This window comes from Betta splendens, chromosome 4 (assembly GCF_900634795.4).
Source record: "Betta splendens chromosome 4, fBetSpl5.4, whole genome shotgun sequence".
In the NCBI taxonomy this organism is placed as follows: domain Eukaryota; kingdom Metazoa; phylum Chordata; class Actinopteri; order Anabantiformes; family Osphronemidae; genus Betta; species Betta splendens.
Genome location: NC_040884.2, coordinates 19013201 through 19155260, shown reverse-complemented (window position 1 = coordinate 19155260; position 142060 = coordinate 19013201). Strand labels below are relative to the sequence as shown.

The window sequence follows — 142060 nt, the reverse complement described above, 5'->3', positions numbered from 1 at the left end:
CAGGGACTTATCACTGCGGTAAATGGACCCAATTATCAGCACACGGGCCAATCCTGGAACCTACGCTGATAAAAATCTTGTAGATGAAATTACAGCGCATTTATACCAGGTGTGCCACTGTATAGTGAGACCAACGCTAACCTCCGCCTCCAGGGTTGCTTTTCAAGCGGTGGTGGATGGAAAGGTTCAGTCTGGGCCACTCGTGTCTTCCCAGTTCTGTAGCCATTAGCCTGGTAGCTTGGGCCAGGGCCTAATGCAGTCAAACTCAGGACCGGAGGAGCTAATTAAGCACAAGCTTTTAGTATCCCAACCTCCTGTAGCTGCACAGTGCCAGCCCACCCCATGCCAGCATTAAATGGGGTTTTAAATATCTATAGTGGGCCACAGTGTGGAGACAACACTGGACAGGGGCTGGTAATAGGGTTGACTGAGACTGAATGCATAATATAAGGCAGTGTTGGGGCTTGGCTAATGAACTGGGCCAATCAGTTGTCGGTTTTAGGTGGAGGGAAAGAGCCAGAGAGGATCTTGAGGATCTTGTCGTGCCTTCGGGTGAAAACTGATGAACCCAGACTGGATGTGGCGGCTGCCGCGACTCAAAAACCACCACATCAGTCAGCGAGAAGACGGAGCCCTGACAGTGTGTTCTCTCTCTGTTTGTGTGTCCTCCAGAGGGGCAGCCTGACCCAGATCCCCGTGGTGAAGGAGACCCGGGTGGAGTCGGGCCAGTTCCTGCTGCTCTCCGTCCTCTGCATGCTCTTCATCCTGCTGGCGCTGGCCGTGTCCGCCACCTTCTTCTGCGTGCGCCAGCGCTCCCACCTCCGCATGAAGGAGAAGCTGGCCAGCCTGGGGACGGATACCAGCACTGATGCTACCGCCACCTATCAGGTTAGACCCGGCCCTTCGCTGTGAGCCAATCAGAGGCCAGCGTGCTCAGCCTGTGCTCTCTGATTGGAGGAACGTGCTCTGTTTGGATACAGTGAATTACCTGATTGGTTTATGGGTCTGTTAATGTGAATGTACGTTTGACTGATTCTCTTCTACCTGCTCTCATGATGTGTGATTTGCTTTCGCGGACTAAATTGATTGTTTTATTGTGCAATTCAATAATTGAACACCAGAAATAACCTTAGTGTGTATTTACATTGATTTTAGCTCTTTGCTTTTGCATGTTTGACGCAAGCCTCCGCTAGGTATTCACCGCGACCATTTGTTTAATGCTCACCCTCCGCCGAGGCGTGTGTGCGTGTGTGTGTGTGTGTGTGTGTGTGTGTGTGTGTGTGTGTGTGTGTGTGTGTGTGTGTGTGTGTGTGTGTGTGTGTGTGTGTGTGTGTGTGTGTGTGTGTGTGTGTGTGTGTGTGTGTGTGAGGGAGAGAGAGAGAGGGAGTGAGACAGAAACAGTGGAGCGAGCCGCCGTTGTGACCTATTCCCTCTGTTCCTCCAGGGCCACAGGCAGCCGGGGCCGTATTGATTTTCAGCACTGGGGCTCAGCTGTGCCCAGCGTGGCACTCAGAACACATTTATCTGCATGTCGCGTTAACATTTTCAATATTTAATCAAGTTTTCACAAGCTAGGGCTGTCGGTGCTATAACATCATAAAATATAGATGTAAACACCTTTTATTTTCTAACATTAACTCATACAATCTAATTAGTTTTTCCCAATTAATTATCTTTTTCACTGGTCACATTTGACCATTTCTCACTATCTTTTTGGTGGTGATATCTGTCAGGCCTTCATGGTTTGGAGAGAGCTGTTTGTAGAGAGGAGACATATTGTTAACGCAGCACGTGTAGCCTTTGCTCCCCCTTGGCCTGTTCTCCCTCATATTGGTATATCGATAGAGGGGGTAAAGTGTGCGGGTCTTGTAATCCCCCAACCCGTGCTCCGCCCGGGCTCTACGTGTCTGCTAAGTGCACCCTCCTGCTTGCGTCTGGGATGATTTCACGGCTCCGGCGCAGCGCGGCGCCTTTGCAGGAATCGTGACAAGGAGTAGGATGAATTATGAGCTGGACCTGGATGTTGCCCCAAGGCCAAGGCCCAGGGCACTGCTTCATGGCGCTAATCATTAAAGTCTGACGGCAGGAAAGCTGATCCAAGACCAGCGCTTAGAGGCTGCTGTGCTCCAGAGGGAAATATCACTATGATGGATCAAGAGATAGCGTGTTCTTTCACAAGGCATTTTCTCCGTCCTCTCGGTCCTCGCTGTCATTAATTGAGTATGGATTGTCAGATTTCTGGAGGTGGCTGGCTTCACTGATTTTAAATTAAAAATAAAAAAATACTGGCGTGGCCGTGGAGACGCTGTTTGCTTGAATAAAACTGCCCTGATCAGCCGAAGTTGATGCTTTTTCTTTGGAGTTTTTCTTCCTGCTTGTGGTTTTCAGACTCCAGTCCTGCAGATAATGCCTAGTCTTTCAGTTTTTAATGCACTGTCTCTGCACCGAGGCATGATGGGAGAAAAGCTGAGTCATTGGGAGGAGTGTAATCTTCATAGCATTAGGTCTTTTAGCAAGTCACAGACTGGAGATATCGATCAAAGTGGGAGATTATACTTTACAATTCTGCCAGTGCATTTCTGCTTTGGTTCAGTGTGGTTATATACATTTATATTGGAAATCCCATTTGATGGATGAATAGCATTTTCTGTTATGTTGCCGTATTTTGGGGGAAATGGATCCAAGCTCTTCTTTTAGAGGCGGTATTCTTCACTCTCTGCCCGTCCAGCGTGAGCGCGTGGCGACTGAATGCACCATTTCACTGTAGGAGCTAATGTTTGGTTCCATTCTTATCCATGAAAAGCGGCGGCGTGCAGCAGCCAGGTGTGACATGCTGAATTTATTCTGTAAATCGTGTCGAGTTCCTCAACCATGTATTTTTGACATAATTAGTATAAGCTCCATAATCCACAAGGATAAGCCATTAATCTACAGGCGGGTGAGGACAGATCAAGTCAGGAGGTGCATTTTCAGAACTCAGCCCCTAACAGCGTGGATAAGCACATAACATACATACAACTATTGTCATGTGTACAAAGGGGGATAAACACGTGAAAGCTTCAAAGACGACTGGGGAAAAAACAGCGTTTTTTCCGATGATCCAGCGCTTCAGCGGCGTCTTCTCTAATCCCCAGGAGCTGTGTCGCCAGCGAATGGCAATCAGGGCGTCGGAGCGCGTCGAGCGTCCGGAGACCCTGCGCCACTCGCGGCTCAACAGCGTGTCGTCCCAGTTCAGCGATGGGCCCGCGGCCAGTCCCTCCACCCGCAGCAGCACGTCGTCCTGGTGCGAGGAGCCGGTGCCCTCCAATATGGACATCTCCACCGGTCACATGATACTGGTAAGGATGCTGCTCTGACTGGCAGACACGTGTCATGTGCCTCATATAAGGGGGGACGTGCTTTGCCTGGTCTTATCTGATAGTCACAACTTAACAACCACAGATCTTATCATATTTCATTTGCCTATAAACCAAAGCTTAAAACCTGCCACAGTGTGTTTAGAGCCCGTTAGGTCAGACGTGAATTAATGTCAGTGGTAAATACATTGTGGAGGTGATTTTAAAAACAAGACATTCACATAAATATGGAGCATGTGGAAACTACAGACTAAAAGCAGAACAGCTAACTCAAAGGAGCGGAACAAAAGAATGAAGGCTGAAAAGATCCCGTGTGGAACTTCCACTAAGTGTACAGTACTTGTCATTAAATAGCACTTTGGGAATAACAGATTATAGCTGGAATAAAGAAGCTATTTAATGCTTAAAAATGTTAACTAAAAATAATAGCGTAGAAGAACTTGTTTCCTAAACGCGCAGTAATGGATGGAAGCAGCTTAAACAGGCATAAAATAAAAGCCTCCTAATTAATAGTCGAAATAAAAACCTACAAGTAATCACTAAATGCTTTGAATGTACTATGGAACCTAATGTTCTGTACAAGTGTCCCATCTATTTTTAATAAAACCAGTCTAATGTTACTGTGGTGGTGAGTAAGAGGCCATCAGAGGCTGTGTGCCACTGATCCACCGGCCTCATAGTGCAGCCTCCAGATGCGTGTGCCTGAATGTTCTCTGTGCTGAAAACCAACAGCTTGATTTCTGTGTTTATCTATTTTTTGTCTCTTTTTCATCCCCCCCATCACGTCGTTCCCTTTAGAACCCTGTTATCTTTGTTTTTCACGCTTCCTGCTGTTTTCTTCCCTCGTCTTCTGTTGTCTTCGTTTTTTTTCCTGCAACTTTTCCTTCGCCCCTACTCACATTTCTCCCCTCTCCCCTTCTCATTTCATCCTGCTTCTCTCTTTGCTGTTTTTTTTCCTTCCTCTAACCCCTGCTGTCTTTCTTTTCGCTGTAGAAAATAAAAAAAAATTGTTTTGCATGATGCAAAAGTAAAAATGTCATTACCTACATGATTATCATTTCCAAAAATGTTCAAGTTTTTTTTCTTTTTTCTTTTAAGGGGCAAAAGCTTTTGGGCTCCAACATTTTCACAAACACACAATGGATTGTTTTAATTTTGCTCAACTTTTGCTTCATTCATTTCAGACAAGCTTGATAAAAGAGATGGATAGATGCCTTGCAGTGTTTCCATTAATGGAGAGCGCATTCATCACACTGCATGTCTAGCTTTTATATTGGGAGGCTATAATGAATGAGAGTGAATCTGAGTAATGCCTTGTATTGGTGGTAATAGATGGGTTTTGTTGCACTCGTCAAGGCTTGTTTGTGAAGCCCCTTTTGAAAACATTGACAATAGAAAAGCATTTAGCCCCGCAATAACAAAAGAGCCACTGTGAATCATTTCTAGGAGCTATTATTATTAGCCCCGGTTTTTCACGGGAGCAATGCAGGCATCACAATGCAGAAAGGTGAAACACGCGGGACTTTCACTTTTCTTTCTCACTGTGAATGACATGGAGATGTCCTATAGGGGCTTCTTTAAAATTCCACCACCATCTCACATGAAACCATGTGTGAGATTGCCTCGTTATCACTGATCTCAGACCTATATTTTCCCATCTTTGCTCTCCTCTCATCTCCCCTCTCTTGCTTTTTTTGGAGCTCACATCGTGTGGAGAAGAATGATGAATACCCCGCTTTCCAAAGCACAGATGCCGTTTTTTTTTCTTCTTTTTCTTCCTCCTCCAGGCTCGACCACCTCGAACACATACACGTAAACATGCATGCTCGCACTAGACGTAGGTGCCACCCAGACAAATGAAGTATGATGTTCCACTCCACTGCTCTGTCCATCTTAAGCCCTGAAAAGTCTTGCGTAACAGCTTCCAACTTCAAAACTGAAATTGGATGCCTCTGTGTGCTGAGTCATTTACTGCATTTTTTTCCCCAAAGCTTCATCCTGTTCCTTGTGCAGTACGACCATAGAACCACCGCTGCTACATGCTTGTGCTTGTTGCTGCAGTGCCGGCTTTGTTTCAGCACCATGGACAGCACTTTGTAATTGTTTTTCATCACAGACAAGAAAAACATCTCTGTCTATGGCCTATGGTCAAAATGCTCATAGTAAAATGTTGCTGCTGTTGTGGAATTCCCTTGTCTTAATCACCTCACGAAGGAAAACAAATCAATAATAATGTGGCTTGAGGCTCTTTTCATTATGTTCAGTAGTTATTGTTTTTTTTTTGTTTGTTTTTTTTTTAAATGATGAAATGTTTGCCCAAAAAGAGAAGGCTTTGACTCAGGAGCCATGTTCTGCCTTCGGTGACATTCATTTGAAATTTTATATTTGGTTTGTGGGCAAAACAGACGTTCTCTGCTCCTTTTAACACAGCGTGTTCCTTTCATCTGCATATATTTAGTCTTACAGAAACATAGCTAATAATGCTTTGTATCCGCCTTTCTCTCCTGTTTATCATATCACAAAGCACAAACTGTTACCGCAGAGCTTGTCGGTAATGTGTTACCTGTTGTGTCTGGCTCCGCTGGGCGTCCCTTCATCCTGATTTCACCCAGCACCCTTTGCTGCTGAGGAGACTGCTTAGGAAGGATTAGATATTGTTTCCCTGACACCCAGGCCTCCCATCCCAGCCCTCTGATTGGCAGACATAATCCCCCCATTCACTAAACCTTCGTTACCCTGTCTCTGGAATACGCCACGGTCCACTGCCTTCCCCTAGAAACGGGAGGGCCTGATAAGGGCCTGCTGTCTGCATTGCATTAAGCTGCGAAAATATGAATTTGGAATGGAATCGATTCAGGGCATCGTTTGAATAGAATGGGATGCAATTCAGAGTGGATGTATCAAGCACATGGAGATGTAATATTGGTAGGGGAGGTGGAACGCTGTCAGGCTGGCAAGCAGAAAGTACTTGTGCGGGGTGACAAGAGCATGGTGGTGACAGGCTCTGTCAAGTGGCCATAATGACATGCTGTCATTTCCTTGGGAAGACAGCAGTGTATGTTTGCGTAGGCGATGCACAGCAATACACATGAACAGCACATGAACTGTTGCCCACTATTAGAGTTGACGTTAGCATTGGGGGGGATTCCGAAAATTAAAAGTGCCCCGAGAACTAGTTTGAGGTACAGTATTTCAGAAAAAATCATTAATGGCTGCAGATAAAACACATTATGCTGCCGTGGACTCTCATTATACAGCTGCCTTAATCACAAGGACGCGTTTTCTTTCTCACTGTGGCTTTTAAGACCTGACTGGCACCTTTGTTATCATATCTAACAATGATCTCTGATTGCTATTGTCTGTAGCATTTGTAATATTCTTAAAAGTCACTTAACTTCCTTCGCGTGCATGCGGTCGACATGTGAATTCACGAGCCGTCAAAGGGTAATTGCCTATTATCTGATAGACAAGCGTTTTTCTGATTAGGATCAGGATAGGGATTGTATACATTGTCCAAAATATGAGCTCTCCTTTTAACGGGAAGGGGGGAATAAATCAGATGCAACAATGGAGCGTCACTCTCTGCCCAACCTGCCTTCACTGCCTTTAATGTGGGATAAAAACGCAGCACATCTGGGTGTCACTTTCATTGTATTAGCCAGCTGATCCCTGACATCAGTTTATGAGTTTGTAATCTTCTGCCTCAAACAATAGCGGACTAAACCATTTAACCCCGTTGGGAGGGGAGCCATGATACAGGAGAGAAAGTGAAACATGGCGCTACGCTAAGAAAGACTCTTCTTGCCAACTACAGCCTCTAAGCTCCATAAGACTTGGGAGAATACACACACGCACACACACACACACACACACACACACACACACGCACACACACACACACACACACACGCACACACACACACACACACACACACACACACACACACACCTCCCCCTTCTCCTCTTTTTCCATCTTTGTCTCTCTAGCGAATTCAATTTTGCCTTCTCCAAGCGGTGGCTTAAATGCAGACAATCTTATCAGTGGCTGTGCAAGCAGTGAGGGATGTGATTGAAACACCCCTGAAGTATTTCCAATGCAGACAAACCTTTCAGGGGTCTTAATTGTGTGTGATTTCTCCCCCCTCTCAGTCAAACACCTAGAGATGCAAACATTAGCAAACGTTCCCCACCCAGATCTCCAGCAGCATCCTCTTCTAGTTGTTATGCTATGCAGCAGCTCAGGCCAATAACGCTTCGTGACACCTGATCATAGCTTTAAATGAGAGGTGCTGTTGCTCTAGTTTATAATATTTATAGCATAGCTCATATTGACAACAGGGTTGTAAATATACAACTCTACAAATAATTTACAGCCATATTTCAGGTTTCTTATTTCACTGATTGCTGTTTTGTATTTTGAGGTACATTTTGTTTTCCTTGTGATCGTGTTTGAGATGGTTTCTGTTCTCCTCCAGTCGTACATGGAGGACCACTTGAAGAACAAGAACCGTCTGGAGCGCGAGTGGGAGGCCCTCTGCTCCTACCAGGCAGAGCCAGGCACCTGCAGCGTGGGGCAGGGCGAGCAGAACTCAAAGAGGAACCGCTCAGACGCCGTAGTTGTATGTGAGTACATTTAAATGGCTCATTTTTTCTTTGGTTTACATGGTAAAAAGTAAAGGTCTCTGCCGTGGTGGTGGTGATGAATAAATGGAATTGTACTTGCTTTAAGACTTTTTAGGAGGGTAATGTTTTTAGCTGTCTGCATTCTTATGAGGACTTAAAGGTTACTTTAGAAAAAATACCCCTGACTCCGTATATCAGACCTTAGAGGCTTTGTTTTGTTCTTTATTTGGGTTAAAATTCAAAAAAAATGTATTTTCAAATCATATGTTGATGCTTATTTTTTCAAGCCACTAAAGGTTTTGTGTGTGTATGTGAAATCTAGAGTAAATCTGCTTTTTGACAGCGCACATGTGAAAACAGGTTAAGGAGCCTAGCAACAGTAACTAAGAGGGGGCTGGGCCTAATTAGAGTGCACTGGTGTCACATGGCTCAATGCACCAATCAGGATTTACCAGTGAATTTGACTCTGGTGACAATTGATGGGTTGCTAGGTTACCGTCGGCCATATTGACTGCAAGAACAGTTGCAATGAGAAGATGTTTTTAATAGTTAAGCTATTCTTAAAATAAGATACATAAAGATGCTTTTTGCTAATTATAAAATAAGGATTTAAAACTAAATACAGAAAAATGTACAGTATTCGCGTCTGTTACTGAAGAGGCTCTGAAGTTGATTTAAACAGATGTATGAACATTGCAACTGCTTTACTTGCTCAAGTAAAAGAGAATTTTAAGGCTCTCTACTTAGAGTAGTTTTAAAGTAAAATATTTTATTATGATTTCACTTGGAACATTTCCTTTTGAGCAGCTGAGGGCATATGATGAAAGTCTGATGAAACCGCAGTTCCTACATCATTTTCAGTTTCACATTCTTCTGTTGCTGCTCAAAACGCTCCCGTGACTGTGGGGAGGAACAACCGTGGATCGGTATGTTGATGAATTATGCATCTCTATTACAGACGATCATTCCAGGATCACCTTGAAAGCTGAAAACAACCACAGCAACTCAGATTACATCAATGCCAGCCCAATCGTGAGTTGTGTTTATTCATTACAGTTCTATGTTGTGGCTAATAGTCTATTGTCTCTGAAGGCTGTTTTTGCAACAGGACACCTGTTGTGGCTGGATTTTTCTCTGTGATAAAAGATTTTTCAAAGGACTTGTCATCAATCCAAGTGCATTGATCTTTTTTTAAAACTTTGTTCTCGGTGCCTGGATCCTCAGTGGATTCCGCGTGTCTTGTTGAATCACATTATTACCTTCTGTGCTTTCAAAATGGCCGCTCCCGGGAGATGCACCTTTTTCATCTGCACTAAAAGAATTATACATAACTTGTCAGTAAACAAATGTATTCTTCCGCAAATCTGGACAGACCTCACTGTTGGCGAGGGCTAAGGTGATTTTTTTTTAGTATTTTCCACCCAAAACATTGCCAGTCATGATTTCCCCTGAGGCAGCTGAAAAGGGATTCCATCAAAGGGAACAGGAAACTATGCATTTCAAATACAGTGCCAAAATTTCTGAGGAGATAGATGAGGGTAGCACACACAGCTGCACTGAAAGCCTATTACTCTTCAGAATCAAACAATAGGCAATTTTAGATGCTCTATTTACTCCTCCATTTTCTCTAATGGCATATTCATAAAGGTTTTTAGCTTATTTAAGCAGTGCTGTAGTGTGCTATTCCCCATCTTATAGAACATAATAAACATAATAATTCAAGGAAAGAAGGGAGCAATAGATAATAATTGGAGCATTAGAAAAATGATATAAAATACATCCAAGGCTGTTTCGGTGCAGTAAAAAAAAAAGCAGAGCACAAACAGATATTGAAGATGGGCGAAATAATGGCAGATGCAGTGGTGTGTGGCTGAATGGACAGTAATTACACCACAAAAGGGACCCCTGGCTGAGCCCAGCAAAACTGTGATAATTATGTCTGTCAGTGCAGCTTCTTCTTGCTCATTAGCTCCGGGGCAGTGGCCTACGAGTAAATACTCTGTGGCGTCTTTCTGGGAATCCGGGGTCGGGGAGGCAGAGGGAGAGGGACGGCCGAGCTCCCCGCAAAGGCGCAAGGTGACGCGCACACGCCGGGAGAAGCTGGGATAATGGTCGGCGGCCGACCGGCGCTCCCGCGTGTGCGCCATCATTAGTGTGACACGGTTCAAAGGGATGCACAGTGGCACAGAGTGCGGTCAGAGCTGCTCTGCTTTGTCTAGCCAGGCGCCTTTTTTTTTTTTTTTTTATACACAGTCAAACGTTATGTGGCTTGTTTTTTCCCCCACCTGCTCCCCATGCGTTCGCCTTTAAACCGACTGGGACGAGCCCAAGCCGCGTTTGGGCTCCTGAGCTGTCTCATACAGACAGAGGACATGCTGCACTGTACAGGAGCGAGGTGCTGGAAGTTGAGACGTTCCAGCGAACTGTTTTATTACTCCATGTTTTGCTTCAAACTAACGAGCACTTTTCACCGTTTTTGTTCCAGTCAATCTTTTTGCCACAATAACGAGGGCGGGACGGCTGAAACGCGGGGCTGGTCTTTCATGTGTGCGCTTTAGTATTCATGCAGGGGTGTCAGCACACAGCTACAGCATGTCTGTGTCCTTGAGATTGCCTGAACGGAGTGGCAGGAGTAGCATTCAGCGTCGCCCTTTCATTTCTGTGGAGGAGATCACGTGAGGAAGGATGAAAACAACCCAGTCAATTAAAGCAAGGCTACTATTTACATGTTAAGATAAAACATTATTCTGTCACTAATGCATCACTTCTTCCCCCTTAAAGATCAGTTAGTGACAATTATGATCCCCAGAATAAACAGTTCCTCCTCACATGAAAGACAGTTACATAAAAAATAATGCGTGTAACATCGTTTATTCCATAATAAAATAAAACCAGTATAAAAAATGTTGGAAAAATAAATTATAGGAACACAATGCGGTACTTTGATCCACACTTAAGAAAAGAAAAACAAGCAGACGTGAGCTAGTAAGTAATAAAAGAAATGATATTTCTATTGAAAATGTTGGTCTGAAGTTGTAGGTTTTGTTTTTCATCAGCAGCTCCACGCATTAAGAATTAATCCTGTTGTTGAGGCTATTAAACATTTGGAGATAGAAGCATTATGGTAATATTTAGCTATGAAGCAAATGCTCTATTATTAGCATCCTTTCAAGCTGGAGTGTCAGGGTCCTTAAGCAGAAACACACGAAGAGATGAAATGAAAAGCTGGATCCTATAGGCTCGTACAGGCTGCGTGTCCTTGACAGGTTGTTGGAAGGAAACACAGGTGCAGAAAGAATGAAAGAGCCATGAATTATGACCCTCTCACCTTCTGTAGTAGTGTTTGATATTGCTACATGCCTGAATATGCCTCATCTTTTCTATTAGTCGTGCACAAATGCATTTTATATTCTAAAAATGAGTTTCTGGATTTTCCTCAGAGAAGAAAACTTAAGGTTAGATACTGTAGTTAATATAAATAATCGTAGTGAAATAAACTGTAGCCCAATAATACATAGTTGAATACGCACCTATTTTCACAAATGCAACTTACTGTACATTTGACATGTGCATAAGAAAATAAAAAAATTTAAATATGATCATAGATTTTGGAGGCAGCCCAGACAACACCTACACCACATTACAGCATGTCCCATCTTCACATCCAGGTCCCTGGTGTCAGCTGCCTGCAGGCTGTGCCATGTTTCTACAGAAATACATGACAAATATTATATCTGAACGTCATCTCTGGAGGCCTTTCCATCGACACTGCAGAGTTATGAGTGTTTATTTCAAAGTTAGATACAGTATGTCAGTCTGCTCCAATAAGAGCTCATGGTTTCTGGTGAAAAAACTACAGTCCTTCTTGATAGAAGACGGCGTCTTTCTATTTGCATTAAGCATATCTGCTTTGGCAAACCTGCCCTTCTATACAGCACCATGTGTGTTCGTGGCAGCTGTAGTACAAAAGAGATGGTCCAAGCATTGTGTTTCCATCCACACACAGCCTGACACTCCGCTCCCTCTCTCCCAGATGGACCATGACCCCCGCAACCCTACTTACATCGCCTCGCAGGGCCCACTTCCTTCCACCGTGGCCGACTTCTGGCAGGTAAAACTCATCTGAAGCTCATTCACTGTGCGGCTTTCATCTCCTGCTGTTTGCTTTCAACAGCGCTGAGGGTTTGGGAGCGGCTCAACAGAACGGCGCTGTCTGACCCCGGCGGTTGTGTCTTTATCGTCGTCCAGACAGGAAACAATTAGACGGATCGATAAAGTAAAGCAGTTACGGTGCTTCTCGTATTTTATCGTTACATTTAAATCGCTAGCTAAGTTAGTGTGTAAGATAACAACACATACAGCTGTTCTTATAGCTGGTGTACAAAAATAGGTTTAATCCTCTTCCTATTCACTACTATGGGAAATATGACCTTGCACTGTTTAAATATATCCAGTCCCAATGCCTGATTGCTGCAATCTGTACAAACTGCTCACAGTCACTGACTCCTAATAACTCACAGAAATGATTTCCAACCTACTGTGTACTTTCAGGTTATGCAGAAATCTGTAAATTATTTTCTTTAAAACTCACAAATGTACGTTTGCATCTACATAGGCTCTTCAGCAACATACTTCCTGTTTGTACCCTCTGAAGCACTATGGGCACTTCACTGCTTGGAGGATGAACATACCTCAAATTGTTTAAGCAAAACTGTTTGCGTAGCACTGCGTCTTGTTATGTAATGGTAATACATGAGAGGCACCGGGGCTGGAGGTAATGATGCTGCTACGACATCAATAAAACAGTGTCACCGGCGGGATCGCGACTGGAAATCTGCAGGTTTTAGTTGTAGAAGTCCCACGTCTCATACGATTTAAAATAATGCTGCCGTTGGCTCGTATTAGCATTTCTCTCCCCCCGCTCTGGTTTGCTGGTGTGGAGGTGTGTCCTGAATGATGTTCTCGTGGCCAGTGGACCCCTCACCTCCATATGGTGCGGTAGTCCGGCTGGCCGTGACCAGGATGTGTAAGCGTGACGCATAAATCCTGGCAGACCAGCTGCCCCCGCTACTGAATACCTTCCCCGTTTGTATAATTACAATAGTGCTGACGTTGAGACAATGGGGTGTTTGTCACCAGGCATCGGCCAGTACAAGAAACACAGTAGAGCTGCTGCTGTAAATCGCTCTACAGTAAACACAGAAATGTGGTCTGGACATCAAAAAGAGGACGCTTCATAGCTGTTACGCAGACATAAACCTTAACTGACTACTAGACATAAAACAAACGACTACAGCACGAATATGAACAAAATCTGCCCCCAACTCTGTTTCCGTGTTTACTTTGTGCCTCAAATAAAACAGCTGATAATTATCTCGTAGTCAGTTTGTTTGTTTGCCAGGTGAATAAACGCGTCATCTAAAGAAATGAGCTGTTTAGTCGTGAACTCGGCTCCAACTCTTTCCCAATTAGGCAGGAAATAATGGGAAATTAGACGCTGATTGACTGACACACCTAACAGCAGTTCTGTGTCTGGGAGGAAGCGGTGGCCGCTCATTATTCAATACGGTTGTCCTCGGATCGGAGCAGGAAGCGAAAGGCGTTAATTCCATCTATTAAAAGTAAACAAACAGGGAAACACTGGCGCGCTCATGCAAATGGACCGTGCAGGAGGCAAATCTGGTTGCTCCGTCCTATCTAATCCACAGCAGCCCCAGGCAGCACTCTAATCCTCCACTCCTCGCTCCTCCACCGCCTCATCCCTCGCTCCTCCGTCCGTCTCCCGTCCCTGCATCGCCGTCCGCCGCCTCGGCGCTCCTCCCGCTTGCTCCCGCGCCGTTTACCTTCTTCTTTTGCAGCTTGTTAATCACAAATGCGAAAAAACACAGCCGACAGAGCCTTTAATAGAGAATTTTCCTCGCTACCTCCAAATATTTGCCAAACCTTCTAAGACTAATTGGATAATATTGCCTCATATTATCACCTTGCCCAATCTCATCAAATCCTGGCGCAGTTGGCACACTTGGCACAGTTGGCGTGTAATGTGTCCACTGGGCTGGATCACAGAAGCTTGTGATTAGTGTATAGTCAGACCCATTGTGTTTTTATAGCAATCATAAAACCCGCGTTTCCTCCTCATTTTCCTAATGGCTGCCATGGGCTTGTATTTTTCCCAAGGACACATTAGATAGTGATAATATGAAATGGAGCAGCAGCAGCGCTCCATGTTGTGATCCCAACCAGGCGGCGGCTGAGCGACGGAGGGCTCGAGATGCGCCCTCCTGCTGCTCGGCTCGATGTTTATCATTTGTCGTACGTGGAGAGGTGACATTTATTCCTACTTCCTGGACCAAGATTAAGAAATCAATTTCACTCCAATGCGAGACAACGTTAACGCGCGATGCGCTGGTCCGAGCGGCCCGGTCGTAAAGTCGTCCGCGTGACTGACGGCGGTCTTGCTGTGTGTAGATGGTGTGGGAGAGCGGCTGCGTGGTCATCGTCATGCTAACCCCGCTTTCAGAAAACGGAGTCAAGCAGTGCCACCACTACTGGCCCGACGAGGGCTCGGACGTCTACCACGTCTACGAGGTCGGTCCATCCAACGCTGCAAAGCCTCAATCATGAAATGATTCTACTCACTGGAGATGAAAGGGAGGTTCTGGTGGGAGCTGGGTTTCTTACGCTGGTGCCCCTTTCTGTGGCCTCAGGTCAACTTGGTGTCCGAGCACATCTGGTGCGAGGACTTCCTGGTGCGGAGCTTCTACCTGAAGAACCTGCAGACCAACGAGACCCGCACCGTCACCCAGTTCCACTTCCTGTCCTGGATGGACCGCGGGATCCCCACCTCGGCCCGGACTCTCTTGGACTTCCGCAGGTAGAGTGCAGAGCCTGCCGGCTTCCCCCCAGTCGCTGCGGCTCAGCAGATTTCAGACAGATATCACCTTTATTACCGGCCTGTTATCCTGAGCTTGTCCTTAATCACCTTCCTTGTATTCTGTATTCTGTCAGCACATCTCTGGTCCGTCTCCCTTTTGCCTCGCTGCCTTTCGGTGTCCTAGAGAACGGTGGTTCTAATAAGGACTGTGTTTCTGTACTATCCCTTTCATCCTGGACCCTATTTCCCTCACCTCCCTCCAGCACATGTGATGCAGTAAATTAACAGCCCTGCACTGCCTGGCTTGGCTTGAGAAGAAAAGAAAACACCTAATTCAGACACCCAATTAAATGAAAGCTGTCTCGCTAAAAACATGGGAGAGAAGGGACGCTTTAGTGAATGAATAACCTTGTATGTTCTGCATATAATGTATTCTAGCAGAGGGAGAACCCAGGAGGGACAGGAAAAGCCCTCCAAATGAGAATAGATGCATCTGATTTGTGGATGAGCTCTGTCCCTCTGGTTTGTTATGCAAATGGTTAAAAGGAGGATGTTCAATGTTATCATGTCATCCTTTGCTCACAGAGACTCTTTAAAATGACCCGGGTGACGTTTGCAGTCAGTTATGCTAATGTGATATCTGTTTGCAGGGCTCAGCTGTGTTTCCCTTAGCGACTAGACCGCCTTTGACGCAAATCCCTCGATCTTGCTGTAGGTTAGTGGGAATCGGAGGCTCTGACTGTGTGATTCAGGGATCTCAGATCCACACAGTGTACTGTACACTCTTGGTTTTGGCCAACTTGGTATTTTGCGGTTGCCAGTGTCATTTTTGTGATGTTGCAGCTAGTAATATGAGCCCAGTTGCATAGTCACAAAAGTGATCATTGGAAACTGTCTCTCCTCAGCCAGGCCTGTGCACAAACTGTCTTTCTCTCCTTCCTGACTCTCTGTCTCCCTCCAATCACCGCTCCTTCCTCTGGCTTGCATGGAAACTTGCTCTTTAACTAAGGGTGCGTTCTGATTTCAAAAATATGTTTGGAATTAATGTGTTTTTTATGAGTTTAATCAGCTTAATATGATCTAGAAAGAAAAATAAAGACAGCTACAAAAACAACAAACAATAGGTCTACAAAATGGAAAGACAATTCTTAAATATCTGAAATGTCGTAATAATAATTCATAATAATAATAATAAATATGACCCTTTATTTTGAGCTCATGACCTACAGACAGGACATGAAATTTTTGTGCATTTATTCTTCAATTTGGTGTTGAAAGGTAAAAAAAATAAAAAATAAAAAAAAACGAGGGGCACAGAGAGATGCGGAAGCTCTCAGTGTAGTCAGTTTCCATGGCAACAGCGGGGTGTGAAAAGGCTTGTTGGCCTTCACCGCTCCTGTGGTGTAGAACATTCATAATTGGCCGGGGTTAATGCGTCGGCGGTCGGCAATCACAACATCACACCGCCGCATCCATCACCCACATGTCACAATAACGCTGTCTGAAATGCTGATGCTCAATTTATTTACGTGGCGCGACACACATTTCTCTCTCTATCCTCGAATTAAAGTGATTGATTGACAGGCGGGAGCATCTCTCAGGATTCTCTTTGTTCCCTTGATTATTGCAGCCATTAATTTCATCCAGACCGCAGAGCACAAATCCCTCATGAGTCACATTTGACTTAATTGTCGCTGTTATTATTATTTGAAAAAAAAACATAAAAGAAAGACTTTAACCTGTTTAGGCATCTTGGCATCAAGCTAACAATAACATGCATTTTTCTTTCTTATTTCAGAAAGGTTAACAAGTGCTACCGGGGTCGGTCTTGCCCGATAATTGTTCACTGCAGGCAAGTATACTGTTGGAGGCTTATGACAGTGTTGCTGAAGTGGGATGGAGAGTGTTTGTCATGGTCTGTGTGTTGGAGGGAAGAGGCTGTTTATTTAAACCCGTTCAGTACATCCATCCTATCAGAGTCCACTGGAGCTGCGCTGTTTATTCCACAGGCTGTGGTCTGTGTGGAAATAGCGTGGCAGCACTGGCACACTCGGCCAAGGACACTTCCATTTCCCATTTGGTTGAATTAGTTGATTGGTTTGTATTAAACACCAGGTATCTGTCTGACCACTTTTAATAGTCACATCCTGTTAAGTCATGCATGGGGCCGGCCAGCCCGCTCTCCCTCCGAGGGAGCTGTACACGCTGAGTGTCTAGCAGTGGATTAATGAAGCAGTAGTGCTCAGGCCGCTCTCCTGTTTTATTGGCCTTGCCTTTATTAGAGAGATGTGCACGCCTTGTTTGCAATTAACATGCAGAGCCGCTGAATGGCCGGCGGGCACAAAGGGAGGCTTTTCATAAGACTATCTCTGGAGTAATGGAAAAGCAAGGCTCTCCAAAAGCTGTTCTTGAACCGCCCCTGGCCTCTCACCCTCTCCTCTGCTCCTGAGGTGCATGCATTTAAAAGCCTTTGTCCCCAGTGTGCCTCACACACCGTTCCCCTCTCCAGCAGCCAGGCGAGTCTCAAGACCACACATGCACTTGTGTGCAAAGGTTTAACATAATCACATTTATTGGAACATCAAATATTCAGATCTCCTCAGGTATTTTGATTAGAACATTGAGGATTAGTATTGATTTGTGCTAATTAAGTATTCTGTTTTATCTGTGGTGAGGTTTTGGGCAGATGGAGCTGTGTGGATCTGTATGTCTGGACTCATTTGGGTTTAAATATACTGCACAGTATCTCAGCAGACGCAGATGTAAATGAGCAGTTTGTTTCCTATAAGGAAAACACTGGGAGATTAAAGCGTCTGCAGCGCTGCCACCTTAATGATCTCCGTCTCTCTCTTGGCTCTCTGCAGCGATGGAGCCGGCAGGAGTGGGACTTACATTCTGATTGACATGGTCCTCAATAGGATGGCGAAAGGTAACGATCAATGACTTTCACTCTGCCTGCTCGCGTTGAAGTGTTGCCCTGGCAACGCTAAAGCCTCTCATTTTCCACAGAGGGTCTTGGGGATGCATTAGAGGGTGACTACATTTTTTTTTTTCGGAGGCCTCCAAAGGCAGCGAACACAGAGGCAGACGTGGAGGGAGCTGCTTGGAGTGGGGAGAGCAGAACAAAGAGAGAGCCGAGAGAAGGAAAATGAAAGGAAGCCCACAGTACACCCACATTAGTAGTTTTCTATTTAAGCCGCTGTCACACCGTTTTGACCTGTAGCAAGAATTTAGATAGCGCATACAGTGCAGCGGCCCTGCATTCACTGCCAGTGCTGTGTAATAAGTGGAAACTCAGCTGTCTGAGCTCACAACACATCCAGGTGCTGTTACATTTCATTATCTGCAATTTTCATACCGACTTAGCACATTTTTCCAAAGCAAAGCAACAAAAAAGACTCTCTGCCTTTTATCTTTTAGATCTCTAAAAACACACAAAACATATAATTTATATATATATATATATATATATATATATATATATATGCATATGCTTAATTTCAGTCAAACTCTTGCACCTCCACATCTCCATTGTTCTCCACGAGTTGGGTTCTTGCATCATCTTAAAGCTGTGCATAGCTTAGCTGACCCCTGTGCCTTTTGTCCTTTGACCTCTGACCTTCAAACCCTCCATGTGAGATCCACCCCCCATCAGGACAGGTTAGCAGAGCAGACCTTCCCTTCGCTGCCTGTGTGCTGTCAGTCAGGCCGATTGTGAATAGAGTTCGTGTACTTCTGTGCGCTGTAGTTCGTGGTGATGAAACGTGCCACTTAGTCTCTTTTTAACTCTTTGTTTTCTGAATTTCTACAATGAACATAATATCACTGTCCAAAGCTTTTTATTTGCTTGGAAAGCCTCTTTTGAGCTTAACTTTGGAATCCAGCCCTTCTGAAACATGAAAGTCTTGTCGGAGCACTGGAGTACTTGGAGTATTAAGTCCAGCTGCATTAAATCCCTCTTTCTCTCCGTCTCACTCACTCTCACACATACATTTTCCTTTTTAGCGCCATCTCTCTGGTTTCCTTTCTCTGCTTCACTTTCAAAAACATCTTCAAAGTTCAGTGCTCCTCTCTGCCTCAAATGAGCTCTGGCGTGCTCCTTGAAATCCATAAATCTGAGAGTAGAATAAGATTTCCAGATTAAGATCAGCCAGAGCAGACACAACTCAACAGCACCTAATCACTGCTGAAGGCGAGCAACTGTTGCGTAGGTTAATCACTGGTGTGGCTGCTGCAAAGGCAATAAATCATTTTAATTAGACTGGGTTATACATGCACGCATGAACACACTCTGATAATTTTGTATCAAAAAGCTCTTAGTAGACGTTATCGCTGGACATAACTAGACCAATTTCCAAAACAAGATTCTCAAAGAAGGCGGCGCTTAGCATTTTTTTGAATGCATTATTGCAAATTTTCCAAGACGCCAAAAGTATGCGCTTGCATATTTTATCACGAAACAGTCTGTGGCTCTCGTCCAAGTCTTTCGAGGGATGAATGTAATAATTTTCAATCGCTGTGCTGTTCCAAAGGGAGCCCAGTATAAAGAGAGATTGACAGATGTGAGCTGGATTACTCCGCTGCTTTGAACTCACTCCAATTTTTGGTCTGTTGCAGGTGCTAAAGAGATTGATATTGCCGCTACCCTGGAGCACTTGAGAGACCAGAGAGCTGGCATGGTCCAGACAAAGGTAAGGTCCCCGGCTTTGAGTCAGAGAGGCGGGGGGAGAGGGGGACCGGGAGGCAGGGGTGGGGGTGTAGCCATTCAGACGGACGATTGTCTACTGAGGGAGAACGAGGTGGTCATTTCTAACTGCTGGGGGATTACAGCACATTTCCTGTGAAGATAACTGTCCCACGTTCACCAGCAGCATCTAAGTCAAATAGTGAACCTAAAATGTTACATGCACTGATTTTATATTATATGTAAATTGCGCAATTAATTGAAGAAACATTGAGTAGCGGTGGAACAAGAGCTGCGAACAAGCTTCTTTTGATTACTGATTAGTGTTTAGTCTATGAAAGGTCAAAAAGTGTGAATAAATTAACATCACACAAATATGACATCTGTGTCTTTCAAACAGCTCAAACCGAACAACTTGCCCTGAAAGTAAAACATTAAAAAGCAGCGAACCCTCACAATGAGAACCAAATTGTGTTTTAATGTCAAATATTCTTTCAATTTTTTTCCCATGTTTTATCTTATCTTAAAGATCAGCTGTCTGCTGGTGACCCCCCCCCCCCCCCCCCCCCCCCCCTCACCACCACCACCACCACCTCTCGCTGCTTCAAAAAAATCATTTTCTCCCGCACACTGACGCAAATAGGTAGCTTTGTTTTTGTCTTGCGTTTGAAAGGAATAAAAAGAAAGCTAATAATGATCAAGTCAGAGCTCATGCAGCGGTGGTGAGCTGCTTCCTACCAGCGTTTCCCGATGGCTCATTAATGCCGCCTTTACAGCCCTGCTCTGTTCAGCAGAGACACGCTTTTCAGGCCCTCTCTCTTTTTCTTCCCTGACAAGTCTAAATGAAATCATATTGTAGTATTGTTGATTCCACTTTGCTTCATGCTGTGGGTATACACAAAAATGAGATTGTAATGAGCTATGAAATTTAAAGTTAGTTCTCCAGGATTGGACAGCCAATTATCTTTATTTTCCTGCTTAATGTTGCTGCTTCATTTTTTTTTTGGAATCGAGCTCACAAGGAACATTTTATTTACCGTTTTTTCTCCTGGCTAAGTAGTTTAATACACATCTACATGCAGGACTAATTACGGCACGTGTGCGCGGCCTTTTCCCCTTTTTTTTTCCCAGCCTGACATGACGTGCGGAGCAGAGATTGAGCTCCCCCTAGCGGCGGAACGGGGAACAGCGCAGCAGGAGCAAAAACTGAATATCTCTGTTATTTTATTACAGAAGTTTAAATGCAGCTGGGGACAACAACAACAGCATAAACAGTAGATGCGTGTACATACATATTTTAAAGCTGCATCACAACATCAGAAGACACATAAAAATAGAAAGCATCTCCACTGCAGAGAGAGAGCGAGAGAGAGGCACGGCCACTAGTGACTCCTCTGTATTGATTCAGCCTATCCTCAGGCCAGACTGTGGCAGCCTGTGTGTTGACACATCTAAAGACGGTTCCCTCCAAACTCCTACGTACCTTTTCTCTGTGAGAGGACCCCGTGGCCCGCAGCCTGGGGAGAGGAGAGCATTTTAAAAACACCAGGTCCGTGGGGCAAACATCAATCAACCCCTTTTGTGCTCCTCGGGGAGAAGCGTGAGTCAGACTCACAAACAAACACACGCTGGCGCGAAGCCGGGGCGCGCGGAGAGACAGCTTGAGACAAAAGCTCCATTTTAAGACACACCTGGCTGGATCGATGGCAGCGCCGGGGACGCGTGCACTCCGAGCGCGCCGGTCACGCATGTGCTGGCCGGGGTCGGGGGGGGGGGGGGCGAGGCAGCAGCTGCCAATCACCCGGCGACGACGGTCCTGAGCCATTACATTTGTTTACACACTAAACCCCCCCCTCCCTGTTTTCTCCCCCCCACCTCCTCCTCAGGAGCAGTTCGAGTTTGCGCTGACAGCCGTGGCAGAGGAGGTGAACGCCATCCTGAAGGCGCTTCCTCAGTGAAGGCACCCCCCCCCCCCCCCCCCCCCCCCCCCCCTCCTTCTCCTCGCTCGCTGAGCACCGGCTTCCTCTGCCCACTCAAGACTGACACCGCTCTCACCCCTTCCTCTCCCCCGCTCCGTCTCTCCCTCTCCTGTCTCTCCCTCCTCCTCACCTCTATATATACTGTATACTTATGAATGTTGTGCCAGATACCTCACCGGGATCCATATTCACAAATTCCAACCTCAGAGTGCGGCTGTTGATCTGGGATCTGTGTCGCCGGGGCGATGCAGGAGCATTTGTGGCGCCCGGAGCCGTCGTGAGATCAGCGCTGCTACTGTGAGCTTCTTTGTCGATATGAAGCCTGGTGCTCTATAACTGTGATGTTGTTCCTGAACATACTGTTCTAGTGCCACTCACCAGATGTTTACGTGATGTCAAGTGTGGATTTTTGTTCCAAAATCTACGGAAAAAAACTGGTGCAGATGCTGAAAACGTGACTATTGGCACGTGTACTGTAAAACAAACTACAGTAGGGCTGCAGTTATTTCATGTAAGGATCAGTCAGTATAATTGTTTAAGCTAAGCTAAGCTTGAAATACTACAGAAACGATTAATGAGCAGATTGATTCATCACTGCAGCCCTCAACATGATGACTTTTAGGTTATTATTATGTAAAATACGTCCAGTTGCCTGTAAAAATCCTATTATTGTGCGGACTGTATTCCTAAATGAAGTGATGTAGCGTTCTGGAAATGAATTTCCCCTGAATCAACTGTCTACTCAGCATCACACGTGCAGACGTTGACGTGTGTGTCACCCAAGAGCCTCAAACCTCATGATTATTGCAACATATCAGGTGTTTTTAATCCCTCATCACAATGATTTGACATTTTGCATCATGATCCTCTCATGAGCATCTATCTCTGTTACTATTAAATGTGCAATATACCTACTGAGATACACGTGCTTCTATTTAGAAATATTATCAATCTAGATTGGTAAAGATATTATATATTTAAGTAGAACATATATCAGGATTGTTGCTAAATTATTTTGTCCCTCCATCACTGGTATATTGTGATATTTTGTGCAACAGATTATTCTACTCTTTATGTATAGATAATGAATGACTTCCTATTTAGTGCTATCTGGAATATCCACTGAGAGCCTCAAGGAGATCCATATATTTTGTGTGAAAAGTAACGTTCAGATTGGTAATAAATCAGAACAGTTGTTGCTGCTTTGCTGCCTGTTGTTTGATTTCCTTTCTAATTCATTCAGTCACAAACAGGAGGCCGCCTGCTCCTCCGGTTAAGTGCCTTTGATTGAACGCCGGCCGTAGTAAAGCTGCATCTCGCTCCCTGAGGGTTTGTATGTGGGAGAGATTCTCAGGTTTGTCCAGATGAAATGCTTGGTTCAGCAGCAGCAGCAGCAGCAGCAGCAGCAGCAGCAGCGGCAGAGAGTGGCTGGGAACCCGAAGAGAAAGGTGTCGGCCACGGTCTGATCGTAATACGACAGAGAGGAGCGTTCTGGGAACCGTCCTCCACTTCACTGAGAAATGTCTGAGTTATGTGGTTCGGATCAGACGATAATAACAAGGATGCTGATAATTACAGATGTGCATTTTTTGTCAGATGTGATATGAATATGTTGTTTGGTCCAGGTTTATTGTAGTTCTAAACAAACAGGAGAATCCCCCTAAATTAATTAAACCACATCTTTCTACTAACATGCCTTTAATAATGTGGGTGAATGTTTTTATGGGTTTGTGCTATTGCTTGTTAAATCAGTTATAAACACTAATACAGGAATAAAAATCAGCTTAATGTGGCTCTTATTCAGTGCTTATAATGAATCCATGAAGCAAATATAAAATACTTATTAACAGTTAATAAGGTCATTACTCACAAGCAAATCGTTTATGAAGGTGTCTTATTAGACAGCGATAAGAAAATCAATACTTCATCAAGCTCCAAGTGTCCTTGAGGCCGAGCCTCGTATCCAGTCCAGCAATGAATATTACTGCTAAACATGTTGTCATCTTTAGCAGGAGGTAAACGCTTCGTAGGCGCACAGGGATAAATAGGATATGTATGTCATTTCCCACATCTCAGGGCTGTGCGGCGCATATTCATGTGTGCGCCGCTCGCTGACATGTCACTCCCTCCCCTGACAGTTCTAATAGCCGGGAACGAGGCTTCACGCACTTCCTGAGACCTCATTTGCATGTGAGTCACTGATGAGCTGCCAGCGCTAACCAGCAACACCAAACCAAAGCCCTATTAATATTCCCCCATTCAGGTTGTAAAGCACACAAACCTAATCAGCTTAGAAATGACTGTATGGAAGCCATAATTACGCATGTTTAATTGCTTATCATCTGATGGGTACAAGTTTATTAGAAAACGTATTCATGGTAATTGCTTCCTGAGGTATCTGGTGTGCTACAATACCATATGATATCCTGTCAGCTCCCATTTGGGAGGATTAATGCGTCCTGAAAAAGTCACAAAATTAGATACTGTGTGCAGCCTCTTTGGATGCTCGGCTTAACTCAAAGTGATTTTTAATTTAGGGATTTCTAAATTACTGCTTAAGCTCGGATAAGTCTTTGGAGTGAGATCCATCAAAATCAGCATATCTGGCTGTTGTCGGGGAGCGGCGGCGTATCACGCCGCTATAAACGACTGCGGAGGAGAAAAATGGCTGTGTAATTACGACGCCGGCAGAAAATGCTCGCAGACCCGCCAGGCTGGATTCCTACAGTCAGACAGGGAGGCTGCTCAATCACCCAATCCGACGCCGCCGATCCTGGAGAGGCGTCTGGGAAGCTGAGCTCGCGGATCCTGGAGCCCAAAGACGAGCAGATCAAATGGTCCACGCCACCAGTGAGTGGAGTGGGCCCTTTCAGCCGCGGCCCTCAGGGAGCCGCCAGCTCCTGCCCACTCTTTGATAGCGGCTCTATGGTTTATTGTAGTGGCTGCTGGCTCCAGCTCCAGTGGACTAACTTTAAATTCATGGTGTCCCGTAAAGGAAGGAGAGGTCCCTTTGTCCTCAGATCAGTGACTCCCGGCCAAGCTATTAGCACCAGGCTCCTTTTAGAGAGGATGTGGACAACACTTCAACATATGCTCATCAATCTAATTTAAAGAACATGGAATTCAGGCCAACTGCAAACCTCACAGGAGTGGTTCACGTCTCGACATTTTAAATAAGTGAACAAAAACGAAATTTCCCCTCATCTAATCGCATCTCGTTGAATCTTGGCAGCGAGTTCGGCGGTTGCTTTTATCAGATCCGCCGCCGCCGCGCCTTCAAAGATTCATTGTTGATTTCGCGCGGAGAAAGGCACCTGCTCCACTCCTCCGCTCACGTTCGGGGTTTGAGGCGCTCACCTTCGTGCGCTCGGGAGACGAAGCCTGCAGGTCGCACAACCTTTGAGCGGCAACGCACAACATGCTGACAAACATGCTGTTTCCCCGCGGAGACGCTGGGGAGATCCCCGAGTGTTTGCTTGTTGGAAGCACTGTCTGGGATGCTTTCCAGGATTTCCCAAAGAGAAAAGCCTTGTTTTTCTTTGCTGGTGTTGTTGGGACTGAATGGAGAGCATATTGCAGAGGCTGCTCCTCTCATGTCTGTCCAAGGCCTTGATACCTTTGATCTTCTTAAGAAACAAACAAGCTTTTAAACTTGGCTTCGCCGGTTACTGTCTCTCTTCCTCGCTCCCCGTTCGTCGAAATGCTGATCCTGACAAAATTGATCTGGCTTGAATAGTTGAGGATATTCATGTTTATGCAGCGATGTTGAGTTTTATGTGTGAACTCCCAACATGTTGTCATAAGAACTTTGCACATTTTTGAATAGCAGCTTTGAAGCCAGATCAAATTTTTTGTGTGACTGCATCTTAATGCAGCACAACATGTAGGGAGGATTCATAGATGGGATTGGTGACTGTCTGTCCATTTTTTCCAAGGCTGTGGACAGTCATAAGTGGATCACATGGGTTCAGTGGGTCACGCGCTGGAACCTTTCTTAGATGAGAGTGGAAAAGGCTGCATTAAGCGGCCTCTGACTCACTGATCCAGGTGTTCAGCAACAGGAAGGAAGCGCCAGCTGCCCCAGATCTGCTCCCAGATCCCTGTTAGGAAGCAGGCATCTACTGTAGCTAACACAGCCAACTCTGCTGTAGGTGTATAACAGATGATGCTAAATCTGACGTCTGACCGTCCGTGTGATCATCCTTCCTCCGATCCCAAAGGTTTGGGGACGTTGGCGACAGAGCGTGTGAAGTTGCAGCGAGGCCCGACATCTGGCTGAGGAGAAAAGGCGGCGCCTTCAATCAGGAAGCCAATCTCCTCTCATTATCGGCCCTGCTTGGTCCTCTCTGGTTATTAATGGGCGCGCGGCAGCCACAATGACATTTTACACCGCCTCATCCGTGTCCCATCATGCATCTGGGGATGCCCTGGCATTTGGCGGCTGCGTCCTCATCAGCGTCTGCGCCGGCGTTGACCAGAGTGACTTCAATCCTGCTCACTGTCACTCATCATAAGTGAGTTTATCAACACACATCTAATCGCCGCACTCCGCGGGGACTTTAACCATTTGCATACTAAGATTGCTTTCTTTTGCTTGGCTGAGGACGCGCCTCTTTGCATAATTATTAATGATAAGGAGACGGTGAACAAACGTGTCAGAAGGTATTAGCGCCGCGCGCGCAACTAGATTCTCCGGGATCCGTTTAGTGACGTGTCGGAGGGGATGATGAGGGCAGAGGGCAGAACAACAGTCAGACGCCGCAGGACTGTCAAGGGACGCATGCTAGCAGGAAGGAAAGGGTTCATTAAAGGGCCACAGTGTGATTGCTTTTAATTATTGTCGGGCCGATCAACAAAATTGTCGTGAATGTGAAGAAATGAATACGAAACTCACACCAAACGCTTTGAGGCGACTAGTAGCATGAACAGTGGGACGAGGGATGAGGAACAAAGCCTGAACTATAACATATAATTACAGTGCATCAAAGAAAATATTTCTCCAGTAGCGACACAAGATGTTTACATGCAGCAGAGTCACAGTGGCTGCCGGTTCCTGTGTTTCTGCTGTGTACCATTAAAGCAGCGGGCCCATATTGTCTGTCATCTGTTGTCGGTAATTACCACTTTTTACGCCGCCTCGCCCTCCGCGGATGGCGTTCGCCGTCGACACCGGGAGTAGGAACAGTTTAAGCGCGCGCCGCTTTTATACGAAACAGCTGCACTGCTTTTACTGGACGGGAATAAATAAGTCATGCACGCGACGGTTCGGCCGGGGAGGAAGGGGGGGGGGGGGGGGGGGGGGGGGGGGGGGGGGTGTAGGGGGGGGGGGGTTGAGGAGCTAAACACAGGCCTGCACACCTTCTGCACGCTGTAATAGCATGATATTAAAAATGCCCACAGCAATTGTTAAGTCACGGCGGCGCATTTGCACCACAATGGATGACCTTTCGGGAATCCTAATGAGGCCTTTTCATGAGTTTTGGAAGCAAACGTACAGTAGCGTGTAGGATGACAACAGCTGTGTGAGGAGTCTCCACAGTTTAACGCCTCTGTGAGCAGCACCAAAACATTTTATGTGTCGTCTGGAGCGGCACAGGCAGCTCCTGACCTATTCCCTCTCTTGTCTTTCAGCGGCTTTTGAAGTTCTAAAATGTATCTTAAGTGTGTTGACGTCCGTGCGGTTTGAATGTCAGCCGTGTGTCTCCGAGGGTCCGGAGCCGTCCACACTTCACAAGCCACATCATTAGGGATAATCTCGGGGGTCAGGTAGGGGCCGCCCGCTCCTTTCTGGCTCCTCTTCAACAAATAGCTGATTGTGACCTTTGACCCCTCTGTTTTTGCATGAGAATTGACATCCTCACCCCACTCTATAGCAGCCCCGGGACCATTTGAAATGCCAGCTCTCAAATTCTAAACTCAATTTTTTTTTTTTTTTTTAATGAACCCATCCAGAAGTGGGGGGGTGGGTCGGGGGACGCGCTGGTGAGGAGGAAGGTGGAGACGGGGGAGGCGAGCTTTGGGCTCATCTGCATCGCAGATTAGGGTGCTTAGAGAAAAATCAACCATCCATGATTCATTACATGTTTCCTGCTGAGCCTCTGAGATAGCAACCGTCCTAGCAACAAGATCCTAGCAACAGCAACAACTCTCCGCCGCCGCGGCAGCCTATCAGCAACTTTGATGCCTGAACAAAATTTAGCCAATGAAGAGGGGAGAACAAGCGGAAAGCACGATGACACTCGGAGGTCTGAGCTCTGATTGCATCTGTGTGCTCGTACAGTCTGTGTGCGCTAGCGTTGTGTTCTGAACATGAATGAATCATAAAATTCTATGGGGTACACTATTTGAAGTGAACAGAACATCTGGTTTTATGAGAATTTTACCTGGATTATGTTTTCTATTAATGACATTAGGATTCGTATATTATATCATATTTATTACTAGACAATAAGCATCTAATTTACTGCTCAGGCGAACTGCGTACTTTTGTCTGTGAGATGTTCAGGGACCGTAGGTCATCTCAGAATATGTGTAAGCTACATATTTACTCTGGTGGTTTTTAAATGTATATATGTATAATCCCACTTTTACCATCATAACTCTCATCAGACAAAGAAAATAATGGGCCAACGCTGCCATTAATTGCCTGTGTAATGTGTGGGTTCAGCTTTGTGTGCGCTTGCTTGCAGCTGCGTGGTTTTCATTACCATATCACTAACCGAACGTGGGCACTGTGACTGCAGCTTGTTTCTAATAAGCCTCCATAAACAGTAGAGCAGGAGCTCTGCAATAAGTTTCCCATTGGACTCACTACAATTAAAACTTTTGGTTTGCGTACACGCTAATGGTGGTGGTGCGTTTGATGGCATTGGATGATGAAGTAAGTGTTTATGCCCATACAATAATTATGACAACAAAGTCGGCTGCATGTCTGTTCAAAGGCTGAGTTTGTAATTTATTACCTTGCATTCTTTATTTAAATACCTACACAAACACCTGAATGCTTGGTTGCTGCGTCACATCATGATGGAGGCTTACATCATGTTATGTGTCCTCACACAGGACTCTGCGATTAGTTATTTTCAATACTAGACATCTGAAGGTTCACGTTGTATATTTAATTGTGCTGTTTAGCTGAAAGCCACCGAACAATAGCTTGTGTCTGGACAGTTCTCATTTTTTTCTTGTTCTTAATTTGCACCTTTGTGAGTGATTGGTGTGTTGTTTTCCTGCAGGCATGTGCTGATTGTGCTCAGCAGGCGAGGCCAGCTCCTGTCTTTAAACTGGCCTGTAGATGATTCCTCCGTGTTTGCGTCTGGACGCTTCCCTGGGATCCCTTGGTCCGGAAATAAATGCAACATTAATAAAAAAGAAAAAAATCTTTTCTGTGCTGCCTTGAAAGTGAAAGTCATAGATAAGAATTCTTTTCCTCATACCTTGTGCTGAGGGATTTCATTTTAAGCTGCCACACTTCTCCTCTGCCGATAGCCTTGAGTAAAATGTTTCTGGAAATCCATCAAGTAAGAGCTGAGAGACATGGAGTTAAGGAAGAAGTTGGGGGTAGAGATGACTGGGAGGGGGGCTCAAATACGAGGAAACAACCCAACAATGTCATCACCAGACAGATGCTATCGCGAAACCCCTGAAGGAACCGGGAGGCAGAGACACGAGACACGCGAAGGCCGCGGTGTGAATCGGAAAGGTGTCGGTGAATCGTAATTTCATTTACTGATTGGATTATAATGGGAGCGATCTGGATACAGCTGCTGCAGACGGGCAGTCGGATGTCTGTCACGCTGGCGTGAGAGGGGGTGGGTGATTGAGTGGTGCTGAAGCCCATGATGGGGGGCTGGGGGGAGGCTGACAGGACCTGCATTCAGACACAACCTGAGGCCATGTTGGGACAGCGAGATAAAATGAAATCCTTCTTTGTGAGAGTGACAGAGACCAACAGTACAGTGCACATATGTTCATAGAAAAAGAGGCTGTCGCTGTGCAATAGCTGCTGCTTTCCACTTAGGTCCTTGCAGCCGTGTACAGTAATACCTCACAGATCTATGAAATATATTTAGTGGCTGTGGCTGCTGCTCGTAGACTGAGCCCCAGTAAGTTCCACACATCCTGTTTCACACCGAGCTCCATCCCAGGATTAAGTGGCGCCGACACTGTCCGGGCAGATTTCTATTCCCTGTCAGAAACCAGCCGCCTGAGTCCGACTCTGTCACAGTCGCCTTCTGCAGGTTCCTGCCACAGTTCTGGTTCTAGTTCTTCTAACCAGCAGCGCGTAGCTGCTGCACGCAGGCGCCAACTTCAGGCTTTGGTTCAGAGTCACGTAAAGTCTGCCTCCGTTCCCTAGACAAAGCTGCATTAATGCCACTAATGCAACAATAAGCAGCGCTAGCAAACGCACAAACAAGCTCCAAGAATCATCGAGTGAAGAACGGGAAGATTTATTGTGTTTCATTTGGACGAGAGTCAAGAACGAGCCAAAATGTAGTCAGAGAAGAGAAAAAAAAAAAATTCATGCAAAATGATGTTTCACACTTCTTCGCTTGACATTTACTGGAACAATTTGATGCTGTATCAGTCTGTGGAATCCAATATTGTACTGTAGGTGCAGGTGTGAGGGTTTCGTCTCCCAGTTTACAGAAAGGACTCTCGCTCCAGTGTTTCCTCCTCCCTAATCTTCTGAGTGCACCGGTGGAAAAAAAACCTCTCACTCCAATTTAGTTCCATCTAAATCCCTGTCTGACAGCTGTTCCAATGTAACGCACGCCCTGGTGACTTTTTATTTCACTCTTTATGTCTTGTTTCTACCTCCAGTAGCCAAATCATTCTGTAAGACTGTTTTTAAAATTCAAGCTTATTTGACCTTGACTTTTTTGTAAGTCTCAGGTCCTTGAACACAACTGACGGTTTATGAAAAGTGATTTATGAGCAGTTGTTGCACCAAGCGAGTCGACGCGTGATGTTGATTTAATCCAGTTGCGTGTAGTTACAGTGTAATTGCAATGCATTTCATTAATTTCCCCACAGTTATACGTTTGATGTGGCCGTGACCTGTTTGACAGGCTGCAGCATCGTTTTTTATTGTAACAATAAGGAGGGCAGCCGGGCCGACGTGCTGAACAATACACGCTTCTGAATTTTTTTGCATGATATGAATAAAACATGTGTGATGCAATTTGTGATGGCCAATGTGAAAAAAGTTTCTGCTAAAATCAAACGCGCTTAAATTGGACCAGGGTGGACATGTTTGACGTGAAGAGAGAAGAAACATGATGGTTATGTGATGATGTTTTAACATTAACTGAAGAAAATGAATATGCAACCAACACCAAGAGCAAAGTTGGCTTTTTTATTAACAGAGAAAACTAAAAAATAATTTTGTTGTTTTAATAATAAAATATGCAACATACAAAGAAGAGCCAGTGTCTGGTTTTATTTTTGTCCTCACACCCGGAACCCAACAACGTCTCCATCTTTTCTTTCTCTCAGGTGGAAGCGGGTGATCCTGTCTTTAAAGCGGAGGCAGACGGCGGCTGACAGCGGCTGACAGCGAGCGGCTCGTCGCTCCCCGGGAGGTAGAAGTCCTCCGAGTGGAAGTGGACGGAGGACTTCGCCGTGTCTGAGGAGTCAGAGGCAGCTGGGAGATGACTTTGGCTGCGTGAAAGTACGGCGGTGGAGGGAGAGATGGGCCACTGCCTCGACACCGGCTAATTAAACCCTTAGAGACTGCTGGCTGCATGGAAACAAGGGCCAAATGAGTTGCTGGGTCATGTGCATGCGTTCTGCTACATGAATAATACAAAACACTGCAGGCTGATTGAAAATAATCTGTGAATACTGCGCCTTCCAGGGCTCAGCCATGTGACAGGAAAATCCCCGGTGTTTGGGTCCTGCTTCAATTACTCAGGGAAGAGTTGGTAAGAAAGCACACAGCAGGTACGTACGAGGATGCTGCAGCTCAGATGAGACCCGGCCTTAGAGCAAATAAAGGATATCGATTAAGACTTGGCCATTTTTGAGGCTTACACCTCGTACTGTACAGAGTTGAGGTTTTGTTGATGCAATTGCTTGGGATCAATTTAATTAAAGCTGCTGTAATTAGCATTTTATCATCAACCGACTGTCACAGAGAACTATTGCAAAACTCTGCAGCTCCCTTCAACTGGACAGAGCGTTTTAGCATCGTTCCAGTTGACCGAGCTGTTGATTTTACAGAGGAGCGGCTCCACTATGGTGAAAGTTGACCTTTCAGGCAGACACTGGTGGTAACCTCTTAGTGGGGACCAAACAGCGGAGCTAAGAAATTAGGTGTAAACTTTTCATTGTTGCCTGTGCATTGCACTCTAAACAAACAATCAGGTTTACTCTTCCTCAAGCGAAACGTTTCTCAAGGTTGGAGCTTTTAGATCGCAACCTCTTGTTTGATGTTCTTACACGATATGTTAGAGAGGCACAAGTTAACAAATGCTCACTCTGGGTTTATTAAGGAACCTTTTGAAAGATATAACTAAATACGCCTTTAGTTTAAAGGTTATGGATGGCCTCCACACAGCAAATTATAATAAAGATGAGATGAGCAATATAATATGATACAAAGTACTTTGTATAGCTTCGACTGGGACATGTTTTTCTTTAAGCATTTATTTGTAAAAAAAAAGAAGAATCTGTCAAGAGCAAATAAAACAAAGGAAGCTACAAAGATGTCACATTCCTGAAGCCACTCAGTACAAAGAGAAGTGACAAAATAATGACTTGAGGGTGTTTAATAACTATTTTTCACTCTTTAGCGGTTGGGGTAGGGGAGATGGTGCTTTTAAAGGGTTCTCACGTTGTTATCCACCCCCCCCCCCTCGTCTTGACTCAAAAAAGATTAGCGCAGTAATTTTCATGCTTATGACAAAGCGGAACTCTCTCTCAAAGCATGCTGTAGGAGGTGGAAAGGTCCGGCCATGTGTGGTTCAGTAGGGTTTTGAACGCTCCCTCTGCATCCAGAGCGCCGACCTGTCACAAATACAGCCAAAGCGTCACTACTAAAGATGCTCGTCAGACACAGAGGTCCACTGTAGGTGAGGTCTCCTCAAGCCGCCGAGGAAGAGAGTTCCTGCAGATGATGGACAGGATGAGATGTGGTGCAGCGGTGTGGACCATTGGGCCTCTAATACACTGTAAATAGCGAAGATGATCTAATGCCACTTATGACCACATACGGCGTAGTTGTGTGTGTGACCAGTGATTAAAAAAATGCACCGAATCCGCCGAAACGCGGGAAGAGACGAGGAGCTCGTTTCTTTTTGGACTCTGCCTCTTTCAACCACAGTTTCTTCCTCTTGGTGTCTGTGTGTCCTACAGAAAAGAAGCAAAGATTACAAAGCATTATTAATAAAAACGTATGTAATATAATTAACTGCATTAACTGTAATGACACTTTTCATCACATACTGTACTAAGACATGTTTTTCTTCACATAGTATACTATAGTATACTACCTGTATATACTTTTTCTAGCAACCCTATACTATGACACTTTATTGACAACAGGCTGTACTATAACTCTTTACAACATACTCTACTGACACTTTTACCGCCACATACTATACTATAAAACTTTTTTGATGACATAATATAGTATTGCACATTTTTACTGCAACCTAATTTTTTTTTCACTGGATAAAAAAATGATGTTTTGCAATCATAACTCAGGCCTAGGGTTCAAATCCGAGAGAGGGATGACAATTAATCAATTAAGACTTTGTAAGAGTCAAATGGTAATGGAAAAAGTAGCATATTATAGTATGTAGTATGTATGTAAAAACTAAAAAAAATGCCTTACTATATGATGATGTAAGAGTATTTTATCAAAACTTTGCCTTACTATACTATGTGGTTGAAAAATGTGTCATAGTAGTGTATGTAATGAAAAACAGTAATAGTGGTACATAACATACTATGATTTACTAATTGCAATTGTGTTACCATAAAAGATGAACAGTTACTGTAGTAAGAAAAACTGAGTTGTTTCACATTTAAACTCTCTGCAGTAGCTCCAGAGCCTAAAACCGTTGTCTCCAAGGACCTGTACTTTGATAGTTTGTGTCATTATCTCAGACAGAGACTTAGGACCTTTGTTTGCATCCCAGCAGGAACTATGCAAAGATAAATTAAAGGTTCCCTTATTCGCTAACGAAGCTGCTATTATAAAACATTCAGGGCCTGTGTGTTGCAGATAATTGCTCAGCTTTTGTGTGTGTCTTCCTGACCCTGTGAAGGAAAACAGAGGGTGACCTCTGACCCCTGGTTGTTACTGCAGCGTAGAACAGAGCTGCCTAATGAACACCTCTGTCCTCCGTGTTTACATCTGCCAATCACACACACACCACTCTTTGTCATTGTCCTTTGTGCAGCCATCAGACACACACGCAGACAATTAGCTGCGCTTATTAAGACTGTGCTCTTTAAAGGAGAGCTCTATGTGCTGGTAATTAATCAGCCCCGCAGTGTCGGGTGGGCGGACCTCTCATTAGTCCATGGCTCTGTGGGACATGCTCCTCCTCTTCCTCCAGAGGGTTTTGGGCGGAGTTTCTTAGGTAGCGCTGATGCAAACCGAAGCCAGGAAGTGCATTGGGTCTCCGACGACAGCATTCTTTGTCCAAGGGCTCTTCAGCTGTGACGTCTGTGGGTGTGAGCACAACAGAACAGAGCGGGAATGACTCACTGTGAACCCTGTCCTCTCACTGATGCATCGCCTCTGTAACATTTGTCAATTTCTACCATGATCTGTGATGGGCAAATAAAGACGTAAATAGTCAAATATGATAATAAATGAACACATACATCAATAAATAAAAGGATTAATAAAATAATAAATAACAACATATATACAGAAATTAATAACTGCATAAGCGGAAGTGCTTCATTCAGGCTCCTGTAACCAGTCAGTGTTCCGACTGGCCTCATAGCTCCAACCTAATTACCACACAGACACAGACTAACACTTCAATTAGTTTGAGGATCTTTATCTTTTTGCTTTTAGGACTGACCTTCAAAGGTAACAAGCCCAATAAGGCCCATTGAGGACGGAACACATGTCCACAGGACGAGTTACTTGTCCTCTGACCTCTGAGTCATTTTATGGAGGAGGAAAAAGAAATAAATCACAAATAAATAAAAGCTAAAATAAAATGTATAAATAAATAAATGATACCTAATTTTTTTCTCTGTTGTTTACATTCCTTTCCTCGTTTATGAATATGCATGTTTTTGTCTGTATTTCTGTGTCTGTATGCAGGTAGGTGGGAAAATGCCCAGTCTGAGCCGTGATTGGTCACAGGAGCCTTTTGAACAGGCTCTCCTGCTCCTGCCTGACTGAATGAATTACAGGACCTTGTGGGGCATATATTTATTTATTTATTTATTTGCACTTTTATTTGTTTGGCACTACATTTATATATTTATTTATTCCTTCATTTATCTATAATCAAGTCATTTTTCGTCCTCTGTAAAAAAAAGCTAAAGGGGAACATATTACCTTGTGACGCCCTTGGCGGTGTGAATGCAATCGACGGGAAGAAAGAGGAGATACACACACATCTATTACAGCGAGTTGAGCAAGTGCAAAACGGTATATTAATGTAACCAACATGAAACAACAAAGATGATATAAAACAAGAATTTCAAAGAGTCCCTAAGGCCTCTCTTTCCTTTTGAACGCCAACCATATATTTCTTTCATATTTCATCTGCCTGACTTTATTGTGATTAGTCATGTAAATAAAATGAGATTTGGTTATTCTTTTCTCTAGGTAATTTACATTTATATTGAATTAGTGGCAGGCATGGTGCGGGTGGGGGGGGGTTTAGTATGCTGCAAGATTACAGGCAGATCTCATCGCCATTGTGTTGTGTAATTAAGGCAGTGGAGAGGAGAAGAAAGGAGGCCAGATGCTTGCCGTGCTGAACCTGGTACCATTTAGAGGACGATCCACACCAGCATTTCAAAATCCACTGCACGGGCTGTAATAGGCCCTAAACGCCTCACAAGTCACTGGACATGTGACAGTTCTGTGCAGGATCCACCCAAACAGAAGCATGAATTCATTTTAAAAGGTAACAGGGAACATGGTGAAACTGCAAGCCAAGATTCTCTTGGGCTTGTGCGACATAAATGTAGATCTTAGAGGGCGACGGCTCTCTTTCACTTCTTTCAGGAGCGGTTCATAGAGTTCGAGGCAATCAAGAGCGTCAGCGTGAGCTGAGGCCCTAACAGACAAAGACATCCCTGGATTCCAATTCTCTTTGAATAGGCATCTTATTACCGCAGGTCATCCATTTTGACCCGAGCCCAATTTCTTTGTCACAAATGCTTTTCGATTGTGTTTAGATGGAAAATTAAGTATTTTTCACAGAGTGTAGTTTATTTTCCTGCTGAAACCATCTGAACGTTTAAGATGATTTATGTTCTTGCTTGAATGTTAAATGGAACGGGCTTTTAAAACAGAGCGAGGGGTGACCCTGCAGAGAAGGACCAGCTCCCACTGGACCAGCGCAGGTAGGCACTGGTGGCTCCACACTCAAGGCTGGAGCTGCTCCAGCTTTTAGATGAGAAAAAAACACAACTAATCCCAACCTGTATTAGTCTGGTGATCGTATCAGGAGCGGTTAGGTGGCTCATTTAAGCCAACACGTATGTGGCTGCAAGGTTACGAGCTCTGTTTCGGGCCCCTTTAGCCTCCAGAGGATCAATAATTGTGTCTATTATGTGGCTGGTTACCTGAGTGATAAGGATCCCTCCGCTATCAAGTCGCATCATCCATCATCGGTTAATTCATTTCAGCAAAAACAATATCAAAATGCAGCGATGATAACAAGACCTTCCAATGCTCATAAAGTCAGCCTTTCATTTTCTGGATCAAGGACCTAATTTGAAAAGCAGACTGAATAGTTGACTTCCTGGATGCTTTTATTTGCAGCTATTGTCTTGAGGGTGTCTATCATTTGTCTCCAGGCTAAACGATGCAGCAGCAGAGTCTTAAAGCCCGTTTGATACACACTGTCTGGACTGAGACACCTGTGCACACCCTGCCCCGCTTGCAGCATGGCTTTGGTGAGCAGCCGACAAAGCCCATAAGAAGCGTCTGCTCGGACGGAGGCTGAGGCTAAATTGGACTGGCAGCCAGGTGACTTTGAGCCCTGCAACTCTCACCAGCTCCAGCACGTGTGGCGTCGTGCTGCTGTGAACCTGCTGCTGAGCACAGACGCACGGCCCCCACGCTGTCCGGGTTCAGACGTGGTCAAAGAGGAGCCGACAGCTTATCTCTGCCGTCGTTCATAGAGCGGCCCGTGGCTTCACGGTGCAGGGGCACGAGTTGGAAGGGGGATTAAACCCGGATGCGGCATCGGCCAACAGGAAGCCGTGTTTCACAGCCGGGACAGGAGATCAGAGCGGCGCCTGTCATTTTACTAATGAATGAAGGAGTTCTGAGAGAACCAACACAAATCATATCTAACAGGTGTGTTTGTGTGGACTGTATACTTACTACCATACATTTTGCTTTATTTATACTAGTTAAGTCTTGCTTCCTGTGACTCCCGGTGTGGAAACTGTCATTCAACCAATTGTTGTAACGTTGTCTTTTGTGTACAAGCAGTGACATCTAGTGGCCACTTGAAGCATTCACCTCAAATCTTCAATCATGTTTATTGAGGCTTTTCCATCACAATTGCAAAAAATAACGAAAGGGAGAATATGCTGTAAAAAAACACTAACACTAAATCAGACGCTGTGCAAAATCTGCCTGAGCCAAACTGAGATTAAATAGTCACAAACGCCATTGTTCCAGCAGAGGGCGCCATAATAACTTCTGATCATTTCTACTACACCTAAACCGTGATTGCTCACACAGAGTACACGTTAACCCTAATTTCACCATTGCAGCCACTTAAAGGTTGATAAATAATGCACATGATTCTGTGTAGGTCAAAGGTCATATGTTAACTTTAAAATAAGATACAGCATTGTAGCTTGTTTGTACTAAAGCTTATCCCTAAAATAGTCAGCACGTGTCCAGACACTCAGACGGATGGAAGGGGGAAACAGGCAGATGATAGTCTGGGTGAGAAATAGATATTGGCGCAGGGCTGCAGCGTCACCTAGCAACAGCACTGCACAGGCGCAAACACTGCTTAAAAAAAAAAAAAAAAAAACTGAGCAGACAAACCACAACGAGACTAATGGTTGAAGCATCGGTCTGAAGGCCCCTCATGCAGCAGTTACACAATGTAATAGATGTCAAAGCTACAAAGCCTCAACACTTCAGCTTGACTCAGCTGTAAACCTCTGTCCTCCTGTATCGGGCTACGGTTTCACACTCCTGACTCGGCTCTTGTGTAAATAAACTCGCCCCGAGCACATTCCTCAAGAAACACACATACTCCTCTATCTGCTCAGTGACCTCTGAGCTGCTGCAATGGCTCGCTCGCATCAGTTTACCAATCACATCTAATGGCTGAAACTAACCCCAAACAAGCCTTCACTCCTTTGAGTTCCTCAGCTATTACTGTACGGTTCCTGATTCATCCGAGTAAGTGACTAAAAGAGCGGCACTGTAAAGTGAACAATCCCACCGAACTGGAAAGACAAGTCAGGGCAGAAGCACATCTTCAGATAAAGCAGAGCAAGTCGTCCACATGACCAGTTGTTGGTGAAGAAAAGAGTTAATTTTGTGAGGGTGCTCACACACATACATACACACACAGCACACAACCAGTGCCTTGTTTTGTCAGTGAACAAGACTTAATGTGAGGCAAACTGACTTGTTAGTAGATTAAAATAATGCACATGAAGAGCTGCACGACGCGTGACTGGACCCAAGATGCTGCTGTGGGAACGTCCTTTATTGTGAAGCAGCTTTAAAATGTGATCAGAGACAAACACAAACACTCTTAATACTTCTGGGACACGGAAGATTATTAAAAAGCTTTATTGATGGAACCTTAACGCTTAGTGTTTTTTTTTTTTAAATTCTGAAAATGAAAAGGTCCCCGTTTGTCCGGCAACAGTGTTGTGTTAAGGTGTTGGACTTAAGTGAAACAACGCAGCCTCCTGGAATCAGCAGTCATGCAAAAAGTAAACTCAAAACAAAAAAGTGTGGCTTTCTCAAATATGCAAACAAACGTAAAAGTAAGAAAATTGCACATTATTATAATTAATTTATTAATAATCAAAGTCATTCATATTACACACGCATGAACATGGCAACAGCTGACGGGTTAGCAAAGTGGAGTTCAAGTTAAAGACGTTAGGGTGAGGTGATGATGCTTTTATCGGATGCATTTACTGGTTAGACTTAAAGGACAAGAGCAAAATTAAAAGTATGATGTACAGCATTTAGTTTTCCAGCTTTAAAAACAAAGACAACATCCACTGCAAAAGGAAACTCATTTATATAATGTATAGATAATACCACTCTCCAGCTTTGCGCATATGGAAGAAGTAAAAGTACAATTCAATTGCAATAAACAAAAACCACAAAGTTCTGGTCCCCCCATAGTAACAGAATAAATACAAACATAAAAACTCTAAACATCTTGGTCACCCCCATGGCGGCTAAACTCAAATAAAGAAAATTGTTCTTCAGGAAGGAGATGCAGGAGAACAGAGAGGAGAGACCAAACGCCAGCAACAAACACGTCACTGGGTGAGTGACTCCAGGTGTGAAAACTGTGTGTCGGTCAAGTTCTGTGGCCACACTATTACTTGTTATCCAGTCTTAGGAGCTGCTCCTTACCATTTACTGTTAGAGACTTTAACTGGCCGTCCTCCTCCACTTCCACGCGCTCCTGGCCGTTCTCCACAATGCTGGACGAGATGGACAGGAAGATTAGGAACAAGCACAGTGGTTCAAAAGGTTCAGGTGACCACACATGAAATTGAATACAAAATGCTCCGAATGCGGATGAGTTTGAGATGCCGGTACCGTTTCGTAGTAATCTTTCTGCCGTTGATGAACTTAGTGGAGGTGGAGACAGATCTGAAGTTTCCCATCCCCCCTCCGCCACCAAAGGATGAAGAACTGAAAGAGGTGATACCTCCTCCTCCCATGTCTCCAAATGAAGTGAAACCTGAAAATAATGAAAATGTTTAATAATTCTAAGGCATCGCACATCTTCTGGTTTCCAGTATCTATTAAAAGTAGATATTTCTATAGAGATACCACGAAGCACCTGAATCGAAACCGGCAAAGCTAGAACTGAAGCCTGGGAAGCCCCCAAAGCCAAAGACTGAGCCGCCCATGCGGTTACGGCCTGCGTCCCGATGGCGACTGCGCCCGCCTCCGAAGAAATCGTCAAAGGGGTCATCAGCTGTGGAGCAAAACAAAACAGGTCAAATACAATAAGCATGTGGGAAAACAACTAACTAGAAAGTAATCAAAACAAACTTCACATTAACAGAGTTTGAGTGTAGATGTCTCGCAGAACATGCAGCCAGACGTCTCCAGGGCTAAACAACTATACATTATAGTACATTATAGCATAGCACAAACAATACTTTAATCTGAATGAGAGGAACTACAGTAAATGCAAGATTTTAAAGGGTATAAAATCTACAGCAGGCTCCTCCACTGGCTCCAGAACCCATCCAGAGATGACAGCTGTTGTTGTGGGTAGCAGAATGCTTCACCTTTAGCGCTGCTGCTCAGCGCTAAGCAGGTATAATTCAGGGATTTAACAGAGCTCCCGTCAGAACAGAAAACAAGGTTTACGAGAGGAATGAACCAAAAGAAGCCTTAAGGGAACACGGTGAAAGGAGAGCAGGGTGAGAATTCTCCGGGTTTATCACTACAAGAACACAATCATGTCCGTTACCCACGGTTCATACTGAATGTACGTTACAGCTGATTAGAGGTGGAAACACCTGCTAAGAGAAAAACGCCTGCTGCAGCACAAAAAACAAAACAAAAGCCTAAATGGTCAAAGATCCCATCACTAATTCTCCTCCTAAACCCCTGTGGCCATGTTACTAATTGCACACTGCCAATCTGGGTCAGCTCAGCATGAAAAGGCTGGATCGCTGGCACCATTCACTGAAAGAAGACTCCGCATTCAACCTTGAACGTACCAAGGCAGCAAGACAAGAAAGCATAGCTTGTTCTCTCTGACTAAAGCCTAAAATAAAAGTATACCCCTGACGACTGACTGATAACTGCATTAGCGCCCGTTTACCCAGAAGACATGACAGACAGTTGAGCTCCGTGAGGAAGACAGCAGACTTCAGTGTTTTCATTCCTGCCCTCCTTCCTCTGTAGAGTGCTATTTAAACAACTGTATATCTGATCTAAGCACACAAGAGGGCATTTACCATGAAAGGGGAGCTTTCTATGAAAACCGCGCCACGCCTTGTAAACCAGCGTATGTGTCAGTAGGTTTTCAGCCTCTACACATAGGAAAAAGTGGAAACCACAACAACCTAATAGACGTGAGAAGGACGGAGATGCCCCGAGCCATTACATCCTGCAGCGTCTAAAAGGAGCGTGCAAAAGGCAATCTGTTTACATCTCCACATGTCCGTTGGAGCACAAGCGTGTGCTGTTCTTGGCAGACACCTAAGCCCTCGTCAGCGTTTAGTTCTGTATTTGTCTCAGGGACAGATCCACGGGACCAGCTGCTGCTCACTGATACAACGGGCTCCACAGTGAGGGCCGGAGGCTAGAGGGGATGTTACAGCATGGCGGCGCTTCTAAAAGGAAGTGGGACACAACTACCTCAGTAACACCAACGTTTTGACATATCCTCTAGATTAACAATACAAGACAATTAAGGAGCCAGTCACAGGACTGGTCCGAAACTAGTGCTTAATCAAACTGGCCCCCTTTGCTCTCAAACTAGCTCTTCGCATATCAACAACCAACAGAATGGCTCTCAGCCACAAACACTGGTCCCAGCCTCGCAGCCGCTCTTTAAATCGCCAGCGAGGACAAGGGGCTGGACTTTTATGACCAGCAAGATCATACTGTAAGTGTAGCTGTAAACATAAAGTCAGTGTTTCATTTGTTAGATTACTTTAACTGCAGTGATAAAAACATAGCTGATACAAAGGCGAACGTCACCGTTCAGTTTTGAGTTGTGTGTCGTGTTTGCAATGAGGAAGCAGAGAAGAATGCAGATTTATCAGAGATGTGCTGTAAGGACATGGCTCTAAAGTACAAACACATACTAGACTCTAAGGCAGCTCTCACATCAGAACTAAGAGCGTGTAGAGTTGGTTGAGAAGGCTACAGGTGACTTCTATTACACACCCAGGCTTGAGTTTGGATTCTACACTGTTACAAGTGTTCGGACACAGTACTACATCTGCTTTTGTTTTAATGCGGAAGCTATTTCTGAAAGCATTCCAGTTGAGTGATGCAGAAGCGCAAATCCATCCTCCGCCTGCATCTGAATCCATATTTAGAGCTCCACATGGTGAACTTCACATGCCTTCCTATCAGCCCTGTGCTGAACCCAGACGATGCAGGACAGACACCAAACACTTCCTTCTATTGGTTTTTCAACAACTTTTGGACCTAAAGTACTGAGAAATTACCATTACAACAAATTAGCAAAGCAGAAATACAAGTTAAAGTATACATGAAGAGATCTTCTACCACACCTGAGTAAAAACACATTTTATCTACATAAATAAATAAAATCAAAGACAGAGTCTAAACCCTAAACCCTAATTAATGAATGAAGGGAAGCTGAGGTCAACATCCAGCTGAGATTGTCTTCCAGCATGTGACATTTAATGGCGGATGACCTCCTGAGGTGAGAGCTTAGCGTATCGAGTGTCCTTATAGACGGAGCTACGAGAGATTAGCACCTGGCTTTACACACGGTTTCATATGCTTCATCGCCCACATTTCAACACAGCAGAATAAGTAATTATCAAGTTTCAGTAAAAGCCTTCCGAGTATTTCTTGGCTACTTCCACATATATTTTTGACTAAATGAAACCATACAGTTATAAGTTTGAGTTTTCAATGTGCAAACATGCAGGTTTTTGATTAGCTTACCAAACAAATCTGCAAAAGGATCTCTGCCTCCAAAGAATTCCCGGAAAACGTCCTCAGGATTTCGGAATACAAAGTTGCCGAAGTCACCGTAATGGCCTCCTGTAAACCAAGAAAACAACAATAACCATTGCGTATTAGAACTTCATTTGACTTGTCACAAGAATAGTTGTTCAAAACCGAGCCCAGAGCCCAAACTACTGAAAACTATTTGAAAGTGTAAATATTTTGAAAGTCTTCTTACCTCCTCCACCTCCTCCACCTCCACCTCCTGAAAGGCCTTCTTTGCCATATCGGTCATAAATATTCCTCTTCTGCTCTGTAGTGGGAGGAGTCTGACATTAAATACGAGACTCCAAACAGACCAGGCAAAAGGAAGACAAACTGATAGTATCAATGTCTACACTGGGTCATATCAACCCAAAGATCTACTGGATTTCTATACTATGTTTCGACAGCTGATGGTCCTCCAAAAAAATGTGTATTAATAAAAAATAGTTTTCAGAAAGAATACAAAAAAACTATTACTGAAAAACACATCAGTGCATCTACTCTAGTAAAACAATGCTATACTTGTTATATTAGCATTTAGAAATACAAAAGTATGAACAAACTAACCTATTATTAGAAATCCTTTTTTTAACAAAATGCATTTTCTTTTGGCTCAAAGACGTTTTTGAAACAATGTACTAACAATTAGATAATAAAAGTTCAATCTCATCTTTTGTTAGCAGCAGGGTTGACAACAGACAAAAGGTCACCTTCCATTTATGAAATGCAAATGGAAACACAGAAAAAAAGCCAAATCTCCCTCTGCAGACAAATCTCACCATCTGAGAGAACCTCATATGCCTCTGACAACTCTTTGAACTTCCTCTCTGCCTCCTCCTTGTTGTCTGGGTTTTTGTCTGGATGCCATTTCAATGCCAATTTTCTGTAACTGGAATATAAATACCATAAGAGAAGAAGCACATAAATACTGTATAAAAAGAAAACAAAACCAATGCATGCTGTATAGAAATATACATTATAAGGTGTCATTAACTTTTCTGATAGTAGTGTTATGTTGCCATGACTTTTGGCTTTGATGCTGCACATTAAAGTACAACCATAACTGCACGCGCGCACACACACACACACACACACACACACACACACACACACACACACACACACACACACACACACACACACACACACACACACACACACACACACACACACACACACACACACACACACACACACACACACACACACACACACACACACACACACACACACACACACACACACACACACACACACAGAGTATAGGTCTCACAATCCAGCTCATGCTTCATCAGCTGTTTGTTTCTAAGCCCAGCTGCAGCACCAGCAGCAGACACACAGATGCTGTAGGTCAGCCAGCAAGAAAGGCCGGAACAATGGTGGATTGTCTCTGTAGTCCACGTCTTTGTTGTAAGGCCTTTTTCCACCGGGCAGCCAGTCAGACTAACCTAACAATGCAACAGGTTGATAACTGTAATGCTTAGTACCGGTCTTTGCAGTCTGAAGCCTGTTTGTAAGAATGAAAGCGACATCAGTCATCACCTTTCAGCGTAAGGTCTCTGGTCACGGGTTGTGTGAAAGGGTGAACATGTGCTAAATGTAATTATGAAAGTGTCACAATAACCAAACTTACTGCAAGTAAACTAAGTACTTAATAAAAGTCCATGTGCAGAATCCAACTGACTGCCTAATGTCTGTCATTTGACTTTCACTTAATACAGAGAGACCTTGTGGTGGATTCTTGTCAAACTGGATCACCCTGGCAGATTTCATCAGGAATAAGCAGGATTTCCTCCCTTTCATTGCTTTTTTGCATCGTTTATAAGAACAGTTATTTTCCTCTACAGCTGGAATGTGCCTGTCACCAAGACTATTATTCACTTTTCAAATTCAAAATTGTCATGAGAAAATGTGTTCGTGAGAAACCTACGAGGAAGTGTCATGAACTGGAACGGTCCAGCGCGGTGGCTTCGAGTGTAACGTGGCGTATGTGACAGCAGCAAGGTCAGAGGAAGAAGAGTGGAAACTTTCTGCACTGCACACTCTCTGCTTGTCACAGTGTGTGCGGCCGGAGGGGGATATAATTATAACGTGTTCCACCCCCGACTGGCCGACATTTACCTACAACGCTGTGGGAACAGAACAGAAAACACTCCAGGCGCTTACGCTTTTTTGATGTCCTCCTGCGTTGCATTTTTCTGGACTCCTAGTATCTGGTAGTACTCCACCATGGCTCCTTCTGTGTGTTTGTGGCTGCTGTGTTTGGTGGGGGTTCCCTACGTTGTTTCTGCAGAGAACAAGAGTTTAGTTTAGTTTTTTTTTTTAAAACATGTTAGTCTGACAAAAATACAGTTAGCATCCAGGGGACGTTAAATGATGTGACATAATCCAACACTGTAATCAAGGGCTCTAAAATAGAGGTGCAGGAGGAAGGACAGCTGAGCCAACACAGGCCCAGAAAAATTACATAAGATGGTGATCATCCCTCCTCCTGAGGCTGAAAGAGAGAAAATATGAATTTGCTTTTGGATATCACCATGTTTTCTTAAACATGATCTAATTCTGAAGTTATGAAACTCAGACTGTCAAAAACAAGCCAGAACAGGCCTAATGAAGATCAGAAGATAAGAAGTCTGACAGTCTGATCTGAAAGATCCAGATTTCCAACATATTATCAGTGAAATCTGCTACATGGCCCCTACAACTACAAATAGCAAACCAAAAAACACATGGAGAAGACAAAAGCAAACCAACAACGCCACGGAGTGACCTGGTCTGAAAAAAAACACCTGCAGCTTGCGTATTCCCGTTCACCACCTGACCTTAAGTAATCCGACAGCCAAGTATTTATCTTTCTCCAACAAAAGTCATGCATCAGACTCCAGCAGGCCAACAAAAACTAAGATGTCAAATAAAGCCAGGTGCAAGCATTAATTAAGAGGAAATATCACAACTATCATAAGCAAAGCTAAGCAGTGAGAAGTACTCACACTGGGAATCCACTGTGTGCCATTTGTTTGCTATTTATACCCAGTGGCCTTTGCAGTTGGATTGTTTGTGTATCTGCATGTGTGTGTGTTGGGATGGAGGTATGTGGCACATGGCAGCATCACTGGCTGGCTGGTACATTACACAGGCAGTGAACTCCTGACATCTTTACTTCCTTTCCCAATTCAGTTCAATTTGTATGTGTGTAGGTGTTTTTCACTGCACTAATTGACAACCTTCTGTGTTTCCGTCCTTCTCTCTACTTAAAGACAAAAGGGGTTACATCCAGAAAGTCATTGTTTTACCCTGACTGTTTGCTACTGCCCATCCATCCTGATTCAGCATCCTAAATGCATCTTCATTTATCCTGACTTTGACCATTAATGACACACTCACCATCAGCAGGTCCCTGCAGCATCTGGGACTTAACGGACGCTGCTCTCTGCTAGAGATGTGCCTGCTTCTAGTTTTACAGTAGTGTGTTTATCGATGCATGCGCGTCCAGATTTATGACTTGTGGTGGTACTGCACAACTGACCCACATCTGATAGATTCCTGCGCTGCTGAATCTGTACTGTGCCACAGATTGAGCAACAAATGTGGGTCAGTCAATCCCATGATGAATGAGTAAACTAGTTTTATTAGATCACAAGGAGAAAAATGATTATTGTTTTGTATTACACAATTTGTCGTAACTTGTCTCAGTCTTTTAGTTTGAACTGGATCTAAAGATGTCCCCTTAAATGGGAATCTCATTTCAAAAAATTACTGGGTAATAAAAAAAAAAAAAACCAACGTAATCAGCGTGTGAAAACTCCTCCAAAGGGCAGATGATATGACTATAAACTGAGCGATGAGCTGAACATCTTAGCTATGAGTTGTCTCTCCTGTGTTTACAGGAACCAGCTGAGGTGGTTTGGGTAACATGAGAATCTCAACTTGACCACCTCCGACTAAATAAGTACCACTGGCTGCTGTGATACACGAGGGCAGGATACTCTTAATGGTATTCATCCACCAACTGGTTTGGAAAATGTAACACACCCAAAAGCAAAAGTGCAAATCGAGGCTACAAGAGTGAAGACACAAAGAGAAAACTAAATCAACGGATTAAAGGAATAAATAAAAGGATTATCCACCGAGTTTGAAAGAAGGAAGCCTGAGGCAGAGCTTATGAGTGATCCTTAAAGGAGATCCTGTGAGTTCAGAGGTCTGCATCCCGTTAACAGCAAAAAGGTCGGAGGTCGGTTCTCATCGTTTTCATGAAGAGTCGACACAGGATTTGGAGCAAACACTTCACAGACAAGTTGAGCAGCGAGAGATTACAACATGTGTTCAAGTTAGGGTTTTTTCAGCTAAGCTGTACTGCAGTGCCGACTGACGTTTCCTAAAAGGGAAAATATTGTGTAACAGTATAGAAATAGGACTAAAAGCCAGATTCTTGTAGTCGTGGATCACAAGAAGCAAGAAGAGTACAACAAATTTGTATTTAATGCAACATCTACCAACTGTGCTAGTACTGAGTATTTGGCTGCCACAGTATTTAATGTAGTGATAGTATTTGAAACTCAATGGGTAAATTTCATCACATGCATTATCACTCATTCTGCCTCCAGGCTTAAATATCTGGTTGGAACCAGTTTTCAAACACACTATCATAATTGAGGGATTATGATATCTATACCATCTATATCTACAGCATAGATAAAAATAACAAGGCAGCATGTTTAACAACTAATCATTCCTTTTTAGAATAAAAGATCAGTACTTTTTCAATTTAATTTGTGGCTTGTTTAGCTCGTTATAGTTTAAGGCTATGTCACAAATAGTCTAGAAAATCTGTATGACAGAACATGAAGGAGGAATGTGTATGCAATGTGACAGGAAGTTCCCTAAAAATGAAGAGTGTTGAAGCTGCATGCCTGTATCAGTACCAGCACTCAGACAATGGCTCATACAAATCAATGGTCTTGTGAAAGAGTTTGTGTCTGCACAGCACCAAGTTAATTACCTGCCGTGCTGCTCGAGGTTTGATCTGATTATTACGAGACCTAATTATATTTCTGCACTACGGTTTCTGTCTTTAAGAAAAGCCTTCGCCCAAAACCAGTGGTGACCGTTCAATTACTTACAAACACTGTGCTAAACCCTTAAAAATTAGTAAGAGCAGGTCTGTCCTTGCCCAAAAACCCCAACAGCTAGCAGGCCCCGAGCATCCAAGCCAACACCTACAGCAACTCACCTCACAGCGGCCACACCACACACGTGTGACAGCAACACAAATGAGACGAGAGCCCAACCTTAAATGATTCATACCAGCAAGTTAAGTGTCAGTCAACTCTAGGCCTTTCCTGTCAACCTCTGCAGCTAAGCTGTAAAATGAAAGTAGACAAATAGAAACTCTTCTAGGTATAGTTAGGTATAGTATTGAGTGAATGTACTAATGTGTAACATCTAGGCTAAGAATACACAACAGGATCCTAATATGAAATATGCTGCCCATCATCGGAGTCCTTGAAGCGTCTTCTTCTGTGCCAGCATCTGTAGCCAATGGCAACAGCCAGTGAAAACAAACCATCTCAGACTGGTCAAGCATCAGGAATAAAAGAACCAGAACCAGAACCCCGTGGGTTATGTGACAGCCCAGTAACCACAGCGCAGCAGCCACAGGGGCACAAACTTGTCCTGCAGCCGAATCGACACTTTTGCGATGCATTAAGACGGAGTCGGGATATGAATAAAATAGGAATACTGTTACATAACGCGTGAAAACACCTCTAAAAATACGTATGTCGTAACTTTTACCGCTGCCCCTGGTAAGTCTCGTGTTACCGGGGACCTTCAGTAGCTAACGCTGCGTCTGACATGATGACAAACAGCTATAGTTTAGCTAACTATACATCTACCTTAGTGGTTGTAATTTAAGCCACCGCGGATTTAACCGACGTTGTCATTGTTACTAAAAATGGGATCTTATTAATTAGGATATATTTAAAACATTTTGTTAAACGTGACTGCAAGTTGGCTTTTTATGACAATAGCGTGGAGCTCCTCTCATCATTTATGCTAGCTAGCTAAACTAACCGCGTTACTAAGGTAACGAACGTTACTTCGATATGAACTACTCCTGACCCCAACGTGTTAACCACACACTAATTAAAAGGGCATTGGCATTAAATGGATTATATTTTAGGCGATATCGCCGACAAACCGATAACGACACCCAGCATCCCCAATGTAAGTATGCGGCAGGACGCGACGAGCCAAACAGTCTTTGACCAAATTGACGCTGTTCGGGGACGCCGACGATGAATAAATACTAAGTCACAGCGAGCTCACCTGCTTCAATGTGTCCAACTCAGCCGAGTATTGTTACCGATGTCCGCCTGTCTGAGCCTCAGTGCGGAAACTGTGTACGGACGCTGCTGCCGAAGCTGCCACAGATGTCGGCCAGCCCACGGTGCTGCTTTCACGGATTGTCGGACATCAGAGAGTCACCAAATGCACAAACCCGACCGAGGGTGGTTTGAGCCGGAGTTACTCACTAGATGAACGCTGCCTGTTTTAGTTAGAAGTAACTTTGTAGAGAATTATGCAATCAAGTATATGCAATCAAAAAATCATGATGTATTCGTTTGGATCAAAAAGTTACCATAAATGAGGTAAAGCTCCACCTTTGACAGCCGCTTTTTGTTTGTAGTATAAACAGGTTTCTGCAGGAACCTATTTATGCAACACACATAACAAACATAGATTAGAATTGTGTTGACTTTGTGTATCTGTACTTGTTTCACCTCGCTAAGTTATTAATATTGGATTGTACACGTGGAGGCATTGTTGTGCAAACAGTAAAATGACACCATTGTATTGACTGCAGCTGTCGCGTGATCATATTCCAACGTTGTTGATCAATTTGTCAAACTTTTTAACAGAAAATCATTCACACTACGGTTGATTTGAAGTGGGCAACTAATCAGTAGCATCTGTGGGATAATGCTCGTCTAGTAGCATTTAGGGCTTCCCTGAACAGGGTACTTACGAAAGACATGTGAACGCATCACGTCTTTGAGCGTGGACAGCGGCGTGGGTTCACCGAGCCGCTCACACTTCCACGATGACAATCAGCAGAACCAACAGCTCACAGCTGTTCGCACACATCACCGTGCACCTAGGGTAAAGTGAGGCCGACACATCCGTTCCGCACCTCGAGAAATGAAACCAACAAACGGAGCTTCTGTCTGCGAAAGCGGCTTGCTGCGCCATCTGTTGTGTAGTGCCGGAGCCTGAACTACAAAATAGTTCTCACGCAAATCAGGTGTAGATAAGAAAGTAAACGAATAGGATTTACAATATAGCGAGATCTAATTCCATACTATTATTCTAACGCAAACTAATTATAAACATTGCTACACAAAAATCTGGTTGAGTAGGTAGTGGAGAAGCTCTTTTACATGAGGTCACTAATATCTGTCCAACATGCATTATACAAAAGTACGTAAGTAAGAGTAATACAACAATACACACTAAACATATCACAGTCTGCGCTGTGTAATATGAAGAAGATTCAAATGAGGTAAAATCTTTATTAGTTTAAAATGTCCTGTAAACCAAACTGAAAACTAGAAGTCATACAAAACTGTAATTACTAGATTTGCCTGTTTTTCATTGCATTTCCAGGCTTCCATACTTTTAGGCTGTGGCGCAGGAAAATTAGGTAAGAGGCCAAAGATATGGGCTGAACTCATCCTAACCCAAGGAAAGGGAATGAACAGGTGAGGGTTATTGCAGTTTTGAATCGAACTGAGCCTGAAATTGCAGTCTTGCATTGATTTCAAATGGAAAATGAAGGTCGTTTTTGCAGTTACCGCTGGCAGGAGCTTCTGGCAGCTATGGAAGACCCAATGAAAATGACAGATAGCTATTAATTATAATAGACATTATGTGCGGTCAGTATCTAATTAATCTCATTGAGCAGGAGGAATCACAGCAATAGACATCACACACAGGACATTATAGATCACACAGTCAATAGCTGTCACTAAATATGTTCACACAGGCTTTTTGCCTTTCGTTTATTCTTACAGTTGAAAGTAAGCTACAAAGGAAAGGCAACAAAATGAGTCTCTCTTGTCAGTAACCTGATACGCTTTTTTTAGGTTGGCCTATCCCTGAATTCATGTTAAGACAGGCTCGCCGTACTCTTATAAGGCTACATTATCATGCTTAACTCTCCCATAATGTGATGCTGATGAACTTTCAATATGCTATTTGTTTAAGCTTTTAAGCCCATTTTCATGGACGCCAGGACGTATCGCCTATTTACAGCTGCAGCTAGGAAGGTAAAATGTCCAAACTATAACCTTCTGAAATATTTCCTTAGGCACAGCAGCAAGAGGAGTTTTTTTAACATAATTTTAAAGTTAGTTGTCACAAAAAACAAAAAACAAATCGTACACTAGCTGTCCAATGATTTTTCTGAAAAAGGTTAAAAAGTTTTCTGTGCATTACCACATATTGGCCAGCAGGTGGCACTTGGTGACAAGTAAAAATAAACCAAGCCAAAGGCAATTTGTTTTTTATTGTGGTTCCAACACTAGCAGGTATAACAGTTATTATCTGTTACCCTTTCTGCTCTACTTATTACATCTGCAATAACACTGGGCTCACAAGGTTTGAACAGCTTATGTGCTTATTGAGACTGTAGCTAGTGGAGTGAGCTTTAATCCTGTTTCATGTTTCCTTGCTGTGCAGAAAGATAAACAAGGGTAAAAGCATCAATTAGCCATCAAAAGGCCTCTGAGCAAAGTAAAGTATATTACACAGCAAGGATGATTCATAACACTCTGCATTAACTTTGTCAGTTATAATCAATCACAAGGTAATAGTCTTAAATAAATCTCATAGTAATTGAGATGAATCCCTCATTTCAATGACAAGACCGGTTTTTAAGACCCAATTACCACTTTGAGTTCCCTGGCCCAGTGGATGTGCTGTGTTGGGGCTCTGGGATGTGAAGAAGGGGCAGCAAGTTGGCCGTTGCAGAAAGGAGGAGAAGATAGAGAGATGGACTCAGTCCAAAGAAGGATGGATCTCCTCCTGGGCTGTTCTGCATCAGAGGGCAGGTAGATTTATGACAAACGCACACACATCTTAATTTGTGCTCAGGCCGATAATGCATCTCAAGGCCAGAATAGTTCTGCTCAGTGTTTCTTAACTGGATGTTTCTTTAATTATATGTCAGAGGCCATAAAACTCAGGAAGAGATTTTCCCACAAAGCACTGTTTTATGTCTTGGCCATTACTGTAAATTACAAGCAACAAGAAGGGAGACTTATGGAAGGAACGTGCAAAAGAAAAGTGTTTTTCATTCATTTCCATTTTGTTTTTTGTCATCATTCATGAGGGTTTGTGAGCCTTATCGCAGTAGTTGCTCCTTAAAAGCAAACATTTGGGCACTGTTCTGGGAAGAGATGGTTCAAACTCAGTGAAATGTGACATTCACCACACAAAAGCGAAACAATACTGTACAAATACTGAATACATGAATAATACAAGATTGGTTGTAAACATGTACATACATATTCACAAAACCATAATTGTAATGCTCTCCCCCAGTTTAGTCCAGCAGAGCACGAGCCACGAGCACACGTCAGATGGTATGTGAACCATCACCGTCTGCTCACTGGGCAGACAGGAATTACTGTAAATAAAACTATCACAAAAACTGTGTGATCTCTATAGGAAAATACATAATCACTATACACAAAGGCTTCCCCACCACTACAGCCCTTATCACACACCACAGTCTGTCCCTTTGCTGTTATATTGCATTTAATATGATGCCACATCCAGTAAATCTTTGGTGAAAACCCACTGTCCATTCATGTTCGATTACACGAGAGCAGATGCTTCTGCCTATTTTGTGTTTTTATTAAAGGGTGTGATGGTTTCTGTATCACCAATCTTCTGAAGTGTTCTGACACACGAATAAACATTTAAATTACTTAAAAGCAACAAGTTAAAAGGCTTCTCACCCTGCTAGATTCTTGCACCATTTAATTTCTCTTCCTTTTACGACCTCCACCTCGCTCATTGGCTTGGCGCATGCACACATTCACAACCACACAGAAAATGAAGTAGTTCAGTGCATCATCCTCATGTGTTTGGTTCTCTGTCTCAAATGTTTCCTCCTAAGACATTTCTATGATGTCGGAGTCAGTGGTTGCAGGGACAGAGAAGCCTTTGTCCTTCTCAGCTTAGCTCAAACCCGGCAGAGGACTCGATGGCGTACAGCAGCTTGTTCCTCATTAAGTGCTGGTCGCAGAACTCCGGGAGCTTGAGCAGGTTCATGCACGTACTGGCGGTGGGCAGACGTTCCAGGTCTGCGCCGCCGTTGTGGATGCAGAAGGCCGGGTACAGCTCCTGTGTGCAAATGGACATGGTGAATAAGCACGTAATAAATTGCTGCAGCTGCAGATTACATTTGGTCATCATGAGGTGCTTAAAGACAGGAGGAAAAATGAGATGTGAATCAACTTGTGTCAGTGATGATCACAACGTCCAAAGCAATCCCGATTAGGCAATAAATGTCACATTCTACAATGTTAAAAGACAGACATTAAGCGATAAGGTAATACAGCGCAGTATAAATTTGGGAAATCAGCTTAGTGCTTGAAAGGTACTGAGCGAGAAACTGGCCCACAGTTTGACCCTTGGATGAGACACGGAAGAAATGGTCATTTCATGTTGTCTATCTGGCATTTTTTTAAATCAAGCTTCCCTGTGATGAGGCCACCTCATCTGTGGACTGTGACACTGGCCGTTTCCATCACAAGCTCGGCTGAAGAACAAGCTCCTCCGACCCGATTTCATCCTGCTATTTAAAGTTAGCACATAATGGTGCCGCGGCCATACTCGCCCGCTTAAATGGCTCTTCGGGGGCTTAGCTTTAATGACCCCATTTTTCTGACAATTACCGTATTAAACTATCGTTGCTTATTGAGAAATTGTCATTAGGGTGGCTATCATTTTAGAAAAAAAGAGAGCTTCCATCATCTTTTTTAAATGGCTCCTCCTGACAGAGCTATTTCTTCTCTAATGAATCCTGGGCCATTTCTGGACAGCTAATTAAAGCTTAGCTGGCTCAGGCTGAGGGCTGGGTCAGGGGCTGCTCCCCCTACGAATTACCACCTAGAGAGGCAGGAGGAGAAAGGGGGAACCTCCACACACTGGCCAAAGTCAAATAGATTAAATGAAGAGGGAAGAAAAGTCTCGTTTAAAAGTCTAAAAAGAAAGTATCACTGATTTTAGGAATAAGCCCATTTGATTTTCCTAACTACTGACAGTGTACTAAAACCTATCATATGACGATTACAGCTTCTGGTTAGACAAAGTTAGATACGTAAAAACTCCTTAATGGACCAGAACAACATTTCCCTGCGTGTTCGACTACTTAAAAATCCCACATATCAAGTCAGCTACAAAGTGAAATGGCTTCCAATGAGGAGTCACTACTTAAACAATGTGGGTATTTTCCTGTCAGTGGCGTTTTAAGGGAAATGCACTTTTCTTCTAGTAACAAAGAAAGCAAAAGTTCAAGAGTTCAACCTGCTACCGATTTCTGAATAGTAATATTTGTCCAGACAGAGTCTCCAACGAAGCCCCCCCAACTCACAATTCTTGGGTAAAGTCACGAACCATGCAACAACAGTGGATGTGGACATAAGACTTCACCAGACGAATGCAGCCTTATCACCTAATTGTAAAATGATCATATTGAGGGTCCTTATCAGTCTAAATATTTTCAATACAAGAGCGTGAAGAGGAAGCACTCCGTTCAGCTGGGTCTTGAAAACCGTTGGATAATGGATTTAGGTACTAAAGCAGTCTGCATTGTACTGAGAGAAGACAAAGATGGAGCAAAGAGGAAGTTCCCGTTTGGTGAACCCTCACCTTAAAGCCCAGCAGTGGAGGTCTGGAGCAGCTGGTGACGAACTTCAACAATTTGCGCTTTTCCTCATCAGTGAAACTTTCGACCACCTCCCAAAAGATCTGAATGACAGGGTGCGTGGCCGAGTAGCCGCCTGAACAGGAAGATGGCAGGAAAACTCACATAAGTTAATCACATATGTAACATATTTGTCAGCAAATTTGAATTGAATCTGTTCCTACCCGAGTAATTGGTGAACTTCTTTAGGTCATCAAGACAAATTGGCACGTGTGCCCCAGATATTAGCACCTACTCAAAGAAAAAAAAATCATGTTAAGGTGAGTGACTGCAATATTCCATATTTAAGTGCGGTTTTCTGTTGTGTGGGCTCTACAGTACCTGGATCTCCTGCTGGTCAAACATGCGCAGCCACTCCAGGTTGACTACATTAGCCAGACCCTGTCTAAAGGCCAAACAGTGAGGCCTGATCTGCTTGTTGAGTCTGTAGTCCGCCACCAAATGGATGTAGGCTATTCGGTTTGCCGTGGTCACAGGAATGTCTTTGCCCCCTGGCTTGAGCTCAACCACCTGAGTCAAAAAGGCACAGGGCAAATCTGTTTAAATGTATTCCCGCATCTGCTGGTGGGTTATATTACCGTCAGGCAGCGATGTTGCATATTTTATCATGCATATTACTGAGTCTGCCTCAGTGCCAGCTGACCAGCAAACAATGGGAGTGCTTTAAATCTGCCAGGTACATTTAATTCAATCACACAATGACAAAATGTTTCCCCACCATCTGATTAAAGGTGAAGCTGTGTGTATGTTTATGAGTGTATAAGTGTGACAAAGAGAAATAGAGAGAGAGAGAGAGAGTGAGTCTAAATATAGCACATCTAATGAACATGTGGTCCAATACAATTTGGCCCCAGGTTCTCTTTTCATTAGCTTTAGAGCAGTTAGCACTTTATAAGATGTGCTCATCTCTGTTCATAAAGATTGGTGTATGATGACATCATACCAGCAGAAAAAAACGGAATGTTCATCGTTTTCCAATGTAGTTTTACTCTATTCGGCATTTGTGATTTTCGACACAGGGAAGTGTTTTTTTAAAGGAGGAGGTATCTGGCAAAGAGTTCAAAAGTAAAGATGAACATAAGTTTCCTTGAACAGGAAGTCTGTAACAGCAATGACTAACAATGATAACATGTTACTTAACACAATATTTGCTTAACAACAAAGAAAGCAAACTGACAAAATTGGCAAAAGACATGAATCAGTTCCTCTCTGACGCAGTTTCATCTGAAACCGGTCGATAAGCTTTACAAAGGCATTCAGTGCTGTCACACACAATTAGATTGTTTTATTCATCCAAAGGAAGTGATTCCTAATATTACATCCAACCCCACAAAGCTGCATACTGCGTGAATCTGCACTGAGACGTAATAACTTTTTCCAGCCTTATGGTGGATTGTGATTATGAACTAAGTACGAGAATTACTGTCGTTATCTTGCTTACTTTGGCTATCTCACAGGGGCAACTGCAGGGCAGTCTGCTCCCGGGTGTGTGCCTAATCTTTCGCAAATTGTTTTCCCTATCGTGTTTGCGATGCCCTATTTGTGACCAGGAGGGCTACATTGTAACTCAACCGTTTCAGGTGTTGTTTGAGAAGAGCTAATAAGACGCGTTAAGGCCCTAAGCAAACAGGGGCTCTGGCTAGAGTGCAGGTCTGGGTCCAGGTGATGCGGTGCAACTGTGGCGGGTCGTCTACAAAGCCATGAGCTTTGGAGGGGACGTGCTTAAGAGCAGCTAGCTGATTCTTTCAGGCGTGTTCTGAGATGATTTCTGGAGGAAAGGCGGGTGGAACGGTCAACAGAGCTTCTGTGTTTGTTGCATTGCAGCAGAGCTTAAGGTAGCTGTGGCGACGTGCTTTATCTCGCTCAGTGCTGAAAAGCGGTACATGATGGGGGAAATGAATTATTAACGGCACAAAGAGGAACCAAACAGGAGGAAGGAATTGTGGCTGAATGAGAACTACTGGGGGAAAAAAAGCACATGTGAATCATTTATCCAGCTCCAACCATGTCCCCCCCAACCATGATCACCTGAGCTTCTCCCAGATCGTTGTTGACAACTGTGAAGTTTAGGCCCAGCTCCTCCACGTCACCCTCGTAACTCTTGAGAAAGAGAAGGTTGCGGTACATCTCTGGGTCCAGTGAGGCCAGGTGGTGGATGTCCACATCTGCACTGGTTCCCAGAAGTTTTGACAGGAAGAAACTGGCAAATGGCAACTCCACCAGCATGTTTTCATACAGCGCCTGTGAGAAAAACTGAATGTCAGCTGGAGGACAACTGCAGGACAATGAATACGGACTGTTTCACTCAGTATAACCATGAATGAATGAGAAAATTAAGTTATTGTTTATTGCTTAGTTGCCACTGAATAAAACATGTTGATTCGATAACACATAACTAAATGGATTGTGGCCTGCATCACTATACCTAAGAACATATTCAAAAATCTGATTAGGACACACATTTGCCTACTAGTCCTACTAGTCCTCCTTCAAAATCAAGTTAAAAGATACAGCAGTAAATCTGGTCCCATCATCATGACTGAGAGCTCAACATGGCACACAATCCATCTAAAACACACAGGCTTCTCCTCCACCCGCCTCAAACTTTATAAATGCCAATTCTCACCTTGACCTTAAATGCCATTAAGAACTACAACTGAGCAGGTGACTCATAAAACCAAAAGCTAATGTACTGGAATAGTCCGAAAAAGAGCCCATTGGAGGCATTAAAATATACAGGTCTTAATAAATGATAGCGCTAAAAACCCTGACCGCATCAGCTAAATGGATTATAAATCCAGAGAATTTCCATAATGCATGCATCTTAAACACACATGCACGCATAAATCACGGCTATTTTCTAAACACAGGTAAATTGCACAACTTCAAACATTGTCTATTTTTTATGCAAAATAATCCACTTAGTATTTCTCTGGTGGCCTGTGCTCATTGCAGACCATATGCGCCACACGGCCCCTTGAAACCTATCAATAACACTTGTGCCGGGAAAAGGCAGCAATAAGTATATGGAAAAAACCTGTAGTCTTATTTTTTCAATGCCACTTACTTTATTTATGAGTGTTTATTGCCAGAAATTATGCCAAAATGACTTGGGCTGGATAGGATTAATTATTATGGCCTGAGCCTTTTAATATAAGTGAGTGCAGTGGCAACGCAATTAAAGCAGATCGCAGCACCATCAGGTGGAATAAATGCCAACAACATTGCAGGTGCATTCTGTTAGCTGCCAAATAAATTTCTTAATTTACAACATTAAGAATCAATAAAATTATAATGCCTTTCAAACGCATCTCTATCAATCAGGGGTGCCAAGCTCACACACCGCTAAAGGGAGCTATTAGTCACTGGAGATCAGGGAGACAAAGTCTTTAGAACAGTTAGCACTTTCCTCCTTTCTTACGGTTTACTGACTGGGGAGGAAAGTGCTGATGAGGTTGGAGGTTTTTAACTAATGAGAAACGAATGAGGAACAAAGAGCATCTTGCACACGTCATATAACATAATGAAAAATGCGATTTTGACCGAACATTCCCAGAAGACTGAATGAACTTTTTTGTCCTTAAATTGTTGAGACGTAACCCTGTTTTCATGTCTCACCATTTGCGGCTTAAATCTTTCAGCTTGTCAGCTGGGTGGACAAGTGAGGAAGAAGGATGATGACTGGCCTCTATTCTGATGCTCAATCCCATTTCAGTGAGTACCCTAGACAAGCCACTCCTGCCTGTAATACATCACCTCCACAACAATGGCACGCTTCGGACATTAATTAACAATATTAATTTCCCGTGTCCTTTGAGCCGCAGTGTGCACTGTGCACGTTGCAGCAGTGGTGATGCAATCCCAATCCATATAAACAGTTGCCTTTTACCCGGGCAATAACAGCACTAAACAAATATCAATACGCCTCTCAAATGGCCACTCAAACGTCCATTTTTATGGAGAAAGAGGAATATAAGGTAGGGTTAATTGAAAGTCAAATTCAAATTAATTTCCACCGGCTTAATTGCCTGAACCATTAGCTGTGGAGAGCACAATATCGAAGAAGTGGGGGTGAAGAGACTGTAGCTGCTGATTGATCATTCCTCACTTGCACAGAATACAGAAAGGAAGAGAAAGAAAAAGAGGAGGAGGAGTTGTGATGCTCTGGTAAGTGGACCCGACCATGTAGGGCTGAGCTGGAGAGAATAGACCTGGACGCTCCTGACTGTAAAAGAGATCAAAATGCTATTACCAAATGCTTTGAAGGCTTATTTATGCCCTGTCTGCGTGGGACTGTTGATTTAGTGCTAGCCAAATGCAATCACTACACAAACAAGAGGTAGGAATCATCGACTAATGGAAGCCTTAATTGAGAGGCGGCCGCTTGTCATGAGGTAATTCTTCTCCAGGTTGAGATGATAGCAACCCCCACATCGCAAGGAAGGCATCCTGATAAACAGTCACTATGACATGCATTAGGGATGATTTAGAAACATTAGGCTCTAATAAATACCAGCATCAGAGAAAGAAGGAAGGAAGGAAGAGACAGAAAAACAATGGCATCAAAAGATTATGTATAGAGTGATCTTTGTAAGAAGCCACTGATAGTAATTCATGGAACGTCATAGGTTTCTGAAGCAAACAACAAAAATGCTCTACATTTGCATAAAATCCAAGGGCAGCCTTGACTGACTGTGATGGATCTGAATTGATATATTGGTCATGAGATCAAGGCTGTGTGGGACAAGCTCTTACAAATCTCCTGTTTTCTCTTTCTTGCTGTGTCAGGTATTATGGGTTTTTTACACAAACATGGATATGTAACAATAATCTTCATTTCCTTAAAAGACCTCACCTTTCCCAGGATCCTGCCCAGGAAGTAGTAGTGTCTGGTGAATGAATCCCCGACCAGCATTTCTGCAGCGGGGCTGGGATAGAGCAGGCCCTCGTTGGTTGTTTTAAAGAAACCCTGGTTGGGATTGAAGCCCGACTTGAGGAGCTCATTAAGAAACTCCCGAAAGATGCCGCCTCCATCTATGCCCGCCTCATCCAGACCGTGAGCGTTCAGCAGATGGACTCGAATTCTTTTCTTCAGGTCTGGTTCTAAATGCAAGGACACAGAAAATGGAGGAGAATTTAGGCAGGCCAGTCAAAAAATACTATGTTTTTAAATTACTTTAGATATATATGATTTTAATAGAAACTGATTTAGACTTTCTAATTTCCTAGTTTTATTATTATTTGTTGATTTTTATAATGACCAATAAAACTTGTTTTACCCACAACAGTATTTTGCAATACTTGACCTGCAGAATATTCAAATCAAATTTTATAAAGGAGGTCATCTTTCAGAATAATTAATGTAGAGTAATAAATCAAGTCAGCTATAAGTTATAGACATATAAATGATATAGATGTCTTCAGACCAGGTCTACTACTACTCTTTTTAATCAGGCTGGTCCCACTAAAGTGCCCTTTCAAATTCAAACACTAAGAGGTGACTTAAAATAATTGATTCTACTTTTATGTGATCCATTAGAATAATCTGAACCACAATTTTACTTTACCAAAATTCAATAGTCTTCACATGGAGAGAGTGCTTCATCTGCAATACTAGCACACCTTGGTTTTCAATACTAAGATCTCAGAGAGCAGTGGCAACAATTACTACATCTTGCTTTTCCCCTGTGAACTTGAAAATCAAAGCAGGAACTAGGAGGTTTTTGTGACAACATGAGAAAAAGAGGGCTGACCTCTGATGTACCACAGATAACAAACAAACATTCTTCTCACTGTAGCGGTGCAAACCCTACCGTTTTCCGGGGAGAGTTTGTCATAAGCATCTTCATAGATATAGTTGCGTCGGATAGTGACATTGATGCCATCTGGGAATGGCCCATCACCCTGAACGTCCCGTTTGTCAGCATAAATTAACCTCTGGAAGATCTACAAAACGGTAAAGCAGGGTCAGTGATAAATTCTTTTTCTTGCAAATTTTGTAACTGTGACTTTAGATTTGAGTGTGTTTCATTCATTCTCTGTCTTTGATCATCTTCTTGGCTGCTTAAGTTGAAAAAAATTTAACGATATTGAATCAATGTTACATAAGTCTAGCTATTGTTATATGTAATTTTTTATCATTTAGTATTAGCCCTTCTACTAAAATAAATATTATTTCTACGCAATATAAAAAAGGTAGGTATTTGCTAATAAAATATTATAGCCCTAATTTCAAAGCAATATATGATGTTCAGTGTGACAGAGGTACTTGACAATCACAGGATTACCGCACCAGTCTGCTTTACAATGTCACACACATCAAGCATGAGCACAGAACGCTGCCTACCTTGACTCGCTCCTCGAATGGAACCACAAACGGGAGCTCTGTGAGGATGGCCAGATGTCGCTCCTCAGACACTGACAGCTGTGGAGGCTCTGTGCCCACTGCAAAAGGACACATAACATACGGGTTAGAACGTGCTCCAGTCAGTTCACACGGCTCACTACAGTCAAACAACCTAACTCTCCTCAGCAGACTGTCCCATAGATTCTTTTAACAATTTAACATTTAACATTTCCTTTCTATCCTATACTGATTTAAAAACATCCCAAATATTTTGTAGCTACAGTAATGCTTAAATAATTTTAGGTTATTCTTATTCAATTAGAATAGAATTTTTAAAATGACTAATTGTGTATTTAGGTGCCTATTGCTCATATCCATTAGCCAATATGTGGTCAATACCACTACATCAAGTCAATGCAGTATTGAGCTCAATGGTGTTTTTGACAATGAACTTGAAGTGACTTACAAATCACAGTCAAGAAAAAGTGAATCAATCTCCAGTGGATCAAGAAGACATAAATGAAAAAGGAAAACTGCTTTTCATAAAAATTATGTGCCATTTGTAGTCATTTTAACCACTTAGTGACAAGGGTTTCAGCTGGAGAAATACTCCAGCAGCTGTTACACTCCTTTAGCAGCATCATTACCATTTTTCTCAGTACTAGTGCTTTAGTTAAGATCCAGTCCTCTGCTCGTGAGCCAGTCAATAACGGCATTTCCGTCCTACAGCTTTTTAATTATGCTATTTTAATTAACCCAAATGTGACCTGTCCATCCACCTACCAGGAGTTATCCATTACGCTGATGTTTGTTTTGTATTAAACTCTGGGTTTAGACGGTTTACCCCACAAAAAACTGCCACAACAGCTAAACTGCTATTTATCCTCCTCACTTTGTGTCCACTGCAGCTCAATTATTCTGCTCAATTAGTCAATCTGATCTGTATTTTCCCATCAGGTTTCCATCTTTGCGGAGAAATATGGCCTTGGAGTGGTCAATACGTTGCTCATTCATCAGCCACAGGCCTGTCCATTTAAGGAAATGAGAAAAGGCTAGACAACACATAGACCAGATGTGGTTGAGTTCATCAGGTACTTTCACACTAATTGAATTTATCCCATACAGCCTCTGAGTGGCATTAGGTAGATCATACACACATTGTTATCAGCTTGTTTTCACACCATACTTCACAGAAACTGGGAAAGGTTTAAAGTGAGCCAGATGAAGCCCTGCTTGCGTCAGTGTGGTTGTTTTTCTTAGTGCCTAATTGAGTGAATGAAGAGAAGATGTGCACTGTATCTTTGTTGAAATGAACAGGGTTAATGATTTTTCCAGGGTTTTCCACTATTCCAATGCATGTTTTGATGGAAAACTTTACAGATTGATGAAGATTTTTACAAGCTATAAAGCAAACAATCACTACAGGGGATATCCTTATCAGCAACATTTTCTAGTTGTTTCCTCGTGGGCAGGTCAAAACTCACTGGACCCTAACTTATGCCTCTAAGCTCATCTTATGGAACATAATATCAACGCACAGCTCTATAGAATATGGAAGGTAAACAGAGAGAAGGTGACTTTGGACACCAATTAGGATGATTTCCTGGGCAATGTATCAAGCTGACACGAGCATTATACGATTCTAAATTTTCAGCCTTTGCCAATGGAGCAGCTCTCTAGTGTACATAAATTATAGTATTGTGATTGCATGTTTAGGTTCTCCTATCTAATGTTGTGAGTTATAATATCATAGCACCCTACCATCAAGTGTTGACTGAAGCGGTCCTATGCGCCCCATCCTTCTTGTTCTCCACACATGTCTTGCGGAGGGGACGTACAGCTGAGTGACCTATTGTGGGCAAAAGGTCGACCCGTTTTAGGTGTTCAATTCAGACGCATTTTTCTCATAACAGGAGAATAAAAGAAAATATTCCAGCCAAAACTAGACTCAACAGACATACCTTATCTGCTCTGATGTTGACCTCCTCAGAAAGCCAGTGACCTGTTGGACAGAAGGGACGTCTAATGTCTCGTGCTTTCACCATCTTCACCAAGTTAGTGATGACCTGGGTAGTAGACCACACACACACAGACACAAATCATATTATATTACCCATCAACTGTTTGCAGACACACTTCACTGCAATGCAAAAGCAAAACTAAAATAATATACTTAATTCAAGACTAGAAAAAAAATTGACTCGATTGACTTGATGGGGTGCCTTCACTTTGAGGAAAAAAAGCAATTTGAGAATTCAGCCATTAGTGTGCCATTTATGGGGAGTATAAAAGAAAAACGACCTGCGCTATCGTTCAATGTCTGGCCCTGTTAATTACTGGCGAGGTCTGCTGACATCAGCCATCGGACAGAGAATGCAAAAGTCACGCAGTGGTTTACGTAGCTGCAAGGCTCCCGGTCGCCTGTGAGAAGGCTTGTGATTAAACTTGATATTTCTCTTTGATGTTACATGTAGAAAGACATTTCAGGATATTAGTAAAGAATACATTTGAGTAGCAATATTTTAGATTTTAGATTCCTGTCATTTCTTAAGGCTGCTGTTGCTTTGGCTTGTCGGTCATCAGACACCATATAACCTCATATGTGTCAATGCGTAATAATTTATTAAAGGAGCAGGGACGTCTGGCATGACTGTTACAGCCAGTCCATTTCCATATAAAACCCAAGTTAGATCATTTCAATCGAAATGTTCTTTTCTAAAGCACATAATTTTCATAGAGTGACAATCAATCACAGGGAAGCAACCAGAGTCTGCAATAATGGCAAGTGCAAAATGCTGTAAAAGGCGTGTGGCGATGGGTTTGGAGCAGGCCTCACCCTGACTCTGGGAATGAATAAGCATTCCTTAATTAGCCCATCGGGTTAAGTGCAAGCCTTAATGGGCCTTTCCCAAACTCCAACGTGACATCGTTCTCCAAACATGGCCAAGAAGAAACTTCCATTAGCAATATTAATACAAGCTTAGTTGATCATTTTCATTCAATTAACTTCTTTCAGTTAAATAGATAGCTCGACAATGGAGGTGATAAAAGATAGGGAGGGACGACTGATGACACGAACCAAACATTAGCGTGTTAGGGGTCAGCAACGTTAAACCGACTGTAAATCCCACCATTCAATTTGGAAAATGCATTTTCCTTGCTTCCCACTTCTTTAATGGATCGTTTCAGCTCACAAGAATCCTTTGAGCAGATCTTTTATGAACATGCCTGATGTGTTTCGTGTTTTGCTACCTTTTACGAAATAGGAGGAGCCACTTTTAAATGCTTCTGGTAAAGACTAACAGCCAAGAAGAAGCACAAATAATTTGTGTTTCCTTGTAGAGAATGAATGGGTAGGAGAAGACGAAACGAAAGAGATGTGAAATGAGAGAAAAGGTCGATGAGAATTAGGTTAATGCTGTTTTCTGCCTCATTTCCTCTGTGTAAATATTCCAATAAATGACATTCATGGCAGTGTGCCACCTTGCCTGTGCCTGGTCATGCATACAATCTTAATTTCCACTGACACAAGTGAGAATCGTCCCAACCTTCGTTAATATATAGAGTGGCTTTACAGCAATTAGGCCTGTTGTGATTTATACCTATATACCTATAAATATTAGGTATGAACACACATACCATGGAGCTGTGCATGATGTGGTGTGTACAATGAAAATAGCCAAGTCTTTAATTACAGATAATAGATGTTACATATTTCAGACTAATTTGATAACTTTTGGCTGTGATCACAGAAAACAACACAAGCATCATCTTACCTTAAAGAGCTGTACCCAACGCTTCTGCTCAGCCTGGATTCGCTGCTGAACCTCAGTGTTTGTCTTGACACCTACACTTCGAAAGGCCGCCATGTACTCCTCTCTGTGCTCCGTCTTGGTCTCAGGGTAGGCCAGCTTAATGATTCCCAGACATGCATCTCTCAGACAGCGAGACAAAGTCACCAGCTCTGACAGCGTAAAAGGCATCATTGAGGACTGTGTCTGACCTGATGGGAAGGAGAATGTGTTTATTATCTTTAACAGACATTGATTTTCATATTTAAATGGCCACAAAACAATGTAAGAGAGCTGAAAAGACATAACACAAGACATTATTTTGGCTAGAATATCACACAGTAATAGGAAATGATAGATTCTTTGAATCAGTCTGGCACAGTCAGACGTGTGTTCCTCTGGATGTTTGCAACAAATTCTCAAACATGGCTAAATAAAAAGTAGATGATGAACATACCGTAGTACATATGCATACCATATACATACCATGAACATAAAATTTGGCTTTAATTTAACTGCAAAAAAGGCTAATAAAAATATTGGTCTCCTACCTTCAATTTCATTACCATGTCCAAAAAACTCACTGTCGTGCACAGAGATAAGTGAGTGACTGAAGAGAGAGCTGAAGAGATAGAAAAGAGGAATGATGCGGATCGAGTCCTCGAACGACATGGGAGAACCTCGGGAGATCAACTGTAGCAGTGGCACCATGGAGCTGAGGAAGACAAAAAAGGAGAGAGGCTGAAAGGCCATGATGTATTATGTGAAGGAGATAAAGTATTAACATGAAAGCTGATGCAGATAAGAAACTCATTTCCTTCAACTTACCCAGTGATCATTTTAGTTGTCATGGAAGTCACCAGGTGCCAGAGATGCCTCAGGAAACGTGCATTGAAAGCTAAACTGTACAGAAGTCTGCAAGAGAGCGAACACAGAGATAGATTTTTTTATTTGAGTTAGAGAGCTATTTCAATCAGATGACACAATCAGTGTGAAGAACAGTAAAATTACTTTCCGCCAATCCGTCTGCTAAGTCAAGATTGTTAACTTTGCCCTGTTAAACAGAGGACACAGGCGAAAGGAAGAAAAAATAAATGATGCTGTTAACCAACATTTTGCTCATAGAATTTTCTTGGCCTTTCTCTCTCCTTTAATAGCTTGTGAGGGCCGAAAAGAGATTAAATGAGCCATTAAGCTTTATTTAGGCGAGGCACCTTCCATTAGTAAACTAGTTGCTAGCAAGGGTGCCCAGCTCAGGTCATAAACAGCCCTCTGGCTTCCTGCTGGAGCTCCATTTAACTTAATGGCAAGGCGAGCAGGACAATGGTGGATGAGGGAGGAGGGGAGCCCTGGTCCTTGCTGTGACCCTGCAGCACCAGCATGCTTCCACACTCACAGCAAATTACATGATAACACTAAGGAGGGCCCACATACCTCCCTATAGTCACACTACATTTAACGGACTGTGGCACCAAGGTGTAAAGCTGTTCTTTGTTTGAGTGTATGTGTGTTTGTGTTTCCTCCTGAACGGCACAACTTTTCACACAGGGAGTAAGTACAGGTGACAATAATGTGGTAAATAAGCTAAAAGGCTGAATAAAGTCGCCCCTGCATATAATAGGCCCTTGACTGAAGAGTGATGGCACCAAAGGCTGCTAGCCTTTAATAGGAATGCACCGTGTATTCACTGAGGCAGTAAAGGTCAGAAAAGAGAAAGAGCTAAGAGACAAAAATAGGAATACTACAAAATAGTGTCACCTCAATGTCAGCGCTCAAATTCCCGTTCAAACATTCAGTGAACTAAACCCCATTCCAAACTCCCTAAATGGAAATAAACTAAAGGAGCAGAATGTCAGACAACCCCCCATAAGACTTGAAAAATGGTTTGTGCTGGGCACACACACACCATCTGTCAGTACTACAGGGCTCAGGAGAGAAGCACAGAGGAGGGCTTATAACAAGTGATGTGGGTGTTTGATTGAAATAGGAAACAAAGCACTAAACGCCAGCTGACGTGCTGATTTACGGTCTGAGAGAACCCAAGCCCCCATTTCAATCAAGAAATGAACTACTAATAAACAAAGTCAACAGATCAAAAAGGTTGTGTGTATGCAGGAGAATAAAAAAAACTGTTGGATGAATCACATTTCATTACATCGAAAAAATACAACTCATATGATTTGATTCCATAAAGAATGAGTTCTTACCTAAATCCAGATCAGCTTTGCTTGTGTTAACATGATAAACACTATTATGTCACGCCAATACAAAAATCACACCAAGAGCTTATCTGTGCTCGCTTTCATCTGAGCAAACTGTTAGCAACAGAGTGCTACACTAAGTGGAACCAATCTAAATATCCAACCCTAACAAATAAAGAGAACTTACAGCATCCACACAAAATGAACTAAAAACAATGAGAAAATCAATTAGATTCAACTCACCTTTACCTTGTCCTTTGAAAAAAGGAAGAATGTCGTTTAAAAGGACAATTTACATATTTATTAAAAAGGCAGTGTGCCGGCCTGGCTGGACCACTGGCCAGCCGCTCTGTTTTTGCTGTAGAAGCAGTAAATCAAGGACAGGGATGCAATTTGCTCCCCTTAGCCTCTTGTAAAGCTATCCCGTCCACTTCTGCAGTGATTAATCTTTCTCAGTGAGCTAATTATTTTGTACAGATATCCAATAATGATGGAAGGCGAAGGGCAGGATTTATGGTAAAAGTGTAGGGAAGGAGGAAGCTGTAAAAATTAAGGGGAGTGGGGAGTTGTACACTAAAACGGTTCTAAATTTAGGTTAACTGTTTGTAAGCAGCTAAGCAAAAATACTGTAATATAAACAGTATCCAGTTATTGAGGTAGAATGTTTTTTTTTTTCATTTCTTTTTTCATATATGATTCGGGGAGCATTAGGACCAGTATTAAAAAACAGATCCCCAGTATAATACAGCTGCAAACATTGTCAGACTCTTTATAAAATCACAACTAATGCATGCAATGAACTGGCAGAAACTAGTTTAACTAATAATTAACCAGAGCAAGGTGATCATCCATGAAGCCCAATCGGCATCACCTCCTGTAAGTCAATGCACCCCTCACCCCCTACACCCTCTCTGACATCCTGGCCCTAATGTAATCAACCTGAAAAGGGGTAATTGCCCTCATCCAGTAGTGACAGCTTTCCTGACATCCCTGCTTCCTCTGCCGGTTGTAAATGCTAGTGGGTCTGGACCACTGATAACTGCCTGCCCGCTGCACTTCACCGTTATTTACATGACTGCTTACAGTGCAGAAACACATAAAGACACAGTATTCCTCTCAATCAGATAGGTGTGTAAACAAGCTTTTTAAATGCAAGGCCTCACACAACAAGTTCTGTAAGTTTTATGATATCAAATAAAAATTAAAAAGCCTTTAAAATGTATTTTCATGTTATCATTTAATTTACTGCAATATGACATCTGAAAGTTGAAAAAACATTTTTCATGAATGTGTCAAACTCAAAATGACTAAATGACTAAAATGTTAATGTTGCATTTTAATTTCTCCATAAATAAGTCCCATCGTGTTTTGCATCATGTGTATTTGTACCTGACTTTTGGCACCATCAGGTGATGCTGCACCATCAGTGTGTGACAGATGGACGCCATCATAGTGAAAACTTCCTCGCTGGCTGAATCCCTCCAAACCAGGTTCAGGAGGGCATTTGTCTGCTGCTTGGTGTCCAGTTTGTGAACACACTCCTCTGTGATCAGCTGCACAGAGATCCGGCTGTCATCCTGATCGACAAGACAAAAAGAATGCGAGTTAAAAACTGGACAAAGAGTGGTGGTTTATAGATAAACGTTTCATGCTAAGTACAAATGCTAATGATGTCAAAGGTGATATGGTTTTATGGTGTAGGCGCAGTCACAAGAAATCTCATCAGGAGTGAACATCACTCTGTGTGTCTGTGGATTTGTATCAAACCTGCATGGGTGGTGGACGGATGCCAGCCTCATCCTCGTCCTCTGAGTCGCTGCTGGCTTCGGGCCTGCTGCTGCTCTCTGATACAGGCAGCAGTGGGAGCAATGACTGCAGAGCCCGCAGGTACAGCAAAAGACCCTTCTCTGACAGCGAGCCTGCAAACACACATCACAAATCTTTATTAATTTTGCAAACTCTTTGAATAGATTTTTACACTTGCTGGGTAATGATGGGTAGCTGAGAGAAAACCTTTGTTGGAAATTGCACCTATATTAAAACACAATCAATTTACAACTGTATGTGGTCACTCACTTAAGCAGTTCTCCCCAGCAGAGAGGACAAAGTAAAACAGCCATGGTGCTTGACTTTGTGCTGCTGAGGAGGAGCCGACGGTGGCCTGAAGGGAGCTCAGAAAGGCCTCAAATGGGAATGCAAGATGGGGGTCCGACAGTGCCGGGATAAAAAAGTGAAATATCTGCTCAGTAAATGGTGCAGAGATGAACTCCTCAGTAAAGGCTGCAAACACAAACTGCCTAAAAGAAGACAGGTAAGCAAAGATCAGAAAAGTGAATAGCCCAGATTAAAATACTGATATAAAAGAACTGAAACGTTATTGTACAATGTGGAATGTGTTTATAGTATTATCTAGTTTGAAGCAGTGAGGAAGGGGTGAACTAACATCATGCCTCTTTTTTTGTGAGAGCAACAATATTGTCTATGCAAACAGAGTTTCTCCATGTAGCTAAGTTACGCACATCTGGCGAGTCAAGACACATAATTAGCTGTTAGAGTCTGTGTGTACACAAGTTTCTCTCGCTCCCGCCTTGCTTTTCTTCAAAAAAGAAAAGAAGTCGTCTTGCTGTTTGTTATTAGGAGCGCCCCAAACTGAAGGCAAACAGCCTGATATTCAGGATTCGGGTAAGCAAGTCTATGGAAACCTTTATGACTTGTTGTAAATGAAGAGACAATTCTTGCTTGCTTGCAATGCTTCAGTGACAATGAATGTTGTCTCTGAAGAAATTACTAGCTTACCACTGAATAGAAAGGACAAAAACCTCTATAGTTTGTCTCACTAGAGCAGGAATGATTTAAAGCATTCAATCTTTCATTTGCTACAATCAAGAGTTTATATTCTGTATTTGCAGAACAGCAACCTGGGAGGTCTAAAGATATAATAAATAGAAATGATGCCATGACTAAACACTTATAGACCTATGGTGGGTAGATTTTTTTGTCAATAATGTAGGTGTGTCAAAATGAAATAACAACACATTTTAGGTCAAATTAATCAAACACTGTAGCAGTTTTACTCTCCTGCTGTACCTTGCGCCTGTTGTGCAGGAGGAATAGGTAAAGTGCAGAGGTTTGAGGATGTGTTCCAACAGTGTGCTTGCCAGAGGGATAGAAGGAGCATCGCTGTACTCCAGACTGGAAGGGAGTCTGTGATTCACAAGAATATACAGCGACTTGTAGTATCCTGGACAAAAACACAATGAAAATGGCATTCAAAGTGAAACAATGCTGATTTTTCAAAGCAAAACATGTGTGAACAATGTAAACAATTCTTTATGTATGATAACAACAAAAGCCAGTAATAAACATTATAATACATGATAGGCCAGCGACTGTGAACATACCTTTCTGTACCATATAGTGCAAAATCTGCTCGAGTAACGAAGCTACATAATTGGCATCTGGAATAACAAGAAGATAGGTTCTCTCTGATGAAAAGATTTCTAGCATCCGCATGGGAACTGTCACATTTATACTGTCATCCTTGCAGTTCTGCAGGATTCTAGGAGAGAAAATGCACAAGTGGTGTTAGTGAAAATACCTTTTAATTTACTGCCAGCTTGTTGTGCAACTACTGGCAAAAATATGAAATAATTATCTGCAGGACTCTACCTGCAGCAAAAGCCTAAAATCCTCTTGATCTGAAACATACAGGTCTCTTTCTGTGGACCGCCCAGCAGCTTCACAAAGTGACTGTTGTGTTTCACCAGATTCTGGCACAACCATGTCTTTACAAACATAAAAAACAATACAAACACAAAAAGCAACAGGATATTAAGACAAGACAATAGACTTGTAATTCAACAGTACCAAAGAGACTGAGCAGTCTCACCAATCTCTGTGCATCCACAGTCTGTCTGTAGAAAAATATGAGTTGCCTTGATAAAAGACAGAGAGTGGGACCATCCAAGACTTGCTGAGCTCCTACTGCCTGTGTTTGGCTGACACACTGGTCAAACCTCGCCCTCTGGATGGAATACTAGAAGAAAGGTTTTCAAGGCCATATATTACAAGACAGACATTCAACATTTATGGTTGGACTAATAGTCCAGAGTATGTATTTATAATGGCTCAGTGGGTAAAACCAGTCATAATGACACAATCTATTATCAACATGCTTTCCTTAAAGATCAATTACACACACTGCTGTGGACACTGCCTCTGAGTTTGACAACATAGACCCGGACTCACCTGTAGTTTCAAGTCCTGGTAACCACGTATGTAGGACTGAATGATAATGGCATTCTTCAGACGTCTTCTTTCATCCTAAAAAACAAAAAACGATGTCAACGCTAATAAAGGCCAAAATAACAAAAGCCTGTCAATAAAGAAATGCACAAACTTATTCACCTCTCTTTTCCTTCTTCCCTCCTGAGTGCGGTACAGCAGAGATGCTTTCTCTTCCTGAACAATAATATTAAAATTATTGAAACAATGACTTGCGTCATGGCTTTGTAGAGTATGATAACTTGGTATGGTATGATTCTCCGGAACAGCAGACATATTGTCGCTGGACCGTCATTCCTCTCCATCCTCCAAAGTGATACTTGCCTTTTTACTTGCTCCTCCAAGTGAAACCTTGGGTCTTGTCTTGAAATCTCCCTCAAAGCTGAACATTGTTAGATCCTTCCCATGGACCGATTCCACGGTTGCCACAAGCTTCTAAAAGAGAAAACGAAAGCAAGATGAACTCAAAGTGTATTGAATGGTAGAGGGATTGTGTCCAAACGAAACTAAATAACACGCCGACTCGTTACTTTGCTGTAGTTTCTACACCTTTAACCCTGGCTTATACACTCCCCAACCAATACCGTACGGCGACATATGTTCTGATAAAACAGTCGTGAGCTTTTATTTAGACAACGACTGAACCAGACAGAAGGTGAACTTCAGCTAGTCTGTGGGTGACAGCTTCCCTTTGGATGCAACAATAGTTAGCTAGCCGGTTAACTTAGCTAGCTAATGACTCAGCAGCTGTCTGGCAGTTAAATACGCTACTAACATGATCTAACTTCAAGCAACAAAGGAGACGCTGAATTACAAATCATTTATTACCGCAGTACTGATGAACACGTGTAAGTAGTAAGTAGTTTGTTTACGTTAGCACTGCGGTTAGCTAGCGCAGCAGCTAAACACTCAGAGGCTAACTTTACGGGGGGTTTCTTCCTATTCGCATGTCTTTTTTGACATCGCTCATATCGCAGGACACTCGTTTGAGAAACATTCCGCAGCGGCGTATGAACTGTTTACCTTTGAGTTTTGAATGTACGTGTGAAACAGTCACAATAACACTGAAAATGCAGTTAAGGTTAATCCAACCGTCAAGTCTTCTTTTCCTCCTCTCTAGAAATCAACACAACTCACAGCCACGGCTCAGCCAAATTAACTGTATCCGGTTCCTGCGGGTCCAGCTCGCTGATTGGACGATATTCACGTCAATAACATTTTAAACCAGCCCAACCTCTATATATGTGGGTAGTTCGATAACTGTGGGTCGTTAGAACTTTAGTCCAGTTTGCGGTTTTAATATATTTATTATGCCACAGTTTTGAATTAACTGATCTTTACCTGAGTCAAATGTAAGTTTTTTAAACAGACTAGTGGATATTTTTTATCTAGCAAGTTAATTACAATAAACTCAAAACAAACTAAAAGGTTCAACCCTAATAGTCTTTTTAGGGAATTGTCAGGACGACTTCGGTGAACACAGTGGAATGTCATATTTTGTGATAATGTTGTCAGATTTGGTGCTGAACGCTGAGTGAAACAGAATCTTGTGAGAAAGATTGTGCTTGTGGGAGCTCATAATACGGCATGTAGATTGTTTTCCTGATTGTTGTCTTTTTGTTCAGAAAGATGGGTGTTTTGTTGAAAACCTATAGCAATTAGTAGCATCTTAGTAGAAACTTTACACTCAATAAATAATGACATAAAAAACACTGTCTACTGTTTCAGTCTTGTTACTGACTCAATGATGTTCAAGATTCAATTCAAGATTTAAAAAACTTAACTAATCCCTGAGGTAAAATGCTTTGCCCACTTAAGGTTGCTTTCACAAATAGAAGGGAAATTAAAGAAGTCAAAAAGTATTATCAAAATAGTCTGGTAACATATTCACAGCAACGCTGATACCCGCATATAACACACACACACACACACACACACACACACATTCACATCAGATTACTTTCTATGCATATACAAGTACACATATGTATGTACTATACTACACAGCTGCCAATGAACCCTTACAGAGGGGGGAGGAATTGTACAGACTGATAGCCACCAGTACGAAGGATCTCTGGTGGCGTTCTTTGGAGCACTTGCAACAACCCATGTTAAGATTAGATCTGTGTGAGAACAACACAGTCTGTTACAGATATACAGATACAGAAAAATGTGGCAGATTTTTGTTGTTAGTTGCTTCCTTCAGCAATAAAAATCTTTTAAAAGTTTTCTTTCACATAAAATCCAGCATCTATATGTCACTTCCTAACCACAGTGACATAGATCACATTTAGTATAGGCAAATCTGTTTTGTAGCAATGTTCTGGTCAAAGAAGCATCAAATCAATACCTTAAACAAATTAAGTAAATATTTACAGTTGACAAAATAGTCTGGTAACATATTCACAGTAATGCTAAACCTTTCAAACACAGATGAACAGTGTTCTATCTGAGGTGTTAATTCCTTGATCTTGGAAATAAGTAATAAGTAGTAACAAGTAATAAGTACTAATTTTTGTATTACATTATTAGCATAAGCTTTTCCAACTGAAATGATGATACCATCAGATTAGTGAATGGAGTATTTGTTGCCTATAGTTTTTTTTTTGTGTGTGTTTGTGTTTCTCTGATAGCTACTAGATAGTTTTTTTAACTAAAGGCCATATTATAATATTATTTTTAAATAAGCTGCAGTTATTTAATGCCAGTCTTTATGTATTTTGTCAACAAACAGAAGACTTATATCAATGAGGTTTTTATTTGCTGAACGAATAAAAGCTTAAAAGGCATGAGCAGGCAAATGGTTTTATCAATAAGACCTGACTGGGCCTATATATAATAGTCTGCGTTAGGCAGCGAGTTGAAAGCGGTAAAGTCTCCATTCAAAGTATGTTGATAACACGTCTGAGATTTTTATTTAAATTTTCAGCTTTTCTCCTAATTTCTCTAGACAGTGACATACGTAAGTTTAACGCTGTGACTCTCGACAAATCACACTAACATAACTGCTTCAATTCACAAACGTTTTAAAACAGAGATTTCCTGGTAGCAGTCATCTGTACCAGTTTACCAAAAGGAATTTATTACAATAAAAGAGGCATGTTCCTTTTAAACTGCGTTTTCATAAAAATACATGTTTATCACATGTAATTAATAAATAAACTATTTCGATGTGTCACTTTGATTTGTATTTTAGTTAATTGTGAAAGTAATTACGGAACAAATTAACAGCTTTCAAGAAAGACCGAGGTTTTAGGGTTCGGTTCCATCTTGTGAGCCTTATTAATTTTCAACCCCCTAGATGTGATGAAAAGGAGCGATAAATCTGGGTGATCGGTGAAGGCCAATACTAAATGGCTCCATATTTCACCGCTGCTTTAATAGAAATATTCATGCGGGCTCCTTAATGAAATTAAACCCGCGGTGAGGACAAGGTGCAGCTCGGGGGTGTGGCGATCCGGAGTTCGTCTGTTATAATCGCAACCAAGGCGTTAGGACGCGCTTAAATGCGGAGGGAAAATGTAAAATGCTTCAGTTTTGATGTTCTGCTCGTGTCCTTTGGGCGGAAGTGTCTCCGAACTGGGGATAAAATCTAAAATGCATTGGAAGAACACCGAGGACATCTTAAATATTAAAGCATCAATTCTTATGATTACGCACATAAATCTTCACATTTAATATCTCGACGACTGTGTAAAAGCAAAGCCTCACACTGAACCGATTTGCTGCGTCTATTTCTCTCCCTTTCTATTTTTTTCCACGTTTCCATGCAAGCTCACTGGCCGCCCCACATCAATCTTCCCGTTATCATTCTGTAATTGGTCATGATCATCAAGGGCCACAATTAAATGGCGATCCTTTACTTTAAAACTACCCGGTGACTTGTTGATTTCCCCCGAGCAAATAAACGTCCCAGGAGCGCGGTTAGCTGATGAATTGACAAAAACTAATCAGCTTTATTGGTAGACAGGTTAAGGGCAACGGGGTGTCAATAATTCTCATTTTGACCCCGTCTTCCATTAACTTTAAGTGGCTTATTAGACGAGAAGTCACCCGAAGCCACGGGCCTCTTTCTCCTCATCACACTTTACAATTTTTCTCGCTCGCGCACGGTGCCCAAATGTGACGTATATTGAAAGCGTTTTTTGAAAGTCTATCCAAAAGATGTCTTTGACTTCGTAAGAAAAGCACAGTTGTAGTCTGCAGCTGGCTTTTCCACAGCTTTGCTGATAACATTGGGTTATATGTGGGTGTAACCCTGAACGCGTCTGTCACCTTCAGGCCTGCGGCGCGACAGAAGGACGGCTTTTACGTAAATTTCCCTATTGGCCCGTCAAGATACTTTGGCTCAAGATGCTCCATTCTGTCCATCCTATCATTTTTACACCGTATAGCCCGTGTTGCTCTGAATTAACTTCTCTAAATAGTTTATAATGAGTAAAGATGGACCAGACACCCTACAGTTGCATGTTAGGACAGAAAGCGTACTTTTACGCAGATTCATTTTTTCAAAACATGATTTTTTTTCGGGTAATGTCTATGTATCATTGACATATTTCTGACTGACTGACTGACTTCTTTCATAGCAAAAAAAAAAAGAATAATCTTTCGAATAATAATGTGACACAATATTGTTTTAATAATAAAATGCATATTTTTCTGTATTTGTAAATGTTCGCAGCCAAAGCCCAAACTGCACAAATTCATGGAGGATAGTCTCACTCAATAAAACCCGTCAATGAAAGCCACATTGTATTCATAGGAAAGGAAATTCAGCTGCAGCCGGCCAGAAACTTTTTCAAATGTCATTTTCCTGTAATAGCAATATTTTATGAAAGCAATAACGCAGCCAACATTGTGCTTCGCAGTGATTAGAGCAGAGAGGCGTTGTTGGGTCAGATGCAGAGCTTGGGACAACCCCCAGTCAGACGGCTGCACCAATCGCCTCCATCGGACAGGGATTAAGTGTCACACTGAGCTCCTCTCTCACACTCCAGACCAAAACATTACTTTTGAGAGGTGGAGACGCGGCACTGCCTCTTTTCCCCATCAACAGCTGCAGAGGCGAAAAGGACACGAACCGAGGGTCCAATGGAGAAATCCAAAAACTTTCGCATTGACGCGCTTTTAGCAGTCGATACGCCCAAGGTGCAGACGTCTCCGCTTGCGCTTGTGACTTCGCTGTCCTCCTCCTCCTCCATCCCGTCCTCTGGAAATGTAGGCGCCCCGGACTTGAACGCCGGCGCCGAGTCTTTACGCACCGAGACGCCGTCTCCGCCGAGAATTTCCACCTGCGGCTTGATTCCGAAACCGGGCTTCCTCAACAGCCCCCACAGCATGGTTGGATTACACCCGCAGAGCACCGCAGGGATCCCCGCACAGGCTCTTTACGGCCATCCCATGTACACCTACTCCGCCGCTGCACTCACGGGCCAACTCCCTGCTCTGTCCTACTCTTATCCCCACGGCTCCCATCACCAGCACACCAGTGATCCCATCAAACTGACAGCCAGCACATTCCAGTTGGACCACTGGCTCCGGGTCTCCACCGCTGGAATGATGCTGCCCAAAATGTCTGACTTTAACTGTAAGTAGCTATTTCTTAACAAAATATGCTTGTTTATAACATCCATAACATGGCTGCAGACGCAGGATGATCAAGGCTGTGGCATGATACCAACCAAAAGGCTGTCATGATTGTTTTTAAAATTGTAATAGTAAAGAAGTCAAAATTGAATGTGGGCCTATATGATGCTGCTTTAAGACCCAGACAGACGCAGACATAATATGTTACTTACTTAAAATGGAGCTGTCTTTTGCGCGTCTTCCTTCACACATTATGACTTTCTGAATGAACAGGCTGTCACAGTGTGATGGTTTCTCTGACAGGAACTAAAATGGACAGATAATGGACAGTGGGAAAGTGGCGGAGGAGCGTGAAACCCACAGCCGACATGCTATTTGCTCAGCAGATACTGGCTTTTTGTCTCTGCTCGTTTTAACAGATTTGTTCAAAACGAAGTGGCAAATAGCTTCGCTCTAGACATATTCATACGCGGACGATTTTATTTAAAGAGAAAGAACGGACATATGGGAAATTAGATGTTGGTACCCTACGATTTGTTACAGGGGTCGGAGGGTCTGGTCCCTTTGCTCTGGTCATAACCTCGCTGCTGTTTTAAACCCTGATCACTTCACGCGAATAACCTACTGAAAAGTCACATTTCAAGGTGCATCGCATTCACCCTGTTTTCTTCATGCAGCTCAGGCTCAGTCCAACCTACTTGGCAAGTGCAGAAGACCAAGGACCGCATTCACGAGTCAGCAGCTGCTGGAGCTGGAGCACCAGTTCAAGCTGAACAAGTACTTGTCCCGACCAAAGCGCTTTGAAGTGGCCACGTCCCTCATGCTCACAGAAACTCAGGTAAATCACATCTAGACATTTTGCTGGTGTTAAAGTTGATAAGTTATTGCCCATTTTATATGAAGAATTACACTGAAATCTAATTTCTCTTGTATTTACAATTACAACATATTTGGGGTAATTAAAAAAATAGATAAAACAATTATTTCAGGGCTCCATATGGTCAATACAGGTGACCTTTAAACTGTCTTCTTTGTCTCATGTACTTTTTTTTATTTTTAGCTATTCTGGGGTCATTGCATGTATTAAATTGAAAGTACATTAAAGATACACGACATTAAATGATGAGGATGAAAGAAACAATTAAAAAGGGGTTTGAGCGTTTTGTTAGTGGGCCGATATAGCGTATGTTTAAATAACGTGTTCTTTTTCCAGGTCAAAATCTGGTTCCAAAACAGACGCATGAAGTGGAAGAGAAGCAAAAAGGCCAAAGAGCAGGCCGCGCAGGAGGCCGAGAAGCAGAAAGGCACCAAGAGCGGCCAGGAGAAATCTGACGGACTCGAGCAGTCGGACTATCACGGCAAGACAGGCTCAAAAAACGGCAGAATACGAGACTTCAGGGACAGTGACGACGAAGACGGCGACAATTTCCTGTACAACTCGTCAGACTGCTCCTCAGACGACGAGAGGAATCACACTAGTGACATAAGCCCGCAGCCTTAAAGCTGGCGATCTCCATTTATACAGACTATGGGGGATTTGCGATAGAAAATGCAGTTGCATGTAATTCCACCTCTAATCACGTCCATGGAATATTGGCATTTGTTTTATTTCTTCAGAAAGATAAAATAAGATTGAACTGGGGTCAAGAATAAACGAGCCTCATCTCTCACAAACAAGCAGTAAAACGGGAGAATCACTCACACGGCTATAGGTAAACTGACATGTTGCATGGTTTATATGCAAAACGCTTCAAACTGTCTCAGGACTCCGCAATCTCTCTCTGCTGTGATAATTAATTCATCGGCAACACATCCAATAATAACCCAAAGCCCGCACAGTCAATAGTCTGCTGTCAGTTGTCGTTCTGTTCTTAGTGCTGTTAAACTTCCGTAATGTGTAATATCATGTTGAAGAAAACCTTATGTTTATTTTTCTATAGTGTATTTATAAGAATGGTCATACCGGTGCATGCTAAATTATTGTTTAGCGTCTCTCTTGGTGCAAAAAAATGTGAAATAAAATGTTTTTGTATAAATCTCGGTTGATATTTTGACGCAAGTTTTGCGCTTTTTTTTAAAAAAAAACAATCTTGTCTCCTGCTTTGTGATTTGCGCGCAGTATTTCAGCCGGGACGCAGACACAAGCGTGTGTTTTCCTCCTTGCTCTGACAGGTCGGGTCATGGGAATTACTGTTAATAGCGCTGTCGGATCCGTGCAAACGTGCAGTGAGAGCAAACAGCGAGCAGGCGGGCGGACGGAGGAAACATTTCGCACCACACTAGCAATGGAGCCGTATTAATAAATACGCTCAACCATCATTTCAGGGCTGAAAGCATTTTAAAGGCATGAAGCCTCAGAATTTGGTAAATATTTTAAATGTTATTAGATATTAAATGGGTTTCACTCCACAGGGATGATCGTTGATTCATCTTACAAAAGAACACAATAATAACAATAACTAACTTATTATCTAGCAGCTGCCCTCATAGCTTAAAAAAAAAGCATTGGACCAAAGGCAATTCTTCCTTCCTATTCTATGTTCTGACTCAGCTACCAATATGTCTGAGCTTCATTTGAATGAGTCAGACTTTCAAATTCACATTCCAGAAAACAGCCCTCAGAATGTTCCTACTTATCACTGTTCCCCCAGTCCTCAGTTAACCTACAGGTGTTTAAATGACTAGGCCGGTTATCTTCTCCGTTTGCTTTAGCTGCAGCCGACTAAATCAAAGTTCAGCTTGGGGTCAAGCCCAACCAGGTTTCACCAGGTAAAGCTGATGGCAGCTCCCAGTTTGTTGATCCATCATCTGCACCTTTTAACAGGCACACTGTTGAATTGTTTCTCACTAAATGTAATCCCTCTTTTTGTGTGTCTTCGTTAAGATGAAGTGGTCGTTGAGATGTGATCAAAACCCAGAACTTTTAATGTTACAACACAACTCTTCAGTGTAAAGCTGTTGTGTGGGTTGTCGACTGAGAACGTTTCCTCTGGTTGACCTTGGTGGCTCATTCCTGACCTCAGGCCAGGCCTCCAGCTATAGACTGATACAGTAATTAATGGGAGCAAGTATCAAATGTAACAGAGTGACTCTGCTATGTTAACCATGCAGGCAGATACTGGTGTCAAGGAGCAGATAGAATAAGTTACATTCAAGGCCCTGGTTCATTTTATCAGGCTGCATAAACACAGAACCTCTGCAGCTGAAAAGTGGAAATATCAAAAAGATAAAATTGACAAATATTCACTAACCAGTTAAGTTTAGGCCTGAAAAAGACTTCATTTTGTGCAAGAGATAGAACTGTCTTAGCAAAAACACAATGAAAGCATCTGCAAAATGAAAGCTTCTACTTTTATGTCCTTTTTAAGTTTTCGGAAAATGTCATTTGCTGAATTTTGAGGGATGTTTAATAAACTGGTATAAACAGTTTGCACGGCAGAGAATCTGTATTACTTCAGTCTGGAAAGGACTAAATAATGTTGACATTTTATTAGTTTTATTAACCAATACACAGCAACATCAAAATGAATGTGTTTGAACTGAAACATTTATTATTGTTATTTTGCAAATCAAACCAGTTTGTCTCATTTTTATAGTACACAGTACTATATTATCGGTATGTTCAGTAGAATCTTTATGAACAAATCAACAAAACTAGGTTTGGTTTATATAGAGTCACACTCAACCCTAACAAGTCGTCCACTGTTCCATGGTTTTGTTTGAAAGTACGCTGGCTGTGTGACTTTTACAGTTTGAGCTTGGCCTCTTTGGCCTCCATGGCTTTGGTTGCGACCTGAGCGCGCTCTGAAAGCATCGCTGCTTGCTCAGCTGGTCTCTGCGACGGAGCATTCTTCAGCAGAAAGTGGCTGATGAAAAGCTTCAAGCCCTCCCGCAGCATTCCTAGCTTGGGAATTCCTGAAATCCTGGTGAACGAAAACAATGTGGGGCATTGATTTCCAGACGTTCACATACTGCCAAGCTAACGAAGTTAACGTTGCTCAACAGTTACTGTTGAACTGACTGACATGAAGCTTCACGCTCCTCAAAAGCTAAATTGTGGTTACTTGAACCACAGACTTAATAAAAAAAACAACAAACTATTCAATACTAGCTTCATTTTCCTTTTTTGCATTTCAGCTGACATGTATAAGTAGCCAAAAGAAACCATGAACCTCACCTTCCAAAGATGTTGGAGAGGTCCTCAAGCTCAGTCTCCATAAGAATTTTAGTCAGCAGCTGACGCAAGAAGCGCACTGTGGGCTTATCGAGTTCCCCAAACTCGATTGCCTATAAACATAAACAACCATAAATAACCTCAACAGCCTTACAGTATCAGACACAATTTTGATTCATAGCAATAAATATATAGAAGTAAGATGAAATCTCTACACCAGACCACCTACTTTGAGGATGGAGAGTGGAAGGCACTTCCTCTGAAGGAAGTGTGTAACTAGCAGGACTAGGTTGTTGAAGGTGGTACTGGTTAGATTGGACAGCTCCCTGAACTTGTCCCATAGAGTGAACTGGAATGTCATCTAGGAGAATATAAGATATTGATTAAAAGCTTGTATCACAGCACTGACTCACACCAAAATAGCAAAACAGCAGCAGATACTATAAAGAACAGGAACCTTCCACTCCACACAGGTAATCCTCTCCTCCACATCCAGTTTACATGCGAAAAGCAAACATTCCCACCAGCCCTCATTCAAACCCTTTGATGGGGACAATGGTCATCAGTTTCTGATATGGACTTGTGGTCTACATAGCAGCAAAGTAGGAAGTGTGGTCTCGCCTCCATTGTTTGTAGTCACAGTTTGAGTCAAATAATATCAGAGGAGAGAGAGGTGTGAGAGGCTCCCACACAGAAGAGGTGAAATTAAGGCCACACGCACAGGTCACACATAGTTTAAGAGACTGGGTGGTCACACACACACACACACACACACACACACACACACACACACACACACACACACACACACACACACACACACACACACACACACACACACACACACACACACACACACACGATAATTCAAATATAGAGCATGTGCAGAATGGAAAAGGAGATTAAAGGACCCACTATCACACATATTTCAGAAGTTCCATTTATGATAAAAAAATGTTAAAGTGAAACTGAAGGACCTGAAATCGTCGGTCATGGGAGCAGAACTTCTCGCCCAGTACAGCATAAAAGGCATTAAAGGTTTTCTCCTGCAGACAGCAGTCCATCACGACATGAACGATCTCTCTCTCCTGCTTGTCCTTCAGGCCCATCCTTCACAGAGAGCAAATAAAATTATCGAATCATAATGTGTATAAATACATCATTTAAATTATTTTTAAAATGTTCTTTCGTGTGTGCAGTAAGCCACAACAAACCTTAACAGTTTCTCAAATGCATCCAGGTAATCTTCACTGGTCATAATCACACAGAAGATGTTCCTTCGCACTTCAGTGTTCATCCTCTGTTTTCTGGCAAGCTCTAAAACCTTGTCACTGAACTGAAAAAATAATAACAATAATATTAACAACAACAACAATAATAATAATAATACCACGCTTTCCCAATGTGAAAATGTCATGTGTGCACGACTTTAACCATGGCTTTTTAACCATGGCTCCTTGGATCCGTACTCTACCTGTCCTGCAGTACTCTGTTTTGTAGTTGCAGGTCCTTGCTCGCTGATCATGGGTGCGCCGCTCCACGAGGAGCCGACGATCCACCAGCGGCCGACTTGTTCTGCAGCCAAGAGATTGTCCAGAGAGACCCTCAGTTTCACATCGCTGCTTCCTGCGCTGTTGTGGACCTGAACAACATATTCAACCAGGCATCACTCAAAAGAACACTGGCCTGGAACCATACAGCTGACAAATGCTAAGAGTCATGCTCTTAACCAAGTTGGTACTCTGGGGCCATCTAGTGGTAGAAACGGAGACTACACTAAAAATAGATCAGCCGGGAAGAGAATGATTTGATTAACACTGTAAAACTGTGACCATTCTGTAAAATTCACGTACCAGAGTCCTCTGCAACTTCCTTAGTTTCTCCACTGGCTCTGGATTGTATCCTGGGATCTTCCGCATATCATTATTTTTTAAAGCCAGCATAGTCTCCAACATAAAACGCACCTGAGCACATTTTGACCCAAGATTACATTTTCTAGTGAAGTTCCAAATTTTAAAATAAAAAGAAAAATGACATTATAAAATGTTGTACACAATACTAAATCAGTTAAATGAAAAATGAATACACAAAACATTATTGGAATAAAAAAACATTTAAATCAAAAAGGAATTATTTTGCCTTACCCTGGTTTGATCCTGAAACTTTGATCCCAAGTCACTGGCTTTGCGCTGGGCTTCAGAGATGAGCTCCTTCAGAGCTAGAGCATCGTCTTTCCTCAGAGCAAAACCCACATTTCTCAGCACAAACAAAACTAATTCAATGTCCCTCTCTGTAAATGCCTTCACTAAAAGTTTTAGGATGTCAAAGATGAGGACAGAATGCACAACCTGGAAGTTATACAGGTGAGCAATTATAGCGAGCAGGTTGTCGCACTCTTTGCCTTCATTTTGGTTCTTATACAACTTGTCAAAATTACGTACAACTGTTTCAAGAAAATGGGCTCCGACCTGGAAAATGACAAACAAAACATATAACTCTCACCGAGGAAGGTAGAAACAACCTGGACATTTTGTTTATGATTTGGTTTGACTTTACCTCCAATCCGATGGAATAATGGAGGATGCTGACAAGCAAGATGTGCTCCATCAGCAGTCGATCAGGCATCAGGGTTGGGGTGACACAGGCTGCTAGCAGTACCTCTGTCAGGGTATCATTCATGTCCTTCCTGCTCCAGCTCACATACAGCCCTGCTAGCTGACTGCTTATCGAGGCCATGTTGGGCTCACTCAGTCTGTGAAAGTTGATAATAAAAGCTGAAAGTCAACTTAATAGTTACATCGACATCTGTGAAAGACCTACGGAAGCACTAATGAGAGAAACAGCAGTTATTTTATACTCCTGGCTCTAATTTTAGTTATGGTACAGATGGTGGTAGCTTGGCATATTTTATTTGTTAAGCAGATCATTTATTAATGATGGAAATTTCTCAAAGTCACTAGAACCAGTACCTATTCACCAGGCCTTTCACAATCCTCTTCAGTTTTTGAAGCTCAGCTTTACGTTTATCATCCCCAGATCCACGCAAGTGAGGTGGCACATATTTACCAGTTGTAGAAGGGACCTAGGCAATGGAAATTATTACACATGTATTATACAGCACACAGGTTTTATGGACATGACTTGAATGAAACCTTAATTTTAAAGTTTGTAAACTCACACATTCTGACTTGCTGTTTGATGTCTCATGTTCAATGTCAGCTTCTGCTTCTTCCCCATTTTCATTGTGTGACTCTGAGGCCTCACTATCATTCACCTCTGAAGCATCACTATCATTCACCTCTGAAGCATCACTATTATTCACCTCCTGCTCCATTTCCTCATCCTCCTCATTAACCACTTCATCATCCTCATCAAATGAGCCCATGTCTTCCTCGCTGTGTTCACTTGCATCATCTTCTGGTACCTCACCCTCATCAGGCTTTTTGAAGCTCTCTCCAGCTGTATCCATGTCGTTAACATTATCTTCATCATCATCATCATCCTCATCATACCACACCCCTGCACCAATTGAGCCAGAGTTAAGTGCTCCAAGAATGTAATCAAGCCCATCAGCCACAAAAGACTGTGGGATACTTGTCTTGTTTTTCCTCCTGTTTAATCCCAGGCGCCGCTCTAGCTTCTTTATTTCTCTGTCCTCTTCTTCATTTGCTTCCATAAGGGCCATTTTTCTTGATTCCTGAAGCTTATTAATTTTCTTGCCTTTTTTGGAAGATGTTTTAGAGTCGCTGGATGTTTCCGCGGCAGCTGCACTTGTACTTGACTTCTTTGACTGTGTTTTTGCCAATTTCTTTGCTTTCTCTATGGTCTTCTTCGTCTGCTGTTCATCAGTTGTTGTCTTAGAGTCTTTGCTGTCATCGAGCGGCAAGACGTTGGTCTTTTTACATTCATAATACATTTTCATGTTGGCTTTCTTCAGTTTTCTCTTCTCTTTGCGCAGCTCCTTTCTGCTTTTCTTTTGCACATAGTTCAACCGGTCATCATTATCTGCATTTTCGGCAGTTTTGCTTCTAACAAATTTGTCCACTGTCACTATGTACCTCTGCAAGGTTGCGTTTCTTTTCTTCTTTTTTCTGTTCTGCTTCAATCCCCCCTTCATGTTTACTAAACTATAATGTTAGCTTGATACGTTACGTTTTACTGCTTCCTTTTCTATTTTTAAAACAATATAAGCAAGGAGTGTTTAAATGTACAAACTAACTGCACATTCCAGGATTAAACCACTCGGTTTCTACTTTCAACACAAAAATACCTTAACCGCACATGTAGCTCCGTGGAGGACAACATTGTTGTGACCCACAAACATGTGACCATTACTATCCGGGTCACGCCGAGGACTTGACGCATAATGATGACGTATATTATTTGGGGGCGTTTTTTTCTTTTTTTGGCACTGAGCGGGGTTCCTTCGGTGTAAACTGTCTTGCAACCAGTCAGGGCTGTTTTTAGAGGGATGGGGAAGGCGTCTGAGTTGTTGTCAGTCGTACGAGCTAGCATGTAGCGAGTCTGTAGCCTTTACTGTATTTGCAATATGAAGAATGGAAGAAGACGATGTGACTATCAGAGAGCAGAATTTCCACAGCCAAGTCCGAGAGTACATCGTAAGTGAGCCGTTGGTCGAGGCTAGCTGCTAACAAGGTCCTTTGCTGCACTGTGGCTAACGTTAGCTTTAGCATCAACTGTCAGTTTAAGTCGCTATAACGCCAATCTATTGAGTTTATGCTAGGGTTTATGCTATGTTTATGTTGTGCTATTCACTTTTTAAGTAGGTAATTGGCCGAATAGTTTTAGAATATTGAAAGCATGAGTGAGTCGGATTATTAACATCAGCATACATCAACGTTAGGTTAGCTAATTTCTATAAAATAATGCTTTCCCAATAAATTATCAGTTCTAGCTAAGATAAATTAATGTTGGGATATTTTAAAGTCTTAAAATTAAATAGTTCCGTCTCATTACGATATGTATAGATATACTGTCCAGTTTGCATCCAGCTTTGTATAATATTAATATTAGTATATTTATCATCTCTAACGTTCATGTTATTTTATATTTTCAACAAAGTTTGCTGCATAACCAAATTAGTCTTAATTAGTTATTGTCACGTAATATATAACTAGAGTTACTAAAGTAACTAATGTAATTACTACAGTGATAACTGCGGTTTTCCAGTTTTTAAGAGCATCATAAAGAGTATTATAAAAGATAAAGTGGACAATTCACAAGGAGACTCTGAATCTGGAGTGGGACATCTTGATAACTACTGACAGAAATGAAATATGGAAACTATCAAGTGTCTCACCAGCAAGCAGACTCAGCCTTTCTTCTTCAGCTAATACATCTTGTCCTAAAGGTCTTTCTACGCCTGACTTTTAGGATCCTGTGTCGTCAAAGTGTCACCTAAAACCCTCTTCATCACGCGTTATCATTTCTGTATCAGTTAACACATCTTTGGGGAGTTAAGTAAATGCCACTCCTATGTTTGCACAGAACACAGAGAATCAGGTTGTCATTAATAAGTGAAGCAGGGTGATGTGTTACTAGTGTGCACACAGTTTGGTCAGTACTTGAAATTTCATTAACACCTCCAATTAAAGGCCAACATCACTATTGTGCGCTCACATATTTCTGTAGGCAGAAAGAAATATGCAATATTAAGCAAACTGTATATAGAGTCACAACCTACCCAAGGACTACGGCTTTATTATTATTTTTATTCTGAGATAATAAAATACACGATCCAAGGTTCCGTTATTAAATCACCTTCCAATCTATCATCTATTTGTTTGCACATACATAAAGAGATGCTTTTAAAATGTCCCACACCTCCAGAAGGAATTCCTGTGTCATAGGTGTGGAATGTTGTGACTAAATTAGTTAGCGTTGCCCAAAAAATGCTTAGAAGAAGTCAGTCTTGTTTAATATTTTCCCCTTTTGTTATTCAGTGGACAACTATGCATTTCGCTGAAAGCTGAGTATTATCTAGTTTAGCGGCAGTTGCATTGACTGTTTTACTTGAAACCTGCCGTTATCGCTCAGGCTGTTGTGTCTGTGCAAACTTATCAGCTCTGTGCAGCTGATTGTGTTAAACTTGTTTGTAGCTTGTCAATAAACCAGCTCTATTTGGAAGCAGACGTCCAAATTAGCAGAGAAAAACACTTTGTCATTTTAGACTGATTGAGAAGATTTGACATTTGAAATGTGTGCAAAGAGCCTAGGGACTGTCTGAGTCATTTCATAATCCAAGCTCGGCCATGATGAGTTGTGCAATGTTGACAGGGTGCAAACTGCTGAAGTGGGTGCTTCTAACATTAGTTATGCACTAGTCACTGTCACAGTAGAAGGTGGGAATGTGGAATGTGATCTTTCTGATAGACCATCCAGTTTGTTATGAGGCAGCAGTTACCTAATAAATTGTTTATAATAGTTAAGGCTTTTCACAACTTTCCTTGTATCATTTCTAGAAACTGGAAAAGGGTCATTGTGATCCTGTTTACCTTTGTAAAAACAACCGCTAAATGACAATAGATATAGTAGTTTGTCATTTATGAATATTTTTATTTTTACAGAATCATGTTACAGATGGTATGGATGAATATGTATAAAAGATTTATATTTATATTTATATATTTATATTTATTTGTAAGTTGTTTATTAATGCACAGACAGTCCTGTAGTCTGTAGTATTTTAATGTGTATAGATTTGGAGTCTGCTGTTTGCAATGCTAGCAGTTGAGGCTAATGTGCAGATTTATTAGCAGGTACATGGCCTAGCATTGACTAAATTGTTCTATTGACCTTTCAGATTTGCTTCCTCCTGTTTGCAGTCCTCTACATTGTGTCCTACTGCATCATAACTCGATACAAGAGAAAAAGTGGTAAGTGTTTGAATACGATCTCTTGCTGTGAACACAAATCTGCTTGTGTCTTAGTGAGGCTGTAACCTATAACTCTAGTATTCAGGACATTGTAAAAGGTTGGCACCTCTCTGTATAGGCTGCGTTTGCTTTCAAACAGAGTCCTTCATTGTGCTCAAACTGAAACGTCAGAGCCAAGAAGGTTTTATGTGTTGGCGTAACAGACCACAACTATGTCTGTAGAGCAATCTCCTTATTGAGATCTGCTTTTGTGTAAAATGACTATGACTATCACAAACACTCTATTCTACTACATTGTCATCTTTTCAAGAAATTTCCTACAAAAATGACATACACTCTCCCATTTTCCCAAACAAATATAGTATGTCCAGGTTATCCAGGCTTTTCTCGTCTCATTTTGAAAGTAGACCACTTTGTACCAGAAATTCCTTCTGGAGCTTTTGAACAGCACTGAACTAGGCGGCTCTTGTCTCTTTACCTTCAGTTTAGCCTGATCTGAACTTGAAGTGACATTTTCATATACTGCTAGTAATGTTTTTTTGGAGAATACCTTTAATTATGTTTTATTCAATAAAAGATTCTAAGGTCACATAATAACTGACATAACTGGCAATTTATTATGAATGCATTGGGAAAACAACCCCCTCCCTGCTTCAACAGTTGGACTAATACCTGCAATAATGCATGTTGGTCTCATCCAGTGTTAGTGTGAAAGTCTGGGATAATTAACTAGTTTTTGTGATGTAGTAACATAAGCAGCATGTTAACTTGCTCAGTGTCTCACCTTGTAGATGACCATGAGGATGAAGATGCTGTTGTCAACAGAATATCGTGAGTGAAACTGATTTCAGTGAAGTCTTTGTAAAACTATGTAATTACCACATTGGGCAAGTCCTGTTGTAAGACTTGTCAGTATTTATGCTTGATTCGGCTTTTATATTTTATTTTGTAGCTCCTTTGAAACAATTTTATGATGTTTAAAGGCAAATATATGTCTAATGCATCTTTATGCAACTTTCTCTCTTGCCTTGAGATTCAAAAGGCTTGTTTCAGTTAGTAGTTGGTCCAGTGGTTGCAACCCCCCAAGAAGCCAAAAAAAAAAAAACTACTGTTACTTAAGTGCACTCTAATCTGATTACTGACCATGATCTATGACAAAGATCTGCTGTGGCAATTTTCTTGTGATGAGCTGAAAGAAATAAAAAATAGTTACTGCTACTGTAGCTGTAGACTTGACTATGGCACTTAGACTGAACACAGGAACAGTTTTTCTTCACTTTCGCTCTTTCCCTTTATTGCATCAATTTTGTGATTCATTTTATCCACCACACATTTAGGAAAACAACAACCAGATCCGTTATAATGAAAATAATCATTATTTGCAGTAAGTAGTTCCATAAACTGACAACATTTTGCACTAACTCACTGACAGCCACTAATTTCATACATGTGCCACTTGAGCTATTATATTTGTTGCAAGCATCACGCCTCATTTTGGAGTGACTGACACATTTAAAGATGCATGTTGTAGTCACATTTTACCTTCTTTTGTTTAGCAGAGAAAAGGATGCTCAAGGGTCCAACAAAAAGGGTTTTAGATTATAGGATTCTTTAGCGACATGGTCAAGTGGAGACGTTTTTACTGTCCCACTGAGACCACTAAGCAGATGGACACTAACTATCTATAGATCTATCTATCTATCTCTATAGACCTACTGTCTCTGAAAGGAGTGGATAAAGTGAGATGAGGGATAATAATTAAAATAGTAAATTCTTCCTTTTTCTTAATAATCAAGTGTCTTTTATATTATAAAACTAGAAACATTATTTCCAGTAACCATCTACTTGCTGGTAAAGTTATTACCTTGTGATTTTGTATGTGTTGGCACTTGCACCTACGTATGTTCTGATCCTGTTTGCCTTTGGTTTTATTTACAGATTGTACTTGTGTACCTTCACCCTGGCAGTGTCCGGTGGTGCCGTCTTCCTACTGCCTTTCTCAATCATTAGTAATGAGATCCTCCTATCCTTCCCCAAAAACTATTACATTCAGTGGCTCAATGGCTCCCTCATTCATGGTTGGTAGATTATGTGTCATGTTTCATGAGTTGTTAGTTTTAAAATCTATATAAATGCTTGATTTTCTGTTTTTGTCACACCATGTAATTATTTTAACATTAACAATTTATGTTGCTCCTAATACATGTACAATGTTTTAGTAACTATGGAAACTACATTAAACACAGTTCCATACCACAACATTTTTTGTTACATTGTTTAAATGGGCTTATTAAACAAACTTACCTATTTAACCTAACTACTACTACTTAGGTGCTAATTAAAATTATATATGAATAGATTCTGGAATAATTACTTTATGATTTACTTTAAACAGTTTGCCTTGCTATGTATCTTTACATAACGTTTAAGAAAAAAACATAACAAACAAAGAAAAATGAAGTAAACCATAAAATCACCAGTGTATAAAATAATGGTTTTAACTTTATACCTTGTACCTTTGTACCTTATGACTATGAGCTCATATACCGTTTCAAATTGGGGTGTTCTGTGCTGCATCCTCCACCAGGGGGCATTAGCGTTAAGGACTTGCTAGAAAGACACTTGCTCCTAACAAGATATAAAAGATATGAATTATGTCAAATTAAAACGGAAACTCAGTATTTCTTTATTATATACAAGTTGTATATATCAATATATGTATTTAATCTTACATTTGTTTTTTTTGCAGGGCTTTGGAACCTTGTGTCGCTGTTCTCCAACCTTTGTCTCTTTGTCCTGATGCCCTTTGCTTATTTCTTTTTGGAGTCTGAGGGCTTTGCAGGATCAAAAAAGGTAAGTTTTTAAATTCATACCCATTGTTGCAGATTTTGTTTGTTTTCAATATACATCCTTCCTTTGTATCTTTAGAAAACAAGACCAGTTCGCTCTCATGTCACAGTTGTGTTTTTTTTTCATATTCACTTAATGGTTTGTTTTTGATGCAGTGAATGTCACATCTATTAGAAGTAATTTGTAGCCTCTGTCCCCATATTAAATAAGAAAAAAGTAACTTAATCATAACTAGCACAAAAGAACAGATGCAAAAATACAAGTACTATACATAGTATAATAAACTAGGAATAACATATGTGACTTCTGGTGTGGCTCCACCAATCCAGCCATTTATGGAAACTTAATTTCATGAAATTAGTCAGAGATTAACTAGAAGCCAAAAAAGTTAAAAAACTAGGCCTTAAAAAATATGAATTAAAAATATGAAGCTCAGCAAAGGTTTTATTTCAGCAGCCAAAGCAGCAGGTGCCTAGTCCTTGCCCTCTCTCTGACTCATGCCATTGACCGTAACTGCCACCGCAGAAACCTCATTAACCATGAAAGTCTAAATCTGGTCTTCGCCCAGCGCCACATCCTGACAAACCCTTCCAATAAGGCCACAGGCTGCAAACGCTTCAACACCGTTGAATCGGCCTCACTGATTTAAGGCCTGATTCCTTGTCACCCCCCTCCCCAGCCCCCTAAAATAAAACTTCAAAAGGACAGGCTAATAATCGAGTTGTAAGGCTCAGCGAACTTCCTCGTTTAATTGATTACCCCCCCAAAAAAAGAGGCTGGGGTCTCGTGTTCCAAAAGTCCATAAAGTCGCAGCAACATGACAGCACAATAGAGCCTCGCAAAATGGAGGGGGAAAGATTTACATTTAATACACCTCTATCCTGTGTCACAGTTTGAAACCTCTCTGGTTTATGTCCCTTCTGGCTAAAGCACATAAAAATTAGTCTGTACTGTAGTGTATAGCTAGTTTCTTTCTACCTCAGCCCACTAATTTGTTTGGTTCCATTTCTTCAGTAGAGGGCAGGCCCTGATGTCTAGGAAGCAGGATGACTGCCTCTTACACGTTCCTTCTTTTTGTTCTTTCTCACTTCTGTAAGACTGTTGCTTCCTACTGATGTTCCATAAATTTGCTTAGAGGAAGCACTGTTTAGTGTTGTGCACACGTCCAGGTATAGTGAGAGAGAGAGAGTGTGTGTGTGTGTGTGTGTGTGTGTGTGTGTGTGTGTGTGTGTGTGTGTGTGTGTGTGTGTGTGTGTGTGTGTGTGTGTGTGTGTGTGTGTGTGTGTGTGTGTGTGTGTGTGTGTGTGTGTGTGTGTGTGCGCCAAGAAAGGGGTAAAGGTGACATTCCTGTCTAACCCTAAAAAACTATCAACAATTGACCTGCAGAGTCAATTATGTAGCGAACATCAACAGGAATGTAAACCACAGATCTAAGTTTTTATAATGTGATAGTCTTTTCCCCAATAACTGCATTAAAGCACAATGTCATAAGGTTTTATGTGGTATTTTAACCTCCTGGGCTAATGTTATGGCACTGCGAGGTCCTTTTGACTGCGGAAATGAAGTGAATGATGAATTTCACTACTAACGTTGTAAGTCAGCCTTTTCATGTGGCTGTGTTTACTTTTGACGATGTACTAAAAGACGCCACCAGAATAAAGATGGAAATGTGGATGTTTTTTTTTAAATGTTAACTGTTCAGCTCTTCAGAACCGCTGTCACCTGAGTGATTAATAGTTTAACAAATTGTCCAAATTGTGGATGAATCGGAGTGACTTGGCTTGATGTCAGATGTTATGATCCAGCTTTATTTGCTGCTGTAAAATGTCTCCCTCTTTACTGCCACGCTCTCCAAACTTTGCAGAAAAGCTACATCACTGAGGTCACTAAATCATGTCTGTATGTTCTTTTGCATTTTGCATAAAACATAGTAATCTAAGTAAAGTACTTCTTAGGTTTTATGAGTCCCTAATACAGCTTTTCTGTCACTTATCTTCTGTCTGATCTACGTCACCAGTAGATGGCATTATAATAATGAAAGCCAAACCGTGCTGCTCAGATGATCAGGCTGCTCTGAGACACAGCGAACACATCAGCATCCGCCTTTGTTCACACTTCTATTTATATCAAGAGACGTAAATTACATCATTTTCCATGACAATTATATCCTGAAGCTATATTTACTCAAAAAACGTTCAGACAGTCAACTTCCCAGTCTATTTCTACTCTAGTCTAATTTTGTTTAATTAGTACTAATGCTCAAATGTGAATTCAGTGCTGCAGATTGGCTTAGTGACAATTGGGAAGTATGCAAATTTTAGGTAAAGTTTTTTACTTAGACAAGGTTTAAGGAGAAGACGCAACATAAATTGTGGAAAATATCCTTTGCAGTAAGTAGTATTTTGGTCTTACCCACATTATTGAAATGTGTTTGATCCTGAAACGAGTCTGACCCCCTGACTGACCGAGCAAAGGGCCAACAGGTTTCATCTGGTAGTTAAAGAAACTCCTCATCAATCTCATCCTAAGCCCTAACTTGCCGATGATGAGAAGTGTGTTTATTGTGGAGGGGAGGGGACAACTCACTGAACAAACCCGTGTGGTGTTACTAAGATACTCCTCTTTGTTGGAGCTCCACAATGGAGGCCTGGATATTTATTTCAAATCTCCTGCACATGCAGACATTTTTCCCAGGCCTTCTTTTGGGCAGGGCCAGTCGGAGAATATAAAGCGGTATTTACATACCTTCCTTTAAGGTCATAGTGTCTCCCTAAAGCTGCCTGTTACAATGTTTGTTACCATGGCAACATATTAGTTCGAGCTAGGAATTTTAAAAAGAACAAGCGAGTTGCTCAGGACTTTTTTCCCTGCTCTCGTGACTCAGTTTTTCTATACTAAGTGACGAGTTGTAAAACTTAACTGATTCTGGTCCAGCTTTTAGTCATTTTTGAAGAATTAAAAAAAAACAAGATGCTAAGAGAACTGATTACGCCAACACTTTAAGAGGGTTGATGTTAATAGGCTACTAGGTGTATTTGGTACTTATGTTTGACAAAACCCAGGATAGAGTCATTTATTCTTTGAAGACGTCTTTGCCTGACACCTTTCTGTAATCAGAACAAGCTGTCATCACTGTAGGATGGCAAATAAAACTTGGCAAACATCAGAAGAACCAAAGCTGTTTCTTATCTTAAATTCTTCTGGTAAAATCAGTCACGGAAACAGAATGGTCAGTTTAAATTTACAGTGTTTTCTTTTTTGCCACCACCCCCCCTCTGGGTTTGAACTATACGACGTGATAATAATGATTTTCCATGTGTGTCATTGGGGCTTTAGTTGAGTCTTATTAAGAGTCTTTAGAAGTTCATTGTGCAGCTTTCCAGAGAGCGTCCGTCTCCTCTGCTTTCTGTCTTTCACACGGTCATTGCGCTGCAGCTGACTGGTTGAAGGATACACTAGGAGGTTCTGGGCATCTGGCACATCTTTAGCTAAGAGGGCAGTCCTTTTACTGGGGAGCAAGAATGCCCCTGCCCCCCGCCTCACTGATTACACTCTTGGCCCTTGTTCCACACGCCCCTGACAGTGAGCAGAAGGATGATCCGCGAGACGATCCCTGCCACCACCTGCTGACCTGTCAGGGATTGATTGCGGAAGCTCCAACACCACCTAACTTTCTTCCTCTGTCTGATTTGTCTCTTTCTTTCCTCCTAACACCCAAAAGCACCCAGCGCCTTCCCAAGTATTATGCCTCGCTCCCTCTTACACAGGTGAACTCTCTGCTGGACTCTTCAGCTGAAGCACTATTTTCAGTGGCAGACTGTGCTGTTCTTCAGCACAAGTTAGGCAACAAGCTTGTGAAGTGTTCTGGGCCCTCTGCGGCTTTGTGTAATTGCATGAACTTGAAGGTTGATTTCCTCGGCTGCTCGCGTGTCTTTTTGTGTGTGTCTGTGTGTATACATGAATTCATGCATGTTTGTTTGGTGCTGCACATGAAGCGGTTACTTTCTTCTCTGGCCACTACACGCATTTCTTGGAAGTCTCTCCATTCTTGTACAAGCAAAGCTGCAGTTAACCAACCCCTCAGTCACTGTCGATGTGGGGATCAGGGGATGCTAAATATTTCAGAGCTGCTATATTTAGAGGTAGTTACACATTTAGAAAGGCAAGAATAGAAACTTTCAACGGGCTCACTGGATGCCAAGGCACAGGTCTTTTTCTTTTTTCGTCCTTTCCTTCATCAGTTGACAACAAAGGTTTTTGTTGGATTTTCCTATTTTTATACCTTTTTTTAAGCCACAACAGACATTTGCTCCTGTCATTGTAATAGAGGAAAAATAACTTTGCAAATATGGGCAAAGACAGAATCGAAGCCGTGTTATGTATGAGAATGGACCAATGAGACCATACAGGGCCTTTTATCTCTTGTATATCTAAATCATGTCTGACACTGTGGATTGTTCTTCCAGAAAGGCAGCAACCAGGGATGATAGTAAGGGAGGTGACAAGCATTGCCTTTGCCCTAAATGATCTGAATGGGTAATGATTTGTGTCTTATAAATGATTGAGAGACCTATCTAAAGGGAATTCACTTTCAGCATGGCATGGGCAGCCTGTTAAGGTGGACTGGTGCGCTTGAGCGGACGCTTGTCCTGCCTGCGGCTTGTGCTTGTCCTGATGCATCCTTAAGAGAGTGCATGTGGGACGTGGCTAGAGTCCCTGAAAGCATTCCTCTCTCACCTCTCTTACCTCCAGGGAATAAGATGCGCTCAGATGTTGACTCCTCTCCTTTACCAAGCTCCTGTTGTTCTCGCTCTCTATCCCTCCATCCTTTTTATTTAGCATCATCATCTGCCCAGGTCAGTTGGGCTGTGAGATGGTTGCTTGCAGCATTCATGTAGTACGCTCGGACTATGTGAGTGTGGACCAGAAAGCACAAGCCAGATTCATGTTGTCAGATATGTGGCTGTATTGTATCTAAATATAATGCATTTACTAATCCTAAATATTATACATGCTGAAGTATTTGAGTTGGATTTTATATGGACTAAGTTCCCACATACTCACAAGCCCGCCAACATAAATTGTGGCTGCAGTGTACACCTTGACCACACTGGGGCACTCCAGACCCTGCCCACTTTCCGCTGTGTTGTGCTAGAAAATTCTACACCCACAGAAGCTTTTTTCAGGAAAATCACCGTAAGAGGAAGCAAGAGGCATGTACATAACAAGCTATGGCTTTTAGAGAAAGGATGCTGCAGTGGATTTTCTACCCCGACAATGAATGAAACCATGTAGAATCTCTGTCAGCATCCAGTATATGGAAGGTGTGAGCCAATGTTAATGTGTAGAGATTAATTTGGCCAAATATTTCCTCAACTCGAATTGTTGCATTTAAGGCAGCTTTGATTCACATAGAAGTGAGGACAGCTCTTAAACTATTCAAGCTGTACTGCAGTGTTTGAGACAGGTGGTTGTGTGACAGGCAAAAATAAAGCCTTGTCTTAATAACTCTCCATTATTAAACCCATTTTCATTTTATAAAGTGGCTTCATGATTAACAGGGAACTTTCAAAGAGAGACCCCCTTCATGTACCTGTTGGCAAATACTGAACAGCAACCACACAGCCATTATGTTAGCTGGTAACAAATTGCTCACATGTACCTAATTTAAGCAGTACTCCAAAAGTGGAGAGCCCTTGTTATCCCATGCCTGGTAGCCTACCTGACATGTGTATGAGAACACCTATCTGTCTTACAGTGCTAGACAGCTTGGCTCTCCAGCAGGGCGGGAAATGGAAACTGTGTGAACAGGTAGAGGAAGACTTTATTAACCACTCAGCGGTCTGTGACCCGGAAAACCCAAATTACCCCAAAACCCCATCGTCTGCGTGTCCTGGGACACGATCATGCTGCTAAGGGAGCTCCTAATCAGCCCCAGATGGGAGGCCTGCTCTTGATCGCAGACAGTAGCTGACCCAGCCAGGCTTCGTGCTCCTTACAGCACCCCTCCCCTTACCCCTTCTCCATTTAATTTCACCTCTGCCTCTACAAGCTACTATTAGACCCACTTTATAGACCTCAATGTGTGTGTATATAAAAGAGCCATTTTACACAGAAAGCTGTGAGAGAGTTTGCCATGTTGGTGTGCTGTGAATGGAAATTATCTTCTTTAGCAAGACAGGATGGAAGGAAGAGGGAAATGTCTAGTTGAATGAAACGTGATGTTTCAAAAATATGTAAAAATGCAAGAGATGTCACTTTAGGATAATAGTTTAATTGTTGAATATTTTGTATATTGATGTAAACTGATTATCGCTCTATAGCGGATACTGGTTTAAGTAACAGTATTTTAAATATGATTGTATTTCCATCTTTTTCCCTCAGGGCATTAAAGCACGTATTCTAGAGACATTTGTGATGCTCTTCCTGCTTGCATTGCTCATCTTGGGCATTGTGTGGGTGGCATCAGCTCTCATTGACAATGATGCAGCCAGTATGGAGTCACTCTATGGTATGTCTTTCCTTATGCCTGCAAATATCATTCCTGTGTGTGTGTTTTTAAAGGAATAGTTCAACAATTTGGCAAATGCATTTTTTGGCTTCAGGCTGGGTGTTAGATGAGAAGATTGAAACGTCTCTTGTGGCTTTGCATTAATTATCAAGCTTGAGCCACAAGCTGATTAGATTAGTTTAGCAGAAAGACTTGAATCAGGGAAATGACTAGCTCCAAAGTAAGAAATACACCTTCCCGTACTTCTAAAGCTCACAAATTAACACATTACATTTCATTTGTTTAATCCCTCCATGAATCACAATATTAAAAAGATTTGTCTTAAAAGGTCCAGAATGTTCCAGTCCTTATTACAGTCCAAACCTAACGATTGGATTTATTCTGTAGATCTTTGGGAATTCTATCTTCCATACCTCTACTCCTGTATATCTTTGATGGGAGGACTCCTTTTATTAAGTAAGTTATTTTCAGAAAAGTCCATACACACTGAACACAGAAGGCTTTCTGATGATGATTATCAATTAATTCATGTCACCCTTGTTTTGCTGTGTAGTGTGCACGCCTGTGGGATTGTCCAGAATGTTCACAGTCATGGGCCAATTACTAGTGAAGCCAACAGTAAGTAAGCATTTGCATTAATATTTAGGTGAATAGTGCTTATTATCTTTTAAAACTGTGGATCTTTTGAAAGATTAAAGAATTTAACTTTAACAGACTTTACTTTTCCTCTGTGATAGAGGTCAGTGTCAGTCGGCCATTTACTTGCAGAACTAAGACAACTAGAAATACCTCAACATCTCATCCTCCCATCTGCCATGTCTCAGTCCCACATTGGGCCTAATTATAACCCATTCCATCTCTTCCTCCTCTCCTCCTTCCCCATCAGATCCTGGAGGACCTGGATGAGCAGATTTACTGCATCCATTTGCAGGAGGAAGCCCTTCAGAGGAGATTAAACGGTATGTCTGTGAGAGATGTGTTGGCACATTATAGGGGGAAGGAGGGGTTGACTGCCCTATTGGGTATGATTGAGCACACTGTACTGGAATCAATTACCATTAAAAAAATCACACACACACACACACACACACACACACACACACACACACACACACACATTAACAAAAATCCACAAAAATCCACACACACTTGACACTACCCATTCTCTACCACTGCTTAACTCTTATAACTTCCTGCTAAAGGGCAATGCAGCAGGGCCCATATTTTAGGTTTAGGAAGTTTTTAAGGATCCATTTAAGACTCCAATGCCACTATCACCTCTGGTGAAACGACTGCCTCATTTAATGTAATAGAAGGGAAATGAAATTTCTTGGCTTGGTCTTGGTGACATTAAAGAGCAGCAACTTTTCAGTGACTTCTGAAAGAGATCAGGAGCTGTTGCGCTTTTCTCTGGCACAAAGTAAAAGTTTAAAGGGTTTGAGAATGGTGAAAACATCTCTGCCTGCATTTCCTTTTCATGTTTACCCCTCCTTGTTCCCAAATTCCTTGTTTGACGTTGAATAATCTCAACAAGCAGGAAGTATTTAGGCCAGATTCCAAAACCTACTTTAATATTAACTCAAGCACGCAACCAAGTGTACAGATGTGAGTAAATGAAGAGGATGAGTGTTCTTTCAAACCAGGGAGGTAAGGGAGATTTTTTTCTCAGATAATGCATGTTTTAGAATGCTATGCCGGCCACCTCCATAGACTGCCACCTAAGCGTTGGTTCCTTAGCATCATTCCACACCACCCTGCTTTGAAGTAACTGATAGAATAATTGTAATCTGTTCCTTATCATCTATGAGACCGTTTGATCTTTATAAGTCACTGTGAGGCAGAAACATAACAGTGCTGAACATCTCCATGTGTGCACTGAGGTCAAGCTGCAATTCAGATTTGCCTGTTGAAATAAAAGGAAACAAGGATGTTGAATGTTTTTATGCACTTACTGCATTTATAGCATACGCACGCACGCACACACACACACAAACACACACACACACACACACAGGTGAAGGCTACAGTGGCGTTCTTTTGATCTGGTGAGAGCATGGAGCAGGAGACAGTTCAGGAACAGTTCACAGGACACACTCCAGAGGCGAGCAATGTTGACCTATTGCCTTGCCTGTGTTCGTGTTGCATTCGGTTTGTTTGTAGATGTAGACTGCTGAGCAACATCAGTTGGTGCATGACGTTTATTTACACATCGGACCCTTTCTTGTCCTCTCTCAAATCGTGGATTTCTAATGGCAGTGTTGATACTACATCTTGCAGATCAGAAGGTTGCTTGCTGAGCGGACTTGCATGTCTGTTTTTCTTTGTCAAGGGCATGATGAACATAAAACGCTAAATGTTTGGAGACATGGCTCTAGATCTTTTAGATAAGCTGCCGGTACTTTACTTACAAATACCAACTATATAAAAAACAACTATACTTTGCCTACAACATTGTGCACAGAAGCTGTAGATGACACAGAGGTTTGGCTCTCTAATAACCAAGTATCCAAGTAATTGATTTTAATAAATACTATGGAAGTGATTTCAACAGGTAACCACAAGGTATACTCTAATAACTGCATCACAAGCAATGCGGCACACAGACTTGTTCTCATGACCCCGATCTGCTAATATCAGAGCAATGGAGTGCCTGTCCAGATGCTATGCGGCACAATGACCTTGCCAGTGCCTCTGTAGTCTCAGCATGGTGTTTAGCATATTTGTGGGTGACGTAATTTTTTGACTGTGGTGAAGGTTGGAGAGGATATGTTGAATTACTCCAGGCTGCCAGAAGCCTCACTCAGCATCTCTGCCTTACTGTAGCTCAGTCTTTTACGTACTGCTGCCAACAGGAGGAGGATATATTTAACTTCAGTTCAGAGTGATGTCACTGAATACACTGCAGCTGAATTTCATGCTCTTTTACTTATCTGCTTAAAATAAGAAAGGCTTTTGTTCCCTTTAGCTAGATATAGTATATCGTAAAAAAGGTATTTTTCCCCTATTTACATTTATTCAATGATTTATATCTGCTGGGGTAACAGGTAAAGCCACGTTTAGGGATTTTGTACACATAGGTGATTGATTAGTTCACTTGCCACTGAGCACATTCAGTTTCCCTGAGGCAGAGTATTCAGTTCGTTTTTGGAGGAAAGGAGCTATTGAGCTGTCCGTGACGTTTCCTGTTGTGTTGTGACTGCACTAGCTCGGAGGGTTCAAACTTTCCCTGCTTAGATCCGAGGACAGGTATCTGCGAGGGCACAGACAACACTGTTAACTCTCTCTCCCCCGTCTATCTCACCTCTGTTGCCTATTTAAACTCATCCAGACAGGGCGTGTCATAATGACATAGGGAGGAAAAAGGTTTGATCAAAGTGATTGGTCCGTCACTTCTATAACAAAGATGAAAGATGGTATTTTTATTGCATGCTAGTAACAGTGTAACACTGAACTAATTGGTCTTGATCTGCCAATACCCCCAAGGGATGCAAATGGATACTTTTCCACTTTGGCTCCGAGGGGCCTCTATGCTAGTGCGTCAAGCTGGAAGGAAAACAGAGTAAAATAGATAAATTAGTCTTAAATGAGCTGGCCTTGTGGTTTTCCTGGAGAATCCCTGGCTGTCTTCTTTAGCCCACTCAACCAGTTGTGGCATGTGCTAGACAGCTCCTGACACAAGAGATTATTTTTACTTGTTTGAGATCACATTGTTGTGTTCAGAACAGGCTCACATGTTTTGATGGGATTTCTCAATTTAAAAAAAAAGCCAAATACCATATGCCAAGGTAACTGCATACATTTATTTTTTTGATTTTGTGTATAAACTGTATGAAAAATACTATAGCAAATATCCATAAGGTTTGTTCTGTTAAAAATGAATTCACTGTAATCAATTTTAATCTCAGTTTAATTAAGCAAAAAGCAATAAATTGTTTGGTTTAAACAACTTGGATATAACATTTTGGATTGTTGTTGGCAAATTAATCGATCAGTAACTGCAAAAACTCATCTAATTATGCGCAGCATATTTAATTTCAGTAATTTCTGTTTCTGTAGGATCATCATCTCACACTTATACCCGAGGAAGCTATGCTCATCAGCTCAAAAAAGAACTGGACAATATTATAAGTCAGAGAAATAAATTGGGTAAGTATTTGTATTATGTGACACAGTTGATATATTATTATGTCTGTATATTATGTCTTCAGACCTTTAATTGCCATGGAAATATATAAAAAGTTGTTCGCTTTTTACATATTGCTGACAGGCAGACGCTTTCTCTCCATCTGCCTTAATTTCTTAATTTGGACTTGGACCAAAACTGCCTGATAATTTTCCATCCATTTTAGAATATTATAAATGAGATTGGAGCCTTTTTGGGAGCAGGGTGGGCGGAGGAGAGCACAAAGGCACTTAAGATATTGGACAAGATGCAAACTTTATATTGTAGCAAGCCTTTTAGTGATGTCATTAATTTCTACAGTTGATGCATATGAAGTGCACTTGGCAGAGTTGTCGGGCCAGCCGGGTGGGTGCACTTTGAGTATAAGTACGACTAACAAGGTTGGAAATAGTGAAGGAAAGTCAATATGATAAGGAGAAGAGGGCAGTCAGATGCCCATTGTATGATGACTGTTGATGTCAGTAATGGAAGACATAGTTCATGCAGACTATAGGTTTTCAACAGCATCTACAAACATGACTCATGAGTTGTGGGAATCCAGAGAAGATGGAAGATATACCATAAACTTTCATCTGGTTTGGAATAATGAAATACATTATTTGCCCACCACACACGCGCACGCACGCACACACACACACCCTGACCAAAATATAAATCACCAAATTAATTTTGTTGCTCTTCTTTTTATCCTGGATTTATTATGGTTTCCACTAATTAAATGATGAGTGTGGCTATTTAAAGAGGAAGAGCGTAATTGTTGAAGGTTATGAAATGTATTATTACCTGGAGGGAGAGGTGGTTGTGATGAGAGGTGAGATAGCGTTTGACACAGACTGTCGAGATCTGTTTTACCAACCTGTACAAACCCTGTCAATAAAGCCAAAGGGCTTGAGGTTTCATTAGTTATCTTTGATGAATGTAATTAAATAACAAGTGTTGGAAAGTGGTTTGTAATGGAAGAGTTTAGCTCATCATCAAATTTTATTTTTCTGTTTTATTTAGACTGAAAACCTCTTTGTGTTGCTCTGATTTCCATTTAGAGAGAAGAAAGAAAGCATCAGGGTGGGAGAAGAACTTGTTGTATCCCATAGTGATGCTGATCCTGCTAACAGGAACGGTGAGTGCTGAGAGCTGACCTGTCATTAAGCCCAAACTGTTTACTCATGGCGTATACACCCTGGCTGGTGGCCACTGGGACTAACAGTGCACTTTAAACCTAAGTTTTCCCACAGTACTTGGGTGGGGAAACTACTTCTATTTAATAGTTGTTTAAGACAATGCTGAATAGCCACCTGCAAACAACAGTGATTTTCAATAGATTATAGTTTGGAAATGCTTCTTATGCTGTGTGATATCGCTAGATAAGACGGAGAGACCACGAGAAAGGCACAGCACGCGCATCAAACAGCCTCTATGCTGTTTAGCTTTTGAAAGGCTTTATGTTAGAACAGGTAGCAATCACTAGATAATTATTATGCATTTCTTGACTTAAAGATCAGCAAGGCCCCTACAGTTCAATTATAGCACGATCCATCATTTTAGAATTATGCCATATGTAAACAAATCTTTATGTTTCTCTTTGTTTTCAGACAATCTCAGTTCTTATGGTAGCACTGAATATCCTCTACCTTCTTGTGGATGAGACGGCCATGCCCAAAGGATCTACTGTAAGCCCCCGACCTCATTTAAGTAGATTTTTAGTCCCCGACAAAGCAGCACACGCCCGGAGCTTGTCTATAGACCTGCCATGCTTCTGGTGGAGACATAAATCAAATTCCGGATATGCTCAGGTGTATGTCGGAAGAAAAGGCCCGACCAGATGTTAATCAGGCCTCAGCCTTGTGCCTCTGGTTTTGTTTTGGAAGTTCATTGAAAGCCATTTCACAGCACTGTGCAGACTCAATGAACTAGCTACGTGTCTCAAATCCTCAGTGGATAAATAACTTACTTTTCAAGTCAGCCACGGCCAGGTGAAGGGCTCTGTCTGAGGGCCAGGATAACCAAGGCGGAATGGCTCTGAGATTCTCATCTCTGTCTAACATGCGATGTGTTTTAACCTCTCTTTATCTCATCTGCAGTAACAGAGCTGTGTGTGTATGAATGCACATTTGTGGTCGCATTTTTGTGTGAGAGGAGGCAACATAATGTATCCTATTTCTCCATTTCATTTTGCGTCTTGCGGGCAACTGACAGCGCTGCCCTCGACATTCCAATTATTTTATAGAGCAGAGATGTTTTCTTTGGCATGACGCATTGCAGAAAATCCCCCAAATTACACTTGTCATGCAGCTTGAAGCTGTCCTCCCTGACATTGTGGCCCCACTAAATGGTTTATGCGTTTGTTGAGCTGGATGGATGCCACGCCTCTGATCTCACAGCACTATAAGAGGTAGGGTTTGGGAGGGGAAGGCTTCTCTTCCTAAACAATCGATACTGATACGATATTCATCTTTCTGCAACCATAAACCCTACCTTCCAGCTTTCCCCAGCACAGAAATCAGTGACTTGCACACTGTCTAATATAAGAGGAGATATAAGAGGAGGACAACAGAAGGACAACCTCCCAGGTCCACACACTGAGTAGTACTTATCTCTGCAGCAGTACTCATCTACAGAGCAGATGATGAAGGGTATAATGATGAATAGAATCAACCCATAGCAGGTGGATAACGCAATGATGTTTTTAAAACAACAAGGGAAAGAAAGGTATGCAGAGGAGAGAACTGGAGCTGCTACTGTCAGAGTCATGTTTTACGGCTTATACTCACTAAAAGGGTCCAATAAAATAGTTACTCCAGGCCACAACACACTTAGCTTAGTTTGTCACATATGTATATGTAACTGTACAATATCAAGGTTAAGGTTGTCTGATGTCAAAAAGTCACTATTTAAGACCTAGGTTTGTGTGTGTGGGTTACTGGTTGTGCAGTGTGTTAATCTTGCAGGACAGGAACATGGTGAAGCTGTTAACCGCCACCTCAGTCTGCTCCATCGCCCTGTCTGCTACTGAAGTAAAAAGTAGTAAGAGTTGAAAGGAGGCGTTCTGTGAAATCCACTCATGTATACACAAGTGTACACACACAATATTAACACGCGCCCACCTTTCCTCCATTAATAAATGACATCAGATGTTTTCTACTAATGCCCTGTGTTAGAGAGAAAGAACCCTGCACTGTAAGCTCCCAGGGATGACAGTTGCATAAAAAGGCATGAAACAACCTGCCACACTTTCCTTCTTTCTTCTGGCTCCTTTACAAAACAAGAAAAAAAACTTGAGCTGAGTGGGAAGAAATAAAATAGGTAAAAAATACCATAATAGTTGGAGCATTACATGCAGTTTAAATAGAGATACTGATATTGCCACGATAGAAAATAATCAAAAAAATCTGTCTGCAGCCATTTACATAATACAGGGATGTTGTTATACTCAGTATTTTAGAAGTGTAGTCAAAAGTTCTTTGTAGTGTTTTATCTGCATGTGATTTTCTACAAGGTTTAAAAATAGGAAGTAGTTTTATAGTAAGTGGTCACATCTGACTTAGTGTATATAATATATTGTAATACTGTACTCGCTGCTTAATACAACACACTGGTCTTCTGGAGGTTCAGTGCTGCCAAGTCCCACAAAAGCCAATATTTATCATGTGACAACAGAGTTACTTGGTATGTGCAGCGTTTGTAGATGTATGTCCTTTTACTGCTCCAATTTCAAAGGCCTCTGGGCTAAGGGATTGTAGGGAGGTGTTGGAGGTATGAATAGTATATTTGCTTTTTGTATTTGTATTCATTTTGTTGTTTTTATGTTTGTGGCATATTTTCAGTCTGTATACTCTTCTTACCGTAAGCAGTGTGTCGTTTTTGTTTGGACACCTGTTCACATATTGTTTGATCGACAGTGATTGGACAAAAGCCTCTTTCATCTTGCTCCATTCACCACTTAGCCAATTTCATTCTGTTGTTCTCAAGTGGGGAAATTCTTCATGCACAGTGCCTACTTTGCAGGATTTCCATAATTGCATGTGTAACTGCTAGCAGTTTTCTTATTTGTGGGGTTTATAGAAGATCCATGTGTGACGACATTGAATAACCCATTTTTCAATCTTCCAGGACCGAGGCATTGGAAATACTTCTCTGTCCACATTTGGCGTGGCTCAGGCGGTGTTGGAGATCATCCTCATGTTGTATCCTTTGAGTGACCCTGCCTTTGTCTCTGGCTGGAGTAGCATGGCCAAGACCAACATTGTCCAGCCAGCTTTGTTTACTCAGGACATAGTTTAGCCATGTCCAGGCACCTTCCGGAGGACATGTTCTGCTGTTTCGTCACCTTTTATCGCAGGTGAAAAGGTGCTGACTTTGCCTGCTCAATGAGCGAAGCTGCTCTTCCATTAGAGAACATGTGTTCTTTTGGCCCTTGACTGATTTGCTGAACAGCTACTTGATGGTGTCATCTGTCGTTGGCTTCTACAGCCTGCGGGTCTTTGAGGGACTCACTCCCAGGAAGGATGACACTACCATGACAACGGTAAAGATGGGACGGAAAGACAGGGTGTCGGGTGAAGTGGGGGCAAGGCTGCTGAGATTTCTTCTGAGGTGCTGATGTGTTTGGGACCCCCTGTGTTTAATCTATTTCCTCTTTTTTCTCCCTCTCACGCCTTCCTCTATACTCTGAACTCCTACCGCTCACTAATGTTTTCCTCAGGGTCCCTCAATGGCTTTAGTTGATCTGTCCAATATTTGTTTGCAGGTTATGCAAACACTGGCAAAGTGCAAGCTCCTTTCTTGTAGATCAGAGAGAGAGTGGGGTCTTGGGGTTGGTTGGGGGGTGAGGATGTGTGCTCTGTTTGGCCCACTGTGGCACCCATTCACTTGGTAATGAGTTTGGGAGTGGTGTGGCTTGTTAACTAGCCATGACGCTCCAGTGAAAGGACTTGAAAGGACAATGGAGAGAACCTGGTAATGAGCAACTTCAGAAGTACTAATTGTACAATATGGGAAAGCAATGTAATGTTAAGTGGTGTGTGTATATGTGTGGGCATATCTCAGCTAAAACGGTGCAATGTTGTTGTCTCCCTTATAATTCACAATATCAGCTTGAGAAATCTAAAGTTTAATGTTTTTATGTTTAGATAATTGGTTGCTGTGTGTCAATCTTGGTCTTGAGTTCAGCCCTGCCAGTGATGTCACGAACCTTAGGTAAGTACAGATGTGTGCTTGGCTGCTTGTTTATGGAAGGGAGTGAGTCCTAATTTGCTAGTTTCCACGACTTGTGTCCAGATATTTAAAGCAATGCTTAGGCTACTAGGTTAGGTTACTAGGCTGGGAACAGGTGAGAGTGATGCTGATCTTCTAAATGCCACCAACAAAATAAAAGTATTTGCCAACTATGTCAAACTATTTATTTTCAAACATGTCATAACAACATTAGGGTTAACAAGTTTAGCTAGTTAAATTCTCTTGTAGTTTCCCATAGTGACGTTAGAAAAGGCTACAGGAAGACGGGGTAGAACTGACAGCAGTAGCGCCATTACAATGGCACTAATAAACATGCAGAGTGCTAAGCACAGCTGTTCAAATAGCATCACTCTGTGTATGTGTGAGTGTGTGTGAGAGAGGCCAACAGAATAGGAGAATGGGACGGCGCAAGCATACAGTGACTCATTGGGAGCTTTACAAAATATCAACAGGTTCTGCTTTGTGACACTGAATAGATGAAAAGGAATAAATGCATGAGACAGAGTTGAAGTGAAAAGGTCTCAAACGGGAAAAAAAAGACACGTGGAGAGTTGAGTAGGACAAAGTGAGATGTTAAGAAGGGGTTTTGTGAGTTGTGGTGTCAGTGTGGGACAACTGCACTGTACAACAAAATGGGGAGCAATGTACTGCGGAACTGTGGTCAGTTTCAATTAGCGTTTTGAATGCAGAGCACCTTTTTAACCTCAATTAATTTTTTCTCAAATTACCGAACCAAGTTCAAAACCTTTAGCAGAAAGAAATTAATTTAGGCAGACCACAGTGACGAGCTGCATCGACCAGGGTCTCCATCATCTCTCTCCTTGTCTCTTTACAGGCAATTCTGTTAAAGGTCCTTGATGCTTGCAAACTGCTTAGTGCGGCTGTAAATACATCTCTCTACACTCCCAATCGATTGCCCAATCTAATTGAGGTTGTGAGGATGTTACAGGAGAAATGTCCAGAGACCTGTGTTTCCGCAGTCCAAGATCTAAATAGGACGTTTGCATACGATAGAAATTAAAATTGTCATGCTGTAAAGATTAACATGCTGTCATATCTTAATCTAAATTTACTCATTGTGCCTCTGCTTTTCACAGGTATCACCAGGTTTGACCTCTTGGGAGACTTTGGGAGATTTAATTGGCTGGGAAACTTTTACATTGTCCTTTCATACAACCTTCTGTTTGCGGTCGTGACAACGCTCTGTTTGGTGAGAAAATTCACCTCAGCAGTACGAGAGGAACTCCTAAAGGCATTAGGTAAATGCTTCTGCTTTTTAGGTATCCTGGTAGTTTCTAGATGTAAGATAATGTGCAATATAATAATCAGTCCAATTATAACAGTAGTACTGCTCTATTCAACCTGATTTGGAATCCACAATGATTTGCTCTGAGACATTGATTGCACAAACCCACAGACTGTGTACACACTTGTTTATTTCTCTCAGACAGTATGAGCTTGAGTGACAAAATGAAAGCAATTGCAGCTCTCGAAAGAGCTAGTGTGCTGTGGGATCGACTTGTGACAGAGGATGGGGCTAGTCTCAAAGGCTTGTGGTGACAGGCCCTGGATGTTTGATACACAGGGTGGGATAGGGTTAGAAAAAAGCATCAGTGCCTCTGTCTAAGTTAAAGTCTGAAGCTTTTTAATGAGATTTCTTTCCCTTATCTCCCCTTGCCCAGGTCTGGATAAATTGCAACTGTCAAACAGCCCCACAGACCCTGAATCTGGGAAACTCTCGGCCAACGGGCATCAGAAAACTCTGTGAAAGGGACAATAGATCAACACACACACACACACACACACACACACACACACACACACACACACACACACACACACACACACACACACACACACACACACACACACACACACACACACACACACACACACACACACCACACACACACACACACCACACACACACACACACACACACACACACACACACACTTTAGCGCAGCCAAAGGGAGATTTCAACAGTATTGCCTGACTGCTGAAAGGAGAAAGGGATTGGAAAGAACTTAATAAACCCAGGCAGCATCTGATGGATACTGCAAATGGAGGCTGAGAGCAATTTAGCTTCGTGACATTCCATCTCGTGGGTCTCAGATGGAGGCTGGGACAGGGCAAGGGATGAGACTGAGGAGTGAAATAGACTGGCATCACTGCAGTGACCTTGATGTTGACCTCAACCACGACTGTGACTTTAACCCACCCATCTCTTGCTTCAGGGGCACACCCTGCTGTTATTTCCATCCGTCTTGCTTAAATAGTATCGTAAATAAACCACCACAATTCACTTAATCATCTCTTACGTCATTATGTATGGTAATCTGTGCATCTGCAGTTTATGGTCTGTGATGAGATTCACTTTATCATGTCAGATTTGTTAAAGCTCATAATGTGTTTAACAAAATGTGCTTTGTGAAGCATGAAGAAGTCGGTTATGCTCACTCATCACAGCCAGAACATAAATCTGTCCATTATCAATACATTTGACATCATTGGCACTGTTGTTACTGATGGGCCTCGGACCTTTGCACTTGTTCTGGTATTTGTCCTTTATTTGGATTTATTCGGATTTATTCAAGTGCGCTTGGACTTTCTTGATGTCATTAGTCTGTATGAAGTAGGGTAGGAACTTTTTTTAGGTGCTCTACATTTGACTTGAGCTACTTGAGTTTTATCTTCTTCAGTTCCAGTGAACAGAACGCTGATGCTGTGGTTGAATGTCATTTTAATATGCATGTGGTAAGAAGCCATCACTTTTTTGCTCATCCCAAAAAAAATTTTGTAGATTACAGGAAACGGGAAGAATTACTTTTTGACATTTCTGTAAATGTTGTATTTACATGTACATATATTGTCTTTCATACCTGTTTTTGCATTATTTGGATGTAATATTGGGCTCTTATTGAGTCTGAGGGTCTGACTCACTAAGCAATCTGTATTTTGTTGTACATATTTTATTATTATTTTTTTTAAATCTAATGCAAACCTTTAATGGTCTTTACATACAGTGTGCAAACATAAAATATGTGCAACTTTGCAGCAGGTAGGACGACTTGGTGACTCAGGCCCCATTTACATGTTGTATGTATTGTACTGCTGCATAATCTTGAACTGTGATGTTCTCCAAAACCACCTTAAATGCCTTATACGACACGCATCTCGCAGGCTTAGTGTTAAGGTTGTTTCTTGTTCTTAGTTTCTGTGCATGTACATGTGCGTTGTTTGTCTCTAGACAGCTCCACTGTGATTCCTCCATTCGCTGCAGAGTTTCTAGGCTAAAGCAGCTCTAGTAAAGGGCACTTTTTTTTACCATAACTGTCAGTAGTTCTCATCCGGTAAGAGGTTCTAGTTTTGAGACTTTGACTTCCATGAAGCATTTGCTAGGATGGAACTGAGTTATGAAACAGAGTTTTAATGGTGTTTTCATGGTGAGTAATATGATGTAATGATAATAAAATAAGAAAAGGAGGTAAGGAAATTTTATTATACTTTTGTTCCTCAGGATAGAATATTTTAAATTAAAGCCATCTGTATTTGGTTAGTATATTACAAAGACTTGGTTTAAAATTACATTTGCAACTTGAGAATGTTTTGTTATGGTGCATAAGATACATACAATGGCTCTTACCATCCCAAATTTAAAGCAGGACCACGTTTGAAAGATTTAAATATAAAGAAAAGGTTTATCCATAGTTTCTACAAACAAAGAAATGTTCACCATCTTCCATTTACTGCGTGAGTTCAGCTGTTCAAGTCAAATCAACATGTATGATGTGATCAAACCAAAAGGGTGATAAATTGACCCCGTGATTGAACTATTAATAATGAATAACTAAAGCAAACATCTCAGTCATAGTCTTTGCAGCTTTTCAGAGCCGTTTTTTGTAGGGAAGCTTTTCTGGTCGCCCTTACGGTACACATCTGTGTTGTGTGGGGGTTTTAAAGATGAGACTTGGCCTGTATCATTGTTTACGCACCGTTTTCTGTCTGCTGGTCTGCGTATTCATTTTGGTCCATGTTTTGTGAAGGTGTTTTTCTTTTTACATTTTCTCAGTTACGTTTATTGTCATATGCATCGTAAAGGCAATGTACATGATAATAAATGTATGTTTTGGTACTTTTGATGTTTGTGTTCACAAATAAAAGTAGAAAAACGCTGTATCCCATTTTGTTTGGATTATGAGTAATTAAATTGGATAAGTACCATATTTAAAAGTTAGAGCATTATTATAAACAGTATTAAAAAGAAACAAGGTCGGTTAGCAGTGAAATACAATTTCCTTTTTAATTGACTCCAGATTAAAGTTTGAGATAGATAATGATCTTTTCATATTAAAGGTTCAAATACTACCAGAGGAAAACTGTTACCAAGAAAGTAACTAAACATTTCACCCAATGAAGAACTGTAATGGTTAACCCTGCTTTTGTAATACATTTGTACCTGATCAGATGAGTCTCTTGTGGTAGACTGATCTGCAAAGAGGACACGAAGGTCTACTGGCTGCAGTGAAAGCCTCAAAGGCCTCTAAGCACAGTTGATGGAAAAGGTGGGAGCAGGACAGGAGCACAGTGGGTCTGTGGCCTGGATGGTCGGCTGTGAGGGTTACGCCGCCCAGAGCTGTCAGGCAGATAGGACACTCACTGACACCTCTGCTGATTACCTGTTTCAAACAAATAATATTGGTGTACAGTGACTGAGCTCTCCCATTTACAAAGTTGACTAAAATTCAACAACAAACAAAGCGACACATGCACAGTTTCGGCAATTATTAACCGGGGACCAGCGCGCCTGCCTGTTAAACGTTTCTTAATGAGCTGCACTTTGACTTACAGAGTCTGCACCTGTGAAAAGGTGTTGAGAATACATGCGCTGCTTGATAGTTTGTCAAGGCTGAGCCACTCCTGCCTTGTGCACAGCCTTTTCACACCAGATAAAGGAAAAAGACATTTTTACACACTCTCCACCCCCTCTATGGAAAATGGTACCGGCTGTAAAGAAAGGCAACAATGGAGTCTTACAGAACGGCAAATCTTAATGTCTTTTCAGCTCCTCAGCAGTCCAGGCAATGAAAAGCAGTGCATGCCGTGCATCATCAGACTGGCTCATGTTTTTGTAAACACAGGATTATGAGTTTCCCCCTTTGCCATTGATTTGGTAAAGTGAATGATGACCTCTGGAGAGATGTGTACTTTCTATAAGGCAGCTGTGGTGCTGTAGTCCTCTAGCAAGCGTTAACATGCCTCGGGGAAGGCAGGACTCACTCTGGTGAGATATTGTTTCTAGGCCATGTTTACTGATAGGAACGGCTTCTATTTCAGTAGAGCGCATCATGCTCCTCACCTGGCTCTGTATTCGGTCCCAGTCCTTCTCCTGAGGTTCAGAGATGCCCTTTCTGTCCAGCTGCTGGAACACTCGTCTGCTTGATGACAGGGAGCGGTCGATATCACTCAGAAAAGCCTCTAAGTCGGCGTGACAGTATCGGACAAAGCTGTCATTCAACTCCTGCAACTAATTAGAAAAATCATTTTAGCGGCACAAAGGAGGCATGTTTCATTCAGATGCACAATAGACTTGTGTTTTCTGTTGTAATGGCTGTGCATGCTGACAGGGTGCAGTTGTTAAACAGCCAGATCAATAGTCACTCTCCTACTAACATGGAGGATTAATGGATACCAGTAAGAAAAAAAAAGCGTGTGCTGGGAAACATGAAAACACAGACACGTTTTCTATTTCAAGCACAAATGATAGAAGATGACCTGTTAAGAGTTTATAGTAAACAGTGCAGTACAGTGATAAATCCACTGTATTGTAGAATATAGAAAGATTTGACATTCTTGATGTAAGCAGAACATTTATTTGACACTCAATTCATATAATTTAATAAACAAAGTATATTGGGCGTGTTTTTGAGGAGGACCGCTGTTTATGAATTACTTTTTATTAACTGAACCTCTTCTTTGCCCAAATTGACTAAATTCAAACATCTCTTCCCTGTGTCTGTCCTCATTTGTCTTCTCCCATTTGCAACAGTTGTTGCTTAGCAACAATTCATGCCTGCATATTAGTTTTCTCTTGTTTACATCAAAACCACCGTCAATGAATGTGTGCTTCAACAATGCAGGGAGAAGCCTGTATAACACTATTATGCCAACTGAACCACTGTGACGACTGATGGGATGTGGTTTAAAGCTCCTGAAACTAAACAGGTGTAATTATAATGTAGTTAAATATAAATCTGGAAAAACATTGCTACTAGCTCTTTGGTGGCACCTGTTTTCCCGTCTCTGACTCTCTCTCTCTCTCTCTCTCTCTCTCTCTCACACACACACACACACACACACACACACACACACACACACACACACACACACACACACACACACACACACACACACACACACACACACACACACACACAGCCCATTCCCTATCCTGCCACAGTGACATCAGAATTGCTTTACAGCTAGGGTTTTATCACTAATTAAACAAGTGTTAGGCATTCAGATGGAGGCTTTTATGAGCCTGGCTGACTTTTCAACAGTCAAGCAAACAGTATTGCCTCTGGTGAACTTTGCCTTGCTCCATAGCAGATGCATACAGGAGAGGACACAGAGGGGAAAACGAACTGGGCCATAGTGGCATTTTTCCACAGCAGTCGATCTAGATAATCGGTAGTGTCCACATTAATGTGCTGATTTAGGGTCGAGCCTCTAGGACAATTAAAAATTCAAAGCCGGGCCACTGGGATCAACAGAATTCAAAAGGTGGTCTGATATGTTGAGTTTTTTCCCAGCAGAGAACACCTGTGGCTTTACGGTACAGAGACACTTTATTGCCTCCTCCCGCTATCATAAGGAAAGCTCAAAGAATAGGTCTCACACACGTTCCAGCCCAGCACTAACACGCCTGTTTGAATTACAGTCAGCTAAGCAAATAAGTCTTCCCCTTGGAAATCAAGTCAATCAGGCCTGTCAGCACTGCGTTGCACAGCTCAGATCATCTCACAGATCATCCTCAGTGTGACAAAAGACATGAGACAATGTCATGACCACCCACGACTACCGAAACACACAACTTGAATGTAAAGTGGCTGACACGTTGATGACTTCATTTTGAGCGTGTGGACCCAGACACGGCCTAATGTGTTAGAACACTGTTAATTGGCTCAGTAAATGCTGCCTTATTGTTTATGTGACGTGTTAAAACACGGTTTATAGGTGAGGTGGTGAGGCTGACAGGAGGATGGGTAGGACAGTCCGGCACACACACTGTAAGTTCAGCCGTCATGCATTTGTCACTTCTGCTTATTCAGCCCCTTTGAAGCGGGAAGCACTCTGCGTGATTACAATACTTACAGTAAAGACGCCTGTTTGTGCAGAGACGTGACACACACAATGCGTTGGAGCCATGATTGTTATTAAGCAGGGGACCAATAAACCTGAACACAATGTTGCTCCAGATCCTTAAAGAACTGGTTTGGAGAATTTGTAACTTTATCTTTGTCCACCCAGGGCTTGGCTGGGGGAGGTTCACTAGGTGGCAATGTTCCCTTTCCTGGGAGCGACCAGGAAGGCAACGCTAACCTTAGAGTCAGATGACCCCACGTACTGGCTGCTCCTCAAGTCAGCAGCTTTTAAATACTCCTTCTATCAAGCCTGGTTGGTGTGTGATTTATTGCTTTCAAGTGGCACAACGGAAAAAAGCCTGAAATGACAACATGCGTCAGGCGTCTGGCAACTTCACCCCCATCACCCTCTCCCATCCAATGGGGATGTGTTCCTTCACACGCGCTGATCAATGAAGGACTACGAGACCCAAACGTGCACAGGAGACAGGCTTGTGTGTCGCACAAGGAATGTCCAGACTGTTTGGCTAAAACACAAAACTCTCTCCACATTAGAGATGATTCACAAAGCATCAAAGGATTTGGAGAGGGTGAGAGCAGGTGAAGGTGTGTGTGTGTGTGTGTGTGTGCGTGTGTGCGTGTGTGTGTGTGTGTGTGTGTGTGTGTGTGTGTGTGTGTGTGTGTGTGCCTAGCAGTGGGGTCAGCGAGTCCCTGAAGTCCCTGGGTCTCAACCCTCAACATGTAGTATTTGTCACAGCCTTTATTTGACCACCTAAGCGATCAAAGAACGTCAACGTGAAGAGGCAGACGTCTAGTGGTGGATAATACTGATGTGATCGCTGAGGAGTTGACTGCAAACTGACCTTTGCTTCAAAGAACTTGTGCCGTAGCTGTTTGTCCTGTGGGCAGATAGTTCTCTTCACACGGCTATACCACTTTCGAGCAACGTAGCCTCGCCAGCACGCTTGGATCCTACACACATAAAAAAAAACATGTATCACTTTTTTTTTTTCGCAACATTTAGCACTAAATTCCATGTTTTTTGGTCGGTGGTTTGGTGTATTTGCCTGGTAGCACACTGGTGTCTGAAGAGACGAGCTGCGTCATGTATCACCCGTGTTTCGTACTGCTCCTTCCTGCACATTGGGCAGCACTTCCTGCCGGTAAACCTCTCAAAGGCCTGCAGACACGCTTTATGGAAAACGTGAGAGCAGGACAGCAACACCTCCAAAGAGACAGGGGTTAATTAGTTTATAGGACAACACATGTTATCATCTCGCGTTACAGAACCAGGAGCTGAGATTTCACAGGCCGACTATTTTGGTGCTGCGTCTCCCGAGGATGCTGCTGGATGTGTATTGGCTTCCAGGTTTCCTTTAAGCACTCAGGAATCCCAAATACAGTTTACAGTCTGTGCACACGTGGTGTGCGTATGCAAGCTTTAAGCCCTGCTAAATCTGTGTGTAATCATGCATGTACGCATGTGTGTGTGTGTGTGTATCTGCCTTTTAAGTGTTATTTACCAAGGGGATAGAGGGAGTCAGTGTGACCCCCCCGTGTGTTGACGGGGACCTGGACTAAAGTCTCCTACCTGTGAGAGTAGCTTTTTTTATTGTCTGAGAGGAGAAAGCCACAGCTATTGGGCTTGGCACACAAACCCGTTTACTCAGATCTCTAGAGGGCATGGGGGAGGCATATTGATTTCCCATTGTTTTCAGCCTGACCAACACACTCCATCACCAGCGAAAGGGGCCCCCTGCAGTGAACAATTTCCAAGAGCTCCACAAGCCATTAGACCAGAGAGAAATTTCCCCTCTCACCATTTGAGTGCAAAAGCTACAATTTTGGGTCAGAAATAAAACATAAAATTGTATATAAATAAAATACAAAAAGTATCCTTTTTCTTTTCATGATGATTAACTCATTCACAACAACTGCTGCTGTAAGCATATTTAATTGTTATATTAATGCTTGAATGCAACACACGATGATGTGGAGCAGATGCATTGTTATAATATGTAGGCTTGCAGAAAAAAATACCAGATTAACAAAGATTCCCCTCTTGTCACTTTCTCTTGTTAGCAGGCTCTAATTAGCTTTTTTTTTCCTTGAGTCAAACTAATATTTACACGTGCGCCTATGGCAACTGTGCTTTGTGAGGCCGCCTATTCTAGTCCCACATTCTTGAGGAGATTGGCATCTTAAAAGGGGATCGGAAAGGTGTAAAAGACTGAATGACCCTCACAGTGAGACACTGATTGCTACATCATCACGTCACACTTGAGTTCCAAGGTAGTATGGGTAAATTTGTACAGTTGTCTACACAGATTAGAACATACAGGGACTGCACAGAGGGGTGGTGCTGTTGATGCTGGGGGGATTTGTGTGTATGTGTGTGTGTTTGTGTGTACCCAGAAACCCAGGTTTCCCAGAGGACAGATGCAAACATGAAAAAAGAACGTAAGACGGGCAGACAGATAGAAAGAAAGAAAGAGATTTAACAGTGGCTACTGTGTTGGGGGAAATACCTGAGGCTGAATGCGAAACTCCTCCCTGCATATTGCACATGGCTGAGCCGAGTCCCCCTGCTGAACAGACCTCGCTTTGACCTGACTCCATTTGGCCTCCGTCAGTCTCTCCGCTGGGGACGCCACCAGACCCAACTTCTGAGCTGAACAAAACAGCAACACTGAAATAAATAAGTCAAAAAACTAAAGCTTTCCACATGCTCCAGTGTTTCGTTTACCTAGCGTTAAGTGGGATGGAGCGGAATCGAGCACATATTCCGCCTCTTCGTGTTCACCTCGTCTCTGAGGACCCGTCTCCCCTCCTCGTCCTATTGCTTCTGCATTTTGGGGCCTTTTTGATTTGGACTTGAGCAAAGGCTTGGAGAGTGATGAATGTGGGTGCAGCAGGCTTCGGGCGATATGGTCTTGAAAAGCAACTGAAGTGATCACCAACTTGCTGCTCGATTTAAATGCAGAGCTCTGTAAAAAAGTGTAAGAATTATTGGCTTGCATCTTAGGCAAAGCACCAAATGTGGACTTATCTATCCGAAGGGTGAGTAAAGTGCAATATATGGAACTAAATGCACTCTGAAAAGACAGTCTAAACCAAATGACGGCACGATGCAGGGATTAATGAGCACATAACCTAATGGAAAAAGCTATAAGCGCCACAGATAATTCACTAATGCAGCACTGAGTGTGTCAATGAAATTACTTTTTAAAAGTGACACAAAGAGTTCAGCTTTATAGATGTGAAGCCTAACCTCATTAAACACATTAATACAACAGCACATTCATAATGTCAAACTGGAGGATTAACGTATCCACGCAGGTGTTTGTTATGTCGTTAGCGAAAAAAAACACAACAGGGGCGACTCGACTTTAGCTTCCCAATGTCACGTGACGCTAGAAGACGTCTAAACGTATAGAACAAGACAGAAGCCAGAAAATATATGGTCCGCGACAGTTCGGAAATTAGATCATTTACACACCGAATAACAAAAATAATAAAGTGGGTTGAAAAGAAGCGAAAAGCCGAACCTTCCGCATCGCCATCCTATCAGGGGAGTGTTTGAGCGGTTACTAGGCAACCATCCCGCCAGCCCATCACCCCGGAACCTCAAAGCTGCATCTGATTGGCTGAGCAGAGATTTCACGGTTGGTTGATTGGTTAATGATTCCAAAACAGATTCAATACTATTATTTTGTAAAACCTTATAAATAAAATAAAAACATTTGATAGATTTGTAGAATAACACGTGTAAATGTTTTATTTACTCCTATTTAAAAAATATAGATTACTAAAATTATTAATACAATATTAACAAAACACTACTATGGGCAGTTGCAGAGAGTACGTGTACTCTCTCTGTTTTCTTCACATAGGACATGTATCATACTGGTATAACATAATTTAAGTCTAAGTAATGACTTTCAAACTATTCTTGATAAGTTTGATGATCCCTAAGTAATGATTATTTTATTGAGGAGTTGTAGATAAATAGTGGAAACTGGCCAAAGGAGGTTAGTCTATGTGTCTAGGTGACTCACCCAAGCTGTCATCGCAGCAGGCAATGAACAAAGCTAAGCTGCTCATACCTGTGCTGTGAGCTAAGGGATCCCTCCCAGGTCACCCTCACATGGAAAACCATACACACAAACACACAGTCCAAACTGTCTCTTTTTGTGAACCTGATGAAAAGTTTGCTTTATTTCTCATGTGTGTGGGGGCGTGGGGGGGCACTTTTAAAATGCTTTACAGCCTTGATTGACTTTGATGTCTTCAGTCAGAATCGGTGCGAACAGATGGCCGAGCAGAGGGCTAACGGTGAGGCCTGTCAATCCAGGGAGTCCTCTAAGAAAACAAAGTGAAGACGTGGCTCTGGGAAAGGAGGAAACCCCTGAGCTTCTCAAGAGGCTGGTGCATTCTTGAGATTAGGGCAAGAAAAACGCAGACCACTGCTGTTAATGCCCCAGACAAAGGCGTGGAACAATTTATTAGTTAAGAATTCAAGCTCAGACCTCAATCAAAGGCTTGTCGTCCGCAACGCCAGACTTGGGGCTTTGGTTTGTTGTTTTAAGTAAATAATCATGCTTAAAAGATACGGCAAAGATGGGGCTCAAGTCCCCTATAAAGCCTGCATTCTTCCAACTGTCATCAGAATGGATTTCAGTGTGCGCCTCCATTTTCAGCAGGGACACTGTTTGCCTTTTTCTTCATGAATACCATTTTAAAGAGCTTTTTATTTAACTTTCTTCTCCCCAGACCTCTTTACCTGATCTGTGGAATTTTTCAAAATGACAACTCACTTTGACACACAAACAGCTGATGACTTAAAAGATTTAAAAAAAAAGAGCTGTTGGCAGGAATTACTTCACAAATTTGCACCCAGCAACAGGTTGAAAAGGAAAACAACCAGATATCAATGCTATGCTGATAGCAAGACTCAATTATTGTGTGAGAATATTGCGGGAAATAAAGATGATGCTGGACGATGAATAAAGTATTTGGACATGAATTGGAGTAAATCCATAGCCATAAAACAAGCCTTTGTCCATGCATCATGCACTGTGATATATTACTTTGTTGTCAATTGAGTAATTGCTGTGAGATATAGATGAGAGAGGGCAGAGCATGATGGTTAATTAACAATTATGTCAGCCAGTGAGATGACCAGGAGACCAATCACTTTGATAGGAGACAGTGGATGGGGACAGAAATCAAATTATTTTATGACCTGACCCATAATGCTTCCCTAACATGACTTTAATCACTTCGTGGTGGATCGGAGTCCCCCGTGGCTATCTGGGAGAAAGCAGACCGGAGTGGAGGACAGTGAGGCTTTACTATTTACTGTAATCTCCTGCGTCACTGCTGAGTAAGGAAGCCATAAAAGAACAGAGCCATCTTTACAGCCATTTGCTTGCTTTTCAGAGAGATAGAACTCCTAAAGATTAGACATGTCCTTTGTAAATGAAATACAAATCACCCCACGCTTTTGATTTTACTTCATTTACTAAGTGCTACATTACCTCATACTTTGGACCAAACAATGGATTTCCTATAAATCTCCCAGTAGTTGAAATGATGAAGGAGCTCACATATCACAAAATGTGCCAGTGCTTATTAGCACTTGAGAAGTTATTGATCGTGCGTTTTGATTAATGTCCACTTGGGGCTAGGGTGGCATTCAGAGGCCCACAGAGGCCCCTCTGGGCTACTGGCTGGGACTCCTCTCTCTCTCCCTCTCTCTCTCTCTCTCTCTCTCTCTCTCTCTCTCTCTCTCTCTCTCTCTCTCTCTCTCTCTCGCAATTACGTCCAGTTTGTGCTGACTGCCAGCCTGATCCCTGGCGAGACGACATCCACTGCAGTGTCTCAATGCCAGGAATCCTACAAACTCACCCTCTATTTCCCAATTCTTCTCCATTATTCAGACATAAACATATTGGAAACTGGAGGATGACTTTACTTATAGGATGAGCTGCTTGGGTCAGCACCAGACTGGAGGGAAATCGTTAGATAATTTGCAGATTTACCATAGATTAACACAAGTGTATGACTATTGTTGGTGATAAATGTGGATGACACATTTTATTGGATGCAAATTATAAACTCGATGACCTCTGACATAACGTTGGGTCATGTTTCCACAGTGGGAACCAACCCAAGGGCTGACTACTGTTGAGTATTGTCAAATAAATATGCACAGTATTTATCTTTCAAATCTTAAAAAAAATATTACATTGGTTCCTAACTTGACGCCTGCTTCGTAATTCTAACAAAACAACTCAATTTTAGTTTAGTCTCTGGTTCGGCCACAGCAGATTTCAGTGAAAGGCCACTGCAGCGAGAAGCATTCATTCCTGGCATGGTTTTGCAGCCATCTTTCTCCATAATGGACAATAATTGAGCAGAATCCATCACTATAGCTGGAAATAGACCATCATAATGGTCATAAATTGTGGCCTGTAAAGGCACGAGCACTGAAAGTACAGCCACCCCCGCTGCGTCTGAGAGGCACAGCACCTTCCTCACATCCCCATTCATCCTCACATCTCGACTCCATGCTGATTACACACAATACACATCCAGTGGAGTCAAATCACACCTTTTCAGCACAGAGCAGCAGCTGATTGACCTCACAGCGCACCGCACGTCTGCTGAATAGAAGATGCCTGATTGATAAACATGAAGTGAACAGGGTTTGTCATGACAGGCTGTATTTCCCGACAGCCTTTTCCAAGAGGGGCCACTGTAAACAAAACAACCTTACCTCGTTTTTTTTTTTTTTTTAAAGGAGCACCTCAATGAAATGAGCAAGGCGTCTGGAGACTTTCTACCAAACTCCATCGTGAATCAGCAGCGGCAGTTATTTCATCTGATTGAACGGGAGCCTGTGCTGTGGGGAATGTGTTTGTGGTGAGTATTATAAATGCCAAGTTCTTTGGGCAATAAGAATAAATATCACAATCACTCTCTAGAATTACCACATAATTGGGGACTTTCCGTGTCTACGCAGAAGCCCACTGTCTCCTCCTTCTAGTCTTCATATACGACAATGGATGAGTCCATACGTAGCTGATGAGGGGAGGGAAGAATCATATTTAGCACAATTTCCAGATTAAAAAACCTGAAAAGAGAATTTCAGCCAACCCTTCTTCAGAAGTGAGTTGTCAGACATGTGCTCTGGTGAAACAACCCCGGTTCAATTTAATCTTCAAATGCAGAGGCGATCATTAAATACAAGCTCTAATCTGTGCAGTCCTAGAATGACACATGTTGCTTCAGCATTTAAAGGGCAAGTCATTCAGCGTCGCTTGCACACTTCAAAGCGCGCTGAGCTCCTGCCAGACGAGCGCAGTGTCTCGGTTTCATGTTGTAATTTTACCGCGCGATGAAAGGTAAAGTAGCGACACCTATTTACTAAGTCACAAAACGTGCCAAAGGTGCAGCCACAGGTGTTTGCGTTTCCAGGACGCGTCTTATCAAATCGATTGCTCAGATCATCAGCTGAATACTTACGTATGAGGCATTGACCGCTGTGCTAGTGGCATAAACTTCCTCTAGTTCGACGCAAACAGACCGTGTGAGTGTGAACATGAAGTGGCTGTGACGTTGTGCTGCCAACACCCAAATGCTTTTCCCATCGTTCCCTCGGATCATGCAGAACGGTGGGAGAACGCACCGGTAGGAAGCAAAGGAACAATTAAAATCAAGCAGAACCAAAACCAAATGGCAGCGTTGCCCTGTTTTTGTAATCGGCGTTGCTCTTCCGTACGAGACGCGATTCATGTCATAGCGCCTCTGACCCGTGCTCAACGTGTCAAGTGCGATGCCAGGTAACATTTCTGCATGAGCTGCATGGATTCACTCGCAGGCGAAGGGACACGACGGGAGCATCCAGCGGGGGAAGTGACAGGCTGCTGGCTGTTTGCCTGCACAGTCTCCCCTTCCAAAGTAAACAGGTGAGCTCGTCGTCTTTTCACACCTCCGTCTGCACCTGACAGGGAACCGCAGAGGGATCGCGAGATGGTATGGATAATAGTTTGGCCGACTTACAGGTAGCAAAGTGTTTGGATAGATATTCCTGATAGAGGTTCCTGCCGGAGTGTTGGTTAGAGGTACAGTAGGTGTAAGAATGTGTCTCGCTGGAAACTAGCCGTAATGGAAGATCAAGGCCGGGGAGGTGCACCGCTGCCTTGTTTACATTCCAGCACGATGTCCCACTTAACATATATCATCTGACACCGCAAATCAATTTTTCGACGAGATGAAGTGGGAAGACGTTTGTGAAATCCAAACAGTTCTCTGTTGCATTTGCCCGTTCACCTTTTTTGACGCTTTGTTTGTTTTCCCCCAGCGTTTATGACCCAGCGTACCTGGCCACGGGCGACTCACGACCTTTGACCTCGGCCCGAACACGCTGCCGTGTGAGCACGGGGAGCTTTTTCATCGTACGTGCACACTCACTCCTTACCCACGCCGCAGCGACTTCAAAAGCAACAGGGAGATAAAACGAAATGAACTGCAGACACATCAAGCCTCCCGTGCCCTTTAAAGCTTAATTATACCTGTTGGGGTGATGAGAGACACATCACAGAACCTAGTGATTAATAAACAAACGGTGCATCCCATAAAGTGTCTGACAAGTCACTGCTCATCGCCCTGCGCTCGCAGTCTGCGCTCAGGTGGAAGACATATATCAAAGCGTATCACACACGGATGAAGGCAGACTCTGTCCGAGGCGTAACCCCGCCCCCCCCCTCGTCTCCCAGCTGTCACTCTCCTCCACCTGTCCGTCTGTGGGCCGATGAGAGCATCGCAGACACGCGCGCCGCGGCCGCGGCCCCGGCTTTCATCTCGCGTCGTCACTCGACCGGCGCTTTGTAGCGGCAGTGTCGCGTTCGCTGCAGTTTTGTAAACAGACACACCTTTTGGCGGACGATGATGTGCGCGGGATGAGGTTACTGGTGACTACTGAAGGAGGGGGAGACTTCCATCAGTGGAGAGCGCGGCTTTGAAGGCATTAGTGGAGGAGGTGAGGCCTGAAGGGACGATGCAGTGACGCTGGCTTCACTGCTGCCGCTGAACCTCCCGGGGACGTTCACGCACAGTAACAGCGGCAGAACGCGAGCGTGCTGTTTTGTGGGACCTCTGGTATTCCCTAAGCCCCGCTCCAGTTATGCTGTTGGTAACGCATGCTTGCTTTAAGCTGCTTTGCCCAAACAAATGTGATTTAGCCTAATCATCTCACTTGAACAAGTTGGTATTGTGCACGGGTGTTTTTCCCCTGGCCGCTTTGCTTCCTTCCTTTCGCCCCGATGTTGTCTGTCAATTTATGTCACACTTGCTCAACCTTCAAACCGGAAACGGCACCAACACACAACATGAGCAAAATATTGACAGGAAGGCTGCATCTGAATGAAACAGCAGCCTTTAATATTAGGCTAAAATGCCAATAAGGCTAAACTCAGGATATTGAAGCAGCTGGTTCACTGGTTGTTAATAGTCCCATGACAGTTACTGTCATAACTACTGGCTATTACCAGTTCCTGCGTGGAGCTGCACAGCACTGCTGATAGACTGAGGCCAAATCAAAGGGCTGACAGACACTGGAAGTGCGGTACAGTATAAATGATCACTGATTTAACTAATGATGAGTGCTCCAAGTGCAACAATAGTAATTTTGCCATAAAGCTGTCAGCAGTTAATCAAACTGTTAAGGGTTTTCCTCTTTCACTGTAAGATTTATTAAATGTTCACGCAGGCTTGTTTGTGCACGCTCAGGTCTGTCTAGAAGAAAAGTCGACACGTTTCACAAGAACTTTCATCTTCCCATTTGTCACGATTTATACTATGACTTTTAATATTAGCTCCTTGACCCACTGGGCGGCGCAGATGAAGGTGATGGTGGAGCCTTGTATTCCACGGGACGCCCTCAGGAACGGAGCGGAGGCTGAGCGCTGTGATGTAGGCATCTGAGCTCCTCGGGCTGTGTCTCGTGTGGTACATCTGCCAACAATAGGAATTTCCCCAGTTTACACAACTCCGACACGGAGCGAGGTTATCTCCAAAGACGCAGCCTCATTGTTTCCTGTGGAAAGGTTCTTGCTGTTGAAGCGTTTGACTGATTTACCTCCCAATCTATTAACTAAGCCAACTTAATCTCTGGTGATTAATGTAATGAACATTGCTTACAGGGCTGTTTTGTAATTACATGCTCTTATATTGATAAGACCTAATTATCATACATCATTATTATCTATGACAGGACATATGACATAATGGGATTATATTAAAAGCAAAACATCAGTTCTCAGGTGATTTTAGATTAAAGAACTGTACCATCAGAATTATGGCCATGAGAGAGTCTTGGTCTTGGAAGCAAAGTGCTTCTCACAACTCTTTGGTTTAGTGTAAAACCAAACCTGTTTTAAAAGTAAATAAGGATGAGATGCATTCTACATATAAGACAAATTACATTTTTTTTATTGATCCTAACACACAATTAGACATTCACCTCATCCATCATCCAAACCTCTCATTACACGAAGTAAATATAAAATTGCAGCTAAAGCAAGATTTGAATTTCAACTAATATTTATAATGATGTATGAAATTATTGTTTTTGCTGCCGGTGCTGCTGGTGCTCCTCCACTTTGAAGTCAAATATTAAAGTGCTGTTTAATGTGGTCATGGGCTCTTCATATATCGCCTTCTGACTGTAGTCAGCTCCACTTAAATACATATCCAGGGCTGTAATTTTTACAAGTTAAGGCAAAATGCACTCTAAGTACAGTATCACGGTTTCAAATGGCTGGCATTGGGAACATCACCATCTGATATTCAGTGAGCCATCCTTTCTCTCACTGACTTGCACAATCTCGCTAAAAAGTGTAATCATAGATTTCCGAATGACAGCCACCGACGAACGGGTCTAAAGAGCAGATCTGAAGGGCATGTGGAGTTTCACAAAGCATCAAAAAAAAAAAAAAGCACCAGAGCAACGGTCCTCTTCAGCCGAAGCTTTTTCTGTTGCTTATTAGGTTTTGTCTGGAGCCTGGTGGAACGAGCAGCGGGTGAATGAGAGGGGGAATGTTCCCGGTAGCTGGGCGCCGACCACCACAGCATCCCCTGTCCCCTCCACCAGCGTGCTATGAGAACGGCATCGCTCTCCAGACGCCGGCCTTTCACTCCTGAGGTGGTGCGTAAACAGTGCAGGCGCTGACAGATGGGCCTCTGCAAACTGGTCCCGTTGACCTTTCAACCCCACTGTCCAGCTCTCCCCTCGTCTCTATTAGAAAACTCAGAGGCATTCCAAGGAGATTATCTTCCTTTATGTCCCCCGGTTCGCTGCCCATTGCGAGCGATGAATCTACAGAATAGTGCAGGAAATGCAGGCGACATTCCCAGGATCCTGGCACTGGAGGCGTTACGTAAGTCAGGGACTCAAACCGAAAGTTGCGCAAAGTCTTCAAATGCATCACGTCCGATCTGAAAATGGACACTTTGGTTTAGGCCGAGGTGCTGAGCCTCAGTCATCACCAGCTCTATTTCCTTCTCGGGGTTTATTATTACACAGTGCATCGCGGATTAGACGCCCACTATGGCATATCGCTACTGTTCACGTGTTCACGGTAATAAGAGAGTCGTCTGTCTGAGCGAGGGATTTGAGTCGTACGCTGAGACAGAAGCAAGAGGAGACTAGCAATTTGGAAAATTATGACTTGAGATCGCCTGAAGCTATACTTTTGTATATTCTTCATCTTATTTCCTGGTATAAACAGGACCTGCCCTGGGTTTTAGCGGGTTGAAGTGCGGGGAAGGCACTTTCATTCATAATTTCCTGTGCATAATCATCATTTAGCACCGTTTGCCGTACGCGTGCAGACACAAGCTTTACGTTCGAGTCGGGAGCGAAAAGCAGCGCTCGGCCTCCGTTGTCCCACCTTCTGCAGCCATATTTCCTCTGCTGTTAAGGTTCATCTTTAACGTGTGCCTCAGCTGACCTGCGCTTGGTTTATGGCCTGTTTTACGAGCTAAAGATGAAGATTCACGTTACAGTCCCTGATAGTGGACTGTGTGAAACCATGAAATTATCTTAACACCATGCTCGTTTCTATAAACAACTCGTTAATGGCGAGGAATTCTTGGACAACAGGAACATCATAAAGAATTTACACATCTACGAACAGCAAGTAATGGACCGAACATCCGGTATGTTTTGCAAAAGAGCATTTTGGAGCAATACATTTAAAAAGTAATATGCTTAATGTGTTTACTCTGCACAAATCTTAATTCTAAACTTTAAATTTGATTGAACCAAGATTGATTGGTTGTGAAACGTATTTCACCGTATTGTGCAATAAGTTTAAACTGTAGCTGATCCATGCAGATTTTTTTTTTTTTTTTTTTTCATTCCTTGTTGAATTTTAATCTGCTTTGCATTTTTTCACAGGAGCAGAGAGAAACAATTTACTCTAATCTGGCCGGGTCAGCGCTGTGATTCGTTCTCAATGCCAAATGCGAGGATTTAAGCCGCTGTGAGAATTCACTCATCAGTCCACTTCCTCATAACCTCCTGTTGAACAAGTACGAGTCCACCGCGCTCATCCCTTGGTATCAATATTTCTCATCTGCTGCCTCGGGGGGGGGGGGGGGGGGGGGGTGCGTTCAATCGCATAGTTTTGAAGGAAAGCACACTTGCAACAATGCTGATTAACAGAACATTTCCCTTTTGTGGGCGACCACAAAGAGCGACTCTTAGCGTCTCTGTGGCTGAGTCACCACACAGCTTGGGCCCCATTCATGTTTTTCCCATGTTGCAATTTACTCACTGAATTAGGCTTCGTCCGAAAAAAAAGTGTTTCAGTCCCAATTATCATCCCGCAAGGAGGAGAGGCGGCCTGACAGGGGTGGGGGTGAGATACTTAAGCCTTTTCACCAGCGCTGCCTTGTTTCCCCTGTTCCTCTCCTTGAGAGAGTAATGTGTTACCTCGCACAAAAGGAGGATCTTCAGAGATATGCCAAGAGTCTGGAGAGTGTGTTTGCTGGACCTGTGAAGAGACCTCTTTAGGAGGCTTTGGGGACAATGGAGCATGGGCACCGGCCGTGGTTTACTTTGTCCACGCCAAGCATTTCACACGCACCCGGGGCAACAGCCGGTCTGAGCAAAGGCACAAAATTAGTTTGAGTTATTGAAAAGGCCTTTTTCATCTTTGTCATCCAATCAGGGCAATGATCGCTCCGAGGGAGTTATGTTTGACCAGCATTTTTTTTTCTTGTTTCTTGAGAGTCTTAATAATTTTTTTTAACTTTCTTTTCCTCTTTGAAGTCAAATTTAACATTTATATTGAATATATTTAAATCTGTGTAGTTACAGTAAAAATACGTTAATGAGCATCTAATTTGACATTATTGTCATTCAGATGCTAAACTATTATAATTTAACTAAATCACATTTATTATTTAACATATATTATGATTTAATTATATAACAATTGTGATTTAGCAATGTAATAACGATATATCAGTTTGATTGTGGAGTTGGATCATCCCCGTATGAATTTATGGAGCATGTCGCACTGAGGAGAACAAAAGAATTGCACTTTGAATGATGTACAGCACAAAGTGGAGGAGACGCCCCATACGTCTTCATTAGAGCTGAAGTTTCCCATCTCTCCTGTGCGTCTTTATCGGTTCCATCACATTGTTCTTATCTCGGTGGCCGAGCTGTTGTTGCTATAGCAATATGTGGATTTGACGAAGGTTCAGATTGCTGGTGATGTGAATACCTTGTAGTGGATGACTTCAACAGGCTTTGCAGCAATTTACAGCAGACGCATGGCCGCATGTTACAGCAGTGGGGCATTATAATAAAATTATTGCATTATTTAATGATGGGTTCCTTTTTCAACCTCTTAGAAGTGAAATAATTACTTACAATGACATATTTGTCCCATACAATATCTGACTGAGCCATTAAAAACTTGCACACTGGGACAACAACACCCACCTGCACATCAATCACTTGACACAACCCATAAACACTCGGTTCCTAACAAGAAGCTGATAACGGGGGCAGGAGTGCTCTTAGGAAAACATGGCCATGCAAACCACAGACTAATGCAACTAATGTTGTGTTAAATATTAATCTAACACACTTCGAGAGCGACATTCCTGCGAGCTCGCAGTCAAGGCAACTTGAGGAATGCAACGTCTGTGGCCCGAGACTGTACTTCCTGGCTGCGAACAGAGGCATCATGGGAAGGCCTGCAGACGGAACCGCCACCCCCCCTTTGGCTTTTGAAGACCATTGCGCTTTTGTGACTATCCCGAACCCAAACAAACAAGAGACTGACTGATCACATGGGACATATCTTGAGCAAGCATGTGCAGGCAGATCTGTGGTAGCCCTTGTGAAATATCTCCATATAAGCCCCGCTTGCCAGGTCACATAATTAGCTTTTGACCTACATTTCTCCTCAAGCTTTTTGTGCACGAGCTATAGGTCAGCGTCACAGGGACCGGGACTCCGCACAGGAAGCCCGAACGTAAAGGAGCCGAAGTCATTGACAAATGTCTGGCCGTGTTTGCCAGGCGAAAAACGCAGCCATCTTTTTTTAAAGAGGAGCCGTTTAAGCCTGCGCTGCCTCGACGCCAGCAAAGAGGCTGTTTGTGCATGACTCACTCCAATTCTGAATAAAAAGATAACTTCCTAAGATTGAAAATCCTCCTTCGATGATGTGATGGTGTGGGTGGACAGGTCCTGAATGATGTTCCACCATATGTACTGCAGCTTGGTTTCTAATTAAGTGTCTGTATAAATATGTTCCCTCTAAGACCGAGAGTGAACGCACAACAACAACAGAGCGGCCGACATCACGTAATCTGCCAGGTTTCTAAGTTGTACGTATTCAATAAAGCTTTGTGTAAATCCCATGACTTCCTTTACGGTAATGAAGACGTGCGCGCTCTCCGTGGCAGCGACCTTGCAGCCGGTTCATGCAGTAATGTATTTATGCCGCAGGACGCTGGCCGTGTTGGTAATCCCGGCTGAAGCGCCGGCTGGGACAGAGGGACGCAGGCCCAGCAGCAGATTACTGCCAGCGCGATGTGTTCCGCTGCAGATGAGAGTCTGTGTGGACGCCGCCAGCGTCGGGGTTCCCCCCGCCGAGGGGCCGAGGGGCCGCGGGGCGACATGCGCTGCAGAATTCATACTGTTCTTAATGTTCTCACCATAGAGAATAAAGAGTGTGAATAAAGAAAAGACAAAGTAGAAAGTAATTCAGGCCTCTTTTGTATAAATCCTCACAAGAGCTACTCAGCCCATGATTTCATTATCAGTCGGACTTACACTAATCCGCTCTGTGTGGAGTTGGCCCTTGTTGGACGTCTGTGCCTGGGTATCAAAAAACCCTGGGTGTCAATGGGTAATAGGGTTGGGAGTGTTAAGGTTTACATGTGTATGTGTGTCTGCGAGTGATTCTGCTTAGTGTGTGTGTGTGTGTGTGTGTGTGTGTGTGTGTGTGTGTGTGTGTGTGTGTGTGTGTGTGTGTGTGTGTGTGTGTGTGTGTGTGTGTGTGTTCACGTGGGGGAATGCTGCGTGTTTGAGATCATCCCCAGATGCTCAACACTGTTTTGATTTCCCACTTCATGGACAACGCGAGAGTAATCCACTCAGGATTCCCCCTCCAGAGGTCTTTAGCTGCCATAAGCCACTATTCAACAGGCGAAACTCAACATGGGGCCTTTACAGCCGCCTGGTATTACTGGATGATTGGGGTTGGGAGAAGGCTTAATCTGCCCTGGTGGCTAACCTGTTGCTGAAAGGAAACCTGCGGGGAAGCCAGCCATGACACTGGTGGGCTGACAAAGTTTATTGTCCAGCGTCTGGATGGATTCAAGGGAACCTGGGAAAGATTTGTAAAGTGAGGACAGAAAAAGATTTTCACAAATATTATTTTCAGAACAGAAAAACGATAATAAATAACAAACAGCTGTAAAATGCAGACGTAATTAATAAATACTTCCCTGCATGTACATCCTAATAAACCCATGTAGCTGCTATAAAGGCATTTAAAGCAGAATATGACTTTTTTCTTCTTCATGTTGATTTTCCCTCCCACTAACTTCACTTAACCTGAAATGAACCTTTGTCTACGTGTTGTGTTGATCGTCTACCTTAAAGCTAACTCCAATAATTCGCCCAGAGTTCAGTAACAGCCAGCGTAAGCACACGCGGATTGGCGCCTCGGCAGAACGCAAACACCGCAAACATGCAACGCAAACACTTATTCTTGTTCTTATTCCTCCTGTGTCCACAAAACACAGCCACCGTTCCAAATGCCGTGCTCGCGGCGGATAAGAGGCTGCTCCAAATTACTTATGTGCATTTAGGTACAAACACGCGGCCTGAGTCCTCTACAAACATTAAGTGAATATGGATCAAGCGGCTGAGGTTTGTGTGAATGTTTAATCTTTAGGTTCGGCGGCAGAAGTAGAAGTCGTGATGCAACGATCAGACATATGTCATATTGAAAATATTTTAAGAGTTTCATCTGGCACCGCTCGCTGATTTGTTTGCCAAACTCTCCTGCCACTCAAATAAATCCAGATGATGCACTAACTCCGCTTTAAGTGCTTGATCTGACGGCAAGTATTGTTAAGAATAATAAGGTGGATGTGGGATGGATAACACTGACAAGGAATTAGGTGACCTGAATGCAACGCGGTAGCATGCCCTCCTTTCCAGCCGAAACATTCATGTCACATTGCGCATATTGCTGGATTACTGGCCAGTTTAAAGAGCTTAAGGCGAGCTCCTCCGGTGCGCGATCAAGTCTGAGCAGCGAGCCCCTGAAATGCGCCGGCGAGAAGAAAAGGCTCGCCCTCCGTCCTGCCTCTCAAGGTCTCACGTCATTTCACCGTCTGAATGGCTTTGTGCGACAGCCGCGGCTACGCCGCGCTGATTGCAGTCAAGCCTCACGGCGTTGCCATGGAGATGTCACTCAGGTCACTTCCTTTGTGTCGGGCTCGCCAGCGATTTGTGGCAGCAATAAAAATAAACACGTGCGTCTGTTTGATGTGCAGCTGAAGCGGGACATGAAATAATATATGTGTAATGTAGCAGTGATGAGAATATTCAAAGGGTCAGTTCTGCCTGATGCTCGTCCGTATGGAAACCTGCACACAGTGGGTTTAGTATTTATTTATTTAGTGGGTCCCTGTTGTTTGAGAGACCGTTATGCGTTTTAACCCTTTATTTGCTGTAAATGTGCGTCTCCTAGAGGTGCAATAGTAACGCTGGTATGATCTAACGTAGAGAAACATCCTGACTCAAACTGGGCAGGGCCACATATTGTTTCTGTTGGTATTTTCTATCTATGGAATCCCATTTCTCCCACTACTAGAACTCAAAGATTAATTGTAAAATGAAAGTCATGTTTTGGCTTTTGGACTTGTTTGCAGGGTTTAAGGGCACATGGGTGATTAGATTTCATCCTACAGACACCAAAAATACTCAGTGTAGGCTGAATATTCATTTATATCCATAACATTCTCAGGAGTAAAAGTCATACCATAATAATCGTTTGCATTCCTCACAGTTTGAATATTGAGTGACGTCTAATGAGGATGGCCAGCAAAAAAAAAAAAAAAAAAAAAGGAGTCATGTGTCACGGATGCGTGCTTTAGGAGTCATCACCGACGCTGCTCGGCATTACGGCGAATTGGCAACGCCCCGTTTGAAGTCGTCTGCGAGCGAGACGAGATGAGCGACAATTATCTTGTACGTCCTCGAGAGGTCTGCCATTGTGCGGCAACGGCTGAGCAAAGGCGCTCAGAACGGGAGGATACAGACAGAGGTACATCTGAGGGCTGCGCAGATCCCAGGTATTACCAGCTGTCTGAATTAACAGGATACACATACTTCACTAAACAGACAACATGTCACGTCTTAGCAGTGTTTGGCTTCGCCCATGAGCCAAGATTCTTCCGTGAAGCCCCGTGAGCCCCTCGCTGTTTCGCAAGCTTTAGATGAGGCCTAAACCTCAGCAGAAGATGAATGCCGAGCGCTAAATTAATTTGAGGCATTTTCCTTTGTGTGCTGACAAAAGCGACCGGGTTGGTTGCTGGTTTCCATAGCTGATGACAGATCACCGGGCTGCAATGTTTGCCCAGGTGTCAGGCCTCCCGCTGCAGACGGCACAGGGTTTGTCCGTTTCTGCGAGCTCCACGTCGCCTTTTGATTGTGCACGCTGCCTCGTTCAATATCCCCCCAGTGAAAGAGCCTCCGAAAAATAATTGTGACAAAATAACAGAGTTCCTTCGTGGAAATGTCGAAACATGTTCGTGCTCACGGCAGCGCGGGAAGACGCTTTTAAAACGCTCCCAAGGAAACTTCCGACCTCTAAACTCTCACGAAGCAGCTCCTGTTTAACATCCAGCGCCGCATTGTGCGTTTGTTGCTTGTTATCGGCTCCCTGCACCGTATACAGCTGCAATAAGGTGCTTTTAATTGCTCGGTAGTGTATAAAAAGTCAGGCCCCGAGGCGTTTGGCAGATCACTGCAGTGTTTGGTGTGGTCAGGAATTTCTGGGTGCATAAATATACGCGTATTTATATGGTTTGATGTGTGTGTCATTGAAGTTGGCAGTGTTTGGTTAGGGCTAAGACGGTCCAAGCGTTCGTATCCCATCACTCAGGGAGCTTGTTATGTCTGCATTTGGGGGATTGGGCAGAGTGATTGCTGCACAGCTGGCAGGAACAATGCGTCTGGATCCATAAATTCCCCCCGGCTCTGGCGTGACACCCTTCACCTCCACCCAACCCACCTCGCCGGAGCTGCTGCAGCCAGCGGACGCACCCGGATGCTCCCCGATCTCGGCGAAACGCTCGTCCTAGTGTGCCGCTTGACGTGGTCTAAATGCCGTGTGTGCCGCGAAAAGGTTTTCTTTTATTAAATCGTCGGCCCATTGCAACAAATGAGTGATCATTGACAGGCTTTGAAAGCACATTGTGTTTCCCTCCAGTCAAATCACAGGTGCTCTAAATCACCCTCTTGCCTGGTTTAAGGGAGTGTCACTGCAGTCGGTTACTCCTGTGATGTGTTGGAGCCTTTTGAAAAACACTCACCCCGGACCCGATCGTGTGCTCACACGCTGCTCCTGCAAGTTTATATTTGTCCCTTTTTTCACTTTTAGGGAGTTGATATAAGAGGAAGCATTTCATGGCGCACGGGAGCAAGCGTCCACATTTCTCCACATGGCTCTGACTGGACAAAGGCGTGAGGGGACTGGTTTTTCCACGGGTCGAGCGGGGAAGAGCCCGGAGACCCACTTAATTTGGCGGCCGAGACTTAGCCTGCACGGTTTTGTTTTTCTAAGCCTCCAACATAACAGAGTTTGCTTTGCCGTCAGCACCTTAAGCAAGTAAAAGCGCTTTCCTTTATGGACTAAACCCGCCAGATATTTGCTTTGCGAAGCCCAGCGAGAAGAAAAGACGAGGGCTCGCAATGAATAACTTTTAAAACACGGTGTGTACGAAACGAAAAAAGTGTCAGGAGACATGAAAGAGCAGGAGAAATGAATTGAATGTTGTTTTTTTTCCGACTCTATGAAAAAGGAGGGCGATGGGATCTGAAGGCTTCTTTTCTAAAAGCCTCAGCCAGGTGATTCATCACAGCGCTCTGTCAAAAGAGCTTTCCACAACATGAGGCGAACAATGACACTGTGATTGCAAGGACATGAGAGCTCTTGATTGAAAGATATCAGCTATACGTTCAGCTTCCCAGAGAGAGAGAGAGAGAGAGAGAGAGAGGGAGAGAGAGAGAGAGAGAGAGAGAGAGAGAGAGAGAGAGAGGGAGAGAGAGAGAGAGAGAGAGAGAGGGAGAGAGAGAGAGAGAGAGAGAGAGAGAGGGGGAGAGAGAGAGAGAGAGAGAGAGAGGAGGGAGGGAGAGAGAGAGAGAGAGAGAGAGAGAGGGGGGAGGCCGAACGCAGGAGGGGGGCGGGGGAGGAGGTGGGGGGTGAGGAGGGGGAGGCCCGAGGTGGAAGACGGGGTGGCACGGCTCGCTGGCGGAATCCAAAGCATTAACCTTTCGACGCGGGTGTCAAGAGAGCGTTTTAGGGCGTCCCGCGTAACGGGAGCCTCCAGATACGAAGGAAGCAAAACAATTTAACAGCTGCTTAACCGCGAACAGAGGAGCTGCCACGCAGATGGATTGGAGACGTACTGTGGCAGAGCGGCGCGACTGCCGGGCCGAGCCGTGGAGAGGTGCCAGATCCACAGTGCAGCTGAGGAGCGCTCAGGTGTTCACAGATGCGCCGGGACCCAAAGACCTGCATTGTCCTGTTACATGAGGTGTGAGGAGAATGTTGCACATATCAAAACCTCACACATTTAAAGCTTTGCATTATATTGGTTGACACACAAAGACTCACAGTCAATCACAGAACACAGCTTTAAATAAGAGCCTATATAAATAAGAACCTGTGTATTTATATGAATTCTACATTTAAATCATCTTATTGTAATCTGCACAATATTAGATTTTACTTCTGTGCATCTTTAGCAACAGCCACAAATATCGTGTTAAAACTAATCCGTCCATTCTTCAGACTTCCTTGTTGATTCATCTTTTCTCCTCCGCCTTTTTCTAAAAGAATAATCAGCTTAGATGCTATTTACGCTCAGGACGGAGGGCTGCCATTACCCTCCCATCAATATCAGCACTTTGGGTTCATAAAACGGCGAGGCAGGCCTCCAGCCTGTAATTTTCATAGTCCCTAATTCACGGTGAAAAGAAATAATATTACAGGGTATTGAGCTAAATAGTGATGACACTAACACATAATTGTGAGAGGCAACAACAACTCTCACTGCTTACAAAAGCCGCGCTGCCTCCACGAGTCGGCTCCTGCGTCATATCAGTACGCTCCAGACGCTTCTCCTGTGGGAGGAGACACGACTGTACCTGAGCATGGAGGCCGTGTCCACTTTATTAGGAACACACGCCGACCACGAGTTCTCCTCCATCCTTCCACATGACGCTTTGCCGTCGACTCTGCATTTCTGCAAGCGTGTTTACATGTGTAGAGGGAGCTCTGGGATGGAGTAAGTTGCAGGCTGTGACAAATCTCAGCAGAGCTGATCTCAGATCCTGACGTGATATAATTAATAACATCTCGGGTTACAGCGGCTGTGATTCATGTGGGCCCAGCGTAGTTCAAGTGGACGCTACAGCACTTGGCTGAGACGTGTGACCCGAGGCCGTTTGAACTGTGAGCAAGCGCTGTCTGATCGGCCTGATGATATACAGCGGCTCCACTTACACGCTGCTAATGCTGAAGCCTGAGTCTCATTTGAGACCGGTCGTGGTTGTGATGCAGCGTTTGCGTGGTTGGGAGCCATCTTGCGCGGTTATACGGTGTAATTGCTCTGTTAGTAGGAGGTAAATATTTGCCGTCTCCGCTTCTTATAGCTTGAATTTCGTCCTTATCGCCTGTGTAGCCAAACGACACATGGCCAAGGCTCGTTTCCTCCGTCAGCTGTGGACCAGACGTGATAAGCAGAGGAAGCTAATGTCTGAAGAATAAAAGCACCTTGTTCAAACAGCGCCTTCTGCCAAATACCGTTTTTAATCAGAGCCACGGCGATAACGATGCCAAAGTCCAGCCGCCGTGATGCGTTCGCTGCCTCCGCGAGGGTTTCACCGACTCCTCTGGCAAATAGGATGCCGTCATCGAGTCGTATCCCTGCTTCATTAATCCTGTGGTGCTGTGAGGTTTTTTATAATTACAGACTGTGACGTGTCTAATTATGAAAACACTTTGACATTTGAGCACCGAAAGCAGTTAAAATGATTTACACGTGTCAAGTGGCAAACAAGCAACAGCACGTCAAGAGCCTTTAAAAGCCTCGAGTGAATTATAAATAATAAAAGCTGATGTTTCCGTCAGACAAGTGTGAAAACAACTGTCCAAAAACAGTCTTATTCACCAGATTCAGCGATTTGAATATGATTAAGATGTGTTGTGGAAGAAGCAGTGGCCCTCGTTTCCACAGACAGATGTGGATGTGGAGGTCGGAGAACATAGATGTTGCTCTGTGCAACTGTTAAACAACTCTTCGGGGGATGTAATTGCTCCTTCCTGCGCCCTGGTCTCGTCATCCCCACCCAATGAGTGCAGACACGCTGAAAGCCTTCCTCATCCACCCCGAAATCCACCACCTTATCAAACCCCACTAGACTCTCCTGAGACGCTCATCTTCCCCCACAGCGTTAGCGCCTGATTGAAAAGCATCCGCTAAATGATAAAAAGGCACCGTGGCTGCCAAATTAGCAGCGCATTCAAAAGTGGTGAAAAGCTGCTGAATGTCAACAATGGAGGCTGAGCAGCAAATGCTTAATTATCCCAAATGTGTGTGTGGGCGTGTGTGTGTGTGTGTGTGTGTGTGTGTGTGTGTGTGTGTGTGTGTGTGTGTGTGTGTGTGTTTGTGTGTGTGTGTGTGTGTGTGTGTGTGTGTGTGTGTGTGTGTGTGTGTGTGTGTGTGTGTGTGTGTGTGTGTGCGTGTGCTCCCCACATAGGTTCAGTACTGATGATGTAATATCATATCTGCATTTGTCTCTGAATGAGCATTACATCATTGATACTTCAGGCTGGGTGTGAGGCAGCGATGCTCACGCTGCACTGACAGTGAAGGCACCGCTGGAGGCAGAACAACCGGAGCCACATCACGGACATTCTGTGCATGGACCACCAAGGTAAAATATGAGTATGAGAAGCCGTCCTCCTCTGTCCCCATAACTAATATAGATATATAAACAGGTGAATAGATATATATTTGTGTTTTTTTTCATTTGCTTTATGAGCCTTGGGTTGTTGTCGTCTTTGTCTATATGTTATTTTGACTTACTTTCATAATCACAATATTTGACATAACAATAACTTTCATACTGACTACTCTTGATGAGGCACATCATAAATCAACTCATTTTAAATGTTATGAAGCTACTGCTTATATTTTAAAACACTGCCCCCCCAAACACACACACGCTCGGTCCCGGACTCAGAGTTGATTCCGTGCAAAACCTGCTTTGTCATTTATTATTTGCACAATTTATAATCCTTAATTTATTTTCCTCTTTGGCGATGCGGAGCAATGAGTTCAGCGCAGGCATTTCTAAATTATGAGCCGGGCAAAAACGGTTTCAAAACTTGGCTCGGGTTAAGTTCGCCTCGATGACTTCATTACACATTTTAAGTAATCACTGCAACACGCATTTAGTTTAATGCAGCCGGGAACTGAATATTGCAGCCTATTGATCTTTTATTTTCATTATTTGGTAACTTTGGACGCTCTGAGTGAATTAGTCGACTTTGAAACCTTCGGGGAGGGACCGTAACGGATGAGGCAGAACCTTCACAGTGGCCCTTCATCTCCAACAGCAGCCAGCTCTACTTAGCCAGTGTCTGACAGTCTGCCTGTAATTCTCGCTGATGAATGCACCTCTGCAGTGTGGGAACACATCAAAAAGACACTAAAACTAAAAGCGCCGTGGTACAGGCTTCCCATCACAACTTCTATCTGGGAATTCACAACAAAAACTTGAGACGAGGAAATTACAACAGTGGAAGCTGCGAGTAAGACGATGCTGTGTGTTTGGTTGTTTACCGAGCTCTGCAGGTGCCGCCGATGACGCAATGTGGACAACCATGAAAATATCAAGTGACCGTATTATCACAGTGTAGATAACACAACCAATATGAGAGTCAGAGTCTGCGTCTGTCTGCTGCGCGGGAACCCAAACCAGATCAGAGAGCCGGGGCCGGGGGGTCAGCAGCAACACGTCTGTGTGGCGGTAAACGGATCAGCCTGCGGATGTCACACGGCGGCTGATCTCCCCTCCCGGAGCCACAGAGCGGGTCATTGTTGTACGGCGCATACATGAATACGAATGCACGGCTTTCTGCGGGGCCCGCTCGCGGCCCTGAATGCGCCGCTTCAGCCCGTGAGCAAGCCCGGTCCTGCAGCCGGGCGCAGGCACACAGGAGTTATGAAGGGCAGAAATTAAAATGTGCTGCCACGCGGATGCCCCCAGACGCCGTTCAACCGCACCGCCATAATTAATACTTTATTCCCCGGCAGTTGCCTTCATGAGGAGCAGATGCAGGGAAGATGACCTGAGATTGGGAAACCACATGTGAGGAGGCAGCATGGGAGCCGGGGATCGTGTTTACTTTCATAAACATGGCAATCCCCCCCCCTCCCCTCCCCTCACCCACCCAATCACCCCTCCGCACACCTAGCCTGCACCTAGCAATTAAATCCAGTTAGAGATTGCTCTCAGCTGCAGCCCGGTCTTCACAGGAGCCTCAGCCTCCAGCCTGGACTCATAATAACTATGGTCTGCAGCGTTTCAGCCATTCATTTGATAAAGTGCTTCTCACCTTGTAGCTTTCATTACGCACACGCCAGAAAGTGTGTGCATGGGAGGCTCCGAGTGAATCCCTGGCCCTATTATGTAATCAGAGTTTTGAATTATGATCCAGAGTCGCTGATGGACTCCGTGAAGGTGAAGTCAGATCAATGTTGATGTCACGGAGCCGCAGGAGGCAGGAACCAACACCCCGTGTGCTTGTTGTGTGCTTTATAACAGGCCGTGTGTGCTAGCAACAGCTTAGCTGCTCCGCTGAGGCGTCCGTCCACACGTCCTCTGGGAGCGTCTTCAGGAAGGCAGCGTCTTCACGGCGGTGACCCCGCTTCACACCGCGCGGCTCTGGAGCGAGACCCACAGCCGACGGAGGGAAGAACCGAGCGCGTGCACATTTTATTCAGGTTAGAAACGGAGAGGGATCCTGATGACACAAGGACAAGCTAATGTCACCCACGTTTTAATAAGAAAGTGACGTGAGATAATGGATGTGATCAGGGAGACAACCCAGAAACCAGGTCAGGTCAAGTCTATCTATAAAACACGATGCGACTTCCACCGATCTGCCGATACGCACACATCACATGTGGACGGATCAGACCAGACCTAATTAATCTGTCATTTAAGGCTTTAAATGTTATCTCTGCGACTGTTATGACCCAGACGTAGACAGTCAAATAAGTTACAACAGTTGAATTTATGGCTAGTATCACCCCCCACCCCCCACCCCCTCCCAGACAGACAAACAGACAGACACGTACACTCACCTCACACGTCACTACCTCCTGAGAAATATTGCTCACCGTACTGGCATGAGTTAGCAAATAATTGCTAGTCAGGGGGAGGAGGTGGCTTATAATATGCATTGGGAATTTTAATCTTGACTTTTAATAAGCTTTTGACCTTCTTGCGTCTGCAGCCTATAATTAGAATTTCTGCCGGGGCCAGATTGACAGAATGCTGTGTCTTAGGGGAGGCAAAGCCTTGTGCAACTGCGGTCAGCAGACCTTCAGAATCACGCGGCCCGATGGGAAATGTTTAATCTAACAAATTGGTTTCTGTTTCCTCTCTCTCTCTCTCGCTCTCTCGCTCTCTCTTTTTGTCATTCCTTCACGCTGCAGGTATTCTGAATGTGGAGGTGATGTCATCGTCTCATGCTTTTAAGAGTAACGGTGGGCTGCGTCATGCAGGGGAGGCAGGGAACCGGGAACTACTGGGCTCTCCTCCTTCAGCAAATCTAATTGTGCCCTTATCTTCCTCAGGTTTAACTTCCCCATTGAACGGGCCTGAGCTGCATGGACTTTGCCCCGCGTGTGACTTTTATCATACATGAAATTACATATATATATCAAGGGGAGCTGCAGCACCAGGCAGCCCGGGTTGAACCTGCACAAACAGCAGCAGTCCCTCGTATCCGAGTTAAAGCGAGGAACTCGCTCTTCCTTGGACCTTTGCATCTGTCAGGCAGCACTAAATTTAGCTGGCTGGCATTTATTTACTTTCTGTCCTTGCTGGTGTGTCCTTGCTAAATGAAGGTGAACGCGACTGTCACCATCCAGAGGAAAGCGCTGGCCGGCCCCTCGGGAGTTGATGGATAACGCGGCAGCCTGTGCGCGAGCGCGTGTGCGTGCGTGTGCGACACCGGAATACACGCGTGTGCATAATAATCCATGCGTGCACGCACGGAACGACCTCCTCCCTGCACGATCGCTGTTTACAGTAATTCCACTCAGATCATACGGTGCAGGAAGCCGGCCGGGGGCACGAGCAGCCATCACAACGGGCCCGTGTGCCTCCAGTCATACAGGTATTTGAGTCTGCAGGCATTCAGGCTTCCATGCGGCATAGTGGTATTTGCTCCTCGGCTGTTTCAGCGTGCCGGTGTTGAGCGCCGCGCGGTCCTATGGATCACTGCCTCTGTATGGATCCCCCGAAGCAGCCTCTTGTTCCCTTAACATTCCAGGTACATCCACGCCAGCCCCTTCCTGTCGCTCCCCTTGTGTGGCGCTGATTGACAAGCGTCCGCTTCTCTCAGGCGCGTAATTAATCTGCTAATTGGTGTCGGAGGGTCGGTTGCTGTTGAAGCCCCCCCCCCCCCCCCCCCCCCCCCCCACTCTTTCTTTGGCCAATTTATCTTTGTCACTAGACTCACAAGGTATATTAGTTGGGAAAGTTCAGTCTCTGCAGAGCCTCTCTCTCTCTCTCTCTCTCTCTCTCTCTCTCTCTCTCTCTCTCTCTCTCTCTCTCTTTCTCTCAGTCTGCCACAGTGCTTTGTTCATTTTTTTTTTACTGCAATACATCACACAAAAGAGCGAGGGTAAATGTTAGCCTTCCACCGTTTCCATTGGTAACCGTGGCTCAGGAGGTGGAGACGGGGAGCGGGTCAGTCGGTCTACGCGGGATAATTGATGGCGGTGATGTGCTTTATCATAATTCACCGCTGCAAGTGCACGGAGGCATAACATAATTAGTGTGGGGGGGGGGGCACATCTTGAGCAGTTGCAGAAATCCGCTCTGAAAAAAAAAAATGGCAGGTGATGTCAAAGATGCTAAAACAGCACAAGGTGCCGGGGACGAGCAGCATCACTCGACTGGGATCCCTCACACGACAGCCAGGGAGACGACGGAGCCGCCGAGCGAGCACTTCTCTCCTGATTGATTCACAGGCCGCTTCCACCCGGGGTGCCAATCAGGCCCTGATTAGACATCACCGACTCGCTGATGAGTCCGTGTCCGCGGCCTCGCCGAGCACAAAGGATTGATTGCGCGAGGCCACTTTAACCCAGATTAATCTCTGCAAATGACACCAGGGCTGTGGGAGTTTTTCATCCCAGCCTGTTTTCAGGCTCAGCGTAGCAGTGAGGGAGCAGAAGGCATGCGTGAGTGCTGCCTGCTCCGCGGCGTGGATTAGGCCCCCAGTGCCCCCTGTTGGCCCCCAAATCATCTGTTGATCCTCTCGCACACTGATCCTCCACATTCACAGGAAAAAACAAGACTCTAAAAAAACCCTTCTCGTGCTGTTCTCTCCCTCGTTCCTTCTCTGCGCTTCCTCCTTCCCTCCTTCAGGTGCCGTGAGGTGAGGTTGGTGGAGAATCGCTGCCTCTTTTGTTTTTTTCCCCCCGATGCACTCGCTGCTCTTTAAGTGCTTCGAAGCAGCAGCCCTCGCCTCAGTAGCAGTCTGCCTCTACGCTGTTGACAACCGGCGTAACAGTGACGCGACTGTCAGAGGATCATTTCATGCAAACTGAGATCGATCCGCCTCCATTACCTCCACTTTTATTTACTTGCTACTTTAGTATTAAAGCCTTTAAATGTCTTTTCAATGCAAAATATGACTCAGGGATCAGAACCCGGTCTGAAATCCTCACAACCTTACTTTTCATTTACTTACGAGTAATATGTAGACGTGTTGAGCCTGCGCTGCTTCCCTCTGTTTGGCCCGTGGAAACACCGGACGTTGTTTCAACCCTGACCCAAACGCCGCGACAGGGACGAGACTTTCTGTCCAACCCCCCGTCTCCGCTTTGGGGCAAAGCGTTCAGCCTGCGCTCCTGAAGGCCAGCGGAGGTAAAGCACGAGGGCTTCC

The 142060-nt window shown here is 43.1% G+C and overlaps 7 protein-coding genes across 14 annotated transcripts in view; 3 read left to right on the top strand and 4 right to left on the bottom strand.

Moving 5' to 3' along the window:
- Positions 1–22721, top strand: part of ptprn2 (protein tyrosine phosphatase receptor type N2) — an 86562-nt gene extending 63841 nt beyond the window's left edge. Inside the window, exons 12-22 of the mRNA XM_029145593.3 lie at positions 673–888; positions 3135–3338; positions 7832–7979; positions 8938–9011; positions 12013–12090; positions 14448–14567; positions 14687–14853; positions 16652–16705; positions 17718–17782; positions 19471–19544; positions 21424–22721. Coding sequence (XP_029001426.1) covers positions 673–888; positions 3135–3338; positions 7832–7979; positions 8938–9011; positions 12013–12090; positions 14448–14567; positions 14687–14853; positions 16652–16705; positions 17718–17782; positions 19471–19544; positions 21424–21495 — 1272 coding nt within the window. The 3' untranslated portion in view covers positions 21496–22721. The remainder of the gene's footprint in view (positions 1–672; positions 889–3134; positions 3339–7831; positions 7980–8937; positions 9012–12012; positions 12091–14447; positions 14568–14686; positions 14854–16651; positions 16706–17717; positions 17783–19470; positions 19545–21423) is intronic.
- An 8132-nt stretch (positions 22722–30853) lies between these two features.
- dnajb6b (DnaJ heat shock protein family (Hsp40) member B6b) lies at positions 30854–49330 on the bottom strand. 3 transcript variants are annotated; one of them, XM_041070419.2, is made up of 12 exons: positions 49260–49330; positions 48947–49166; positions 44786–44906; positions 43399–43508; positions 42813–42887; positions 42572–42670; positions 39744–39881; positions 39497–39641; positions 39308–39378; positions 34037–34195; positions 32773–32868; positions 30854–32626 (listed from the first exon to the last, which is right to left on the bottom strand). In XM_041070419.2, the coding sequence occupies exons 3-12, from the start codon at positions 44848–44850 to the stop codon at positions 32556–32558; spliced, it is 1029 nt and encodes a 342-aa protein (XP_040926353.1). In that variant the 5' UTR covers positions 44851–44906; positions 48947–49166; positions 49260–49330; the 3' UTR covers positions 30854–32555. The 3 variants fall into 3 exon arrangements, with proteins under 3 accessions (XP_040926353.1, XP_055364224.1, XP_029003522.1); XM_055508249.1 differs by having other exon boundaries at positions 32733–32868; positions 49260–49325; XM_029147689.2 differs by lacking the exons at positions 30854–32626; positions 32773–32868; positions 34037–34195; positions 49260–49330 and having other exon boundaries at positions 38715–39378; positions 48947–49147.
- Positions 49331–51166: 1836 nt separating this feature from the next.
- ube3c (ubiquitin protein ligase E3C) lies at positions 51167–72417 on the bottom strand. 2 transcript variants are annotated; one of them, XM_055508268.1, is made up of 24 exons: positions 72260–72417; positions 71557–71671; positions 71360–71409; positions 71201–71275; positions 70842–70988; positions 70622–70737; positions 70354–70511; positions 70040–70193; positions 69029–69249; positions 68720–68871; positions 68342–68529; positions 65580–65666; positions 65303–65466; positions 64737–64963; positions 62922–63026; positions 62722–62809; positions 60961–61058; positions 60428–60560; positions 59470–59717; positions 56643–56855; positions 54936–55124; positions 54779–54845; positions 54560–54690; positions 51167–53029 (listed from the first exon to the last, which is right to left on the bottom strand). In XM_055508268.1, the coding sequence occupies exons 2-24, from the start codon at positions 71624–71626 to the stop codon at positions 52859–52861; spliced, it is 3252 nt and encodes a 1083-aa protein (XP_055364243.1). In that variant the 5' UTR covers positions 71627–71671; positions 72260–72417; the 3' UTR covers positions 51167–52858. The 2 variants fall into 2 exon arrangements, with proteins under 2 accessions (XP_055364243.1, XP_055364244.1); XM_055508269.1 differs by lacking the exon at positions 72260–72417 and adding an exon at positions 71767–71791.
- A 3820-nt stretch (positions 72418–76237) lies between these two features.
- Positions 76238–78879, top strand: mnx1 (motor neuron and pancreas homeobox 1). The gene is made up of 3 exons (XM_029147609.3): positions 76238–76823; positions 77500–77660; positions 78036–78879. Exons 1-3 carry the CDS (start codon positions 76328–76330, stop codon positions 78321–78323), a joined length of 945 nt encoding a protein of 314 aa, XP_029003442.1. The 5' UTR covers positions 76238–76327; the 3' UTR covers positions 78324–78879.
- Positions 78880–80351: 1472 nt separating this feature from the next.
- Positions 80352–85297, bottom strand: nom1 (nucleolar protein with MIF4G domain 1). Its single transcript, XM_029146760.3, has 11 exons — positions 84175–85297; positions 83966–84078; positions 83553–83748; positions 83141–83464; positions 82850–82960; positions 82471–82638; positions 82211–82332; positions 81974–82106; positions 81226–81357; positions 81000–81109; positions 80352–80745 (listed from the first exon to the last, which is right to left on the bottom strand). The coding sequence occupies exons 1-11, from the start codon at positions 85111–85113 to the stop codon at positions 80568–80570; spliced, it is 2526 nt and encodes an 841-aa protein (XP_029002593.1). The 5' UTR covers positions 85114–85297; the 3' UTR covers positions 80352–80567.
- A 109-nt stretch (positions 85298–85406) lies between these two features.
- On the top strand, positions 85407–108541 carry lmbr1 (limb development membrane protein 1). 3 transcript variants are annotated; one of them, XM_029146761.3, is made up of 17 exons: positions 85407–85615; positions 87820–87892; positions 88684–88723; positions 89831–89970; positions 90642–90745; positions 97127–97253; positions 97641–97709; positions 97807–97871; positions 98140–98212; positions 101310–101399; positions 102477–102553; positions 103026–103103; positions 105544–105617; positions 105868–105958; positions 106563–106629; positions 107766–107927; positions 108351–108541. In XM_029146761.3, the coding sequence occupies exons 1-17, from the start codon at positions 85553–85555 to the stop codon at positions 108434–108436; spliced, it is 1479 nt and encodes a 492-aa protein (XP_029002594.1). In that variant the 5' UTR covers positions 85407–85552; the 3' UTR covers positions 108437–108541. The 3 variants fall into 3 exon arrangements, with proteins under 3 accessions (XP_029002594.1, XP_055364041.1, XP_055364042.1); XM_055508066.1 differs by having other exon boundaries at positions 88669–88723; XM_055508067.1 differs by lacking the exon at positions 88684–88723 and having other exon boundaries at positions 85599–85615.
- rnf32 (ring finger protein 32) lies at positions 100686–117664 on the bottom strand. Of its 3 annotated transcripts, XM_029146763.3 has the most exons (8): positions 117304–117505; positions 116779–117019; positions 116561–116703; positions 115100–115257; positions 114896–115004; positions 112028–112195; positions 111128–111347; positions 100686–100796 (listed from the first exon to the last, which is right to left on the bottom strand). In XM_029146763.3, the coding sequence occupies exons 1-7, from the start codon at positions 117331–117333 to the stop codon at positions 111132–111134; spliced, it is 1065 nt and encodes a 354-aa protein (XP_029002596.1). In that variant the 5' UTR covers positions 117334–117505; the 3' UTR covers positions 100686–100796; positions 111128–111131. The 3 variants fall into 3 exon arrangements, with proteins under 3 accessions (XP_029002596.1, XP_055364043.1, XP_029002598.1); XM_055508068.1 differs by lacking the exon at positions 100686–100796 and having other exon boundaries at positions 110897–111347; positions 116561–116721; positions 116836–117019; positions 117304–117507; XM_029146765.3 differs by lacking the exons at positions 100686–100796; positions 117304–117505 and adding an exon at positions 117581–117664 and having other exon boundaries at positions 110909–111347.
- Positions 117665–142060: the final 24396 nt, after the last annotated feature.

Bases quoted from the DNA above. Each gene is read 5' to 3' on its own strand.
- dnajb6b (XM_041070419.2), bottom strand. From the start codon at position 44,850: ATGGTGGAGTACTACCAGATACTAGGAGTCCAGAAAAATGCAACGCAG. The intron at 32,869-34,036 runs GTCCGCCCACCC...TCTTTTCTGTAG, and splicing joins GAGCCATGGACTAATGAGAG to GACACACAGACACCAAGAGG. The intron at 32,627-32,772 runs GTGCATTTTTTT...CATCATCTGCAG, and splicing joins CCCGCGTTTCGGCGGATTCG to GAACTCTCTTCCTCGGCGGC.
- ube3c (XM_055508268.1), bottom strand. From the start codon at position 71,626: ATGTTCAGCTTTGAGGGAGATTTCAAGACAAGACCCAAGGTTTCACTT. The intron at 71,410-71,556 runs GTATCACTTTGG...TTGTTCAGGAAG, and splicing joins AGGAGCAAGTAAAAAGGCAA to AGAAAGCATCTCTGCTGTAC. The intron at 53,030-54,559 runs GTGAGGGTTCAC...ATTTGCACACAG, and splicing joins CTCCACTGCTGGGCTTTAAG to GAGCTGTACCCGGCCTTCTG.
- mnx1 (XM_029147609.3), top strand. From the start codon at position 76,328: ATGGAGAAATCCAAAAACTTTCGCATTGACGCGCTTTTAGCAGTCGAT. The intron at 76,824-77,499 runs GTAAGTAGCTAT...TTCTTCATGCAG, and splicing joins CAAAATGTCTGACTTTAACT to CTCAGGCTCAGTCCAACCTA. The intron at 77,661-78,035 runs GTAAATCACATC...TTCTTTTTCCAG, and splicing joins TCATGCTCACAGAAACTCAG to GTCAAAATCTGGTTCCAAAA.
- nom1 (XM_029146760.3), bottom strand. From the start codon at position 85,113: ATGAAGGGGGGATTGAAGCAGAACAGAAAAAAGAAGAAAAGAAACGCA. The intron at 83,749-83,965 runs GTACTGGTTCTA...CAACTTTCACAG, and splicing joins GTGAAAGGCCTGGTGAATAG to ACTGAGTGAGCCCAACATGG. The intron at 82,107-82,210 runs GTTTGTTGTGGC...CTCTCTGTGAAG, and splicing joins GCATTTGAGAAACTGTTAAG to GATGGGCCTGAAGGACAAGC.
- lmbr1 (XM_055508066.1), top strand. From the start codon at position 85,553: ATGGAAGAAGACGATGTGACTATCAGAGAGCAGAATTTCCACAGCCAA. The intron at 87,893-88,668 runs GTAAGTGTTTGA...TAACTTGCTCAG, and splicing joins TCGATACAAGAGAAAAAGTG to TGTCTCACCTTGTAGATGAC. The intron at 97,710-97,806 runs GTAAGTTATTTT...TTTGCTGTGTAG, and splicing joins GGGAGGACTCCTTTTATTAA to TGTGCACGCCTGTGGGATTG.
- rnf32 (XM_029146763.3), bottom strand. From the start codon at position 117,333: ATGTGCTGTTGTATTAATGTGTTTAATGAG. The intron at 115,258-116,560 runs GTATTTCCCCCA...GTCTCTTTGGAG, and splicing joins AGTTTCGCATTCAGCCTCAG to GTGTTGCTGTCCTGCTCTCA. The intron at 111,348-112,027 runs GTGAGGAGCATG...TGTTTGAAACAG, and splicing joins GGGACCGAATACAGAGCCAG to GTAATCAGCAGAGGTGTCAG.